This window comes from Notechis scutatus, chromosome 2 (genome assembly GCF_049901735.1).
Source record: "Notechis scutatus isolate UNSWTSFEM ecotype Mainland chromosome 2, rNotScu1.2, whole genome shotgun sequence".
NCBI lineage: Eukaryota > Metazoa > Chordata > Lepidosauria > Squamata > Elapidae > Notechis > Notechis scutatus.
The window spans coordinates 25,353,211-25,461,903 of record NC_142010.1 but is presented as its reverse complement, the minus strand read 5'-3'; the positions used below and the strand labels follow the sequence as shown (position 1 = coordinate 25,461,903).

General features: G+C 42.7%; 4 protein-coding genes, 1 long non-coding RNA gene and 4 other non-coding genes across 11 annotated transcripts; 7 read left to right on the top strand and 2 right to left on the bottom strand.

Annotated features, from left to right (window-relative positions):
* Positions 1–1,122: 1,122 nt before the first annotated feature.
* LOC148131936 (uncharacterized) lies at positions 1,123–2,519 on the top strand. Its single transcript, XR_015747206.1, has 3 exons — positions 1,123–1,262; positions 1,724–1,913; positions 2,383–2,519. It is a non-coding gene; the product is annotated as an uncharacterized LOC148131936 (long non-coding RNA).
* A 14,834-nt stretch (positions 2,520–17,353) lies between these two features.
* Positions 17,354–28,683, top strand: LOC113424990 (E3 ubiquitin-protein ligase TRIM15-like). Of its 2 annotated transcripts, none has more exons than XM_087953748.1 (7): positions 17,354–18,483; positions 21,202–21,297; positions 21,803–22,033; positions 23,920–23,942; positions 24,635–24,750; positions 26,177–26,233; positions 27,220–28,683. In XM_087953748.1, exons 1-7 carry the CDS (start codon positions 17,560–17,562, stop codon positions 27,801–27,803), a joined length of 2,031 nt encoding a protein of 676 aa, XP_087809874.1. In that variant the 5' UTR covers positions 17,354–17,559; the 3' UTR covers positions 27,804–28,683. The 2 variants fall into 2 exon arrangements, with proteins under 2 accessions (XP_087809874.1, XP_026542740.2); XM_026686955.2 differs by having other exon boundaries at positions 21,184–21,297.
* Positions 28,684–33,645: 4,962 nt separating this feature from the next.
* On the top strand, positions 33,646–51,568 carry TRIM7 (tripartite motif containing 7). Of its 2 annotated transcripts, none has more exons than XM_026686958.2 (7): positions 33,646–34,361; positions 40,248–40,343; positions 41,434–41,664; positions 44,258–44,280; positions 45,652–45,767; positions 48,198–48,233; positions 49,341–51,568. In XM_026686958.2, the coding sequence occupies exons 1-7, from the start codon at positions 33,819–33,821 to the stop codon at positions 49,853–49,855; spliced, it is 1,560 nt and encodes a 519-aa protein (XP_026542743.1). In that variant the 5' UTR covers positions 33,646–33,818; the 3' UTR covers positions 49,856–51,568. The 2 variants fall into 2 exon arrangements, with proteins under 2 accessions (XP_026542743.1, XP_026542744.1); XM_026686959.2 differs by having other exon boundaries at positions 33,661–34,361; positions 48,198–48,224.
* A 1,739-nt stretch (positions 51,569–53,307) lies between these two features.
* TRNAT-UGU (transfer RNA threonine (anticodon UGU)) lies at positions 53,308–53,380 on the top strand. The gene has a single exon. It is a non-coding gene; the product is annotated as a tRNA-Thr (tRNA).
* A 545-nt stretch (positions 53,381–53,925) lies between these two features.
* Positions 53,926–53,997, top strand: TRNAP-UGG (transfer RNA proline (anticodon UGG)). The gene has a single exon. It is a non-coding gene; the product is annotated as a tRNA-Pro (tRNA).
* Positions 53,998–54,519: 522 nt separating this feature from the next.
* TRNAV-AAC (transfer RNA valine (anticodon AAC)) lies at positions 54,520–54,592 on the top strand. Its single transcript has one exon. It is a non-coding gene; the product is annotated as a tRNA-Val (tRNA).
* Positions 54,593–55,019: 427 nt separating this feature from the next.
* Positions 55,020–55,101, bottom strand: TRNAL-AAG (transfer RNA leucine (anticodon AAG)). Its single transcript has one exon. It is a non-coding gene; the product is annotated as a tRNA-Leu (tRNA).
* A 15,814-nt stretch (positions 55,102–70,915) lies between these two features.
* LOC113431331 (L-amino-acid oxidase) lies at positions 70,916–86,432 on the top strand. The gene is made up of 7 exons (XM_087954160.1): positions 70,916–70,931; positions 73,428–73,642; positions 74,858–74,964; positions 77,952–78,147; positions 79,961–80,014; positions 83,785–83,918; positions 85,650–86,432. Exons 1-7 carry the CDS (start codon positions 70,916–70,918, stop codon positions 86,404–86,406), a joined length of 1,479 nt encoding a protein of 492 aa, XP_087810286.1. The 3' UTR covers positions 86,407–86,432.
* A 3,310-nt stretch (positions 86,433–89,742) lies between these two features.
* Positions 89,743–90,743, bottom strand: LOC113424984 (olfactory receptor 2V1-like). The gene has a single exon (XM_026686945.2). It carries the CDS (start codon positions 90,741–90,743, stop codon positions 89,805–89,807), a length of 939 nt encoding a protein of 312 aa, XP_026542730.2. The 3' UTR covers positions 89,743–89,804.
* Positions 90,744–108,693: the final 17,950 nt, after the last annotated feature.

Below are 108,693 nucleotides of genomic sequence, written 5' to 3'. Positions count from 1 at the left end.
TGGAATTCTGCAGAGGGGTATTACTTGCTCCACCTGCCTGAGCCGTTTTCCATTGAATGCGGGCGTAATTTCTGCCAGTCGGGCGTCATCCAGTGCTGGGGGCCGCTCGGAAGCAGAGAACAACCTCCTGGCCCCAGTGCCGCCGATGGTCTCGCTGAGCGACGTCGTGGAAGTGACCAAAAGGCTCCGGCTGGAGGCCGCCGCCTCGCTGGCTGGCCAGAGGTTTTGCAAGGAACGCCAGGAGCCGCTGAAACTCTTCTGCAAGGAGGACGAGATGGCCCATCTGCCTCAACTGCAGGGAATCGTGGGTGACGGTGCTTCCATTTTACGTGCCAGGAAGAAAATGGTGACAATAGTTGGGGGCGCTTAGAACTCCAGGACAGTAATTGGGTCTCCCAGGCGTAGTTTTGCGTCCAGTTGCGGAGGCTTCCCTGGTGGTCGGAGCGGAGAATGGCTGCTTCCTGATGAGCCTTTGCAACTTCGGAGAAGTGGAATTATTATTTGGGAAAGGACTCTTCTGTACCCGCTTTCTATTAAGCAATTCAGGCTAAGTTTCTGGGTATCGGAGGGTTTTGAGTGGATAACATTACTGAAACTGGGTATGCGGCCTTGCAGCGTGTCCATCCAAGGTGCTTTGGCAAAATTCTTCATTAATGCCAATTGAAGTGGATATTAGCTGTATTAGTGAAAACTATATTTTTTTTACAGCTTCCCTTTTAAAATCTACTTATATAATAGTGACAGTAATCTGTACAGTAATAGATAAAGAGTATGGGTAGTGTCAGAAGAATAATTTGGGGTTCCAACTCGAGCCAAGGCTGCACAAGAATAAATAAAAATGAGATCCAGACAGCTGTGAAGAAAGAAGAAATATATATTCCTAAAAGCAAGATAGTTTGCATTTAGGGGCGGACTGCCGAGAAATGAGGTACAGCAGCAGATTTTTATAGGGGAAGTTTCTCCAGGGTGTCACTGCTGATTTTAGAGTGGTACTTAAGGTGTGTATAAGTATGTTTATTCTTGTGAACATGCAGTTAATTCTGTTTATGTTTGCAGACCTTCGATATTTATTTTATTTTATTTGGTTTGTCAATTGCTTACAATTGTCGTTTCTCACCTCATCTTCGGTGGTTTCCTCTTTTTCCTGGATAAGGAATCCTGACCCCAATACTTCTGCCTTGAAATGCTGTTTCTCACATGACTTCATGAAGCTGAATGCAGTTCGATCAGAAATATAAAAACTGGCCTTGTCCAGTTTTTTGGTACTGTAATCTACTTCATCCAATACAGGAAACTTTGGGTCCAATATTTGGAACAAATCTTGATGTTTGAAAAGTAAAATAAATAAACACACATTGCTTTATTTAGTGATTTCCTGCCAGAAGCAATAAATGTGAAATAGGTGGGTCAAATGTGTGATAGATTTATCAAATTAGTGGAAAATGGCACAAATAGATTTGTGAACTTTTTGCTGAATAAATGGATTTGCATCTGGTATCTTTGATCCAAATCCAGCATGCAAATCCCTGCTCAGGTCCATAGTCTCTATTAATCTGAGGATTGCAGGATGGAGATCATTACAACTGCTAGAATATGGGGCTTCTCATCTCGATTGGGTTTTATCAGAACTCACTAACAGGTTCTGATTCAGCAGGAGGATCCCATCTTACCCATAAGAACAGGATAAATTAGTGTCTATTCTTTCCATCTTTCTCTGTTCTAGGAAACATTAGTGCCATTAAAAAACCCCAAAGGATACAATAAAATGTATACCTGTTACATATCCACCTGATTGGACTGAACATCAGGGACACTGAAATAAACTTTCAAGAGAAGAAAAGAACTGGAAGGAGAGTCAGAACTTCTGTATGTCGCATAATGCTTCCCTGGCCAAAATTACGAAGGAGGAAATGGTGAGTAATGTAACTGGCCACCATAGAAGTATTGTTGCTTCATTGATGGTGCATGCTCTTCTACAACATGAAAAAGTTAAAGGATTTTCTCCTAATATTACTAAAAAAAACCCTCCTTAGATGCCTTAATGAATAAAAGCTTTAAAATCCTTTTAATTTTCCCCAGGTTCAAAAAACTGCCAGTTTTAGAAAGCAGAAAATTAAAAATCCAAGAATCTTATTGAAATAAACATTGCTGTTGTGGCGTTTGGAAAAGACTGAGCTGAAGTCTTCACTCCGGTCCGTGTTTCCAGCGGGAACACGGACCGTTCCTATTAGCTGATGCCGTTTGACAGCCGGCTATAAAAGGGAGCTGTCAAACAGCATCAGCTGTTGTCCGCCAGCTGGCTGCCTTGTTAGCATGGCAGCCGCGGCAACCCTTTATTGTTACAATAAAGTAAAGCTGAAGTTCTCTCCGTGTTCACCTCAGGTTATTCCGCCGCTCTACAACACTGGCAATGAAGGAGGGATACATATAAGAGGCAACCGGGCAAAGAATCGCTAAGCGAAGTCACTACAAAAAAGAGCCGAAGTCACTACTGAGCTGAATGTCACTTTAAGAGCTTACTGTCACTATTCGCGAGCACAAATTTCAACTTTCCTCGGAAGATCTGGCACCGCTGAGTTGAGATGACTTTGAACCCTGCATTCCCGCCTTTCAGACCGACAGCAGAAACATGGGAATCCTACAGAAACCGATTTGACTGTTTCCTAGATGCCATAGACCTCGCTGACATTTCCGACCATAGGAAAAAGTCCTACTTTTTAAGTTTTTGTGGAGCCACAGTGTTTGACACTGCTACGGCATTATTGGCTCCTCGTTCAATTAAGACTGTTCCATGGGAAGAATTGCAGGAAATTCTTTCCAACCACTATTCCCCTAAGCCATCCCGAATTGCCAGGCGTCATGCTTTTAGGAGATGGATTCAGGCTGAGGGACAGACTATTAGTGGGTACATGGCTGCCCTACGAACAGCTGCCCTGCATTGTGGGTTTAGAGACTATCTGGAAGACATGTTATTAGACCAACTAGTTTGTGGAGTCAGGGATTTAAGGCTACAAAGGCGTCTATTGGCTAAAGAGGATTTAACCCTTAAATTAGCAATTGAAGAGTCTCAAGCTGCTGAACTATCAGCACTTTCAGCAGCAGAAATTCAGGGAAATCCAATTAGCCAGAGCAGCTCAGCCATCCATTATGATGAAGCCTCCACAGAAGAAGGCTATGAAGAGGCTAATGATGTAAATCACCTCAGACAGCAAAAAACCAGTCAAAGGGAGAACAGGCCAAACCCCAATCTACCTCCAAGGCCTCAGCCCATTTGTCTAAGCTGTGGGGGAAACCACCTCAGGGCATCCTGCAAGTTCAGGAATGCCATTTGTCTAAAATGCCAGAGGAAGGGTCATTTAGCCAGGATCTGTCAAACAGGAAAGACTTTTGCCCAAAAGCCTCAGACAACCCAACATTTCCAAAAACAAGTTGAAGACTGTTTTACCTGCTATCAAGCCAAGCTGACTAACAAAGGCTCTAACAAAATTAGTGTTTTTGTTTCTATAGAAGGGAAACCTTGCAGGATGGAGGTTGACACAGGCTCAGCACTGTCCATCATCTCATGGAGCACATTGAAACAACTACTTCCCAGAATGGCTAAGTAGAAGCTTCACGGCTGCCAGTTAACCCTACGTGACTACCAAGGCAGAACCATCCCAGTCATCGGAAAAGGCAAGTTTTTTGTTCAATTTCAAAATTTTAAAGGTCACTTGCCTTTAGTGGTAGTGGATGGTGCCCTCCCTAGCCTGTTGGGGTTAGACTGGTTCCCTGCCCTTGGCCTCCATATAAGCGGAATCCACTCTATTACAAATGCTGAAGTGGACACCTTGTTTAATGACTATGCTGATGTGTTCAGCGAGGGGCTGGGCTGTTATTCAGGAACCCCAATATCTTTCAACTTGGACCCTCAGGCAGTACCAATCCGTTTAAAGCCTCGAAGGTACTGTTCTGTACAAGTCAATTTACATACTCGTAGCCCGGCGTCGCGATTGGTTAAGGCGCGCGGCGACGGATTGGTCGAGCGAGCCGCACTGATTGGTCCGCTGCGAATCCCCGCGATTGGTGGAAACTAATCGCGGGAGATTCAAGCGGTGTCATTGGTCGGACCGCGCGGCTCGAGAATAAAAGCCGCAGTTTTTCCCTTCAAGCTCAAGCTGTATCATGAGCCAATAAAGAGCTGAAACCAAGTCACTGACTCCGAGCTTCCTTTCTCGACGGACACGACACTGGCGACGAGGATGGGATCCAGAGAATAACCACCGAGCACGTGTCCCGAGGAAGACAAAGGACCGACGAGATGGCCAGCATGACCCCACCAGCACCCTTCAACCCCGCTACCGAGGACTGGGAATCGTACACGGATAGATTCCTGATGTTCCTCGAAAGTAGCAATTTGAAGGATGCGAACGGGCAGAAGAAAAGGGCGTCTTTCCTCACACACTGCGGGCCCGCAGTGTTTAAGATGGCCAAAGCCCTCGGAAGCCAGAGGACGTGAAGGCGATGGACTGGGCCGACCTCGAGCCACTCCTTCGGAACCACTACGCCCCCGCTGTGCCCATCCTCATCCGGCGGGATGAGTTCTATCGGCGAAACCAGCGGCAGGACAGAGCATTAGCGACTTTATAGCCGCCTTGCGAGACCTAGGGGGATGTGCGAGTTCAGGGACCTGGACGATGTCCTCCGAGACCGCGTGGTCCTAGGCCTCAGGGATCAGGCACTAAAAAGTCGACTGATGGCGAAAGGCAACATCGACCTCGGGACGCCCTGGCCGAAGCTTCCGCAGCCGAAGCCACCCGGAAGTCAGCAGCCAGACTTCGGAGGGCAGACAACGGGACCACACTGAAACCCCGAGACAAGCCGACGAGAAACCACCACACACCACGGGACCTGGACTCCGCCTCCGATACCACGGACGAGGAGGAAGACGCCCACCGACTACAAACAGGACGGACCGGCGAGATCAACGGGGTCGTAAGTCGGGAACCAGTGCGCGGTGCGGGGAAACCACTTTCGATCCGAGTGCCGCTTTTATCGACGCGATCTGCCGGCAGTGCAACAAGAAGGGCCACATCGCCCGAGTCTGCCGACTCAAAAGACACACAGCCCCGCCGGCGAGAACCAAGCAACCGGGGACGACACCCCCGAGAACCAGAGATCGCCAAGCCGACTATCGCTGGAGCCGAGACAACCGAGGACGACGGAGCGGGAAGGCCGACAGAGAGAAGAAACCCACCAGACGGTCACCATCGGCCATGCCGAAACCACGGATGCCCGGAAGGTCTACGTGGAGGTGAGCATCGAGGGCGAACCATGCCGGATGGAGGTAGACTCGGATCCTACCTCTCCATGGTCGCCTGGAAAGAACTCAAGCGCCTGGTGCCAAACATCCAGAAAAGAGGACTGGAGAACCAGAAACTGATCATCAAGGACTATCAGGGGAACCGCATCCCGTCATTGGGACCGGACAGTTCGTGGTGACTTTCAAAAACCGCACCGCGAAACTTCCCCTGACTATCGTGGACCGGAACCGACCCAGCCTTTTAGGACTCCAATGGTTCGCGCCACTGGGATCGAGGTCACGGGAGTAAACCACACCACAGAGGCCGACTGGGAGCAGCAGCTGGCGAGGGACTTCCAAGAAGTATTCGACGGCACCTAGGCAAGTACAAAGGGGCCCCCTATCTCTTTTAGCCTAGACCCAAATGTCGCCCCCATACGCCTAAAACCCAGACGGGTGCCTTTTGCACTGGAAGAAAATAGACGAGCAGATTGACAAACTCGTCAAACAGGGGGTTTTGCAGCCAATCGACCACGCCCGGTGGGAGACCCCTATAGTCACCCCAGTCAAACCAGATGGGTCAGTAAGGATCTGCGGGACTATAAGGCCACCCTCAATTGCGCCCTGCAACAAAGCGCCTACCCCGTCCCAGTAGTGCAACACCTATTGCACTCGCTGGGGGGCAAGGTCTTCGAAGCTCGACCTGGCGCAAGCCTATCAGCAACTGCCGGTCGATGAAGAAACCGCCGAGGCGCAAACAATAGTCACCCACCGGGAGCGTTGCTGCAACCGACTCCAGTTTGGAGTCAGCGTAGCCCCAGGAATTTTCCAGAGCCTCATGGAGAGACTGCTGCGAGGAATCAAGGGGTGGTTCCCTATTTTGACGATGTATTGGTGTCAGCAGCCAACCAGGAGGAACTAGAGGGTCGCCTAAGGGAGGTACTAGAAAATTCAAAGGGGCCGGACTAAAGGTGAAGAAAGAGAAATGCCAGCTATACACAGAGCAAGTCGAGTTTCTGGGGTACCTCCTAGACCGACATGGCATCCACCCAACCGGAAGCAAGGTCAAAGCCATAAAGGAAGCCCCACACCCAAGAACAAAACAGAGCTGCAGGCATTTCTGGGACTGCTAAATTTTTACAATGTGTTCTTGCCCCAAAAGGCGACAGCGGCGGAGCCTTTGCATAGGCTCCTGGACAGGACGGCCAAATGGACCTGGGGGAAACGGGAGGACACCGCATTCAAGAATACCAAAGAGACCTGCTCACCTCGGATGCCGTTCTCATTCAGTATAATGAGACCCTACCATCGCCGTCACATGCGATGCTCACCATTTGGCGCCGGCGCTGTCCTCAGCCATACACTCCCAGACGGAAAAGAAGCACCCATCGCTTTTTTTCAAGAACACTCAGCAAACCCGAAAGAAACTACAGCCAATTAGATAAGGAGGCACTGGCCATCGTCGCAGCAGTAAAGAAGTTCCACGAGTACCTCTACGGCCGCCGATTCACCCTCATCACGGACCACAAGCCGCTGCTAGGCATCCTGGCGGGGAACAAGGCCACCCCGAACATCCTATCCCCAGGATGACAAGGTGGTCTGAGTTCCTCGCCGCCTACGACTCACCGGCTCACACACAGACCGGGTAAGACGATCTCCCATGCAGACGCGTTGAGCCGCCGCCGCTTCCCGACCTAGACGACGATCCAGCTCCCACGACGACCACCCTCAGCATAGAGACATTGCCGGACCTACCCATAACCGCGCCAGACATTGCCCGAGAGACTAATAAAGACAAGCGTCTGGCGCGGGTATTACATTGGGTAGCAAGGGGATGGCCAGAGAAAGACAGCGATGATGCATTCAGGACATTCCGAAACCGGCAAACAGAACTGTCACTACAGAAAGGTTGTTTGTTATGGGGGACAGGGTGGTCATACCGGAAAAACTGCAAGGGAAGGTATTACAATTATTACACGAAGGGCACCCGGGATTGTGAGGACTAAAGCTTTAGCCAGAAGCTATGCTTGGTGGCCAGGTATGGACAAGGAGATCGAGGCCTGGGTAGCCAAGTGCTCGCGCTGCCAAGAAACCAGACCAAATCCCCGCAGCACCAATTTTAGAATGGGAAACGCCCAGGGACCATGGTCGAGACTCCATATAGACTTTGCCGGGCCCACAAAGGAAACACATTCCTCATCACGGTGGATGCTTACTCCAACTGGCTGGAGGTAAGCAACATGAAGACCACCACAACAGACGCAGTAACCAAGGTCTTAAACAAACTCTTCGCAACCCACGGTCTCCCGGATGTCATCGTGTCAGACAACGGACCCCAGTTCACCTCACTGGAATTCGAAGATTCCTAGCGGAACGAGGCATACGACACGCACTGACAGCGACGGCGCATCCGGCGGCCAATGGTAGGGCAGAACGGATGGTTCAATTTACAAAAAGAACCCTCCAAAAGATCGAACACGGGACATACAAGAAAAAAATAAATAAAATGCTCCTAATACAACATATCACCCCTAACACAACGACTAACAAAAGCCCGGCAGAATTACTAATGGGGAGAAAACTAAGGTCACCACTCGACAGACTACACCCCACATACAACCCGGAAAAACCCCGGACTCATCTAGCAAGCACCGGGTTTTTGCACCAGGCGACGCAGTCTATGCAAAAACCTTACCGGAGACCCACTATGGGTACCGCAACTATAACCCAACTGACAGGACCCCACTCCTACCGCTACGGACAACCGACGGACAAACATGGAAACGCCACATCGATCAAATAAGATCAAGAACAAAAACACAACCGACACGCAACCAAACACAGACGACACCGATAACACAAACCAAGAGGGGAGGGAAGACACAGAGGATCAAATAGGAAATAACCAGCAATACTCACCAGTCAACAGCCAGCCCAAGTATCACCAGGAAGGAACAGCCAGGCCAGCTCAACCAGCCCGGAAAGACCAGGCAGGAGCGGCGAAAGTCGCAGCTCGACCAACCCGGTAGACCGGGAGGGAGCTGCAACAAGAGGCCCAGCGACACCTTCCAGGAGGTTCCATCGACAGGGCCAAGAGAAACAGAAGTCCCGACCGAACCGGCCGGGAACCAAACAACAACTAAGCTGCGCAAGTCAAGTAGACAAGCACGAAGCCCGCCTACCTACGGGACTACGTTACGTAGGACCGAACCAAGAGGGGAGGGGTGTTCTGTACAAGTCAATTTACATACTCGTAGCCCCGCGTCGCGATTGGTTAAGGCGCGCGACCGGATTGGTCGAAGCGAGCCAAGCACTGATTGGTCCACTGGAATCCCCGCGATTGGTGGAAACTAATCGCGGGAGATTCAAGCGGTGTCATTGGCTCGACCGCCGCGGCTGCTCGAGAATAAAAAGCCGCAGTTTTTCCCTTCAAGCTCAAGCTGTATCATGAGCCAATAAAGAGCTGAAACCAAGTCACTGACTCCGAGCTTCCTTTCTCGACGGACACGACAGGTACCTTTTGCAATCCGCCCCAAATTAGACATGGAGCTTGACAAATTAATTAAACAAGTTGTATTAGAGCCTGTGGACTTCGCAAAATGGGAAACCCCAATAGTGGCACCCCTGAAGAAAGATGGTAGCGTAAGAATTTGCGCAGATTACAAGACGTCATTGAATAAATATTTACAAATCAGCGCTTATCCAGTCCCTGTTATCCAGCACCTACTACATTCTTTTGAGCCAGGAACCATTTTAGCGAAATTAGACATGTCACAGGCCTATCAACAGTTCCCTATTGATGACATAGCCGCTGAACTACAAACTATTGTAACGCACAGGGGCGCTTTTAAATGTAGGCGCCTCCAATTTGGCGTAAGTGTGGCCCCAGGGATTTTCCAATCTTTAATGGAAAGACTTCTTCAAGGATTACCAGGTGTAATTCCGTATTTTGACGACATTTTAATATCTGCCCCTGACAAGTCTCAATTACTGCAAAGAGTCAGAGGAGTCCTCGATCATTTCAGGAAGCATGGTCTTAAGCTAAAAAAAGAGAAGTGCACTATTGCCACACCACAGGTAGAATTTTTGGGATACAGAATTGACGCCTCTGGTATTCACTCAATCGAATCCAAAGTAAGGGCCATTCACGAGGCACCCACACCAACTAACAAAATTGAGCTCCAGGCCTTTTTAGGACTTCTGAACTTTTACACTTCATTTTTGCCACATAAAGCTTCTGTTGCAGAGCCTCTGCACAGACTCTTGGATAAGCAATCCCCCTGGCACTGGGGACCTAAGGAAGCCCATGCTTTCCGTGCAGTCAAATAATTGCTCACATCCGATGCTGTTCTGATCCAATTTAATGAGCATTTACCTTTAGTTTTAGTAGCAGACGCTTCTCCTGTTTTAAGTCATAGACTACCTAATGGTTCTGAGGCACCCATTGCCTTTTTCTCCAGAACTTTTTCCCCAGCTGAGTGCAACTACAGCCAAATTGACAAGGAGGCTTTGGCTGCAGTTGCTTCTGTCAAAAAATTCCATGAGTTTCTTTATGGACACTATTTTGAGTTGGTTACGGATCACAAGCCTCTGTTAGGCCTTCTGTCAGGTGATAGACAAACTCCTCAGATTTTGTCTCCAAGGATGACCAGGTGGACTTTATTTCTGGCTGCCTATTCCTGTACACTGGTTCATCGAGCTGGCAAGAATCTCTGCCACGCTGATGCTCTTAGTCGCTGCCCCCCTGCCTGTTCCTGTGGAGGATCCTGCACCAACTAATGCTGTGTTCCTGATCAACGATCTCAAACTTCCCATCACCGCCCTTGATATTGCTGCCCACTCTGCCAGGGGCAAGGTAATCGCCTAAGTCCTTGACTGGGTGGGAAGGGGTGGCCTGCAATTCCTTATGCCCCCGAATTCGTGCCTTTCAAAACTTGCCAGCAAGAACTGTCTTCTTTGCAAGGCTGTTTACTTTGGGGAACTAGGGTAGTTATCCCTTCCAAGTTGCAAGCCTCAGTTTTAAAGGTCCTGCATGAAGGGCATCTCGGCATTGTCAGAATGAAAGCCCTAGCTCGCAGTTATGTATGGTGGCCAGGCATGGATGTTCAGATTACAAGTTGGGTGAATGCTTGTCAGCCATGCCAAGTTACCAGACCTGCTCCACTCACATCCACTACAGGCAGGTGGGAAGATTCTGGGACCCCTTGGTCCCGGGTGCATATTGATCTGGCTGGCCCCTTTCACGGGTGTACATTCCTGGTGATGGTTGATTCTTTTTCTAAATGGGTAGAGCTGACATTGATGACCACCACAACTTCAGAAGCTGTCACTAAGGCTCTATCAAGGATATTCGCTACCCATGGCCTCCCTGACACTATCGTGTCTGATAATGGCCCCCAGTTTACTTCCTGTGAGTTTGAGGTCTTCCTAGCTAACCTGGGAATCAGGCACGCACTTACAGCTCCTTTTCATCCTGCCAGTAATGGCCTGGCTGAAAGGGCAGTCAGATCTGCTAAGGAGGTCCTGGAAAGGCTTGGGCCCATAGATTGGCACTCTAGGCTTGCTAAATATCTTCTAAACCAGCACACGACTCCCTGTGCCACCACTAATAGGTCCCCGGCTGAACTTCTCATGGGTAGACGTCTGAGGACTACTTTAGACAGACTCCATCCATATTATGTCCCAGTCACGCCCCTAGGATCAAATAGCCAGGCAAGGGAGTTTGCTGTAAATGACCAGGTCTATGCCCGGAATTATGCGGGACACCCTTTGTGGATGCCTGGGCAGATTGTGGCAGTAACCAGTCCTAAGTCTTACAGGGTCCAACTGCAAGACGGGCGCATCTGGCGCCGCCATATCGATCAACTGAGAAGGCGTTGGAGTTCGTCTGCAGATGGCCCTCAAGACGTTCCTGCAACAGAAACCGCCGGCGCCCGAAGAAACTTCCCGCGAATCTGACAGGAACGCAAGCCTACCTGAGCAGCCATCTGTCCCTCACCCAGAGACGCCTGAAGCTGAGACGCCAGTTTCATCAGCACCAGAAGTTGCCCAACAAGCAGAAAAGTTCCTTCCAGCAGCAGCTTCGTCAGAACCTAGAAGATCTGGCCGCCTGTGCAAGCGCCCCAGTTATTTGAAGGACTACGCATGTTCCGTTCTGGAGGAAAGGAGTGAGCTGAAGTCTTCACTCCGGTCCGTGTTTCCAGCGGGAACACGGACCGTTCCTATTGGCTGATGCCGTTTGACAGCTGGCTATAAAAGGGAGCTGTCAAACAGCATCAGCTGCTGTCCGCCAGCTGGCTGCCTTGTTAGCGCGGCAGCCGCGGTGACCCTTTATCGTTACAATAAAGTAAAGCTGAAGTTCGCTCTGTGTTCGCCTCAGGTTATTCCGCCGCTCTATAACAGCTGTCATCTGCTTCTTTCATTTTTTCCTGCTTAGAAACTTGGAAACATCTGATAACTATCCCCAAATCAGAAAGCCAGTAGTAAAACTGTAGACATTGCCAAGATCCATTCTAGGAAAATCAGAGTTTTCCCTTCTGAAAAAGGTTTAAATTTTATTTTTAAAAAGTTAACTAGTGCCTACCATTTTGCTGCTCACCAAAGAACTACTAGGTATGTTTTATTAGGGTTAATTACTGCTCAAAAGATAACCTTAGTTTCTTTAGCCTATGTGTAAGTTCAGCTGGGGGTCTAGCAGTGCAAATTTCCAGCGTGTACAATTTTGTTTTGTTTTTTAAAGGCTTTTATGAAGATGTTCACAAGAGACAATGTCTTTTGGCTTGGCCTCAAGAAAAAATCAAATCAATCTTGAAGTGGCTAGATGGAGAAAATTCAATGTGAGTCTTCCTCTTTCCCTTTCAGTTGGCAAGAGCCAAAAGTTAATTGCCTTCACTGAGGCTCCATGCAGCTCAGGACTGATCCTAGAAAGAACCTGCTGGCTGCCAGTATTCAGGAGTTGCCCTCTAAAAAGATTTGGCCCTACTAATGAAACTTGAAATGCATTATGGGTAGTCCTCGATTTACAGCCATTCATTTAGCAAACATTTAAAGTTACAACAGCACTGGAAAAAAAGACTTGTGATTGATCCACACAATTACAATCATCATTAGTATCCCCATGATCACATGATCAAAATTTGGTCAAGTAGCTCATATTTATTTGTTAGCAAAATTTATATGGCCACCCAATTCACTCATAGTGACTTTGGGTAGCTTATAGAAATAAAAGAACAATACTAAACCCAATAACACCCCCCCTCCCAATTGATAACAATCAAATAAAGCAATTGATGGGCTCCATGTCACCCTGGGGTGCCTAGTTTGCTAGCAAAACAGTTAGAATGATTGCAGCATACTGGGGTCGAGTTTGCCACTTGTGACCTTCCCAAGAAGCAATTTCAGGGAAAGCTGAATCCACTTAAAATCATTTGATTCACTCAACAACTGCAGTGACTCGCTTAACTATAGCAAAGCAAAAAAAAAAAGTTATAAAATTGGGCACAACTCAGTTAACTGCTTTGCTTAAGCAATGGAAATTCCAGTCCTAATTGTGGACTGCCTGTACAAATAGCGTGCTCAGAATTAGTCCAGAATGTAGAGCTCCTGGGACACAGCAGTACTGTACAGTCAACACTACCCCATAGGTGAATTGGGGAACAATCTGCAGAATCACCTTTGAGAAGGCAAGGCTCCGCTAGATGAACTGTAAACTCTGGACCTCTTTGGTACTGCAGTGGGGGATATTTCCAAGGGCCTAATTTCTGCTTCTATTGCAGGTTGGAAGTCGTGGGAAATGGAGGAGACTGCGTTTTTGGATGATGATGCCGAAGCCAGCTCAGGGAGATGCAGTACTAAACACCGCTACATTTGCAACAACCACAAAAAAAATACCCTAAGAGACCCTGAAAAATCTTTAATGACCAGTCAAAACAAAGACATAGTCATCGTTTTTTTTTACAGTCATGTAAAAAGGAAAATGCACCCTCTGAAATAGAAATCTACAGGACACACACATACCCCATATACACATACACAGACCAATACCTGCTGTTTGACTCCCACCACCCACTTCAATACAAACTAGGAGTCATAAGGACACTGCATTACAGGGCAGAAACATCCCTGCTGTCAAGGATGCCCAAAAGAAAGAAAATAGGCACCTGATGACACTGTGGGTATCCAAATTAAACCTTTATGAAATCAGCATCTTCAGTGGAAGAATCCGGTTATTCCTTACATGGTGGATAGCTAAAATGGATATTTGAAAAACACCATATACCGTATTTGCCGGGCGTATAAGACGACTGGGCGTATAAGGCGACCCCCAACATTTCCACTCAAAATATAGAGTTTGTTATATACTGCCGTATAAGACTACCCCCTCTTCCACACACCTTCCACTTTTGCACTTTTTTTTTTTTTTTGGCGCACTTTTCTGCTTTGGACAATTTTGAAATGAGCTAATCCAATTTTGAACCAAGAATATGCAAATAGCTATGGAGTTTAGAAATGAGTTTTAAAAATATTTTCATTGCTTACCATTAAGCGTAAAATATGTTGTAAATAAAATGAGAACACAGGAAACATTCTCTTCTCAATACAGCTGATCTCTCTCTCTCTCTCTCTCTCTCTCTCACACACACACACACAAAACCCGGACACTGAAAAGGCTGCCAAGGAACAGTATATTCAATGCCTTCTCTTTAATCAAGAAACAAGGAATTCCTTAGAATCTTTTTTTTCCCCAAGTGGCCCTCTTTAAAAAAAAAATGGAGGTAACACTTTCATTCAAAAAGTCTTCCAGTATCTGGAGTCGCTCAGACATATTGAAGTGAGGCAGGAGAGTAAGTGAAATTTGAAATGATCCAGCTACCGTTTTCTTCCCTCCTCCGCCCGAAGGCCATTATCTCCACGTCAAAACGAACGAGGGGAGGCAAAGAAGCCAAACACGCTAAAAGGATCTCTTTATTTTCCTACACAAGGTCACACCTACTTTTCCGCATTCAAAGGACAACCTCTCCTCACCACCACCACACACACACACACACCCCAATACCCGCAAACAATGTTCTGGGCATTAATCACCATTGCTACATTAACCTGGTAAATTTATACCCTGCCTCCCCAGTGTTGCTTTGACGGCAGGGATTTCACACAGCGGGGCGCTCGCTAGCTCTCTTCTCCGCTCTCCCACCGTTCGCACATGTTGGAAGCACCGTAAAACCTGATAACCCACCCGGGGCTCCCCATCCTTAACCTACAGACGCCCGCATGCAAAACCTGCGTGCAAAAAGAAAAAAAGAAAAAAAGAAAAGAAAAGTACGCCGCACGTGAGGATCTTCGAATCCTCTCCTCCCCACACCGCTAAGGAAGGAAGAGGGGGAAGGTTGCGCAGCGCGTGGCGCAGTGACACCCGCCACACACACACACACACACACACACACACACACACACACCGCTCCCCCCAGCCTCCCTCCCGGCTGCAACTCAAGCTCGAAGTGGGAGTCGGAGTCCTCCCGGCGTATAAGACGACCCCCCACTTGGAGGCATGTTTTTCAGGGCAAAAAAGTCGTCTTATACGCCGGCAAATACGGTACTTGTATTCTTCAAACCCACCAACACACTGAGACAGAGGTTTGCCCATCCTAAAGATTGGGCACCAAAACATAAGAGTAATTTATTGCATGCCGTCCAGGGCAGCGAAGGATGTTCAGTGCTCTAGAAACAAGCAGCTTTTTCAAGAAGAAGCAACACCACAGGACCAGAATCAACAGTATACCTTCATCGGAAAGGGAAAAAAAGACACTCTTTTGAGGACAATAATGTTGACATTTTAGACAAGGAAAATGAGAGGAGTGAAGGAATCCATTTATGAAAAAGTGAAAAACGCTTTTCTCAGCAGAGGTATGACATAACCTTTCCCCATATTTTATGCTGCTCTTTCATTAGTCCCCAAGAAAATTAAAACCAGTACACAGGTTCATTAGGGAGGCACATTTAATGACTCATCTGAGGTAAAGGATTTAGGAATATTTAGATCCCAATGACTCTCTTGTCTATCCAGATTAGGCGAGGAATGAAACCTCTCGGATGACATATATGGGATCCCCATAACCAATTTGCTCAGATTGAATGAGTTACTTGGATAAGCAGGGAAACATTTTGAATCAGCAAGGTAAAATCCAGTTGTCATAACTCAACTTTCAAACAACTTTACCTGGATGACTGAGAATCTTCATCAACCTATTCAAGTAGCTCTCACCTCAATAATTTGATATAATTTTATGACTAGCTATGAGAAAGGCATTGCAGTTTATATCCGTTGACTAGAAGTGGACAAAACATAAGGTATAGTTTGCAGTTGTAACATCAAAATTTGCTATATTGGCAAATACATGGGAATGACTTTTAACAAATATTTTTGGACTGATGGATAAAAATTATATTTGGCAGTATTGTAAATAATTTCTAGATTGCATCTATATTGACTAATCTTGCATTTTGTAACTTGTCGTTCCTTTATTAAGGATTTTGTACATTCAATTCAGAAAAAGTTGTGTCTTTGCATTAAAATCTATTTAAATGAACATTCTTGTACATCTATGGATTAATAATATTAAGGATGCCTTAACTGGTTTGGAACTAAGATTAGAATTCAGCAGGGCAAGGATCAAAGATAGGTGTTCTTAAATAGGATTCCACAGATGTCTTTGTAGTCTATGGATAGATTTCAGGTCCATGAAATTTGCTGATCCCTGTATTAAACATTTTAACATTCCATTATAGTATGGTTGCATAAGGAGGGTTTTAAGTCACAATTGACTTGCTGGGTTCACATATATCTCTGGACCCAAACCAGAAATTACAGTATGTCAGAATGTGGGAACCATACCAGTCACTTCCTTTGAATTGATAAATCTCAAAGTAAATTCATAAGTGCCACCCAGCTTTCTACTGCAGGATTTTGCCCTGAAAAGAACATCCAAAACATCTGTAATATTTATGTTCTTTTTGTTGGCTCTGTAGGCAGAAAAGTCATCAAGGAAGCAGGATCATTCTTTTATGAATAAAAGTTGAGCTAAGTTCAGTACTATATATCTGGCTTAATTACATTTATATTCCACCACAGTAATGCCGTTCTTCCATTTGCTTCATGATTTATTTTTAAAAAAGTGAATTGTGTTTGAATTTTAAGCTAACGTTTTCAAAATATTTGTACTCTTAATGCACTAAACTATGACAGTGCAAGCCACTGGATTACAAACTTAAGAGTAAAACCTTATTACCTAAGTTTGGATAATGAAATGTTTTCAAGAAAACAAGCTGAGAGAATACCAGGGATCGCTCATTTCAATCCTGAGCTCCAAATATTCCCTTATCGAAACTCTAGTTCGTTTGTGATTCAAATAAGTGAACAATCACCTCATTAGTGTTAGTTTGGGGAACACAATTTCCGGTGGGCCGCACTACAATTCCTTTCACCAGAGCCAGTGTGACTTGAAGTAACAGGAAATGAGTTCCAACAAGAGGGGACCTAAAAGTGCTTTTTCAGGAGGCAATTGGACTGTTGTTTTTTCTTTGAAGACATTTTGCTTCTCATCCAAGAAGATTCTTCAGCTCCGACTGGATAGTGGGGAGTGGAAGGATTTATATTCCTTGCAGACAGCTGGTCATTTGTCTCCTTTTAGAGAGTCGTGAGGTACTTGGAGGTTTATCTGTGTCCTCAGGGTCACCTGAGTGGTGCTCCTGGTTCCTGAAGTCTGCATTTTTTTTCCTCTGGGAATCCGTTCATACTTGCACACCATTCGAAGGGACACAGAAATAAACCTCTAAGTGCTTCAATGACCCTTTAAATGCAAATAACCAGCTGTCTGCAAGGAATATAAATATTTCCATTTCCCCACCATCCAGTCCGAGCTGAAGAAGGTTCTTGGATGAGAGGCGAAACGTCTACAAAGAAAAAACAACAACAAAGTCCACTTGCCTCCTGGAAAAAAAAAAAAAACCACCTTTGTGACAACCATGACTTGGATGACTGAGAATCTCCATAGAGAACAAGAAGGGACTTCCTGTTCTTTCGGCTGTCCCTTCCGGCGCGCGAAGCGTTACCGCGCCAACGTCTCCCGTTGCCGGCTCACTACCTCGACGTCGCCTCGGCCGCGCCCCTTCCGCGAGGCAGCTCGGCCAATCGGAGCTCCCGCCGGAAGGGCCTCGCGCCGTCTTGGCGAAAAGAGAGCGCATCGTGCGCGGTCGGTGGGCGGGCGGGCAGGCAGGCAGCCACCATGAGCGGAGGCCTGGGAGGAATGACGGCGGAGCAGCTCTTGCAGCAGAGGCTTCTCCGGAGCCGCCTGCGAGGCGCGCAGCACCCGGGCCTGGGCATCGGAGGCCCGATCCCGCCGTCGCTGCTGCAGCCCGGCCCGCCATGCCTGCTCTCTCCTCCGGAGCCACCCGACTCTCCGCCGCCCGGCACGACGCCCGCCGAGATCCCCGCCGGCCCGCGTTACCCGAGCGAGACCTGGTGCTCCTTGTGCCGCGTCTACTGCCCGGATCCGGTGTGCCTTCCCTGCGGGCACAACTTCTGCACCGCCTGCATCGGGCAGCGCCTGGGCGAGCCCAAGATCAACATCTCCTGCCTGGAGTGCGGCGCCAGCGCCCGCAAGAGGAACCTCCGGCCCATCAAGCCGCCGTCGCTGCTGGCCAACCTGGTGCTGGAGAGGCCCAAGCGGCAGAGGCTCGATTCCTTCACCGGACCGGCGGCGGCAGCGGCGGCGGCGGCGGCGGCAACAGCCACACTAGTCCCCCCGGCGAGCGCAGCAGTAACACCAGTGGCGCCGCCGGCGCCGGTGGTGACTACCCCGACAATCGTCCCTCCGGCGCCCGTCGTCTCAACGCCCGCCACCCCGCCGCCTCCGTCCCCAACGCCGCCGCCGGCCACCCCTCCGCTGCTTCTCGCGCCGTCCCCGGCCGCCCCCTCCACGCCGCCCCCGGCCCCCTTGCCCGTCGCCTCCCCGACCGGGAGAAGGGCGCCCGTGGCTCTCGGAGGGGCTGGAGACGGGAACGGGGAGAGGCTGTGCGAGATCCACCAGGACGTGCTGCAGTTCTTCTGCGAGGAGGACCAGACGCCCATCTGCGCACACTGCGACCGATCCCAGGAGCACCGCGCTCACACCATCTTCCATGTCGAGAGGGCGGCCCGGGATTACAGGGTAAGGAGGAGCCAGGGGGCCCTCTTGTCTAAACGCCCCCCCTCTTCCTTCTATTTTCTTAAAAAAAAAAAAAATTCGTTACGTTTTTGCTGTGGAAAATTAGATGTAGGAAATGCCAGACGGAAATAGCATCTATTAAAAGTGTGCTTTCCAGTTGAGGATATACGTTTTCCCCAAAATCATTTAATAGAGCCAGAGCCTTCGTTAAGAGTGGGCAAGGCAGCTTACGAGAACATAATGCTAAATTAAAACAGTTAAAGACAAAATAAAAACAGACAACCTGGACTAAAAATCAATTATGAAAATACTACCACAGCCCCCTTTCCCTATGGTATATATTACATACATACATACTTTTTATTATTATTTATATAAGTAATAACCCAGACCTAGTACCAAAGCTAGGTTTTAAGGGCCTTTTTTTAGAGCACCAGGCTGTGCCATTTGTATCTTTGGGGAGCAGTAAGATAGGTATGGGCCATGACAGGGAATGCACACTTTGTAGGTGCTGTAATATGACAATATTTAATAGAAGGTATCAGGTAATACTCAACCCAAAGGTACCAGCTAGCTAACAATGGAAGAAGAATGGTCCCTCAGGGAACCAGGTTCTATGCCACAAAGGCTTTTAAAAGTGGGAACTAGCACCTTGAATTATGTTCAAAAGCCAACTGGCAGGCAAGGCAGCTCACTAGCAGTATTGTTTTGTACAATTCAATTGCCCATCAAGCTACCAATATTTCTTTAGCGCCCCCTTTTTATAGCACCTAAAGTGCGCTCCCTCCCTCCCCCTCCATATATATATATATATATGTATATATATATATTGTTTTCTGAGGTTTTCGCGGGTATTTGTATGTGGATCTTTGGTTATTCGGGTTTTCTCCCGCGTAAAATTGGAAGTATCTAGGCAAGTATCGAATAACCAAAGATCCATATATGTGAATATGAAAAATACATAAGGCCCCTTTACTGTGTTTTGAACCAGCTATACTTTCTGGATGGAAGCACATTGTACTAGTCCAAATACGAAGTGACCAGGGCTTTAATGAATTGTAAATTGATAATATGGACATTTAAATGTTAATTTGACTGAGCAATCTGTTTTATTGACAGCAGGGTTATGAATATGGGTATCCAGCAATCTCAGAAGTGCTAAACATATCTTTGTGCAATGATCTGGAAGGCAAGACACTTAAGTAGTTTTCAATTTATAACCGCAATTGAAGCAAGGTTTCCGTTGCTAAACAAGACAGTGGCTATGTGACTTTTGTCCCATTTTTTGACCTTTCTTGGCACAGTTAAGTGAATTAGTGTTAATCTGGCTTCCCCTTTGACTTTGCTTGTCAAATGGTTCCAAAAGGTGATCACATGATTGGGACACTGCAACCGTAGTGAGCTTGTTGCCAAGCAACCAAATGTTGATCACATGACCACAGGTTGTTTGTGCTGCAACAGTCTGAAAAATAGTAATGAGTCACTTTTTTCAGTGCCACTGTAACTTTGAACAGTCACTAAATGAATATTTGTAAGTTGAGGACTACTTGTGTTGCGTTTACTATATGGAATGCACAACATATTAAATAATCATACTTCTGTTTGTAGCTTAATTTCATGTATTTATTGATAAAGCTTGAATATTTATTATATTTTCCTGTTTCTTTAACAAGACCGGGTTCAGAAGAGAAATTTTTGATTTATTTATGCTTGCTACACTATGTTCTTACAAGTTAGCAGCATCTGATTGACTATCTGATCATGAAAAGGCCAAATAGCCATTAGAGCCTAGTATTTAGTTAAAAGGCTGTTGGAGGATCCCAGAACTGCATACTAGGTTTTGAAGGGTTGTTTTTTTTTAATTACTTTTGATTCACAAATCCATGCAAGTATTTGAAAATTCAACTGTCACCAACATTTGCACAAGGGCCTTCTCTAGTTTTAGCTCTAATGAAATAAAATATGCAGCTAAATGGAGCATTGTAATCTCTGGTGTCCAATATCAAGGTTTTGTGTATTGTATTACTTTGGTGATCTATGGGACTATGGGGTTGGTACAGATAGAATCAGTGCCCAAGACTCTTGAATGTTGTTTTAAGAAGCAAGAGTTAGCTTTATGGCTGTCACCCGTTATGAAGCCTAAAGAAACAAGAACGTTCATACTAGTGGGAATGAGATGACGTCAGTATTCTGCTTTGTATACCTATTCCTTTTGGATAGGCATTATGGCAGTGTAGTGGATAAGAAATATTGGCCCAACAACATTCTAACCTATGTTGCAATTATCCACTATAGTATTTCTCAAACTTTTTGTTCTGGAGGACCCTTGAGGTCTCTGAGTTTCCCTGCATACAAATTAATATATATACCTCCCAGAGTCACTCTGGGAAGGGAGATGACAGTTTCTAAATTTGACATATAAATAAAATAAATATCTACAGCTAGCATTATGTGGCATGCAAAGTCAATCACAACCTCTTGCTGAACCCCTAGAAACTTCTCAGGGACCCCAGTTGAGAAAGGCTAATCTAGTTTGTGTGCAGTCCCATCCAGTTTGGTTTATTTACGGGTTAGTATGTTGTGTGAAGTAGCCAATTGAGGTAAAATAGTTAACCAAAGATTAGCATATTATGTGAACGCAGGCTGCCTGTGCTGTAATTTCCAAGGTCTTACTGCCTCTAATCTTCTCCCCCCTATCTCAAGCCGTTTTTATTTATTCAGGCGCGAGTTAAGGCACAATTAGAAACTCTGAAGCAGGAAAAAAATAATCTGTGGAGCCAGAAGTTGTCAGGCGAAAAGAAAATCCAAGAATACACGGTAGGTACTATTACATATCATGAGCAGAGAAGTAGGGCTTGAATTTCTGAATTCCTCACACACACACTCTTCTCAAAAATTCTCCTTATTGTGTTTTGATTCTCCGTTTCTTCAAAGTGTTCTATGGCCATTTCTTCTGTGTCTGCACTGTCTCTTATGCAACATCTACAAGAAGTCCTCAATTGGGACCCAAATTTCCTTACAAAGCAAGCAGTTGTTAAGTGAGTTGTGCCTGATTTTATGTCCTAGTTTGCCACAGTTCTTGAGCGAATCACCGCAGTTGTTAAGTGGAACACATGATCATTAAGCAAATCCCTCTTTTCCTATTAACCTTGCTTGTTGGAAGCTGGCTAGGAAAGTTGCAAATGGTGATCCCATGACTCCAGGATGCCATATAATACAATCAGTTTTGCACTGTGTCTCCTTCAACCCCATAATGATCTTCTGGTTATATTCCTCATTGGGATGGTTCACTCCTTTCTCACCCCGCCTCTGGTCCTTATAGGAAAAGGTTGAGACTGAAAGGAAGGACATCGTCACTGAATTTGAACAGCTGCATCAGTTCCTGAAAGAACAGGAGGAACGCCTGCTGACCCAGCTGGAAGAGCTAGATAAAGACCTAGAGAAGCAGAAAGACGACATGATGACCAAAATCTCAGAAGAACTTACCCGTCTTGGTGATGTCATCACTGAGATGGAGATGAAAAGCAAGCAACCGGCGAGTGAATTTTTGCAGGTGAGACTTTGCGATCACAAAGGTCTCTCTTTCTGGCTTGGAGGTGACCTTACCAATGAGTCAGAGGCCCTGGCACTGGGCTCCCAAGGTTTTGGATGTGAGGTTTGTGAATTCCTGGCCCTTAGATATAGTTGGTCAGACATGAACTTGGATGTGATCCCTACTGGAACCCAGAACAAGGATTCAACTATTTATTCTTAGGGGGGGGGGGGGAAATCTACATATTGGCCACAGTGGGGTACAGGCCATAGACAGGTAATGGGGGCTTCCCTGAAAAGTGTTCCCCCTTCCCTTTCTACTCTGCACATGTGTTGGCATTGGCCTTTCTGGTTGGTGCGGCTGTTTGTGATGAAGCCAGATTAATTCCATGCTATGGGTGGGAGTATTTTCCACCCTTGCAGAGTGTTGACCTTTCATGGGAAGATGAAGGGGGACCTTACTAGTTTGGTCTGTGCTCTCATGGAACGGTGCCCTTCGACTTCTACAAGGGAGAGCTGGAGCTCTGGAGCTCCTCCCATTGCAGGATGCTATGACATCGTAGCATTCTGCTGTTGGCAGATGTACTTCCAGGTCCCTCAGCCTGACCTGAAGGCTGTTGAGAAGCTGGCCTGGATGATCCCATTCCTTCAGGTTCATGTCGGGACCCATCGGGTATGGCTGCCATGCAGACCTCTAGTACGTACTGTCCTGTTAATATGGGTTCTCTCAAGGGCGATTGGGTTCTCGGGCTGCAGCCGCTGCAGTGACGGGATGGGATTCGATGTTGCTCCTAACATTTGGTCCATGGATGAGTTGCATGCCTCCAAAGAGACACGGGTTGGTGCGGGGAGCGGGGGAGGAAAGTAAACTTGGGCACATAGTGAACAAGTGGGGTTTCTCTTGTGGAGAAGAACAAGAGGGTGTTGTGCCGTATGTGTGCCTGCAAAAAAGCCTGCGTTTTCTGGGATCTCCTTAGGGTCTTCCTGTGGTCCACTCCGTGGCGAACATCATATGTAGCTATTCCAAGGATGTGAGGCTGGTTTATTTTAAAAATCGAGCAGCACCTCCTGCGCACTTGATCTCTTGGCACAGAATCCTTTTGTTTTGTTTTGTTTTGTTTTTTAATTATTTTGCAACCAGCTTTCTGATCACAAGCAACAAGGACAAGATTTTTAGGTAACCTGTGACGTGCAGAGAATCTCTCTGAGGCACAACGGGTGATGGTGAAGAGTCACCGTGACCCTGGGACGGGGCATTGCGGGGGTGGGGGGGGGGAGGCCTTTGGGGGTCCTTCCTTCTGAGCCTGGGCTTGTCAAAGCACAAGGCGCAGTTGCCTCGGTTGGGCCGAAGTATAAGCCATGCCCTCCTCTGCATTAGGTGTGCCTACCAGACAGCCCACTTAGAGGTCCTGTGGGTGGTGAAGCAAGGTGTAGCTGGTGGGCAGGCCTTGGAGGGGGCCACAAAGCCAGCCTGCTCACTGGCAGAAAGGGTGGGCGGACAGTTCGGGGAGGAGAAGGCTGCTGAAAGAATTAGGGCAGCCCTTCTCCTCAGAGAACCAGTTACAGCACCAGGGAGAGCAACGTGGCCTGAAGGCTCCCGTGTGTAACCGGAGCATCCCCCACCTCTTGTCTTGAAGCAAACATCCGATGTTCCACCTCAGGGATCACAGGTAAGAGCCTGAGGGTGACTGGGGGGGCAGGCTACTTCCCCCTGCCTTGTAAGCACCAGAGGCTAGAACAAAGCTCCCACCTGTCATGCCTTGGACAGCGCTCACAGAGTCCTCCTCTGCAGCCCGAGACAAGGGTGCTGAGGCATGCTCCCCATTAGCCAGTGATAGACTGCAGGGGTAGGGCACTGTGAGGCTCAATGTCTTCTTCTTTTTTTCTTTCTTTCTTTTTCTCTTCTAGGACATTAAAACAAACATGGACAGGTACGTACAATTCTCCTCCTTCCCCTTCTCCGCAGGGTCTTCCATTCTAAAGCACCGTCCTTGGGTTTTGTAGGCGGAGGTCATGGAACGCTCTCATATTTTCTGCTAAAATCAGGGCAATCGAGGGGCTTTCGGAGGGAGGTCACATCGGTGGGACTAGCTCTAATCTTAATACATACAAGTGCTCAGCTGCCATAAAAGAAACATGGCAACTGTGACGAAGCAAGAAGAATTATTATTTTTAGAATAGTGGAGCTACCAGACTGTATGCTCATTAACAGAGAGCATAATGTATTATTAATTCTCTAGGGTACATATTGTCAAAATAGATGTTGGAGTTTTGCATAAAAAAAAGCCCGGTAGTTTCTATTACTGGTTTCATTTGCCAGCACTCAAAAGAGTTTCTATTACTGGTTTCATTTGCCAGCACTCAAAAATCTGCCACCTGAAGCAATTACACCACCTTGCGCGTTTGAAGTAGGAGTTAGCATTTCTGGAGCAAGAAAGGCAAATATATAAAAAAGTGAGGTGCTAGAATTTGTTATGTATTAGTGCTGCTTTCCTTGGATTAGGATACTAGGCTAGTATGTTGTTCTCATTGTAGTCCTTAAGAAATACATAAGAAAAATACAGAACATGCCAAAAATTGAACTTTTTCATAAGTGGTGTAAATGTGCTCTTTAAAAATTCAGATGCACCGTAGAACAGTTCCCGTCAGCTGAAGAAGCGACATCCGAGCTGGGAGAGCGACTGGAGTTGCTGTCACGGAAAGGGGTGGTTCTGAAGGAAACTATGAATAGATTTCAAGGTATGCAAAAGGGATTAAATAATCAGTAGCCTCTAATTGCTAACCCAGGATACTGCGGGCCTTTTTAAAGGCTATGCTCATTCTAAGACATTTTGTATGCTCTTTTATTTATCAACGGGCTAGTCTTTAAATCTTGACATAATGCGTTAAGTGCCAGCTTAGATAGGAGGAGCCCCTGTTTTACATCTAAAAATCTCTGATAAGCAGTGAGGGCAAGGGAAGGTAGGATATACACAGACACACAATATATTTCAATGAGATGGCCAATGGAAGCGTTGAATTGAAAGTCAGAATATGATGCAGGCAGAAGCTGCTGTAGGAAAAGAATAAAATGAAAATGGCTCCCTAAGCTGAATGTGCTGAAAAAATAAATATGGAGGGAAAATAGAATTCAGCTATTAGAAGCCATTCAATGGACAGCTGGAGTGAGGGAATCAATATCTACTTGGCTAAAAGCAAGTTGTGCCAAGTATGGAAGATAAAATAATGCCTCACTAACGGATTGGCCATACATTGATCAAGCAATTATTATTTATTTAGCGTGTGGCATACAGTGTCGGGGAAATCCACACATGTTAGGTACACAGTGCAGTCCTGACAGGCTAGATTTCTAGTTCATTCTGTTTGACTCTTGCACATCTATTCTTGGTGCATTATGGTGAGGTGAGAGAGAGGGAAACTAGCTTGGTGCTAATTAACTAGCAGTACTCAGGTTACTGGCTCTTATGGGCTGCCATCACACTGCTTCAGCCTTGCTTCCCTGTGATGGCATCCTGCCATAAAAAGGAGGGAGGGGGAATATAGGGAAGGGGGATGACAGAAACCAGAAGTGCCAACCAGAGACAACAGGTAAAAGATTCGAGGACCCAGGCATGAGAACATAATGCAAAGGCCCATCAAAAAGGTGCCAAACTTTAGACCTGTTACTGAAATACGTAGTTTGAGTAACATTGGACATTACCAGGATGACCGGGGGCTGGGAGAAGGGAAAATCACTGGGTTTATGCAGGAATGTTCAGATCTGGCTTTGCTTACGCTGTAACCACTTGGATTTAGTAAAAACATACCTTTCGCTATGAATGGAATTGGGGGTCTTTCTTTCCTAAATGCCCAAGATGGGACAGGGCTGCCAGCTGGTTTCCGCTCTCAGCATACACGAACACAGCTAGGTTTTTTTCATTGAAGTCCTGTTAGTCATAATATTGCATGCTTTCCAATTGCTGGGGAGGCAGGAGCGAGGGATTGATTGAGGGGAGCTCATTCCGTCTCATGGAGCCGGGCTTGAACCGCCGGAATGGAGACCATTTCTTGTCTGGCAGTTCCAGCATCATTAAGCCACGTCCCTCTGGTTTCACTGGTTAATCAGTAAAGTTAGTTTTCCCTACATTGGAGGAGCTACATTTTGACAAATCCCTGTTTTCTCTAGATAATGTGACATATGCCATCGAGAGAACAGACACTGTGAAATCACTGAATGATAAAAGTGAGTTTTTGGGAAACATCTGTTGAATTTGTACCTGTTTCTGTGTTTTACTTGATTTCCAATGAAAACTGCTTCAGCTACTGAGGATATATTGCTAATGCAGAGTGGGGACATGGATTGCTTTTATTCCAGCACTGAGTATAATCTAGTGCGAATTCTTAGCCAGTTATTCATTTCGCGTTCACAATTCTTTTGTAGAGTGTTTTACCAAAAGACTAATGATTGCAAGTTTATTAAAGAAAGAAAATCAAAACTGTAAATCCAAGGATTAGAAACAGCCTGAAGTAGGAGATTATAAAAACTCTGAATTCTTTTAAAGTATTGTGTGGAACTTCCTTTTATTTTTAGTCATCCGCAGAGTGGCACTTTGTTTTTTTCCCCTCCCTCTTTCTCTTAACTGGGTGAATGAGTCAATTTTTAAAAAAGCATATCTGAGATATATGGCAGGTATGTGAATGAAAAGTACTCTTTGGGGTGCGAGGTTTTATTTCCCTAATCTGTGAGGCAGTTGTTTTTTAATTTTAATATTCGGAGTCTTGATTGTATGGCTCTTGGGTGTAACAAGTCCTTTGATTTGGACTTGAAAGTCCTTGTCCTTTGCTTTAATCTATTAATCTAGCGAATTCCATCTGTTGGCTCTGTTTAAGATCTTAGCAGAGAACTCTCAACAGTCCTGAAACCACCTTAACTGGGGATGCAAGGATTCTATGGCTCAGTAGATAATAGTTTTATTTGTTTTTATTTATTTTTCACATTTTTTTTTGAACCACCCGTGGGATTTATGCAGGTGGCCTGCTGATTCCACACTGTTGTGATTTCTGGGAATCTCAGTCCAAGGTAGAGTTGCAGTGTACCTGAATTTTGGGGAAGTTGCCAGGAATAGCTAACGATACAGAGAGATGTAGTGATACAGAGCTGAGCAAACAAGAGCCAGAAGTGGAAGGAAAATCAAGGTGCTGACAAACGTTGCTTCTTTCTGCTCACAGGAATGTCAGCTCTGGATCTGGATTTCTCAAGTGCTCTTCTGCCCCTGGACCAAAGAAATGCCGGAGATGGAGAATCTCGGCACAGGCTGCCTGCCTTACATTACGTTCCTGACACTCCCCAGAGAATGGATTCCAGGGCTCTGGTTCTGGGCTGTGATGGGTTCACCTCTGGGAGATACTTTTGGGAATTGGAAGTGGGCGATGGGGAATTCTGGGCAGTGGGGGTCACCCGAGATCCTTCCAAGAAGAAGGGGATGATGGACTTCAGCCCAGAGGAGGGGATCTGGGCTGTGGGGCTGTGGAAGGGCCAACACTGGGCCCTCACTTCCCCTGTTACGGCCTTGTCCCTGAGCCAACACCCCAAAAGAATCCGAGTGTCCTTGGACTACGTGGGGGAATGTGTGACCTTTACTGATGCAGACACTGAGGACCCCATCTTCACATTCCCACCAGCTTCTTTTAATGGGGCACGTACCCATCCTTTGCTGTGGGTAGTAGGCTTCCCAGCCCAGTCTGTGTTCCTGAGGCGTATGGGTGTAAAATACCCAGTTGGGGTACATGAAATGGATATAATGAGTCCATAATTTTAAAGTATCCACGTACCCAGAGGAAAAAAAAAATTACGGATCTCTTAAACCTGCCAGATCAGAGCAGGGTATTGAGCCATTTTGATTTAAAGAGATTGGAAAGATTGGCTGTTTTATCTCCGCTTTGTGTACTGTAGAATGTGACATGGAAGCAGAACAACTCTCCTTGCACACCAAGGCCTTAAGAATGTTGCCCTGGGAAACAAAGGAAGAATTGAAAAGGGTAGGTAGGCTGGCTTGGCCTTCCTGACATAATATCCCTTTTAGGACATCCTCTTTCACCAAGGGATCAAGATGACCCCTTTCTAACGTTAGGCTTGACCTTTTTAATTTTGAAAAGAAAAAAAAAAAGAAAGAAAATTAGCTATTAAATTTTTGCATTTTTAGTTCCTCTTCAATCAGTTCATATTTTGCATTTTAAAGATTTTACTTTAAAAATGACTGCATGTGTTTCAGCTGCAATACCTAGCAGTATGTTTTCCTTTGAAATGAAAGGCTTTAACTCTGTCCTTCGTGCTGAAAAAAAACAAAACTTTTTTTTGAGTACCATATACCTAAATTTGGCCATCCCTGGGTCAGAGATCCTAAACGGAAGCACCGAGTCTTGGCATCTGTGGCAGCTTTGACTGGACCGTCCTTCCTCTACACCTGTAGGTTCTTCTCTTTTGCTGCCGTTCTCTGAAACTTGATTACAACCTTCCCTGTCTTCAGTCTGATCCTGGAGATGAAATGGACAGATGTTTGTGCCATAATAATAAACTGGATGCTCTGATTTTAACGATGAAATGCAATGTCTTAAAGATATGTAAAAGGAACTCTGGGGTTATGGTTGATGCCTATAGAATATACAAATCATAATAAAGACTGTTAGTATGTTCTTTAGTGTATTTCATATTCTGTTTGTATAGCATCTCTTTTCTGTATACATATTTTTTTTGTAAAATTTTTGCCATGTCTGCTCGTTGAGCACAGCATGTTTCTGTAAGAAGGAGCAAGTACCCAAAATAAAGCTCGGAGTTTTTTTTAAATCATAATTTTGGGGGAAAACCCAAGGCCCAATTTTAATAACGTTATCTTTTAATCGTGTGCTTAGCTTAGTTCTGACCAACACCCGACGAGTAACTATCCAATGATTTTGGTTGAACACAATGGCTTCTGCTTCAGTAAAATGGAACTTTAAAAGTTACCCTGCTGTATATCAAATTATATTTTCCCACTTTGAAAGTGGATTTCAACTCCCAGCTGACCTAGTTGATCTCAGAAAAAGCCAAGCATGATTTGTATGGAAGATCACCAGGAGGTCCCTGGCTAAACTGGGAAGTGAAAAGAAAATTGAAACGGGCAATGGCAAACTGTCTTGATGTGTTTGCAGAGGAAATTAGACTATATACGGTAGATAAAAAGCTGAATTGAATTTGACATGGGAGTCCCTTTTTTAATTGTGAAGAAAATAATAGGGGAATCTAAACAAGGTATGAAACTTGGCTGTAGTCCTGTCCATTGAAGCAGCCTTCCCCAGCCTTGTATATCTGGATGTGTTAGAATAGACTCCATTCTTCCATGGCAGAGGAGGATGGGAATTGGAGTCCAGGTTATCTGTAAAGTATTAGTTGGCAAACAACATTAAACTGTGGGCCTTTTGGCTGGCACTTAAGAGATCTGGCTTTTCTGACTTCAGGCATGCAAGTCATTTAAAAGTCTAGAGATTCTCAGTCATCCAGGTCATGGTTGTCCCAAAGGTGCTTTTTCAGGAGGCAACCACCTTTTTCTTTTTCTTTTTCTTTGAAACAACCCTCTAAAAGGATGCAAATGACCAGCTGTCTGCAAGGAATACAAACCTTTCCATTCCACGCTATCCTGTCACCCAAAGAAGCTTCTTGGATGAGAAGTGAAATGTCTTCAAAACAAGAAAGTCCAGTTGCCTTCTGAAAAAACACCTTTGGGACAATCATGACCTGGATGACTGAAAATCTCTACAGACCTTTAGCCATACAATTTGGGATGAACACCCTTTGAATGGTGTGTGAGTAGGAGTGGATTTTCAGAGGAAAAAATGGCAGACTACAGGAACCAGGAGCACCACTCAGGTGACCCTGAGGACACAGATAAACCTCCAAGTACCTCACGACTCTCTAAAACAGGGGTGTCCAACCTTGGCAACTTTAAGACTTGTGGACTTCAAGTCCCAGAATTCCTCAGCTAGCATGGCTGGAGGAGGAATTCTGGGAGTTGAAGTCCACAAGTCTTAAAGTTGCCAAGGTTGGACACCCCTGCTCTAAAAGGAGGCAAATGACTAACTGCAAGGAATATAAACCCTTCCATGCCCCACTATCTTGTCAGAGCTTAAGAAGCTTCTTGGATGAGAAGCAAAACATCTTCAAAGAAAAAAAAAACAGTCCAGTTGCCTCCTGAAAAAGCACCTTTGGGAGGATGAAGTCATTTGTTTTACTTCTTTTTCATGCAACCATGGAACTGAAATACACTGATGTCATCTCAGATACATATGGGATGGACCAGGAGTCATTTTTTGTTTGGTAGTACGTAGAAGCAAAATGTCAAGAAATTATTCATCTTCTGGTTGCTGAGAGCAGTCTGGCTAGTGCTGGTATTATTTCTACCACAGGAGCCAGAGTACAAAATACTGGTGGCAATATTAACAACAGATTCTTGGTGGGATTGTCTCAGAGATACTGCTATTTAACTAGTTATCATCAAGTCCCTTTCCACTCTCTTTTTTCGTTAGCTATATCAAGATAAAAGTCCCTCTCTTTTGGAGAAGATTTTAATAGTCTAAACATATTCCATTAGGGAGGAACAAAAATTTATTCTACCACTAAACCAACACAAATCCAACCCTGCTGAGGGTCATGAAAACATTTTGAATATGAGGTTAGAGTCATGATTACTGGAATCTTTGAGTTTGTGATTAAATTAATTTAATTCATTTACTATCGGATGCACTACTGAATTTCCCATTTCCACAAATACTTCTCTTGGTTATATGCCATCAAATTGTTTTTGATTCCTAACTTAGATAGACTTTCTCTGTGGATTTTAGTTACAGAGACTTTTTCTCTCTCACTAAGATAGAAAAGTAGATAAATATATATCAGATGGAGATAATTATTTTTTGTTTGCAGGGTGAACTCACATACAGGTGAAACTCACATACAGTATAGGACTGTAAATCCAAGATCCTAGAGTTCCGGTGCCCCCTGCTGGCTGTATTGGGAATACCCTATTCCGTAGATTCATAAAAAAATAAACAAGTTAATTACCAAATGCACTCTGCAAATAAAGAATTAGCTTAAAGATAAGGGAAATGTGCATAAGATATAGAAACAAAATGTCACAAAATAACACTTAAAAACAAATTACATAAAAAAAGATTGAGATAGTAGTGTGCAGAGAAGCGTCAAAGATAATTAAGGGGGAATAGAGGCTAAAATATGAAGAAGGGTTGCAAGAATTAGGTATGTTTAGTCTAATGAAAAGAAGGACTGGGGTGACATGATAGCAGTGTTCCAATATTTCAGGGGTTGCCACAAAGAAGAGGGAGTCAAGCTATTCTCCAAAGGACCTGAAGGTAGGACAAGAAGAAATGTATGGAAACTTATCAAGAAAAGATCCAATCTAGAACATTGGAGAAATTCCCTGTCAGAACAATTAATCAGTAGAATTGCTGGTCTCCAGAAGTTGTGGGTGGTCCAACACTGGAGGTTTTCAGGAAGAGATTGGGCAGCCATTTGTCTGAAATGGTAAAGGGCTTCCTGCTTGAACAGGGGTTAGACTAGAACAGGGGTCGCCAACCTTTTGGACCTCAGGGACCACCAAACTTATAATTTTAAATCCCGGGGATCACTAATATGAATTTTGACTGACGGTGGCTTGCTGACATTGGTGGGAGAGAGAGAGAGAGAAAGAGATCTGATCTAACCTCTCTCTCTCTCTTTCTCTCTCTCTCTCTCTTTCTCACACACACACACACACAGAGGCAGGGGTGGGATTCAAATTTCTTAACCGGTTCTGTGAGTATGGCCTAATTTGTGGGTGTGGCTTGGTGGTCATGTGACTGGCTGGGCATGGCTTGTATATAAATATTATAAATATTTCTGTAAATATTGAATTTTTTTATAAAAAAAGAGCAACTTTTACTCAAAATCAGGCAAAGCAGGCAGGCAGATTGAGTTGCGCACAAAATCACAGATTCACTCAGAGATCTATCTTTCTGCCATCAGCTACCTGAGTCTGCACTGAATAATAGAAGCTTCAGTCCTAAGGAAGGTTAGGCTCTGCTTAAAAGCAGAGGCAAAGATCTAAAGATTAGCTAGAAAGCAAGAAATCCAACCATTTCCTGCTTTCTAGCTAATCTAAATCTCCCAGCACGGCCGAACAGCTGATGGTTGGGGGAAAAAAAAAGGAAAAATAGCAATTTAGCAGACAAGTTTGCCAGGTAAGGAGTGAGTAGGCAGGGAGGGTTCCTGCGGGCCATGTTAGCGGCACAGCCTTGTGTTCCTACACAGCCTGGATTAATTGCTTGGGGGGGTGTTCTAGGGGTGACATTTCTCTGCGGCCCACCAAAATTTTCTCGCGGACCACCAGTGGGCCATGGCCCACCAGTTGGCGACCACTGGACTAGAAGACCTCCAAGATCCCTTCCAACTCTTTTATTCTGTATTCTAAACTATCAATAATGAACAGTAACATATTTTGTGCCTTTGAGGTAGCCTTGGCTCCTGGCGACTGCCTGAGTAAGTCCCTGCAATTTTCTTGGCAAGATTTTAGAAGTGGTTTGCCCTTGCCTTCTTTCTAGGGCTGAGGGAAGGTGACTGGCCCAAGGCTATGCAGCTGGCTGTGTGCCTACATCTCCCAGTTTCTCCCTGGTGCCTTAACCACTACATCAAACTATTTCCCCTGTCGTTCCATGTAATTGGGGTGAAATGGCAGGAGGGAAAGGGCACCACTCGGCAAGAGAAGAAAAAAAGTACTTGTAGGTTCAAAAAAAATGTTGTCCCAGGAGGCAGTGTTTTCATTTATGCCTGACATGTAAAACCAATCAGGCACATAAACTGGAAAATCTCTTTAATTGCTTTATAACAAAGGGTACTTGGTTCTAAAGTTTTCACAGGAAGCACAAGGATTTGGTCACAGTAAGTTTTAAATGTTTACAATTAGAAAAATTGTGATATCATTCATGAACGCAATTTCATTGGCAAACACAGTTAAAACACATGCAAAAGATGAACACGAAGCGTGAGCACTGTTGTTACGAAGGAAATCTGAGCCTGTGCTGCCTGGGGAATTCTGGGAATTGAAATCCCCATATTTTAAAACAGCTGAGGTTGAGAAACACTGGATTAAGCGGTTGAGTCAATGTGTCAGAATTTAACTAATTTTCTACTAATTGTCATACTTCCAGATTACACAATTGTTAAATCCAGTTCTTGAATTTAAAGAATTAGAAACCGGTGCATCTGAGGATGTGCAGAATGTTTTCCAGAATGTTTTGGAACATTATCGTAGCAATGAATTAATAGGGGACAATGAACATTGTTGCATGAATGAGAACATCTATGTTCAGAATGTTTCCGTCTGCTTTGCTCATACTTGTATTGCAATTATCTTAAAACGTCATTTAAAATCAGCGCAAAAATCAGATTAAGTTTGATGGATATCGTGAATTTTCTGGAGTTCCCTACTTGCTGGTTATTTAAAACAAAGTTTATTCAAGTGGATTAGCAGGGTCAATTTCCAGGTCAGAGGGATTGGCTTTGCTGTGGTGAGCTGAAACTTCTCAGCACTGTTAAAAATTAACCTCTGCTCTCATCCTAGACAGGACTGAAAAACAATATGAGTCACGAGGAGCCTGGAAACGTGCCTTCTGTCTCTCCAAATCTAATGAAACCTCCTGCTCTAGTTTTCCTTCTCTTCCAAACGTTGAAGATCTCTTAGCATTTCCCAACTTGTCCAGGAGCTGACTCATAGCCAAGTAAGAAACCAGAAGCTTCAGGGATGACCTTGCAACATCAGCTGGCTTCTGGCACAGAAAACCCTGCCCTGGGTTTTGTGTCCAGCATTCGTGCTCTATATGCTGCAGTGAAAGCAGGAAGAGAAGAAGAAAAAGAAGAAGGTGGAGCCATGGCTGCTGTCCTTCTCCCAGGAAACCTGCAAGATGAAGCCACTTGCTCAGTTTGTCTGGAATATTTCAAGGACCCCGTGTCCATCCAATGTGGGCACAATTTCTGCCGGGCTTGTATCACCAAGAGCTGGAAGAGCCTGGAGGTGGACTTCCCTTGCCCTCAGTGCAGGGAAGTGTTCAAGGAGAAAAGCTTCAGGCCCAACCGACAGCTGGCCAACATGTCTGAGATCATCAGCCAGTTCATCCTGCATGGTGGGAGAGGCCTTGAGGACGACAGGATCTGCGAGAAGCACAAGGAGGCCCTGAAGCTTTACTGCAAAGACGACCAGAAGACCATTTGTGTGGTGTGTGACCGGTCCCGGGACCACCGACCTCATGCGGTGGTGCCTGTAGAAGAGGCAGCCCAGGAATACAAGGTATGCACCTACCTGTCTGTTGCACAAATATTCTTCTCAGGTTTACAAACGTCTCGGGTCTACCTGTCTCGAAAGCCTTTCCACATTGTACCTGTTCTTTGCTGAAATCTACCAAGGGGCTAAGCTAGGCATAAGCTTTCATCGAGAAGGTCCTCGTTCAGTTTCGGGGATCTCCACCTCTATACCTTGAGGAGCTGTTGAATGCCTGAGATAGTATTCTGAAAGCTGACTCAGCAGCTAGGTTCAGACGACATGCTAAATAAACCTCAAGCTTGCTATATTCCCAGTACATGCTCTGGTTTAATGGGGTGGATGGCCTGTTTCATCCAACATGCAGCCAAGCCAATAGCTAGTTTCTGGCATCTGCTGAACCAGAAAGTCCTATTTTAGTCTATGTTGTGCAAACTCACCTGTCTTTCTATGTTCCTTAACTTTTCCAGAAAAAAAAAAATCCAGTAGAAGGGAAGCAATTTTGAGAAAAAATAATAATAATGGTATGCACAAAACTTCCAAATGTTACCTATAAAAAAAATCATTGCTAACCTTTCTGTGATTCTTTTAATTTCTTCCATTAATATCCCCCCTTGCCCCTAAAAGCTTAAGGAAGGATACATGGGGATTTCATCCAAAAGCAGCAATCCAGAATGGTGACCTGAAATACAATAATGGCTGGAAAAGTCACTGTGGTTGCAGTTGGGATTTAAATCATTGCAGTTGGGATTTAGATCATCGTCTTGGGGTTTCCTTTCCAAAAGTCCAACCACTGTACTCCCGTGATGAGAAAACGGAAGAAGATTTCAAAAGAAAGAGGTTCACTTGGATCCCGTGTAAAAATCTATACATGAGACCTCGGTGGGTGGGTGGGAGTTATACAATACAGTTCCCACCTGGAATTAAATTCCATAGTTGCCCCCATGTTTCGTTCCAAATTAAGCCAGGCTCAATCATATCTATTGAAAAATAATGAAATTGTTTTAGTTTTCAGCATTGGGCAAAACAGTAGCCTTTGGACCATTCACTTCCAACAACTGAACCTCACAAGATGCAGGCCTGTGGCTGGTTCCCACTCGTATATTTCCCTTTATAGGGTTAAAAGTTGCAAGGGGATGGAGGGAAGAGGTCAGCAAAACCCACCAAAACCCCTGAGGGATTAGAAGAGCTGAGCTGCTAGTCAGCCAGCTGGGTCAAGCAGAATTTCTGCAGGCTGGTGTGGACAGGGGCACTTCCTAGACACCATGTCCTGGATTTTGTGATTTTCAGGGGGAGCAGCAGATTTGGGTTCTTGGGTATCCCCCATACCAAATGGACAGGGCTTTTCCTCAATCCTTTTTAGATAGGGAACAAAGAGAGGAGCTGATTGCACCTTAAAGCAGTGATCCCCAACCTTTCTTATGCCGCGGCCCGGTACCGGCATTAGCTGGGCGCCGCCATCTTTTTTTGATGAAAAAGTGCTTCCGGTGAGGTCACCGGAAGCACTTTTCATCAAAAAGATGGCGGCGCTAGGCCTGGTGAGCTTTTTCAGGTAGAAATGGCTTTCTACCGGAAAAGCTCACCAGAAAGCGCTAGCGCCGCCATCTTTTTGATGAAAAAGTGCTTCCGGTGAGCTTTCTACCCGGAAAAGCTCACCGGAAGCACTTTTCATCAAAAAAAGATGGCGGCGCCCAGCAAACCAGCAGCCTGGTAGGACTTGTTCCACGGACCGGTACCGGTCCGTGGACCGGTGGTTGGGGACCCCTGCCTTAAAGCACAAAGATTAGATAAGTTTTCCATTCAAAATTAAATTACGATCCAAGACCAAACCCAGTTTTCCATTTTTTATTTTCCACAGTTTTCCATTTCCACCTTTTGTGTTCTCCAATGGTAAACAAAATAATAACAAAAACAACATTTTGTAAACGTTTTCCCTCAGAGAGATAACCCTTTTATTCCCTTGCGTTAAAACCAGGATAGACTCTTGTACAGTCCTAAAATTTCACACATATATTATTCCATGTGGACTGTGGTCCATGAAATCTTGCACAGTAGTACATTTGTTTATCATGAACATACCACAAAGTTCCTCATTAGAGTAGCAATGATTACCTTTTATAGTCTCCCAATATACTCCTTCCTCACTGCATTTAGTAGGATTACTAAAATCATCTCAAAACACTGAAATTAGCTTGCAAGAGTTCAAGTCAGGAAAAAAAATCCTGTTTTGATCCAATGGCTATAATCACAATTTAGCAGGAAGGCTTAGGAAGGAAGGCGAAGACTTTATGTCACCAAGATAAATTAAGCTGTGCCATGGTTCTGCCTCCCCCATTCCCCCAATTCTTTAATAATTATTGAAAGCAATACATTTTAAGTAGGATAGAGAAAGTAAGTTAGTAACAAAAGATGAACCCTGCAATTTTAATATATAAACTTCTAAAGCTGCCTACTGATGAATCCTAAATTCCCTTTGGAGTAAATGACTTTGGATTAACAAAATAGGGCTGATTGCAAACCTGAGATAATCCATGCCAGGCAAGGAATGGTTAAGCCAAGACCTGAATTCCTGTTCTATTTCTGGAAGGAAACCTTCCCAAAGTGGACACAAGATCTCAGACTGACACTGATTCTCTGGAGAGCAAGAGCCAAGCTTGATCTTTGTGGCCCTAGTGCAAATTTCCAGACAAAAATAGAAACTGCAGCTGATGAGGCGACAAAAGCAGGTGAGCTGAGGCACTCTGGGAAGATTTGAGAAGCTAATTTCCTATGTAAGCTTGAGGACCTCCCTATTACCTTCTGCAATCTTTCTTTTTCTTACAAATGAAGAAATGTACAGATAGTCCTGGACTTAGGACCACAACTGAGCCCAAAATTTCTTTTGCTAAACAAGACAGCAGTTAAAGTGAGTTTTTGCCCCATTTTATGACCTTTCTTGCCACAGTTGTTAAGTGAATGACTGCAGTTGTTAAGTTAGTAACACAGTTGTTAAATGAATCTGGCTTCCCCATTGACTTGGCTTGTCAGAAAGTCACAAAAGGGGATCATTTGACCCTGGGACACCGCAACTGTCATAAGTACATGCCAGTTGCCAAGCGTCTTAATTTTTTTATATATATTATTTTTTATTATACATTTTCCTTTATTATATATCACATTTCCATTTCTGCAACGACAGTGTACTGTCTATATCAAGTCTCTTTTGAATAATATATACACCTTGCTTATAACCATTGTTCTCATAATTATACAATATAATCTCTATTGAATACAGATAATATTGTATACCATAATTATAACTATTATTCTCATAGTTATTGCCAAGTGTCTTAATTTTGATCACATGATCATGAGGATGCTGCCATGGTTGTAAATGTGAAAAACAGTCATGTCACTTTTTTTTCAGTGCTGTTGGAACTTTGAACGGTCATTAAATGAACTGTTGTAAGTCGAGGACTACCTGTAGTTTGTAGAGAGTCTCTTTAGCAAGATTTATTGAGAAGAGAAATGTACAGTAAAGATAAGATATATTTAATTATCCATGTAGTAATCGCAGCTAGAATTGTATTTACACAAAATTGGAAAAATGAAAAGATTCCGACAGAAGAGAATGTAATAAGGAAAATACTAGAATGGGCAGAAATTAACAGATTAATACTTGCAATTAAAGAGAAGGAACAAACTGAATATGATCAGATATGGGAATTATTTTATCAATGGCTAGAGAAAAAATATGAAAGCTAGAAATAATTATTAGACCCTTGAAATACAGAAAATACGTTAATGGAATTGAATCCATAAAGAAGAGAAGTGTTATAGTGATAGAAATAATTTATATACTCATATGATAAGAATGTGACAAGAATAGAGAATATTAAAATAATGAATATGGTTGTAAAATGTAATTGTTACAGCACAAGACATTTGTAACTAGACGACATACCGTTAAATGAAAGATGAAATGAATGTATGTATTTTAAATAAAAAAAAAAAAGATTTTTTTAAAAAAAGAGAAGAAAGAGATGGTTTCCATAATTTGGGCAGCTCAACTGTTTCTCACTTAAAGCCTGTCTATCCCTATGTGTGTGTGGAGTCCTTGGTTTGTTTCTAAGAGCCTTCGTGGGATCTGCCAAGTGGGAGGATCTTTTCACTCATAATAGAGACTCTTGCAGCTGGTTATTTACATCAACTTTTCAGGAATAGTTAGTCCTCTGGGAGTGAATTTATCTACCTGCTCTCTTCTTCCATTTCAATGCACAGAGAATCCCCACTCCTCCCCCTAGGGAGAAAGCACAGAGTTGAATCAGAAAAGTAAGTGATCTCCTCCTGTTTTTATTTTTACTTTAAGGCAGCCATCTTAGAAGGCGAGGTTCAAATGTCTACATTTGTCTCCATGTACAGATATCCAACCTTGGTCTCTATAGCATGGAGAAGATTAGTGATTTAAGGCAGGATTACACTTTAAATCAGCCTTCCCCACTTCAGTGCCTTCCAGATCACCAATCTATAAAAAACTTACTTTCCGTTGAGTGGGGCTTGGTATGATGGGGGTTGTGATGTAACAGACTAGATTTTGAAGTTTGTGTGATCCAGAAATTTCACGAGGAATTTATTTAAGCACACACAACCTACATTATTTTTGATGTCTGGATCCAATCCCAGTTCAACTCTTTCTCATGGCAAAGAGTCCAATAGCAAATCAACTCTACCGATGTTTGTGTGCAACTGCCTTATGCCAAGTCAGACTACAGGCCCGTCTTGGACAAACCTGTTTGTTACACTGTTGATGTGGCTCTTGCGAGTTCCCTGCACACATATTTTCTTTGGAAATGACAAAGATTGCACCTGAGCCCTTCTGTAGGGAAAATAGTAGCTCTATCTATATATTACAACAGTGGTCCCCAAATTTTATGACTTGATGGTCTGGCAGGGGGAGGGGAGAGGGGAAGTGACTCATGCAAATGGTGGGCTGGCAAGCATGTGCGCCCGCCGGCCGATTGCTTGCAGACGTTGAGCTGCATGCGCGCATACATGCACGCCAATCTGCCATTTGCACAAGTTAAGCTGCACAGATGCCCCGTATGCCATCCAGCCACTCGTGTGGCCCAGTTCCAAATGGGCCATGGCCCGGAAGTGGGCCGTGGCCCAGGGGTTGGGCTGGTGAGCACATGCGCCTACCAGCCCACCGCTTGTGCAAGTTGAGCTGCACGCGCACATACATGCATGCTGGCCTGCCACTTGTGCAAGTCAAGCTACATGTGGCCCTGTGCGCCAGCCACACTCATGTGGCCCAGTTCCGAAATGGCCATGTCCCGGAAGAGGCCCGTGGCCCAGGGGTGGGAACCCCTCAGTAGTGGGATTCAAAAAAAATTCCTACCGGTTCTGTGGGCATGGTTTGGTGGGTGTGGCAGGGGAAGGATACTATAAAATCTCCAGTCAGAGGTGGTATTTGCCGGTTCTCCGAACTACTCAAACTTTCCGCTACCGGTTCTCCAGAACTGGACAGAACCTGCTGAATACCATCTCTGGAACCCCTGTATTAAAATCTCCAAGAAGTTTTGACTTCATAGCCCTGTGAACTGTTTCACTACAAGTTATTTAGAATATATTTCTATAAAAATTATAATTATATTTCAATACAGCAAAGACTCTGGCAATGTCTTCCTTCCTTCCTCTCATAGCGGCTTATCACAATACACTGAAATAGTAGTAAAGTGTTACACAATAATAAGTGTTTGCCAGAATATGCCATTTAATAGTTGGTGTAAGGGCATAAATCATTATAGCTAGGGGCTTCATAACATTCTTTGCAGACTCATAATTTTTCCTGTGAATGCGTGGAATCTTCTCAAATCTTGATTGCCTCAAAATTGTGAAAGCATTCTTTAAAAAATAACTGTATACTTTGGACCTTAGGAACAAATACAGACTCGCTTGGATTTCTTGAAGAAAGAGAGACAGGAACTCCTGGAATTCAAAACTCAGGATGACAAGAAGAGCCAAGAATTGCTGGTAGGTACTTATTGTTACTCAGAAATTGGCAAGCTTGTTCAGCATTGTTCAGTCAGATGCAGAATGCAGATATGTGACTCAATAAGATTTTTGAAGAAAATCTTAGTAAAGGATTTTGTTTGTTAATGTCTATGGACATTCTCAGTCATCTTTGGCTTTTTAAAAAGAAAACCATAGAAACTGAAAGACAAAAGGTCCTCTCTGAATTTGAATTCTACCTTCTAGAATTTGAATAAACTCTTTTTAGTTTATTAATATCACAACCACAAACCAGGAGTGAGACTTCCGTGTTCAGAAGCACTGTGTCCCTATTTCCATATACTGAGGTGGAATAATAAAACATGTCACTTTATCTTCTCCTAGTAGTTCTTCGAAAAGCAGGATAGAAGTAGAATAATATATCAACATCCTGTAGGAGAGGTTCCTCTCAGGCCCACACTGGAGATTTCTTTGAGAAACATTTATAGAATTCAATATATATCTTGCTTTTCTATCTATAGGGCATTCATATACTGTACTGTAGATAGTCTTCCAAATGATGACTATCTAGCATCAGTGGGAAAATACAGGTAGTCCTTGACTTACAACAGTTCATTTAGAGACTGTTTGAAGTTACAACAGCACTGAAAGAGGGGTTTATAACTGTTTTTCACACTTATAACCATTGCAGCTTCCCATGGTCATGTGATCAAAATTAAGACATTGGGTAACTGACTCTTATTTACGACGCTTGCAATGTCCCAGTGTCATATGATCAACTTATGCGAACTTCTGACCCGTAAAGTCAATGGGAAAGCCAGATTTGCTTATCAACTATGTTACGAACTTAACAACTGCAGGGATTCACAACTGTGGAAAAAAATGAGGCAAAACTCACTTAACAACAGAAATTTTGGGCTCAATTGTGGTTGTAAGTTGAGGATTACCTTCTAGTTTTAGGTCAGTCTCCCTGAAACTGGTGCTCTTCAGCTGTATTGGGAGTTAGCAAAGCATGGTGGATGATTAAACTGGTGAAGTCTATTCCAGTGATAATTCTTCTAGGATAATTGTCTTCTGCTCCCTTGTCTTTTTTCTTTCACTTTTTAAAAAGAAAACCATAGAAACCGAGAGACAGAAAGTTCTCTCTGAATTTGAAGGGCTACGCCAGTTTCTCCATGATCAAGAACAGGTTCTCCTTGGACAGCTGGACAAGATGGAGAAGGGCATTGTGAAAAGACAGAATGAAAACATCACAGAGCTGTCCAAGGAAATTTCCCTCCTCAACAAATTCATTGCTGATCTGGAGGACAAAAACCAAGAACCATTGCTTGATTTCCTGAAGGTAAGACTTAACAACAGACAAATATAGGCTCAACAGCAGTAACTGTGAGAGGGATCTTGGAGTCTTAGTGGACAACCAGCTAAATATGAGCCAGCAGTGTGCAGCAGCCAAAAAAGCTAATGCAATCCTAAGTTGCATTAACAGAGGGATACAATCAAGATCAAGTGAGGTACTAATACCACTCTATAAAGCCTTAGTAAGACCAGACCTAGAGTACTGCATCCAGTTTTGTTCACCACATTATAAAAAAGATGTTGAGACTCTAGAAAAAGTACAGAGAAGAGCAACCAGGATGATTAGGGGACTGGAGGCTAAAACATACAATGAACGGTTGCAGGAACTGGGCTTGGCTAGTTTAGTAAAGAGAAGGACCAGGGGCGACATGATAGCGGTCTTCCAATATTTGAGGGGCTGCCACAGGGACGAAGGAGTCAAGCTATTTTCTAACGCGCCTGTAGGCTAAACAAGGAATAATGGATAGAAACTGAACAAGGAGAGATTCAACCTGGAAATAAGGAGAAACTTTCTGACAGTGAGAACAATTAACCAACGGAACAGCTTGCCCTCGGAAGTTTTGGGAGCACCATCACTTGAGACTTTCAAGAAGAGATTGGACTGCCATTTGCCAGAAATGGTGTAGGGTCTCCCGCTTGGGTGGGGGGTTGGACTAGATGACCTACAAGGTCCCTTCCAACTGATACAGATTATCTGTTATCTGTAAATATAGAAATGTTGTGTAGCATCAGGTCTTTCTGCATTAGCGCACATCACTGGGTGTTGAGAAAACTTAGCTATGGCTTACTCAATACACCAGAAGACAATGCAGCAATTTAGTGACTGGGTAGATATACTGTGGCTAAACCTGGTAGGGCTTAGTTTCACTAACTTATAGCTTTCAAACGCTCATGTCAGAGAGAAGGAGATTACTAGTTGGATTTATTATTATGTTACCTGAAATCTTTTCAACTGGACAGGTTTGGGGCATATTGCTTTCTACCTGAATTGTTTAAATATTACAAAAATTATAACAGCAGTGTAGTACAGCTGAACAGGCTAAAGATTACATAATTTTAGGAGTGTATCATAGGATTCTACTGATCAAGGAAATGGCATTTATGTGCTTCCATGCCTCAATAAACAGGGATCAAATGTTATATAAAAGAGAAACTGTCTGGAATTATTGCTTACTTGTGTAATGTTTTAGGGAGAGACAAACCTGCTTGTGTTTCCTAATTCATTTAAATAAGTGTTTTTCAACCTTGGCGACTTTAAGATAAGTGGACTTCAACACCCAGAATCCCCCAGCCAGTGTTTCCACCCATCTGAAAAATTGCCAAGTTTGAAAAACACCGATTTAAATAAACGGAGGTTTTTATTTATTCATGAACTAGGGCCAAATGTTGTAATATTTCTTAGAATTGATAGAAAAAAATGTTTGGAGGTTAGAGGCTTTAATTCAACAAACTTTTCAAATGTAGGCCAGCGGCTGTTTGTATTTATACTGGATAAACCCTTCTATCTTTGCCACTTGAAAGTTCTCCCTGGCCTTAGGTTTTGGCCATGAGCATTACTCTCATGTTACACCTGATGTTTCCATACTATAGAGTTTCGTATGACTATTTAAAGATTGCCACATTCTTTTCTGAAGACCATAGCACTTGAGAAATTAAGGTTAAGGTCCCCTTAAGTGTGAATGGTATCTATTAATAGTCTACTGTACTTAAGCATGGTGCTGGAAAGTGCAGTGGGAAGTATGTTGAGTATTCTGCAGCTTTTTCCTTGATGATTCAAGGTCCATCTGATTTCATGACAACTCAGAAAGCTGAATTGGAAGCTTTTCATGATCAGATGACTAAGCCCCTTGTCTTTCTTAAAGCAAATCCTGTAGTTCCTGAGATGTAAACAAACTGAGAAGCAACAAGATATGTAGAAGGCTAGGGAGAAATAAGGCAAATTTATCATTTATTTATTTTTCAAATTGCCTGCAGCGGTTTACAGTACTAAGTAAAACCAAACTTTTAGTGAAAATGAATTAGGCCTAGAAGTAAATAATAATAAAGGCAAGCTATCAGAATATTAAAAACAGTTGTTGCTACATTACGTTAAAAGAACTTCAAGAAGAAAAATGCCAGCTTGTAAAAATATAATTTATATAATGGTTTTCAGACTACATTTAAAAGTAATGACTGCCAAGGTCATACTGGTAGTCCTCTTTTAGCAACTCTTCACACTTAAGATTGATGAAAAGGTATATGACTTTCACAGATGTGCAAAGCAAAGGAAAACTGAAGTAGGATCATAAGCACAGTTGTCATTTCACTTGGTGCCTGCATTGCTTAACGACTGACTTGGGAGTCCCAATTGTAGTCACTAAACGAGGACTATCTACATTGCAATGAAGATGGAATTCACAGTTGTGGGGCCAATACAAAGAAGGATGATATTCAAGTTAATTGCAGCCAGGTCACCTTTCTTGGTGGCTCCATCAAAAGTCTCTTAGTTGATGAGTGAAGCCCCAGTTAGTAGTACGATAGACTAGGACATCTCTTTCCCTAATCATCTGTTCTTTTTTTCCTCTCTCTCTCTCTTGTAGGATGTGACAGCTATTATTGCCAGGTATGAAGCTGCATTTCCACCCTCTCTTTCCCTTTGGGTATGAACAAATCAAAAAGTCAGTGACAGCTGTTTGGAGAAATATGGTCTCAAAGACATGCTGTGGCCCAGCCTCCTTGGATCAGGGTTAACAATCCTAGGCTGTTGATGTCTTATTTGTAGGGAAATAAGATACTCTTTGGCTCTGAAAGTCTTAAGTTTCGTTCATCTATATATGCGGTACAGCTAGTAGGAGCTAGATTGAAAGAGTAGTTTCTATGTGTTCAGAGAGCTTGAGTTTGCTCAAGCTTGGGCTTAAAACTTTTGCTTTGCCTAAGGTTGCCCAACTTGCCTTATCTCCATAAATAGCAATGGCCTCTAGACTTGTATACTGCTTCACAGTGCTTTACAACCCACTCTAATCAGTGTACAGATTCACTAACAATGTAGGTCCTCATTTTATTGACTTCAGAAGGATGGAAGGCTGAGTCAACCTTGAGTCGGTCAGGATCAAACTTTTAGCAATGGGCAGAATTAGCCTGCAATATTGCATTCTAACCACTGCACCACCATGGCTAATATAAAAATAAAAACCCCAATGAAAGTTGTCATCAAACTGTAATTTGGTGAAATTATTTAAATATGTGGGTGTACATATTCGCATAAAGTTAAGTTCTACACAGTTGTGCCTTGACCCCGTCCACTTTTTGGAATATGCCTGTCAATGTGTATGTCAAATGAATCTATGAACATAAAAAAGGATTTGCACTGTCGTCTTATGCGAGCCTTCCCGAACAAGTGTCATCTGGATGTGTTTTGGAACTTCCAAAAGTGCCGTTGGAAGAAATTCTGGAAATTGTCTTAGTGTATCTGGAGGCTTCCAGGTTAGGTCATCCTGGAGAAAATCTGTCCATGTAATTCCTAGGAATCTACTCTCAAGTTGGTGCTACTTAATCAAACAAATACCAAGCTGAGGGAAGGATAGCTTAAAGATTCAGATGATTTCAACCTTTCCTTCTCAGAAGTGTGAAACAGACTAATAATTTGTCCTTGAAGAATCTATCTAGAAGCTCTACTTCAGAGGCCTCCAAACTTGGCAACTTTAAGACTTGTGGACTTCAACTCCCAGAATTCTCCAGCATAGCTGGCTGGAGAATTCTGGGAGTTGAAATCCACAAGTCTCAAAGTGGCCAAGATTGGGGATCCCAGCTCTACTTTATAATGCAAAATCTGAAATTTACTAAATATTTCCTCTATTTTTTGCCATTAAATTTCCACTCGGATCAAAGCACAGGTGAGAAATAACTTTTGAAGCCTCAAACTTGCCAATTGTTTTGAACTATAATGGAAAGTTTACCTCCCAGTCCTGATATCTTTCTTTTTCTTATTTGTTAGAAGTGACAAAGTTAAATGTCAGAAGCCTGTTCCAGTTTCCTCTGACATGAAGGGCCATGTCTCCAACTTCACTTTGAAGACAGTGTCGCTCAAGGAAGTACTTAAGAAGTTCAAAGGTAGAGAAAATGAACACTTGCCATGAAAATCTGATTATTTTAGCATCTAAAGAAACTTGGGGCATGGAAGCTCTGATGCTGGCAATGATTAATAACAATACTTGATTGTTCATATATAGCTGTCCTTGGAAAAAAGGAAATCAACAACTAGTTAGAATAGAATAGAATAGAATAGAATAGAATAGAATAGAATAGAATAACAGAGATGGAAGGGATCTTGGAGGTCTACTAATCCAACCCACTGCTTAGGCAGGAAACCCTACATCACTTCAGATAAATGGTTATCCAATCTCTTCTTAAAAACTCCCACTGTTGGGGTATTTAGAACTTCTGGAGGAAGTTTGTAGAAAGTTTGTATGACTTCGATTAAAATTAAGAAGCAAGAGTGAAAATTGCACGAGTAAGATAAAATCATGCTATATTTATGTTACATTGTCTGATATAAAAGATTGATATAAAAGTGAATAAGGCTATCCTTTTATAAATCTTAGCAGTAAAGTAATTTTAAATCAATCATATTAGTAAAGTAATTAGTATTAATATTCTACACTTCTAACTTGACACCCAATCGTCTGCCTTTACTAATAAGTTTTACAACACTTATCTATTTTTACCACACACCATTCTCCTCAAGCATGTAGAGTGTGTTTTTGAGAATGATATTCAAGAAGAAGCTTTTGTAGTTAAATGGTCCTGAAATGGGCCAGAGATCTTTATTCCTAATATTATGGTGGCCAACCTAAAAGTGATGTTCTGTTGGTTAGATTGTTGGGAGATCTCATCAGTCTATGGAATTTATTCCCACAAGACATGGTGATGGCTATTTTTAGAATAGAGTTGGCTAATTTATAGAGGACAGGTCTATCAAGGCTTTTAGTCTTGAAAACTCAACTTTGAGTTGATTCTGATTCTGAAATACCAAGGAAGTATGGGTATCCTTGCTTACAACCTTTTATTCAGTGACTATTCGATGTTACAATGGCACTGAAAAAATGACCTGTGGCCATTTTTCACACGACCACTGTGACATCCCCATGGTCACGTGATCAAAATTCAAACTCTTGGTAACTGGCATGTACTTATGATGGTTGTATTGTCCCGGGGGTCATGTGATCACCTTTTGCGACCTTCTGACAAGCAAAGTCAACAGGAAAGCCAGATTTATTTAACAACTGTGTTACTAACTTAATACCTGCAGTGATTTAGTTAACAACCTTGCCCAGAATGGTTGTAAAATGGGGCAAAATTAATTTAACAACTGTCTTGTTCAACAATAGAAATTTTGGGCTCAATTGTGGTCACAAACTGAGGGCTACCTATATTACAGAGAAAGGGTCAGATCTCTGCCTTGGTTAGCCATTGTGAGAAACCAAATGCTATAACAGAGTGGTCCTTGGTCTGAATCAGCAGAGCTGTTCCTATGTTGTTATGACACGGGTGGGCTTCAAAAATTTTAGCAAAGTGTTCTCTGTCCTGTTGCTGGGTGGGTGTGGCCATGGTGGGCGTGGCCTAGTCAGCCTCCTGCACCTGGAGCCTCCAGGAAGGCGAAAATGGCCTCCCAGGTTCCAGAGGCTCTCTGGAAGCCGGAAACGGGTCCATTTCTGGCCTTCCCGAACTTCTGGGAGGCCCGTTTTTCACCCTCCTGAGCCTCCGTACACGCTCTGCACTTACCTGCATCCAAAACAGGCCACGTGGGGACTCCTGTAAGGGGTGGGGCCAGCCAGGAGTGGGATTTGGGGTTTCTCCAAACTGCACAGAATCTTAGCTAGGGGCTCTCCTGAACCAGAGGTGGTATTCAGCAGGTTCTGACCAGTTCTGGAGAACCGGTAGCGGAAATTTTGAGTAGTTCAGAGAACCGGCAAATATGCCTATGACTGGCCCCACCGCCATCTATGCTCTGCCTCCCGAGTCCCAGCTGATTGGCTGGTCTTCTTTTGTTGTCCTGCACAGGAGAATGGAGCTGGAAAGCAGGTTAGTGGGGTGGGGAGGGAATGGGGATTTTGCAGTGTATCCTTCCCCTGCCACGCCCACCAAGCCACGCCCACAGAACTGGTAGTAAAAAACTTTGAATTCCTCCACTGTCCCAAACCCCTCTGAACCCCCAGCAGCCCACGCTTGTCTTATGAGTAATATATACAGAGCAGTGGTGGGATTCAAATTTTTTTACTACCGGTTCTGTGGGCCTGGCTTGGTGGGCGTGGCAGGGGAAGGATACTGTAAAATCTCCAGTCAGAGGTGGTATTTGCCAGTTCTCCGAACTACTCAAAACTTCCACTACCGGTTCTCCAGAACTGGTCAGAACCTGGTGAATACCATCTCTGATATAGAGCGTATGAGATTGAGGAACACTGAGTTCAAGGTATTTGGATAAAACTGCTTTCTGTTGCCTTTTAGATCTGACTCCTTGACAAATGTGTTCTCTTCTTTCAGATCATCTCCGGGATGAACTGGGGAAAGGTGAGAAAGGTAAATGTTATAAGCCAAGCAAAATTGTCAAAGCCAAAATCATGCATGCAGTGCATAGATGTAGACTTCCTGTTTATGCTTTCTGTTACCATGACAGGGCACTTTTTCAATGTTTAAATGTTACCCTTCTCTCCCACATGTTATTTTTCCATTAATTTAACAAAACATAGTCATAATAATTCATGGTTGCTCTTCTGTAAAGGTAAATAAGATAGACTTAAAAAGTGCTGTTTCAATAATGATTACTTGCTACAAGTAGTCCTTGACTTATAACTGATTACGCAGTCACTGAAGTTATGACAGAACTCCCCAGGGGTATTTTCACCTCTGATCTAAAGTTCCAACAGCTGCCTTCCATCCCCACCGCCCTGCATTCACATAACCACATGTTATGCATGGTTGCATTTGCAGCCATTTCAAAAGTCCAGTGGTCATACAACTGTGTTTTGTGACGATTTTGCAGAAAACCAGCATTTACCTCCAGTTTTCAGGAAAACTGGCCCAAAGCAAACAAAGGTTCACTTTACAACTGTGGTGTTTGCTTAATGACCACCACAAAAAAGGTTGTAAAATTGAGTCGGTCATGTGGATGATTACTTTATGACCCTTACATCTTACAACCGTAATTGACGGGCTCCTTTATGGGCATAAGGTGAGGACTATCTGTAAAAGGATTCAATGTTTGGCGCTGGTATAATAAGCAAGACAAGTCGTATCCAATTAATAGATGGGAATATTCAGGTAGGTTCAGATGGAAATCTTCAGGGTTTCCCAGTAAGCAAAGATATTTCAGTGAAAAAATAAACATGTTGCTCAGTGCTGTTACTATGGCCTGCCTTGATCTAAACAGGGGTGTGGCATTATGGCCCTTTTATGATCTGTGAACTTCAACTCCCAGAATTTCCGAGCCATGCTCATGTTCACAGGCATAGTTTTTGGTTTTTTTAAAAAAGAAAATGAAAACAAAGCAAAATACTCAACAAAAGAGAAAGAGGAACCCTCTAATTTTCACACACAGACCTTTGCACCCTCTCTTTGCTGCTGCTGCTTTTCCTTGCTATTACTGTGGTTATGATAGTTGACATGGCGCTATGTGCTTCAACTTAGAGGACTTGCTTCTGGATCTGGAGACCGCCAACCACCTCCTCCTCATCTCGCCGGATCTCAAGACGGTGCGGATGGGTTGCCGCAAGCAAGACCTCTCTGACAGCCCCAAACGCTTTGACACCAACTCTCGAGTCCTGGCAAAGGAAGGGTTCAAGTCTGGGCGGCATTACTGGGAGGTGGAGGTGGGATCCGCCGACGGCTGGGCCTTTGGAGTGGCCAAGGAATCGGTGCGAAGGAAAGGGCTGACTCAATTTTGCCCCGAAGAGGGCATTTGGGCCCTACAGCAAAATGGAGGGCAATATTGGGCAGTCACCACTCCTCAACGCACCCCGCTTTTTCTGAACGAGAAGCTGATTAAAATTAGAGTCTACTTAGACTACGAAGGAGAGGAAGTGTCCTTCTACAATGCTGACACCATGCAACACATCTTTACCTTTAACATCGCCTTCACAGAGAAGATGTTTCCGCTCTTCTCAGTGTGCTCCACTATAACCTATATTAAACTTTGCTCCTGAGACGAAAAGGATGCCTCGATAGAAACAGGAAGAAGCCCTGGTGATGCAAGTGCTACTTGTTTTGATATGGGGCTGACCTCCAAGAGAGACACAAGGGTTGTGGGGAAAACACGTGAGAAGCCTGGCCACCTTCAGATGGCAGTGGGGTTGAAAAATAAATCTTGGACAAAGTTGCAGAAGATGCCACCAATTTATCTACGCCATGCAGGAGTCCTGCTAATAGCCTTGGTGTTTGAGGTTCTGTTTCTAACCCAATCCTATCACACAGTTAGGTAGGATTGCATCTCACCTGCCTTGAATGTTGAGAAGAAGTGTAATGGTTCCCCTTCCTTTGGAATAGCTGTAGGGAATATGACAAAGAGACGGTAAATTGTGTCAAAATTGCATACAGGACTGTCCCCACCCTCTAGCTGCTATGTCTTTCCTCCAAAAGAGTTACAAAGGTGATGTTTCACAACAGGGAAGTGATGGATGGAAGGCTTTCCCTTGTCCGGTTCTTTCTCTCCAGCAGGGTCTCTGATTTGATGTTAATACAAACACCAATACTAACAGAATATTTGTAGCTCCAGGTTGAACCGTGGTGCCCTTAGTGCTCTCTGAATGGGGATGTTTTCTTGCAGACATTTCATTGTCCAACTAGGTAACATCATCAGTGCTAGAAGGGGAGTGGGCTTTACTCTCTGTTTTATATACAAGGATTGGTGGGAATGTTCTTGGTAGTTCCTTGATTAGGCTATTCTTTACCGCTCGATTGTTTGTCTCATTTGGTAATGCCTCGATTGGGGTATTGTTTACTGCTTGTAAATTGCTTGTAAACAATCAAGGGTAGAGAAGCGTCTGCAAGAAAACGACCAAGCTCAGAGAGCATCAAAACCCCCACATAAACATGGTTCTTGAACCTTGGTATAGGAAAGGCAACTGGTCAAGAGTTGCAGGAAAGGGTAAAATAATCTGTGTCCTCTCTTTCTCCCTCCCTCCCTCTTTCTTTGGCTTCTTCTCAAGGTATCTTAGTGGAGGAAAGAGAATGCTTGGGGCATCAAAATATAAGATGCCCACATACTGTGCAGTTCCCAGGGGCAGTTGAAGAAAGATTTCATCCTACAGAATCACACACAATTAGAGCTAATGTTTCTATTTACTATTAAAAAAATAATTACTTTTCTTAAGTTTATTTTTTTCAGCTTTAGTTCTTGGACTGTGGGATTTCTCAATGCAAATGATGTGTGGCTGGCTCTTGAATGCAGGGGAGATTCTCTTTGATGTGGCCTTGCGGGCTTTTTGCACTTACTGTACCTTGCAGTACAGAATTGATTGCTCGTGTGAAGAGGCTTTTGCAAATAAATCCTGAAGATGTGGATGGATGCCTGAAGACACCTGCCCTTGGGCCTTGTATATGTGCACCCAGAGAACAGCAAGCCATTCTCTTTGTCTAGCTAGACCCATAGTGGATAGTGGGGATTCAGTGGGCTTTGCTTGCCCGTCCCAAATAGCTTGGAATGTACCATCTGTCGGATGGGATGCTGTGGAGTTGCTTTACAAGAATCTATCCTGAAATGGGACCTGGGATTGACTAAGCTTTGGTGTGGCTCAGAAGAAGCACATTTGGGAAATACAACATTGATAATCTAGGTGTGGATTTAACATGCTCTCCTGGTAAACTCCTGCAACCCTGAAATCAACCTGTCCACATGTAAATAAACGGGTTCTTATCAAGATGCTTGGACAGTACTGTGTTCTTTTTGTTTGTTTTTTCCCCTTGGAGTAAGATGGCCTTAGGAAACCTATCTTGATGTGGTGGGAGGAGAGGGAATTGAGGAAAGAGTGTTATTTTAAACAATCACCACACAGGTTGGGCATAAAGTCAATTCTGTATCATTTCCAAATTTTTACCTTTGCCATCATGGGCGATGATGAAAAGCTCCTATTTTTCCTCCTCTTGCATCAGGCCTGGCATTAGTCAGAGGAGGCCTCGGCCTCAGGTATCAGACACAGTCGTAGGGATGAAAGCAGCAATGGGGTGTGCTTGGGACAGTAGAACAGTATTTGTACCTCAGGACCTGCTCCACACACCACATTAGGAGTATGGCAGGAATGTATGTTCAGGAGTAAGATTTAATTGTGGGGCTCTTCAGCTTCTGGATAAGGAAAAGATGAGCAGGTATCTAGGTTCTCAGCTAGGAAGGAAGGAAGGAAGGTTATTGGTTATTGGTTGTGCATATATTCTATCTTTAACATATGATTCTATATGACATCAATACTACCATCATCCACATACAATTTGAACTTATATTCCTGGCTACAAATTTTGTGATTTATTAACCTTGGCTTTTTTCTGCCAGTATTTCTAATAGCGAGAGTGGCCACCCTGGTCTTATTCCATTACTGATTTGAAAATCTGCAGAGCGCTCCATTAGCCATAACTGTTGCTTTTTGCCATTGATATATACTTTAAACTCAAGCTTGCATATTGTATTATAAAGCCCTCATAGCTCATTCTCTTATTTGACTTTTCTATCAGTGAGGCTCCTCTCCATTTGGAAATTCAGAGTAAGTTTCTGCATTTAAATGAACCCCACTTTTCCTTCAGAGGCTTATTGGGGAGGGGTATAGCATTCTCTCTTCTGGGGTCTCCCCAGAGCTAAGATGCTCAGTGGTATTAGGAGGGGAATATTTGCTCTTTCTTAGGAAAACATGGGTCTTTTTAAAAATCAAATGAGTCCTGTTTTATTATTTAATTGCAGCTATGGTGGGTCTACAGCCTTCTCAGAGTTCGGACGTTTTACTTTTTGGGACAGTCACCATATTTTCTTGGGAAAAAACAAAGAACAAACCTGAAAAAAGGGGCAAATCTGAAAGAGCTCCACAAAGATGAAAAAACCGCATTGTTTATGTCTTTGCTTTACAAAAAAACGCATCTTCTAATTAGCAATATCTAAAATCAAGCAGTATATCGTGTACATTTATTAAGAGGACAATTTCATGTCCTTATTTTTTTCCACATGACTTTGGAAGTGATACCGTACATTCCTACGATAAAGGACCACAAGAAAGCTCAAAAATGAGTTTTCGAATACTACAATGTACTCTAAACGTGTCAAATATATGCATTAAACCCATAGGATCTCTCTCTCTCTCTCTTTTTTTTTTTTGCTGGAGAGCTGTGCGCTGTCAAGACTCATTCTAGACAGCAGGAGGCACTGTTTCCACGCAGTGTCTTTTCCCCTCCAAAATACGTTAGCGCGGCAAGGAGTGCTTCTGGATTACTTCGTGTGGAGCTGCTGCCTTTGCAGATGTGGAGGGACAAAATGTAGGGCTATTCGACAGGGATCCCTGGCTAAGCTCTGAAGATGGTTCCCCATTTAGGGAGGAGCCAATCAGCATGCCGCCATAAGGCTTCAGCCAAGCGGAGCGGTAGCCTTATCCACAGGAAAGAGGAGAGCCTGTATCATGTGGGCTCCATAGCTCAGGGGTTAGAGCACTGGTCTTGTAAACCAGGGGTCGCGAGTTCAAATCTCGCTGGGGCCTTTCTTTTTCTTTCTCTCTCTTCCCCGTTTGCTTTTTCTGCCTTGGAGAGGAATTCCTTTTTTTGTTTGTTTGTAATCTTGCAGTCAAGTCCTTGCTTGAAACAACAGCAGCATTTCAAAGCTTGTACAAGATCCCAATTCTGCATAATAAACGTATCACCTAGATAAATGGGCACCCCAGAATCTTTGTTTTTTTGAGGGGGGGGGTAAGCCCTGAAAAATAGAATCATTTAAATCCTGCTGTTAAATGCTAGAACAATTCAGGTGGGGGGAGATCGGTGGTGAAGTACCTAGATTTCCTTTCTAGAAAAAAACTGGATTAATAGATTCTGCAGCTTCTTCAGTTTTAAATTATGTCAGTCACGGCGTGGTTTAAACCAGACGAGTTAAAACAAAAGCGAGGATTAAGAGTCGGGAAATTACGGTTCAGTAGCGAAAGTAAATTTCAAAGCAAACAAAGTAAGCAAAAAACAAAACTATACACACAAAAATTGCTTCCGTACAGCGAGGAATAAGTAAGCTATTGGAAAAGTTTTATTTATCGGTGGCTCGTTGGTCTAGGGGTATGATTCTCGCTTTGGGTGCGAGAGGTCCCGGGTTCAAATCCCGGACGAGCCCTTTTTTGTTTGTTTGTTTGGGGTGTTGTGTCTCAAGAGAGAAATTCCTCCAAATTTCCAAAACAGGACTTTTCGGCCTGGGTGACCCATACAGTTTCTCCTTTTTACGTATCGCCAAAAGACATTAAAGTGAAGACCCGGAAAGTCTAAACTTTGAGCCGCTCCTGGCTCCGAACAGGAAAAGTTTGCAACAAAGGAAACCGATGTGGCGATGTACTCTTTCCACAAAATCCAGTTAATTTTAGCACCTTCTTCCTGCTTGCACGCATGAGGAAGGCTCAGGGGGAAAAAAAACTTGCACGCATGAGGAAGGCTCAGGGAAAAAAAAAACTTGGGTTTGAAAAACACGCGTCTCACATCCAGAATGCAATCTTGGGTTTCAAACGAAGCCAGTCAAAATCTTCGCTTGCTGAGGATAATTAAAGATTTCCCGGTTAATTACTCTTAACGTAAACAAAAAAAAATGTTCATCCACCAAAACAAATAAAATAAGGATCGTTCAGGAAAACAAATGGCGAAGGGAGTTTCTGTAGTGTAGTGGTTATCACGTTCGCCTAACACGCGAAAGGTCCCCGGTTCGAAACCGGGCAGAAACAATTTTTGGATTGTTATTCTTTTCAATGGAAAATAAACGATTAATTGGCCTACACTGCTTGCCTTGCAAATGCTTAGCTTGTCTGAGGACAATGGGATTTCCCACCCAAAATTCATGTCTGGTGTTCTGCAGAGTGGCAGCCTCAACCAACTTTGAATTCCGACAACTCCCACAAGTGTGTCATTTGTGCATTTTGTCAAGGTGTGTCGTTTGTGAATTTTAAACAATCCGCCTAATAAGCTTTGCTTTGGTTTTACATTCGACGCGTCAGATCTCCCAAAAGGAGGGCGCGTTGAAAGGTGGAAGCTACGATCCGCCTGTCTCGGATCCAGAAGCCGTATAGGCACAGCAATAAAATGCACTCATTATGCCGCAAACCGGATGTTACCATGAATGGCGAAAGTGAAAGTGTGTGGTATAAAATTGAATGGCAGCGGTGGGATTCGAACCCACGCCTCCGAAGAGACTGGAGCCTTAATCCAGCGCCTTAGACCGCTCGGCCACGCTACCAGACGTTGGTAGCTTTGCTCTTATTTTTCAATTTCCATTTGTTTTGATACTGAAATTGATGTGTTTCTAAGGACAGTCAGCCGACAAGTCCAGTTCAAAAACGGTGATAAAAAGGCCTGTATATTTTCTCAAAGAGGCAGTTCATGTAAATCAAACTTCAGGGCCGGTTTCATCTAAACAGCAGGTATATTCCCAAGAGCAGAAATCAGGAAGACAAGCCTGTAGAGATTCACTTTCACTATTGACCTCGCCCCATTCCTAAGAGGCCTGTAAGGGGCGTACACAATCATGCCTACCGTCCCTGTCCTATTGTCCCCATTTATTCATACCTATTTCCTGTATTCTTACTCATGTTTATACATATACCTATTACCTTGTAAGTGATTGACAAGTCAAATCAATAAAAATAAAATGAAAATAGATTCTCAGTCATCCAGGTCATGGTTGTCGCAAAGGTACTTTTTTCTGGAGGCAACTGGACTGACTTTCTTGCTTTTGCTTTGGAAGGCATTTCTCTTCTCATCCAAGAAGCTTCTTCAGCTCTGAGAGGACCCACTATCAGAGCTGAAGAAGCTTCTTGAATGAGAAGCGAAACGTCTTCCAAAGCAAAAGCAAGAAAGTCAGTCCAGCTGCCTCCGTAAAAAGCACCTTTGGGTCAGGAAGAGAAGACAAGCAACTACCAGGTCAATCCAAACAAAAGATTTGCACAGAAGGAACTACTTTAGTCACTACAATTTATTCCCAATCCCGGGGTGGAAAAATGATAGTGTAACCTCTAGATGGGTTGGATCACAATTCTCATGTTGACTTGAAAACTATTGGATGCCCAACGACAGGACCATTGTGCCCACTGAAATGGTCAAAGATCCAAAAGCTATTTCACGTATTTTATGAAACAAGAAGTGCTCAAGTATTATGGAAATATATTGTTTGTGTTCTGTATTCTGGAGCTGTAATTCTCAACGTATTTTGTCATTAAAACACAGCAACCAATGGATTGACGACCCGTAATTTCTGCTGTTGTCAGGACTGCTATTCTCTTCTTCGTGCATTTGCTCTCTGATGCCTAATCTCCATTTAACTTGCGAGAAATCAAGAAGTCGGAGCCTTTGAGAGCATCTTGATTATTTGCTGAAGGTTGAACACACTGTCAAACATCCGCTAAGGCAAGACAAGAGTGGCATCAGGTTCTGGAGAAGACCTGCCAGACCTTAATGTGCCGATGGCCAAGAACAACACTTACTATTTTTCCCAGTTAAAGTACTTAAACTCCATTTGGTTTCTCTCTGATTCACCATTGTCATTATCAAAGAATTTGAACCTAAGAGGTGTGCTTGTAAATGATAGCAGCTTTCTTAACAACTCTTCTGGGATACACTTTACCTTTACCTTAAAGAATGAAAGGTCAGATCTGGAGGCACCAGTTTTGTTTTTAAAGCTTCAGGGTGCTATTTTTTTTTAAAGCTCTGGAGCAGAGATCAAAAATAGCCCTTCTCAGTAGCTACTGAAGAACAACAGGAGTTGCCTATGTGTTTAAGGTCAGTGTGTGTGTGCGTCCTTATACAGGTCATTCTCGACTTAGAACCATTCTTTTAGTGACAGTTCAAAGTTACAACATTGTAAGTTCAAAGTTACAATTCAAAAATACACAAAAAAGTGACCTAGGACCGTTTTTCACACTTTCAATATCCCTGTGATCACGTGATAGTAATCATCGCCATTTATACAAAATTCCCAGCCAGCTTCTGACAAGCCAAGTCAATGGGGGAAGCGAGATTCACTTAACAGCCACATGATTCACTTAACAACTGCAGTGATTCACATAACAAGTGTGGCAAAAAGCTGGCAAAATGGGGCACCATTCACTTAACAACTGTCTTGCTTTGCAATGGAGATTTTGAGCTCCATTCATTCATAAGTCAAGGAATACCTCTATTCCAGCACGGATTACACCACTGTGCACATAGACTTCAGGCTACATCAAAAACCATGTTATTCTCGCTGAAGAGTTTCAGTGAGCTAAAGCTCGCCAAAACTTTTCTCCTGGGTTCAATTTTCATTTACCTGGACTAATCTTTCTACTAGCAGTTTGATAACCGTTCTTCTCTCCTTTATCTTCTTTTTTCCCTTGATGACAGAGATGCAACTTGGTATGAGCCAGTTGTGATTTAAGTTGAGAGGCTGAGATTTCTGGAAATCTTGGGTCTCTACTTCAGCTGCAGTGCCACTGGTGTCACCACTGCCAACAGAGTAGTGCCACTGTGCAATGTGGCCAAATGGGGAAGAGATAGGTAGGTAGGGGAGATCAAGGGCTGGAAGGGACCAAGCCAGGAAGGGCTTGGATTGGGATGGGTCCTCACTTAGTGACTGGTGGGATTTGCTCAATGGCAACAGGGATTGCCAGGATTTCCATCATTAAGTGATGTGGTCATGTGACATCGTGCTTTACAACCACATCACTTAGCGATTGAAATTCCAGTCACAATTGTTGTAACCTGAGGACTATATGTAGGAAAATATTTGTAATTATGTAAGCAGCAGGCCTCCTTTTTCTGCAACCGAGTGGCTAAATGTTTGGGATGCTCAATGCTTTGAACATTATCTTCCATTATTTGGAAGAAGTACTTCGATCAGGCCTATTTCTATATCAAATGCTATTGGGTCTACATCTGAGTTTGTGCATTGATGAGTAAACTCTTCCCATTTTTTTATTTGAACTTTGTACCCCTTCCTTGTTCTGACTTTTCTTGACACTGGAATGTGAAACTGAACTTTGCTTCTGTAGTTTTTATGGGAATCTACGTAAGAACTATGTGCAATGCCTACTGCAACATCTCTTAAGAAGGAAGTCTATTACCTTACCTTACCTTATCTTATCTAATCTTCTTCCTTATGTTATAGCAAGGGAAGCCCTGTAATGATATAAATTCCCTAAGTAAAATTATTTTTGGAGAGCTAGCATGTTAATCCTGTGCTGTAAAAGCAACAAAAAAATCTTGCGACTTTTAAAAAACTAATAACAGTTACCGGATCAATTTGTGGGCCACAGTTTACTTTTTCAGATGTGCAAATACAAGATTTGGTCACCAATCAACCAGGATGATTAGGGGACTGGAGACTAAAACATATGAAGAACGGTTACAGGACCTGGGCTTGGCTAGTCTAGTAAAGAGAAGGACCAGGGGAGACATGATAGCGGTCTTCCAATATTTGAGGGGCTGCCACAGGGAGGAAGGGGTCCAGCTATATTCTAAAGTGCCTGTAGGCCAGACAAGGAACAATGGATGGAAACTGAACAAGGAGCAATTCAACCTGGAAATAAGGAGAAACTTTCTGACAGTGAGAACAACCAACCAATGGAACAGCTTGCCCTCGGAAGTTGTGAGAGTGCCATCACTTGAGACTTTCAAGAAGAAATTGGACTGCCATTTGTCAGAAATGGTGTAGGGTCTCCCGCTTGGGCGGAGGGTTGGACTAGATCACCTACAAGGTCCCTTCCAACTCTGATTATCTGCTATCTGTTAAGATCCTGAGAGAGGAATATTGCAAATACACACAGCTCTGATGTTGCTTCAGTAGGATACTATTCTGTCCTTTGGATAAAGTAATCTTTAGAGGTAATGTTTTAATAAAAAGATGTTTATCAATTTGAGGTGATGTCTGTGCTTTATGGTCACTTGTTCAAATAAAGTACAGGTAGTCCTCGACCTGCAACAGTGCATTTAGTGACCGTTCAAAGTTACAACTGCATTTAGAAAAGTGACTTATGACAGTTTTTCACACTTGCAACCATGGCAGCATCCCCCATGGCCACGTGATCAAAATTCAGATGCTTGGCAAGTGGTTCATACGTATTTATGATGGTTGCAGTGTCCTGGGGCCAAGTGATCAGCTTTTGTGACCTTCTGGCAAGCAAAATCAATGGGGAATCCAGATTCACTTACAGGAACAACCACCTTATTAACTTAAATGCAATGATTCACTTAATAACTATGGCAAGGAAAGTCGTAAAATGGGGCAAAACTCACTTAACATATGTTTCACTTAGGAACATAAATTTGGGGCTCTATTATAGTCATAATTTGAAGACTACCTGAAGTTGTATAGTGTATATTTAAACAATGAAACGGGAACACAAAATACACCTGCAAATAGTTCCTTGACTTATAATCACAACTGAGCCACAATTTTTATTGCTAAGCAAGTCAATAGTGTTAAGAGTTTTACCCCATTTTACAACCTTTTTGGCACAATGGTTAAGCGACTCACTGCAGCTGTTAAGTGAACCATGCAGTCATTAAAATGAATCTGGCTTTCCCCTATTGATTTTGATTGTTGGAAGCTGACTGGGGATGGTACCTATGGTGATCACATGGCCCCAGGACAGTGCAACTGTCACATGTACATGCCAGTTGCCAAGTATCCAACTTTTGATCACACGATCATGAGCATGCTGTAACAATCATGAAAAACGGTCCTAAGTCACTTTTTTTCAGTGTTGTTGTAACTTTGAACCAGTGGTGGGATTCAAATTTGTTTACTACCGGTGTCAGTTTTGGAAACCATATTCCATGCTGCCACATAGCCTGAGAAGTTGGGAGGGGGGTGATTTCAATTGAGTAGCTCTAAGTAGACAAAATAAAAATTCTTTTCTCAGTTCAAGGTTATTAAGTGTGGTGCAGCAGAGGAAAAGGATCTTACACTGAGACAGATCGTGATTGGTCCATGTGATGTGATGATGGGAAAAAGTGGGATGGATTGTAGTTTGGGACATTGTGGGAAGTCCGGGAAACTTTTAGTTTCGAGATTCCACAGATGTGCCAGGTGCTATTCTAATAAAGGTACTTTTGATATTATGCTTGTCTCGGAGTTACTGATTGGAATGGAGGTTCCCTGGAACACTGACAGCCGGTTCTGTGGGTGTGGCTTCGTGGTTGTGGCAGGGGAAGAATACTGTAAAATCTCCAGCCAGAGGTGGTAGTTGCTGGTTCTCTGAACTACTCAAAATTTCCGCTACCGGTTCACCAGAACTGGTCAGAACCTGCTGAATGCCACCTCTGCTTTGAACTGTCACTATATGAATGATTATAAGTTGAAGACGACCTGTATACAAGAATTTCCTTCCCCCAAGGTGTTGTTAGAAAGGCAGGGCTAATTCTAACATTCTGGTAAAATGTATTGTATTAGAAATGTAATGTAAGATAATATAGCACATGTTACACATGCCATATAACAATAAGGTGTTCTAAATGAATGAATAATGTCAGTTATTAATATATTTAAATTCATTAAATTAATTTATTAAAATATTTCCTCACCTTTCTAGAACCTAGTCTAATCTAATCTACACTAATCAATCAACAAATAGCACAGCAATGTGCCCAGACGACCATGGTTACGCAGTAACTTCCATGCTTCTTCCTGAAAAGATTTATCTTCACTCTTATCCTCATTCTTTATTAGGCTCTTAAAATAGGTCTCAGAAAGGGCAATGAGCGCAAGAGGAGACGTTTTTCATCATTTAGATTTTATTTATTTATTTATTTGATTTGCCAATTGTTTACAAGATAATAAGTATAAGTGTATACATAGTTGTGAATACATGAGATGGGTACATATAAGAAAAATAAAAGAATAGAGAAACAATAGGACAGGGACGGTAGGCACGTTGGTGCGCTTATGCACGCCCCTACAGACCTCTTAGGAAAGGGGTGAGGTCAATGGTAGACAGTCTAAGGTTAAAGTTTTTGGGGTTTGGGGAAGAGACTACAGAGTCGGGTAGAGTATTCCAGACATTGACCACTCTATTGCTGAAGTCGTATTTCCTGCAATCAAGTTTGGTGCGGTTTACTTTGAGTTTGTATCTATTGTGTGCTCTTGTGTTGTTATGGTTGAAGCTGAAGTATTCATTGACAAGTAGGACATTGCAATGTATGATTTTATATACCATGCTTAAGTCAGACCGAAGACGGCGTAATTCAAGGTTTTCTAGTTCTAGAATTTCAAGTCTGGTGGCATAAGGTATTCTACAACGAGTAGAGGAGTGGAGAACTCTTCTTGTGAAATATTTCTGGACTTTCTCAATTGTGCTAATATCAGATACGTAATGAGGGTTCCAGACTGATGAACTGTATTCGAGTATTGGTCTAGCAAATGTTTTGTATGCTCTGGTTAGTAGTGTGATATTGCCAGAGAAAAAGCTACGTAGGATTAGGTTAACAACTCTTAATGCCTTTTTGGCTATATAGTTACAATGGGCTCTAGCACTCAGATCATTAGAGGTGAGTATTCCAAGGTCCTTTACAGAGCTTGGGTCATCAACAAGGTCTTGACTATTCAGCTTGTATTTTATTTTCTGATTTGTTTTGCCAATATGTAAGACATATTTGTTGGTAAAACTTTGCATATTTTTGTTTCCCTTAGCATTTAAAGAATTTTTTTATTTTATTTTGCAGTACATGAGACCTGAATGATTAATCGGTAGGTTGTGTGTGACTGTGGCATGGAATTCTCCATAGTACTTGTTCAAGTAGGTGTGCAACTAAGGATCCTATCGTAGGAATGTTTAGTCACTGAAAAAGTTTCAGTTGAGAAAGTCAGTTTTCTGAATCGCAATTGGCTCAGAGGTCACCACATCCTGGCTATACAGGTTGTCTTTGACCTCCAAAGCAATAGCTGGATTTAAGATTAATAAAGAAAACAAAAAAAAAAAACAACAAAAAGCATGGCACAAAATGACCAATTAGAATTAACAAATGAAACAGGCTTTAAGGTTGAGAAATAGGTAAAATATTTAGGGGTTACCCTCATGGATAAAACAGTGAGAAATCACGATATGTTTTATTGCTATGGTAATAAACTTTTATATGTTCAGGGTTGGAAAGATCCTGTGATATCCATATTAGACAAATAGTTAATAAAGATGACAGAACTGGCAACAATGGCCAAGTTAACAGCCCTCATGAGAGAAAAAAATGATGAAAAAATTCATCTATAATTGGAAGCTCTTTCTGGACTTTTTGCAGGTGATAGAGAAAAATCAAATTTTGACATATGAATTTAATGATTGTCAATATTTACAAAAGGGAAAATATTTTTTTTTTATTTTCCCTTTTCTTTTGGGAGGAAAATGTACATTTTATTTTAGTCTTAAACTAAAAATTGAATGTCAGCATTCTTTATATTCTTGAAAGAAGTCAGAAGTTATTTCTGTATATTTATGTTTACCACTCTTTTCCTTTCTTTTTTTACACTTCTATTCATATTCTTTTTTTTTTTGCTCTTTATTGTTTCTCTGGATTGTTAGTTTATTCTGTTCTTTATGTGTGTGTTTGAAAAATGTAACAACATTATTATGAAATGAAAAGATAGCCACAATCTATCTTCAAGAGTTCAATTGAAATATATTCCCCCAATAAATTTACCATCATTCAACAGATCAATTTAGAAATTCCAGAAAGGCGCATAGAGACCAATCAAGTAAACATTCTGCAGTTTAAGCTTAAGGAGAATTAGATGCTTACAATATTGCTAAGATATTTATTGTATGCTACCCAGATTTGCTTCTTGTCAGATGGGTGGCCATATAAATGTGATAGATGAGTGGATGGGAGGAAGGAAGGAAGGAAGGAAGGAAGGAAGGAAGGAAGGAAGGAAGGAAGGAAGGAAGGAAGGAAGGGACAACATTCTAAGACAAAATAATAGTTTTGAAAGTCACTGATATAACCCATTGGTTTTAAAGCACTTTAATGACATCTATGCTCCCTATCTTCCCCTAACATACACTTTTACTTTATTTTACCTCTTCATTTGCCAGGATATCAGTCATATAAAAAACATTTGAATCATGCTTCAGGCCCATTAAAAGTTGCCTCATGCGTGATGTTGCTCCATCCATCCAGTACCTCAGGCACATATATTTTTCTTAATCTTATTTGAAGAAAATAGTGGTTGAATTGGAAATCTTTTTTATAGAGAATGATGTGTCATTAAGATCCAAAGGAATGTGAGCTTAGAATCCACACTGGTGAGGTTTCTTAGCCCACCCAATGAACCATTCCATATTGGGTATCTCGCATTTGAACAGCCAGAAATTTCTGGGGATCCAGTACTTATTCAAAATTTAGAAAGAAGGCAATCACAAAATATTGATTATTAGAACAAATCTCTGAGTTCTAATGGCATGCAGCTGAAAGATATTAAAGAAAACTCTAATGGGGGTATTATTGACCTCTGAGAAAATATAAATTGTCACTCAGAAACGGCTCAGTGCTAAAAGCCTGGACATTAGTCCTTTGTGAAGGAAAACCAGCATAAATTCCACAAAGGTGTCTCACCAGTCTTTTAGAGTTTTTTTTTTCAGAATGTCAGATTGCAAATAAAGATGCCAACGTTGTAATGTTCTTATATACAAAGCAATGGTATGTCCACATTTTTAGGTATTGCCTAATATTCAGATAGATCTTTATAGAGCAATTCTTTGGTGCCATGCTGCAAGGCATACATGCTTCTCTACATTATCTGTCATTCCTGTCTTAAAATGAAATATGCAATTTTGATATTGATAGACGGGAGTCATTAAACCTTACACTTTGGGGAAAGGTGAACACTTTCAAAATGAATATTATTCCCAGATTAATTTTTATTCTGAGAGGAATCCCGGTTCATATACCTAGAAAATATCCCATATACTACAGGATTCTTTGATTCCAAGAATATAGCAGAAAATGCAACTACCAATTAATGCAGAAGAATGTGGTTTTCTGAATCTGGAGCTATATAATCATACTTATCTATTATCAAATATTAAATATTGGAAATTAAGAATTGGTGTTAATTTTCCAATTTGGATAACTTTGGAGTTTAAATATATATTGCTTTTGATTGGATGGACAGTATGAGAATCAAAATACACTAGAACTCTAGTATGTCTGGAAACAATTATGTCAGTTAGAAGTTATGAAATGTAATGTCTATTAAAAGAAGATTTGACCCCTTTTTTCATGCTAGATTGACTTTATGGGAAAACTGAATTTTAAAAATTGGTAAATTTTGATGGAAGCGGGCATGTTAGTAGAATAATAGAATAACTTTATTGTCACTTTGAATGTACACTAATTAGCATACATTAAAATGAAATTTTGTTGCATACAGCTCTCAAAAGGTCACCACCTCCAATAAACACTACATAAACATGACTAAATAAATAAATACAAAATTATGCATATACCCACATATATTATATGATACAGAGAAACAACACAGTCTAATCTGGATGTATACATGTACATGGAGAGAAAAACGAAACTTGCGAGTTTACCAGACAGATGGCATAGGGCAGTGATCCCCAACCTTTTTGACGCCGCGGCCCGGTACCGGCATCAACTGGGCGCCGCCATCTTTTTTTGACGAAAAAGTGCTTCCGGTGACCTCACCGGAAGCACTTTTTCATCAAAAAGATGGCGGCGCCAGCGCTCCGGTGAGCTTTCTTGGGTAGAAATGGCTTTCTACCGGAAAAGCTCACCGAAGCGCTGGCGCCGTCATCTTTTTGATGAAAAAGTGCTTCCGGTGAGCTTTCTACCCGGCAAAGCTCACCGGAAGCACTTTTTACCAAAAAGATGGCGGCGCCCAGCAACCAGCGGCCCGGTAAGACTTGTTCCGCAGACCAGTACCGGTCCGTGGACCGGCAGTTGGGGACCCCTGGCATAGGGAATAAAGCTGTTACAGAATTTGGAAGTCCTGCTAGAAATACTTTGAAAACTCCTCCCAGAGGGGAGCAACAGAAACCGACTGTAAAGTGGGTGTGTGGGGTCTCTAACGATGCTTCGAGTTCTAAGCACATAGCGCTTATAAGCAGTATTCTGAATAACAGGAAGTGAACTTCCCTATACTCTTCTTGGCTGTCCTTACCACTCTCTGTATGGACTTTCTATCTGAGGCACTGCTGCCACCAAACCAAACAGTGATGCAATTTGTTAAAACGCTCTCAGTTGTGCCTCTGTAAAAAGTGGCTAGGACAGAAGGAGAAAGATATGCTCTCTTCATCCGATGCAGGAAATGCTGTTGTTGGTTTGCAGGGTTCACAATGAATGACATGTGGAGAGACCAGTTCAGATTCTTAGTTATTTGCACCCTCAGATACTTAATACTGTTGACCACCTCTACAGCTGCATCCTTGATACTGAGTGGAGTATGACCATACCAGCTCTTTCTAAAATTTATGATTATCACTTTTGTTTTACTAACATTTAGAACCTGATTACTTTTATTGCACCAGTCCACCAGAGACTTCACCTCTTCCCTATAAGCATCTTTATGATCATCCCGGATATGTCCCACCACTGCCGTGTCATCTGCATACTTCACAATAAGATTCATAGCAGATTTGGTTCATGGGTCATCAAGGTGAACAGTAGCAACTATTACAGCTACTACCTCAACTACAATCACAACTACAACCAAAAATAACTACCAAACCACAGCCACAAATAATCACTATCCCATCAAATAATATTAATAATGCTATATTGTTTTTTTCTGTTGTATTTTTTTGTTTTTCTTTCACTTTTTTAAAAAAGCACTTTTTATGCATTGTTTCTTTTTTTGAGAATGTATGTATCTACACTACAATTATTCTTCTGTTCTATTAATTTTCTTTTTCTATTATTACTTTAAAAGCAATAAAAATAAATTATTCATTTCCTATGCAATATTCTAGGAATTCGAGACATGGCATTTTTGCTATAGAATGTGTACACTCCTAAATTTGCTTAGGCATATCAGATGACATGAACCATCATTTGCTGGAATAGCCCTGGGGTAGTGATTGTGTTCTGTACAAGTCAATTTACATACTCGTAGCCCCGCGTCGCGATTGGTTAAGGCGCGGCGGCGACGGATTGGTCGAGCGAGCCGCACTGATTGGTCCGCTGCGAATCCCCGCGATTGGTGGAAACTAATCGCGGGAGATTCAGCGGTGTCATTGGCGCGACCGCCGCGGCTCGAGAATAAAAAGCCGCAGTTTTTTCCCCTCAAGCTTAAGCTGTATCAGGAGCCAATAAAGAGCTGAAACCAAGTCACTGACTCCGAGCTTCCTTTCTCGACGGACACGACACTGGCGGCGAAGGTGGGATTCAGAGAATAACCACCGAGCACGTGTCCCGAGGAAGACAAAGGACCGACAAGATGGCCAGCATGACCCCACCAGCACCCTTCAACCCCGCTACCGAGGACTGGGAATCGTACACGGATAGATTCCTGATGTTCCTCGAAAGTAGCAATTTGAAGGATGCGAACGGGCAGAAGAAAAGGGCCGTCTTCCTCACACACTGCGGGCCCGCAGTGTTTAAGATGGCCAAAGCCCTCGCGAAGCCAGAGGACGTGAAGGCGATGGACTGGGCCGATCTCGAGCCACTCCTTCGAACCACTACGCCCCGCTGTGCCCATCCTCATCCGGCGGGATGAGTTCTATCGGCGAAACCAGCGGCAGGACGAGAGCATTAGCGACTTTATAGCCGCCTTGCGAGACCTAGGGGGGATGTGCGAGTTCAGGGACCTGGACGATGTCCTCCGAGACCGCGTGGTCCTAGGCCTCAGGGATCAGGCACTAAAAAGTCGACTGATGGCGAAAGGCAACATCGACCTCGGGACGCCCTGGCGAAGCTTCCGCCAGCCGAAGCCACCCGGAAGTCAGCAGCCAGACTTCGGAGGGCAGACAACGGGACCACACTGAAACCCCGAGACAAGCCGACGAGAAACCACCACACACCACGGGACCTGGACTCCGCCTCCGATACTACGGACGAGGAGGAAGACGTCCACCGACTACAAACAGGACGGGACCGGCGAGATCAACGGGTCGTAAGTCGGGGAACCAGTGCGCCGGTGCGGGGAAACCACTTTCGATCCGAGTGCCGTTTATCGACGCGATCTGCCGGCAGTGCAACAAGAAGGCCACATCGCCCGAGTCTGCCGACTCAAAAGACACACAGCCCCGCCGGCGAGAACCAAGCAACCGGGACGAGACGACACCCCCGAGAACCAGAGATCGCCAAGCCGACTATCGCTGGAACCGAGACAACCGAGGACGACGGAGCGGGGAAGGCCGACAGAGAGAAGAAACCCACCAGACGGTCACCATCGGCCATGCCGAAACCACGGATGCCCGGAAGGTCTACGTGGAGGTGAGCATCGAGGCGAACCATGCCGGATGGAGGTAGACTCCGGATCCTACCTCTCCATGGTCGCCTGGAAAGAACTCAAGCGCCTGGTGCCAAACATCCAGAAAAGAGGACTGGAGAACCAGAAACTGATCATCAAGGACTATCAGGGGAACCGCATCCCCGTCATTGGGACCGGACAGTTCGTGGTGACCTTCAAAAACCGCACCGCGAAACTTCCCCTGACTATCGTGGACCGGAACCGACCCAGCCTTTTAGGACTCCAATGGTTCGCGCCACTGGGATCGAGGTCACGGGAGTAAACCACACCACAGAGGCCGACTGGGAGCAGCAGCTGGCGAGGACTTCCAAGAAGTATTCGACGGCACCTAGGCAAGTACAAAGGGCCCCCTATCTCTTTTAGCCTAGACCCAAATGTCGCCCCCATACGCCTAAAACCCAGACGGGTGCCTTTTGCACTCCGGAAGAAAATAGACGAGCAGATTGACAAACTCGTCAAACAGGGGGTTTTGCAGCCAATCGACCACGCCCGGTGGGAGACCCTATAGTCACCCCAGTCAAACCAGATGGGTCAGTAAGGATCTGCGGGGACTATAAGGCCACCTCAATTGCGCCCTGCAACAAAGCGCCTACCCCGTCCCAGTAGTGCAACACCTATTACACTCGCTGGGGGGCAAGGTCTTGCGAGCTCGACCTGGCGCAAGCCTATCAGCAACTGCCGGTCGATGAAGAAACCGCCGAGGCGCAAACAATAGTCACCCACCGGGAGCGTTTCGTTGTAACCGACTCCAGTTTGGAGTCAGCGTAGCCCCAGGAATTTTCCAGAGCCTCATGGAGAGACTGCTGCGAGAATCAAGGGGTGGTCCCCTATTTTGACGATGTATTGGTGTCAGCAGCCAACCAGAAGGAACTAGAGGGTCGCCTAAGGGAGGTACTAGAAAATTCAAAGGGGCCGGGCTAAAGGTGAAGAAAGAGAAATGCCAGCTATACACAGAGCAAGTCGAGTTTCTGGGGTACCTCCTAGACCGACATGGCATCCACCCAACCGGAAGCAAGGTCAAAGCCATAAAGGAAGCCCCCACACCCAAGAACAAAACAGAGCTGCAGGCATTTCTGGGACTGCTAAATTTTTACAATGTGTTCTTGCCCCAAAAGGCGACGCATGGCGGAGCCTTTGCATAGGCTCCTGGACAGGACGGCCAAATGGACCTGGGGAAACGGGAGAACACCGCATTCAAGAATACCAAAGACCTGCTCACCTCGGATGCCGTTCTCATTCAGTATAATGAGACCCTACCCATCGCCGTCACATGCGACGCCTCACCATTTGGCGTCGGCGCTGTCCTCAGCCATACACTCCCAGACGGAAAAGAAGCACCCATCGCTTTCTTTTCAAGAACACTCAGCAAACCCGAAAGAAACTACAGCCAATTAGATAAGGAGGCACTGGCCATCGTCGCAGCAGTAAAAAAGTTCCACGAGTACCTCTACGGCCGCCGATTCACCCTCATCACGGACCACAAGCCGCTGCTAGGCATCCTGGCGGGAACAAGGCCACCCGAACATCCTATCCCCCAGGATGACAAGGTGGTCTGAGTTCCTCGCCGCCTACGACTACCGGCTCACACACAGACCGGGTAAGACGATCTCCCATGCAGGCGCGTTGAGCCGCTCGCCGCTTCCCGACCTAGACGACGATCCAGCTCCCACGACGACCACCCTCAGCATAGAGACATTGCCGGACCTACCCATAACCGCGTCAGACATTGCCCGAGAGACTAATAAAGACAAGCGTCTGGCGCGGGTATTACATTGGGTAGCAAAGGGATGGCCAGAGAAAGACAGCGATGATGCATTCAGGACATTCCGAAACCGGCAAACAGAACTGTCACTACAGAAAGGTTGTTTGTTATGGGGGACAGGGTGGTCATACCGGAAAAACTGCAAGGGAAGGTATTACAATTATTACACGAAGGGCACCCGGGATTGTGAGGACTAAAGCTTTAGCCAGAAGCTATGCTTGGTGGCCAGGTATGGACAAGGAGATCGAGGCCTGGGTAGCCAAGTGCTCGCGCTGCCAAGAAACCAGACCAAATCCCCGCAGCACCAATTTTAGAATGGGAAACGCCCAGGGGACCATGGTCGAGACTCCATATAGACTTTGCCGGGCCCACAAAAGGGAACACATTCCTCATCACGGTGGATGCTTACTCCAACTGGCTGGAGGTAAGCAACATGAAGACCACCACAACAGATGCGGTAACCAAGGTCTTAAACAAACTCTTCGCAACCCACGGTCTCCCGGATGTCATCGTGTCAGACAACGGACCCCAGTTCACCTCGCTGGAATTCGAAAGATTCCTAGTGGAACGAGGCATACGACACGCACTGACAGCGACGGCGCATCCGGGCCAATGGTAGGGCAGAACGGATGGTTCAATTTACAAAAAGAACCCTCCAAAAGATCGAACACGGGACATACAAGAAAAAATAAATAAAATGCTCCTAATACAACATATCACCCCTAACACAACGACTAACAAAAGCCCGGCAGAATTACTAATGGGGAGAAAACTAAGGTCACCACTCGACAGACTACACCCCACATACAACCCGGAAAAACCCCGGACTCATCTAGCAAGCACCGGGTTTTTGCACCAGGCGACGCAGTCTATGCAAAAACCTTACCGGAGACCCACTATGGGTACCGCAACTATAACCCAACTGACAGGACCCCACTCCTACCGCCTACAGACAACCGACGGACAAACATGGAAACGCCACATCGATCAAATAAGATCAAGAACAAAAACACAACCGACACGCAACCAAACACAGACGACCCCGATAACACAAACCAAGAGGGAGGGAAGACACAGAGGATCAAATAGGAAATAACCAGCAATACTCACCAGTCAACAGCCAGCCCGAAGTCTCACCAGGAAGGAACAGCCAGGCCAGCTCAACCAGCCCGGAAAGACCAGGCAGGAGCGGCGAAAGTCGCAGCTCGACCAACCCGGGTAGACCGGGAGGGAGCTGCAACAAGAGGCCCAGCGACACCTTCCAGGGGTTCCATCGACAGGGCCAAGAGAAACAGAAGTCCCGACCGAACCGGCCGGGAACCAAACAACAACTAAGCTGCGCAAGTCAAGTAGACAAGTACGAAGCCCCGCCTACCTACGGGACTACGTTACGTGAGGACCGAACCAAGAGGGGGGGTGTTCTGTACAAGTCAATTTACATACTCGTAGCCCGCGTCGCGATTGGTTAAGGCGCGCGGCGACCGGATTGGTCGAGCGAGCCGCACTGATTGGTCCGCTGCGAATCCCCGCGATTGGTGGAAACTAATCGCGGAGATTCGCGGTGTCATTGGCGACCGCCGCGGCTCGAGAATAAAAAGCCGCAGTTTTTTCCCCTCAAGCTTAAGCTGTATCAGGAGCCAATAAAGAGCTGAAACCAAGTCACTGACTCCGAGCTTCCTTTCTCGACGGACACGACAGATTGCATTATAAAGCAAGAGAAAGATTTTATGTCAGACAGCCAGTTTTCTTGGATTCTCAACAACATTATTACTACGCCTTTCAGCACTATTTGCTCTCCATAAAATACAGTCAGTGCTATCAACTGATGGAAAGATGATGGAGTCCTTCTGTAAGTGAATTATTTTGTTGAGATTCCAGAGCAGGTTAAAATGCATTAACTATTTCTAACTCAGTATTATAATAAGCCTATGAAGCCAGAGATTTAGTCTCTGATCTTTCTATTGAAAAGGATCTTTGGAGAACAGGAGTTGTGTTTCGCTGCAGTAGAGTAAGCTAAACTTATTTTTATTATTGTGTTTGATACACTGTGCCATGCTGAGTGATGATAGTAGAAGTCAATGTATGGAACACACTATATTAGGAAGTGTTAGGATCAGGCAGACCAACAATATGATTCTGTATAAATGAATGAATCAACCAACCAACCAACCTTTTATTAAGCTGGTAGATTAACTGTAAATGCAGTAGGATGAATTCTCAGAGTTTAAAAAATTTAGATAGAATGTTTGGATCCCATTGCCAGAAGTATTTGACTTGGAATGGCCACTTCTAAAGTGGCATCAGCTGGAATTTGTGTGTATCTCAGTATAGTGGAGTAAATGAAAGATTGTTGATTTAAGATATTTTGCCACATACTTAATCGAAAAAACTTAGCATATTAGTACTTGCATTCCTCCATTTATTTTATCTTCTGCTGTAGTATTGTTATAAAGCAAATTTTCTAGTGGAAATTCATGGCACAGATCTTCTTTGATTACTCATTTTTAGATCTTTTGTGGGGTTTTGCAGATCTCATAAATGCAAGTGAGATAGTACCTATGAAATGACAGAATAAAGGATGCAGAATTATTATAAGTACATCATTCAAGTAGAAAGCTTTTGTTTGCCCCTCAATTAATTTCAAAAATAAGTTTATTAGATCATGAATTATATATTGCCCAGTTAACCTTTGAAACATTTGACCCGTAAATGAGTTGGCAATTAGTATTTATGATCCAAAGGCATAAAGGAGGAAATCTTAGAACAGCATGGGAGTTGAAGAACAGGGAAAAGAGACATATTAGGGCTGCCACATTTTTGTTTATTCTTGTTGGGTTCCATTACTTTTTATTTTTTATTTTGTATTATTATATTATTGGTGTCAACTTGCATGGAACCCTGACAAGTGGCTTTAACTATATATACTATTCAGTGCTGCTTACATAAGATGAGCAGTCATATAAATTAAATGTTACAGAAACATAATTAATTGAATTTAGATTATTCTGAACATTGTGCACATTATTCAAAACAATTTGGAATTCCTCAGGATAATTACAATGTTATAAATTCAACTACATAAAATATATTTAAAAAATCCCGTGTTACAGTATATTGCAAAACACATGGAATATATTTTACAATGACTATGATAATGATCTATCACTATTATTGTATGTACACTGAGAACTTATGCACTGGAGACAAATTCCTTGTGTGTCTAATCATACTTGGCTGATAAAGAATTCTAATTCTAATATAAGGCTGTGATTCCACATCCAGCTGGCTTGCCTTTATATTGAATTTTATTGGGAAATCCATCATCAGCAATATTTTAACCCATCATTAACATTACTTTCCATTTCCAATCATAGCCAAGACTTTTCACAAAAATCATACTGGATTATTAATAGCAGTAGCTAGTTTTTCTTGATGTGGCTGGTGGTAATGCTTTTTACATCAGTATTAACCCCAGTCCTTGTCAGAACGTAGACACGCTCATGCAGCATTCCGTTTCCTATAGCTGAGGGAGAGTGACTAGCTCAAAGTTCCCCAGTTGGCTTTGTGCCTAGAGCAGGACTGGAGCTCACCACCTCCTAGTTGTCTGCTTCAATGTCCTACCTGTCAATGACTTCTTCAGCTTCAACCACAATAACACACGAGCAAACAAAAGATACAAACTCAAAATAAACCGCTCCAAATTCAATTGCAGAAAATACAACTTCAGCAACAGAATGGTCAATGGCTGGAACTCACTACCTGGACTCTATTGTTACATCCTCAAACCCCCAAAACTTTAACCTTAAACTGTCTACTGTGGACCTCACTCCATTCCTAAGAGGTCTGTAAGGGGGTGTGCATAAGCGCACCAGCGTGCCTACTGTCCCTGTCCTACTGTTCCCATTTATTCATACTCATTTATTATGTATATACTTATAGCAGTTTATAGTTATATGTTTATACTGTATGTTATGTTCATACTTATACTTGTTTTCTCATACATGCTTGACAAACTAAACTAAATAAATAAATAAAATAGTTTGTAGTCCTGTGCCTTAACCACTACACCAAAAAATAACTGTTCCCCTCCTCCCCCAAAGAGAATGCCCAGTAGACACACCTATTAGCTGCTGGGGATGAGAACAGAACATTTGGGGGAGGAGTCAAAGCTATTGAAATGTCCCAAACCATGACAAGATGCACTCCATGTTGCAATGTTTTTCAATCTAGTATCCATACTCCAAAATATTCAAAAGCTGTTAGATGCAAGTGAAGTAGATATCAGTAGAGAATAAGAAGAGGTTAGGACAAAAATAAAGTCTTCTCTGTTTTTGCTTATTTCTAGTTCTACTTCTTTTAGTACTATTCCTGGGTGTGCCCAGATCAGAAAATCATCTTACCAATCTGGAAGAGTGTTTCCAAGAGCCTGAATATGAAAACTGGCTGGCTATTGCCAGACATGGTCTAAGAAGGACCTTGAAACCTAAGACAATTGTGATTGTCGGAGCAGGAATTAGTGGACTGACTGCCGCCAAATTACTCAGAGAAGCTGGACATCAGGTAATTACCCAACTGCCTTTTTACTCAGCTGATGAAAAGACAAATTAGATGTGTTTGGGAGGGTTTTGGAACTGAAGCACTCATTGGGATGGGCAAGTAGAGATAGTCCTTGACTTTCAACTGTCTGTTTAATGACCTTTTGAAGTCACAACGGTACTGAAAGAAGTGAGGTCTGACCAGTTCTCATAGTTACAAATGTCACAGCATCCTCATGGTCACCTGATCAAAATTTGGGTGTGTGGCAACTGGCATGTATTTATAATGGTCATGTGATCACCATTTGCAACCTTCCCAGCTGGCTTTTGATAAACAAAGTCAATGGGAAAATCTGGGTTTGCCATGTGATTTGCTTAACAATCATGGCAAAAAATGGTAAAATTTGGCACACCTCACTTAACAGCTGCCTTGCTCAGCAATGGAAATTCTGGTCCCAATTGTGGTTGTAAGTTGAGGACTACTTCTATAATATTTGATGAATAACACTTAGCTATAGCACTTATAGACCACTTCACAGTGCTTTACAGCCCTCAATAAGCAATTAACAGAGTCAACATATTGGCCCCAACAATCTGGGTCCTCATTTTACCAACCTCGGAAGGATGGGTGAGTCAACCTCAATGGTGAGACCCAAATTGCCAAACTGCTGGCAGCCAGTGATCAGCAGAAGTCACCTGAAGCCTGAATAATATAAAGACGAAAAATTAATTAATTATTATTTGTGAATATTTACTTCAATTATTTGAATTTTTTATTTAATTGATGGTCTCCTAGAAGAGCCAGTGTCATGTAGACATTAAGACAACAGGCTAGAAACCGGGAGGCTGTGAGTTCTAGTTCTGTCTTAGGTTCAAAACCAATTGATGACCCTGGGCCAGTCAGACCCTGAAAGGAGGCAATGGCAAATAACTTCTGAAAATAATTTGCCAATAAAACTGTAGGGACTTGTCCAAATAGGCTTTGAGAGAGGGAGGAGGAGGAGGAATTATTTAAGGACCAGACTTTATAATAATTGTTGCAATATATTAATAGCCAACCGAGAATATACCTCCAGCCAGTAAGGGTGCTGGTTGCAGGGTTTGCAAAGGTAAATCAAAGTTCACGTGAAATCAAAGGGAGATTTGCAAGGCGAGGCACACAGAGGTACAGATCACCAAACACTTAATGAGAAGAGAGAGAAATTAGAATCCATTCCTCATCAGTACTCTTTTCTCCTAGGTTGTGATTTTGGAAGCCAGTAACCGTGTGGGAGGACGCATAAGGACTCACCGAGAAGAAGACTGGTATGTGGATTTGGGCCCGATGCGATTGCCCAAAACCCACAGGTAAGGTTGATTGAAAGGTATTTCTCCATTCATCATCTGATATGAGAGGCAAATTTAGTCACATTTAATAAATTGTTGCCGTCCTGAAATGCTAGGTATATTGTTAGAAAAAATGAGAACTGTTAAATTGCTTACTAGAACAGGACAACGGTTGTGTTGATAAGGACTTGACTCTGAAAACTATTCAGAAAGCTTGCATCTTGCAATATCATTTCTGGGCGGCCCATATAAAAGTAAAATTCATTTAAAGACACATAATAACAATAGCCATGATGAATCTCTATAGAGTGGTAGCAGTAGCCAATTTCATGGGCCTCATCAATGTCCTAAACCTGGAGAAATGGCCACATTTTTAAAGTTTTCAGAAATGCCAGCTGTGTCAAGGCCAACTAGATTTGGATGGTGGTGGAGAGTTCCAGAGAGTAGAACTAGAATTGTGGAATTTTGGAAACTGTACTATTACTTCAAATGGTGATCAATGTATTAAATTAAGGATAGATACCGTATATACTCGAGTATAAGCCGAGTTTTTCAGCACATTTTTTGTGCTGAAAAAAACCCCCTCGGCTTATACTCGAGTCAGATTCCCCTCTGAAAAAAAAATGGTGTGGAGCTCCGGAGCCGGGCAGCCGCTTCCCTGCTTCCGTGTTTCCTTTGCAACTTTTAAGCATGGGGGTAATCGGAAGCAGAAAAGTTCTTGCATGAGGATATATTGTTTTTTCTTTTTTTAACTGTTTTTAGGGGGGGGAAGACCCACCGCCATGTGAGAATGCTCAGACACGAAATCTATCCGCCCGAAAATAAGTGTGTGTGTGTGTGTGTGGGATTTTTAACAGAGGGAAGATGTAGGGAGAAGGCAAAAGCGACGGAAGATCCTTCAGGGGAAACTGAGGGGGAGACTCACCCTTGGTTCAGATGAGCCCCCTTCCCCGCCCCTAAGGAAGCAGAGGCAGCCAGCAAGGGCAGGCAAGCCCCACTTCACGGACTCCGTCTGTCCTCGCTCCCACCCACCCACCCACCCAAAGCCATGAAGTCCCCCAATCACGCAGCCCAGAATCGCCTTCCCCTCAGGGGGCAGCAAGGACGCCCGGTGTTTCCCGAGACAAGAAGCTCCGCCGTGCAATGAAAGCGCCCTGGCTCTAGGCTCGCGGGCTCAGAAAACAACGCTGAGCCGAGGTCGCCGGCTTCGCTCAGCTTCATTTCCTCAGCTCCAGCTGCTTTCAGTCCGCTCGGGAGGAGGGGGAAGAGGTGGTGGCGGCGGCTTGCGTTGTTTTCTGAGCTCTAGGCTCTAGGCTCTAGGGCTCAGAAAACAACGCGAGCCGAGGTCGCTTCGGCTCCGCTCAGCTTCGTTTCCTCCTCCTCCTCCCGAGCGGACTGAAAGCAGCTGGGGCTGAGGAAACGAAGCTGAGCGGAGCCAAAGTGACCTCGGCTCGCGTTGTTTTCTGAGCCCGCGAGCCTAGAGCCAGGCCGCTTTCATTGCACGGCGGAGTTTCTTGTCTCGGGAAACACCGGGCATCGTTGCTGCCCCCTGAGGGGAGGGCGATTCTGGGCTGTGCAATTGGGGGACTTCGAGGCTTTGGGTGGGTGGGTGGGTGGGAGCCAGGACGTTGACTTTAAGCGCTGCCAACCAAGTGTTTCACAAATACCAGTGGGACCTCCGTCCACCACCACCCCTCCCTCTTTTGCCTCCTTCCTTCTGATCAATCAGGTTTTCCCAGTATTTGCTCACAGCTGTGTGCTAGGCGTTGAACGCGGGGATTTCTGATTCCCCTTACACGCATGTGGATATGCCGCGGGGCATTTTCTTCCAAACGCCCCATGGGCAGAGAACACTGACTTTCATGATAGTGAGATCATTTCCCAAATTAATTGATTCACTAACCCAAAAGAAGAAGATGTTGATGACAGTGGGAGGCAGGGTCACTCTCCTTGCACGAAAAGCAAGAGCCGTTCTTATGATCTCTCTCTCCCGTAAAGTCAAGCCCTTTCCAGCATGCGCGATCCGCCCCGCCGCTTTGCACCTTGCAAATGCAAAAACCCTGAGATTTTGCATTTGCAAGGTACAAAGCTGCGGCGGCAGATCGCCAGCTGGAAAGGGCTTGACTGTATTACGGGAGAGAGAGAGAGAGATCATAAGAACGGCTCTTGCTTTTTTCTTGCAAGGGAGAGAGTGACTCCTGCCTCCCACTGTCATCATCATCTTCTTTGGGTTAGTGGGTCAATTAAACCTTTCATGATAGTGATATCGTTTCCCAAATTTCCCTTAAATCAGGGAAGAAATCACAAAAAAACCTTTGGACTAAGAATAAGCCTGTTCCTACGATGCCATTTTTGTTCACTGCGGTGTGAAAAGTGTGAAAAAACACACTTCTTTTTCTTCATCTTCTTGTTCCCTATTTACTGGTCTCTTTCAAAGAGGAAATTGTGAACATCAAACTTATTCTCAACTGTCCTAGTGAAAGTTTTTATTGGTATCTATTTTTATTTTTGAAATTTACCAGTAGCTGCTGCATTTCCCACCCTAGGCTTATACTCGAGTCAATAAGTTTTCCCAGTTTTTTGTGGTAAAATTAGGTGCCTCGGCTTATATTCAGGTCGACTTATACTCGAATATATACAGTACTTCCTTGAAACTGTTGATTCTCCTAAAAAGACGCCGTTTCTGTCACGGAAAGCTGAGGTGTGAAACTTTTTTAAAAAATATAATTTTACAGTGGGGTTATATATCAATTAATGGAGGATCTTGCTTTGCTATCAAAGCAAGTAGTCATTAGGATTACAAGCTATTACTTGGATAATGGTCAGTCTCTTTCTAAGGTGCAATTCCAGGAGAACAATGGTAGGGACAGACATTTGTCTTTGGTGGTCATTGAGAACCAGGTAAGGCTAGAACTGAACAATCCTTAATCTGACAAATTTGTGTTGTTCTCTTCCTGTGATAAAGAAATAAGTTCTCAAATAAATTTGGGTTTCTTTTCCCTTCACAGAATTGTACGTGAATACATTAAAAAGTTCAAACTTCGTCTAAACCCATTCAATCAGACTGATGAGAATGGCTGGTATTTAATTCAAAATGTCAGACAAAAAATGAAACCCAACAATCCTGGAAACTTTGGATACCAACTTAACCCCAATGAGAAGGGAAAGTCTGCAAACCAGCTGTTTGAGGAGACGCTGAACAAGGTACTTTTAAGGAGTAGACGGGATGTACAAGCAGACAAATCTAATGCACTTGTTTAGTTATGGTTGGTATTATGAGAATGGAAGAATAATATCAGGGATGAGAAAGGTTGGGGAAGGCTATTATAATACTTATTGAAATAATGTGCATAAAGCACTTTATATCACATACAAAATATATTAAATGACATGAAATATGAAAAAAGTGCACATTAAATAACAGAGTAATACAATTCAGTCTAGTTTCTAATAATTTTAATAGTCTTAAGGATTTTTAAATAGTTTTAATAGTTTTAGAGCCATGGTGGTGGTGCAGTGGTTAGAATGCAATACTGCAGGCTACTTCTGCTGCCTGCCGGCTGCCTGCAATTTGGCAGTTCAAATCTCACCAGGCTGAAGGTTAACTCAGCCTTCCATCCTTCCAAGGTGGGTAAAATGAGGAGCCAGAATGTTTGGGGGGCAAAATGCTGACTCTATAAACCGCTTAGAGAGGGCTGTAAAGTACTGTAAAGCGGTATATAAGTCTAAGTGCTATTGCTTTTTATATTATGGTTTAAGCCACCTAGAATCACTTTGCATATTAAATAAATAATTAAAGGGATACATAGATATAATTTTATCAAAGGGTGCTTATAAAAAACTATATCTATATTACATGTAATGCATAAAATTAAAAATACCATATATTCAGGTGCTTTGTTATACATGCCAAGAAAGTTTTTGATAGGTTCCAATGGTCCTTCTTTTTTTCATAAATTGAATATATATATATATATATATATATATATATATATATATATATATATATATATATATATATATATATATATATATATAATACACATACATACAATGAGTTAGAACACATATCCAAAGTATACAACTAAAATCCTCCAGCTAAGTTTGATTTACAAAAGACTTTGAACGTGATGTATGGAATCCTTATCCATATTTCATGTTAAATGTATACCATGCCTCTAACTGAAGAACTAAATGGATTAGTTGATCATCATGTTATGTAGTAAAATGAGTAAAATTCACATGCATAGGGATTTATAAGGCAAATACAAATACAAATAATTTTGTTTTATGTATATGTATAATGTATATAATATAAAGCTTTAGACTTTTTATATTATAGGTAACTGAAGATATCAAAGCAGTTGCAGAAACATATAGTGAATAATATTTTCACATAATGAGGGTCTATCTATCATCTATCTATCTATCTATCTATCTATCTATCTATCTATCTATCTATCTATCTATCTTCTATCTATCCATCTTCTCTCTCTCTCTCCCCATCATCCATCCATTCATCTATCCATCCATCCATCTCTATCTCTCTATCTTCTACCTATCATCTATCTATCTATCTATCTATCTATCTATCTATCTATCTATCTATCTATCTATCTATCTATCTATCTATCTATCTATCTATCTATCTATCTATCTATCTATCTATCTATCTATCTATCTGTCATCCATCTATCATGTCAATCTATCTGGCAAATGTTCTAGAGTTGGTATTAGATACAGGATATTATTTTCCTGTTTCAAAGGAATCAGGTGAAAACAGAAGCTGCATTAATGTGAAGGTGCTCATTCCTTCTCAGATGTGTTTTCCCAAAAGAGTCTTCTTAATGAGCAAAGGAGAATATTCAGGTAATGTTACAAATTACACAAAGCAAAACAAAAGAGGGTGGGATTTTGGTGTCATTTATAAGAGGAGACCAATTTAGGACAAGGCAAATGCAAAGACTGTTGCAACTGTAAGGAAGTTGCAACTAACTGTATGTATTCTCCTGCTCAGGTCACAGACAACTGTACCCTTCTGAAGGAAAAATATGATTCATTTTCCACAAAGGTAAAACTGATGTTCTTATTAATTCTTTTCACAAAATGAAAACCCTCACTATTTTCTCCAGATGAATATGTTGTTTCCAATAATATTTTCCCCAAAAATATTTTTTATTTTATTTTACAACAAATCCATCTTTCAGTTATACAGTCTGTCGACTGGGTACATATATCTTGTGCAGATATTTATATTTTGTATACATTTCTTACCAGGGTTACATTCATATTAAAAACAACTCAACTTTATATATCTTATCATTATAACAATGTTCATTTAACTTCTTACTTTATTTTCCAACCATTTATAAAATAAATCCCATATCATATACTGTAACATTCCATTCCTTTTTGTTCTTTAATTGCCAATGTTAATCTATTCATTTCTGCACATTCCAATATTTTCAAAATCATATCTTCCTCTATCAGAATCTTTTCATTTTTCCAATTTTGAGCAAATACAATTCTAGCTGCTGTATATATACATACATACATACATACATACATACATACATACATACATACATACATGTATATGTGTGTTTTCTGAGGTTTTCGTGGGTATTTGTATGTGGATCTTTGGTTATTCGGGTTTTCTCCCATGTAAAATTGGAAGTATCTAGGTGAAGTTTCGATGAAGTCTCATTCATCATCTTCAGGCTTGTGTCTTCGGCTTTGTGCTTCTCGGAGTAATGTGAGCTTGCAGCTGCTTCTTTCTTTTAACTGCTAGTGGGGATGTGACTTGATTGGGTGGGGGCTTGGCTGTGTTCTGATTGGCTGGGGGTGTGTTCTCATTGGTTGGGGGGTTGGCTGTGTTCTGATTGGCTGGGGGTGTGTTCTGTTCAGGTGGGGGCTTGGTTGTGCTCAGGTTAGTCTTAGTTGTCGGGGGATTTGAGCTGGTGAGCTGTGATCCTGTTGTTTGGCTTCACGTTTGTGGTCTTGCCACATCTTCATGGTGGGCGTCAGTTCGCTTCATGTATGGGTCGGAGGGGTTTGGAGCAGGTAGTGATGCAGCTGCGGTATGGCTTCTGGTCCATGGTCAGAATCACCAATCAGAACACAGCCAAACCCCCTACCAATGAGAACACCCCCCCACCCAATCAGAACACAGCCAAGCCCCCACCCAATCAAGTCACACCCCCCACTAGCAGTTAAAAGGAAGAAGCAGCTGCAAGCTCACATTACTCCGAGAAGCACAAAGCCGAAGACACAAGCCTGAAGATGATGAATGAGACTTCATCGAAACGTCACCTAGATACTTCCAATTTTACGTGGGAGAAAACCCGAATAACCAAAGATAGATAGATAGATAGATAGATAGATAGATAGATAGATAGATAGATAGATAGATATATTTTCTTAAGTTTTCGCGGGTACTTACATGTATGGTATTCAGCTTTGTTCGGGTATTTTCCGACGTCATTATAGTTGTGCTTTTAAAGTTGTAGCAATGTTTCGGCAGAATCTCATCTGCCATCTGCCAGAAGCCTGATGATGGCAGATGAGATTTGCCGAAACGTTGCTACAGCTTTAAAAGCACAACTACAATGACGTATGAAAATACCCGAACAAAGCTGAATACCATACATGTAAGTACCCGCGAAAACTTAAGAAAACATACATACATACATACATACATACATACATACATACATACATACATACAAATATTTTTTTCTTTACTATAGTTTTTGGGTAAAATCCTCAATAAAAATATCTGAGGTTTTAAGTGTATGTTTTGTTTTATTATCTTTTCAAACCATGTGTGTATTTTTGTCCAATATCTTTTAGCTTCTGTACATGCCCACCACTTTCTAGGGGTATGGGGGAATTAAAGAAGAGTGATGAATAGCTTACTATTGCTTTTCAACAGGAATTATAAGGAAAAAGGCCACATTCAATTGACAATGCAGTTTTGAATCAATCTAATGAATGAACTACAACTTGGCTAATGTCCATGCTTTTCAAGTTTGCAATGTAGTTGACCAATTAAAAAAATCTGTCAGAGAAAACTTTATTAAGAAGCAATGTACAAAATAAATTGAAGAAAATTAATTGCCAAGCCTAGCCATGTTTATCAAAATTCTAAAGAAAAGAAAAATATGTTTGGAGAAATGTATATCAAATGGATATACATTTTATTATGAACATGGTTAAAACTGCTCAAAATGGTAGGGAACTGCCTGGTTGAATTTACCAGTGGGGGAGGAGGAAACCTCAAAGCACTGGTGGGATTCAAAATTTTTTACTACCAGTTCTGTGGGTGTGGCTTGGTGGGCGTGGCAGGGGAAGGATATTATAAAATCCTCATTCCCTCCCCACTCCTGAGGGAAGGTTACTGCAAAATCCCCATTCCCTCCCCAACCCACTAACCTGCTTTCCAGCTCCGTTCTCCTGTGCAGGGCAACAAAAGGAGACCCAGCCGATCAGTTGGGGCTCGGGAGGCAGAGAATAGATGGGGGTGGGGCCAGTCAGAGGTGGGATTTGCCGGTTCTTCAAACTACTCAAAATTTCCACTACCGGTTCTCCAGAACTGGTCAGAACCCGCTGAATACCACCTGTGCCTCAAAGGAAATGAAAACACCTGCAGCTGACAGAATTGTACAATGAGATTACTAAAAAATAAAAACTGACACTTGCATTTATCCTTTATTCACTGTGCACCATCCTATATTAATGTCAATGACAAAGGATCAGGACAATCCATTAAACTACAACAAAGAAGATTTATTCAAGCTTATACCCAAGAATCCAGCTAAGGTTCAGCATTATAATGGAGCAGAGCTGGTATTCAGCTGGTTCTGACCAGTTCTGGAGAATCGGTAGCGGAAATTTTGAGTAGTTTGGAGAACTGGCAAATACCACTTCTGACTGGAGATTTTACAGTATCCTTCCCCTGCCACGCCCACCAAGCCACGCCCACAGAACCGGTAGTAAAAAAAATTGAATCCCACCACTGTATTGGAGCTAGATAAGGGTCAATCAGATTCAGAAGGGGAGGGACTTGGACCATCTGTGGGAACCTAATGACTCTAAGCTGATGATGCACATAACTCCACCTACTCACCCCACCCCATTCTGCCTGTTCTTCTCCTACAATTAACTGCATAACTGGTTTTGTAGAAAGAGAATTGAATTCCTTTCCCCCTGCTGTTGTTGGGTTGTGTGTATGTGTGGGAATTGACAATACAGCTTTTTATTGTTTTGAGGCAGAAAGGGGCACAAGCCTTGGGGATTGTCCTTGTGATCTGCACTTTTCGGGATCTGCCACATGCCACTTACCTTCAGGTGGGGTTTCTGTTGGCATACCCCGCCGTAAGCCAACCTAAAGCTTCTCTAAAGTGGATTCAAAGAATGCTCTTCCGCAGCCTGTGCAGCCTACAAAATCCAATCTGTCCCATTCGCACATGAGTTTCAGAGGTTCCAAATGGCATACAAGAGCATAGACCTCTTGCATGACCTCCAAGGTCCCCCCCAAAAATCACATAGAATGGGGCATGCTTTTGAGAATAATTGTTGTCGGATGTGGGTGAGCATTAGCATGTCACTGAAAACATCATGGTGTGTCACCTTTGCTATCACTGTGGTAGCCTATGGATGTATTGCCATACTGTTTCTCTCATTCACCTACCTACTGCACTTTTCCAGAAATTTCTTTTCGTGACCTCCTAAGTTTGTCTGCCTTTGCATTAGATCCATGCAATCAAGGAAGAATTCTACTGTATATTCATGAGTGACAAAATTCAGAATTTCCTCGATCAAATATTTTTTGTATATTAGGAATATCTCATCAAAGAAGGAAATTTGAGCACGGGAGCTGTTGAGATGATTGGTGATTTCTTGAATGAAGAAGCTGGATTTCATAACTCATTCCTTATTTCTGTTATGGATCATTTCCTCTTTTTGAATAACAGGTAAACGAGATGGTGGGGGGAAACTAAAGGCTATTTTTTAAAAAATAAATTATATTTGCTATCTTCTTGGCAATTATGACAGTTGAAATAATCCTGAACTGAAACAGAAACTAATCTCTGATCTCAAGTAGATGGGCTAAAATAACTAGTATTGGACTGCATTAACTATCAAGATTGATGAACCCAAGCAAATCAGTACTCCGATACACCATCTTCTTCAAAGCACTAATATATTGAGTACATCAATTAGGCCAGGGATGGGATTCAAATTTCTTAACAACTGGTTCTGTGAGTGTGTCCTAATTTGTGGGTGTGGCTTGGTGGTCATGTGACTGGCTGGGCATGGCTTCTATGTAAATATTATAAATATTTATGTAAATATTGATTTTTTAATTAAAAAAGAGCAACTTTTACCCAAAATCAGGCAAAGCAGGCAGGCAGATTGAGTTGCTCACAGAATCACAGATTCATTCAGAGATCTATCTTTCTGCCATCGGCTACCTGAGTATGTCACATAAAATTTGTTTGCAAGCAAACTCATAAAATTTGCTAGCAAGCAAACTCACAAAATTAACTCACAACACACTATATGTAAATATTGAATTTTTTATAAAAAAAGAGAGCAACTTTTACCCAAAATCAGGCAAAGCAGGCAAGCAGATTGAGTTGCTCACAGAATCACAATTCACTTAGAGATCTATCTATCTGCAGTCGGCTACCGGAGTCTGCACTGAATAATAGAAGCTTCAGTCCTAAGGAAGGCTCTGCTCTGCTTAAAAGCAGAGCCGAGGATCTAAAGATTAGCTAGAAAGCAAGTAATCTAACAATTTCCTGCATTCTAGCTAATCTAAATCTCCCGGCACAGCAGAACAGCTGATGGTTGGGGGGAAAAATGAAAAAACGCAATTTAGCAGGCAAGTTTGATGGCGCACATCCCAGGTAAGGAGTGAGTGGGCGGTGTGGGGTGGGGCCCACCAGTGGCGCAATTTGCCGGTTCTCTGGCAGGTAGAATCCCACCCCTGGTGAGAATGCATTTTGTGCGCATGTATAGACCATTTCCAAAAAATCTCAGCTGTGCCGCCCAAACAGCTGACAAGTGCTGCGTGCGGGTGAGCAGCATTTCAAACTCCTCTTCTTTTCTGCTTTTTCAACCTCCTCTGTGCCGCGCAAAGCAGCTGAGGTTGAAAAAGCAGGAAATAAAGGACAGCCAAGAGCCCGGATGGGCGGCTGGGCCAAACAGAGCAGCAGACATCGAAGTGGTTCAGTGTCTGCTACTCTTCAGAGCTACTGGTTCTATAGAACCGGGCTGAACCAGTAGCATCCCACCCCTGAATTGGGCACAGATGAGGTTAAAAACAGCTCTGGCTATTTCCTGTTCCTTTGCACAGTTAAAAGTTAAGCATTCCCCCTCCCCCCAGGACACAGGTCATGTTGTCAAATTGGGTGCAATAGGGTTCGGTCTCTAGTCAGTGGTAGTTGGGATGACCTTGGTTCCCAGGAGATAGTAAGTTGTTTTGGCAGGTATGCATTCTGAGCCTCTTTCCCCCACCCCACCCACCCACCTTGAGCTGGGTGGCAACTTCAGAACCGGAAAGATGTATGCGACAGGCGTAATCTGTTCCAACTTGACATTAATTGCATTGTCTTCAGAAAATGAACATTTTTTGAGATAACTTAGAAATAACTGATAAACTGTACTTGCATTTGTTTCTTTCCTTCTCTCAAATTTAGTTTTGATGAAATTACTGGTGGATTTGATCAACTTCCTCAAAGGTTCTTTAAGGAAATGGTTAGAATTGTCCATTTCAATTGCACGGTGGAGAAGATACTTCGCATCAACAACAAAGTGAGAGTCTTCTACAACTGGTTGTCCAGGCCTACATCTCTGGTTGCTGACTATGTCCTCATCACAGCTACAGCAAGAGCCACACGACTCATCAAGTTTGTGCCACGTCTTTCCATTCCCAAGACTCGGGCACTGCGGTCTTTGACTTATGCAAGTTCTACTAAAATTGCTTTGATTTGCACTGAGAAGTTTTGGGAGAACGAGGGGATCCACGGAGGGAGATCGATCACAGATCTCCCATCACGAATAATTTACTATCCAAATCATGACTTGCCCCATGGAATAGGAGTCCTTCTGGCATCCTATACTCGGTATTCTGATTCTGAGTTTTATACGGCACTCAGTGATGAAAAGTGTGTTGATGTGGTGATGGATGACCTTGTAGAAATCCATCAAGTATCTAAAAATTATCTCAAATTGGTCTGTGGCAAATCTGTGGTGCAAAAATGGACCCTTGACCAATACTCTATGGGAGCATTCAGCACATACACCCCATACCAGATTACCCATTATTCTCAGATACTGGCCCAAAATGAAGGGAGGATCTACTTTGCTGGTGAATACACAGCTCATCCACATGGTTGGATTGAAACTTCAATGAAATCTGCCATAAGGGAAGCAATTAATATCCACAATGCATAAAAGGAGTAGTTTAATGCGGAAGCATTTACTGGTTTATCGAAGAATAATTTTCTTACAGAACAATCATTTGGCTGTGACTCCACATAAGAGTTTGGGAGCAACTTGTCTTGTTGTTTCTAACCGATAATGCTTTCTAATTTCTAAATGAAATATTTTAAATCTCAATGGTATTGTTTATACTCTTTCTTTATTTTTCTATTTATGGTCTTGCTATATAAAGACAGATCTAATGCCTCAGCAGACGAGTTAAAGAAAGTGATCTGAACATAAGAGCCAATGCTATCTGGCATCTATAATTACATAATATTCTATAATTTATACAAACTATTTCAACATACTTCTATTCATTCTAATATTATGGACCATAACTACAAATTAGGGGATGAAACGTTGTCTGAAGATACTTTCTGTGGTCATGAGGCCAGCATGACTATACTCCAAGGTGCATGGAAAGCTGTTACATTCCCACCAAAGTGGTACCTATTTATCTACTCACATTTTCATACTTTCAAACTTCTTTCAAATTGCCAGGTGGGTAGGAGCTGCGGCAAAGAACGGGAACTCACCCCATTGTGCAGCACTCGGTTCTGGAACCCAGGCTATGAGCTTTCCAGCTGACAAGCTCAGTGTCTTTTACCACTGAGCCATAGTGCCCCCTTTATGGGAAGGGATAGACTGCCCCAAAACATTACTTTAACATGCTAACATCTTGGTGGAGCATTTGTGGAGGCCACAGCATTGCTGCAAAAACTACAGTGCTACCAGCTGTTTGCTCTGTAGCATTTTAGACATTTGTTTATTTTTTTTCAACACAATCTAAAAGTGAAGTAGGACAAGGAGGCTGCTAGGCTGTATTTGGGAATAGACTGGTATTCCCTAGTATCACACAATCCTTCCCAAGGTTGAAGATGTATTAATGTTACTAAGAGAAGACCATGTGCCCCTCAATAACTCAATCATATCTCCTCTGTCAACTTGGTTGTTGCACTGGTTGACTTTGATAAAGTTTATGGGGTCATCTTTGGAGACCAGAGCTATGACAGTATCCTTACACACGCACATTAGAAAACAAACTTAAGGTTTTCGGTTTGTCGGCTTCGCGAGCGGTAGGGATTGCGCGATCCTCTTGCGCGGTCCGCCAGCTAGCCGTTTTGAGGCTCCGACCCGGGCGGTGCGAACGAGGCTGCCCTGCAGGGTAGCCGAAGGTAAGGGGATCGGAGGAAGGGTTTGGGGTGTTGCAGACCCCCTCCTGGCCGGCAGAACCCCCTGTTACCAGGGCGCGTGCAGCGGCGGTCCGTAATGGCCGCCACAAAGGAAGTTGACAGCCGAACTGAAAAGTATCTTGCGCAGGAGGAAGAAGAGAAAGTTATTGAAAGTAAAGTTCTTCTTGGTCGACCCAGGGCTTTGAGATCTATCTAATTTAATTCCTGGAAAAGATGGTTTCTGATGATTTCTTCCACAAGAGAAAAAAAGCGGCTATTTTGAGGTGCTGAAGGGAAAGTTTACTCTCCCTCCCGACGGAATTAAGCCGGAAGGGAGAGGATAAAGAAAATATATTAATTTGGATCTTGTTGGAGGAGATGCCTTGAAGACTTGAGGACAGAAATACAATCTTAATAAGGCTTTAAAATATAGACTTGGATTTTTTTTTTATTTGTTTGATACCACCCTGGAAGAGGAAGGGGGAATTTTGGCTTGCTTGGATTTATTGAGGATTGTGGATTTTGGGATTGTTTTGCTTTTCTCTCGAATATTTGGTTGGTGTAAGAAGAAAGAGGAATAAAGAAAAGAAAAGATTTATTTATAATGGCTTTCCTTTTTGAAGACCTGAGGGATGAATATGAGCAAACAAAAGCAGCCTGCAAAGATGGCATGGAAAAAGCTTTTCTATTTCTAGAAATGGCGCTGGTCAATTATCAACAGACAATGGAACAGATGGAAACGGAAGAAGAACAACAAGGAAGAGATGAAGACGCCATCTTCATTGAATCCCAAAACTTATCTAAGGAAGAAGGAAGGAAGAGAGCAAGGAAAATGAAGGACTTAAGATCTAAAAAAACATTTGAGAAAGAGAAAATATGATGCAAAGTAAATATAATGATAGCAAACAAGAGAAAAAGGGAACACAACAGAGAAGGGATCCCAGCAAGGCAGAGGTTAGAAGAAGAAGGGGGTAGGAAGATTTGGTGGGGAAGAAAGAAAGGGAAAGGCGGAGAAAAGCCTCAAAGCTTTAAAATTGGATGGGAGAAGAGGATTTTTTTAGAGACAAAGGATGAAATGTAATTTTCTGTAAGAAAGATTCTGCTAAGGTACAGAAGATGGTATTGTAACATTTATATTTGAAATAGTAAATTAGAATGGTTTAAGATTTAATAAGAAATTAAAATGTTGAAGTTTTTAATAATGATTGATTTTTAAAATGTAATAAAATATCGAAGGAAAAGAGGATACAATGTATTTAAACATTTTTGGTGGATAGAATGTACCAAGCAGAACCAAATTGGGTATTTGTTATGCTGAATGTTAATTTTACTAACTTAGGGGAGGATAGAAAGGCATCATACTCTGATTAGTGATTTCAGGAGAAATTTTTTTATTATAAGAAGAGATAGAGGGATAATTGAATGGGCAAAAGATACAAATTTAATGATTTAATTAAGATGGATTAAATAAGATAGAAATGTGAAGAGTGATATGTGCTATTATTTTAGCCCATGCAAAGAGAGGTAACTGGGGCCAAGGTACTTTACTAAAAGAATTTTTTTATGTTTGTTTGTGTTTGTTTGTGTTTTATGAGAATATTGGGGAAATTATTGTAGAAAGACAGGGAAAGATTCAATATGTAATGATTTGTTTGTTGTTGAAACTTTTAATAAAACTTGTTTTTAAAAAAAAAAAAAAAAAAGAAAACAAACTTAAGCAACATATAGGGATTTTAAAATATCAAGCAGTTTTTACAGCTTGCATATTTTTAATTTTAGGAAACCACACACTCTCATATTTTCCAGAAAGCAGGATAGGAACATTCTTGCTTTATAAGAACTTAAAATTCTATGGACTTTGGGCTCAGATAGAACCATCTAATGATCTCCCTGACTCAGAGTGTTGGTGAAATGTAAAATTATGTATTGTATGGAGACATTTTTCTCCCATTTTTTAATACAAACGGAATAATATAAGACAAACAAAAGGAGCCCCAGCCTCACATAGTTTAGCATATACTGTAATTTCAGTATGAACTCCTCTATTACAAGATGCAACAGCCACTAAGCTGAATAGCTTTGATGATTTCATAGAGGATTAGACTGTTAGTAATTGCTACTCCTGACTGTTACATAATATTTTCTCTTTTTATTCTCTTCCAAATAACCACATTGATGTGGCCCTTGTTAGGTGGTTTAGATAGACAACCTACATTTCTGAATGTGCTTTTTCAGTTCTACTAGCATATCACGGTTCCTCAAACTGTATATCAAGGGATTCAGCATGGGAGTCACAATGTCACAGAACAAAGAGGCCACCTTATCCTGTTCTGGTGTTCTGTAAGATCTGGGTCTCATATATTTAAAACTTGCTGCCCCATAGAAGAGCCCCACCACACAGAGGTGGGAGACACATGTGCCAAATGCTTTATGCCTTCCCTCCACTGATTGCATTCCCAGGACCGTCAAAAGGATAGAGATGTAGGAAGCCAGGACAATGGAGAAGGGACCCAAGAGTAGTACACTGCCAGTTAGGAAAAACAAATTTTCATAGGTGGATGTTTCAGAACAAGATAATTTCAGCAGAGCTTGAATTGTGCAAAAGAACTGATTCACTCTATTAGACTTACAGAAAGGTAGCTGGAGCACATAAAAAGTGTGCATGATTGAATGAAGAATTGCCCCAAGCCAGACTCCGCCCGACATGGTCACACATACCCTTCTGCTCATGAGAACTGGATAGTGCAAAGGTTTGCAAATGGCCACGTACCGGTCATAAGACATGACGGTCAGTAGGAGGCACTCGGCTCCTCCCATCATAAAAGTGGAAAAAATCTGAATCCCACATCCAGGCAATGAAATTGTATTATCTTTTTTCCAAAAATCCATGGACATTTTGGGGACAATGCTAGAAACCTGGCAGGTGTCTATAAAGGAGAGCTGGCTGAGGAAAAAGTACATAGGGACTCTGGAATATGAACCTGTGACAATTACAAAAAAGAAAAGACAGTTTCCCAGTAAGGCAACAAAAAAAGTCAGTAGGATCGCCCCAAAGAAAACTGTATGCATCACCGTGTGATTCAGAAGTCCAAGAAGAATGAATTCGGTCCACAAAGTTCTATTCATTATTTCCATTGCGACTTCTCCTGAAAACATAACAGAAAATATTGGAATTAAAGCTAGAAAATCATGGGAGGTTGAGATGAAAACTAAATCAAAGCTGGTAATAGTTGGATAAGAATCACATATTCAGATGTCTGTAGAGATTCTTAGTCATCCAGGTCATGACTGAGAATCTCTACAGACTTTTTAGCTATTCAATTTGGGATGAACACCCTTTGAATGGTGCGGGAGTAGGAATGGATTTCCAGAGGAAAAATTTCAGACTACAGGAACCAGGAGCACCACTCAGGTGATCCTGAGGACACAGATAAACTTCCAAGTGCTTCAAGGACCCTCTAAAAGGATGCAAATGACCAGCTGTCTGCAAGGAATATAAATCCTTCCATTCCCCACTGTCCTGTAAGAGCTGAAGAAGCTTCTTGGATGAGAAGAGAAATGTCTTCAAAAGCAAAAACAAGAAACTCCAGTGCCTCCTGAAAAAAGCACCTTTGGGACACATATACAGATACACACACAAAGTTCACACACCTGCAGTCAGAACATCTTTGACTCCTTTGCTGAGCTATTTTCCACTATCAAACGGATTTTTTTTAAAAACAACAGTTATTCAGCATTAGAAAAAACATCCTGGCTGTAAATTCTATCCATTTCTTTAGAGAAAATTGCGGATCTGAACAGATGTCCTTTCATTATTACATCTGCAGTTTCAGTTTCTGGGTGAAAATATGTAGGTCTGTCTTCTGGAAATGCATTTGATTCCCCCCACCCCCAGGACTCATTATTATTATTCTAAGCATCAAGATTGTGTCTTACGTCCATATTTGCTTTCTTACCGATGCATTTAATCATCCACCTTTGTATTACGATCTTTTCCCTGATGATTTTTAGAAATTCAAATATTCTTCACAACAATCCAATGTCAATCCCAAAGCCATTATTACCTGCTAGGTAGTATATATTACTTTCACACATGATTTTTAGGCTTTCTCCTGGTGCTTCACTTTTAGCTGCATTCCTACAATAAAATACTTTCCACTGCCCATTAACTTCTGCTATGTTGAACAAGCTATGGTAAGTAATTGCTTTGTTTTGAAAGAATGGCTGATTAATTATTGCATCAGTCAGGCAACTGAAAATCTCACACCTCCAGGGTGAAAAAAAAATCTCCTAAGGTATGAGACTTTAAGAACTTCACTCACTATTCCCAAGGCTTTAATTTGGGACTGACTAATGTGAGTAATTGCCTTTGAGATGTTGAGAAGCAGAGTGACAATGAAATACAGGTAGTCCTTGACGTATGAGCACAATTTTTCTGCCTTCTGCACAGAGGTGGATTTATAAACTGTACAGATGCAGATAGATAACTCAACAAGACGTCCATAACAAATTACATTTATTGGTTCATCAGGTATCCTCATTACTCACGTTTGTGATGAAGTTCTTCTTTAATGACCAATCCTTTGTATATCTGTCTTGTAGTAAAAGATGGTTATCTCCTAACCCATCTTGTAGCGATAGAAAGAAGCTGCCATGAGTTCGTGAGTTCAGGCAAGAGTGAGGAAAACTTCCCCCAACCCCTTGAGGGTCAATTTAGTGACCAATCACCTTTTGGTCACCTTTTGGTCACCTTTTAGGGTGTGGTCACATGATATGTATTACATTTCCCAGGATACCTTTAACTACATTTACCATGATGCCTTCCCTTAAGGGGACAGCTCATAATTCCTAAGTAACTATCCAATTCCCATAGACTGTTTGGGACAGCACACTCCCCGCCTGGAATTGTAAATTCCACTATTAAAGAGGAGAAAAAAAATTAACTATAAACTAAGAAAATCAGTAAACAGTAATACTATGAATAGCAGATAACTATATAACTAAGAAAAACAGTAAACATTAATAAAGCATCAAACAAAGCAAAGCATGCAAAGCTTGAGGTTCAATCTTCAAGTTCGGCCTCTTGGTGCAAGTCTGCTGGTCATCCCTGGTGGCCTTTTAGGGTGTACAGGTACTCTTTATGGCAAAGGTGAAAGTCTGGTGGTCGCTTCTGGCGGCCTTTTAGGATTGGAATGGTACTCTTGCTTCCACGGTGTCAAAGGGTGTCGGGAAGCTGTTGGAAAGGGTGTTGTGGAGGCATATGCCCATGTAGAGCATCTTAGTGGACGTCTGGTGGTTGTTGGCGGCTGTTTAGGGTGTCTTAGTGAAAGTGTACTGATCGCCGGCAGCCTTTTGGGCTGGAACGTCATTCTTGTTTTCAATGGTGCTAAAGGGCGTTGGAAGGCGGTTGGAATGGATGGTGCTAAGGCATTTGCCTGGGTTGGAGCCTGCATCTGAGCGACACTGACAATTCCTACGATCCCCCATCCTAGTGGAGATTTGACGGCCATTGGGCTGTCTACAGGGCCACCGACTGACTCGGAGAAGAGAAAGGAGCGTGGGGTATTATTTCCCAGCAAGAGTAGGATCTCAGCCTTCTGATCTAGAGCAGGAAAGTGATGAGCCAGGTGCTGTAGGTGAGGCATGCTACTTATGACCTCAGGTGTTGCGGTCTGACTGTGGTCGTTATGTATTCATTTTTGTTTGTTTGTCAAACATGTACAAGATAACACGTATAGGTATGAACATAAACAGGAAGTAAATACAGATAAACAGGGACAGTAAGACAGGGACGGTAGTCACGCCGGTGTGCTTAAGGGCCTCTTGGGAATAGGGTGAGGTCTATGGTAGACAGTTTGAGATTGAAGCTGTGAGGGTTTCAGGCGATAACAATGGAGTCAGGGAGAACATTCCAGGCGTTGACCACTCTGTTGCTGAAGTCATATTTTCTGCAATCTTTTTGATTTAAAAGAGGTTGATTGATTAATTTATTGATTTGGATGAAAGGAACATAAACAATAATCAGCAAACTAACTCAGACATCATAGAGCTGTAGATGGGACTGCATTTGGTTTATCATTCCCATGATTTATATATTAATTAAAATTATATGCCACCCATCTCTCAGTTGGAAGTGACTGAATGGCTTACAATATAATGAAACACAGAGATATAAAGACAATTATAAGTATAAAAACACATTAAAGCACTTTCTCTGTCACTGCACCAACCCACATCCAGCCTCGAGTTTCTCCATCAGGGCCTCATACCAACTGACAGAGCCAGAGTTTAAGGCTGTTCTTGAAGTCCAGAATGGTGAGGGCAGATCGCACTCTGGTTGTAAGATGTTCCAAAGGATGGGAGCCATGGCAGAAAAGCGCTTCTCATGGACTGAAATTCTTTGGCTGATGGAATTTGCAGTAGGCCCCTTCTGCCAGAATGAGTGGGTGGGCCAATCCCATTGGAATGAGACTGTTCTTCAGGTAACCTGGACCAGAGATGGTGTTCAGCAGGTTCTGACCAGTTCCGAAGAACCGGTAGCAGAAGTTTGGAGTAGTTTGGAGAACTGGCAAATCCCACCTCTGACTGGCCCCACCCCCATCTATTCTCTGCCTCCCGAGTCCCAGCTGATTGGCTGGGTCTTCTTTTGTTGCCCTGCACAGGAGAACAGAGCTGGAAAGCAGGTTAGTGGGATGGGGAGGGAATGGGATTTTGCAGTAGCCTTCCTCCAGAAGTGGGGAGGGAATGGAGATTTTACAGTATCCTTCCCCTGCCACACCCACCAAGCCACGCCCACCAAGCCACGCCCACAGAACTGGAAATAATTTTTTTTGAATCCCACCACTGATCTGGACCCATATGCCATGATTCATTCTAACAAAACTATTTTGACCCAGTAATTATAATTTTGGGATGTATCATTTAAAAAAAAAAAAAAAATCAAACACAGCTCCTAGCTTCTATTTTATTCATTTTCTTTCTTAACTTTCTAGCCTAGCCTTTTTAAAGAAATCAGCCGATCCAACTATCTTCTTAAGAACAAATCGATATGCTCTATAGCCATTGTAAGGCTACAATATTTACTTTCACATGATGCAACATTTTACTTTTAAAATTTTGGGGTGCCTTTAAGTCAGTACTGATTCTTGGTGCCTGCCTGGAAAAGTCACAGAAGTTTCCTTAGCAATATCATCAGCCTCAACGGTTTGTCCTTGACTCCTTCTCCCTAGGGCTCAGTGAGAAGGACTGACTCAATGTCACCCAGGGGGCTTCATGCTCGAAAGGGAGCGAGAACTCACGGCCTTCCATTGAACACGAGCATACAAGTGAATATTATAGAGATATGCTAGAATGGAAAATTATTTTCTTATATGTAGCCCAATATATAGACAGACAAAAGCAGTGTCCTTGCGAGTTGAGGGCTCATTTGTGTATCCTGCATAACTTATAGCATGGTTATAAAATAGTCCTCTTGTTTACCTTGAGCGTGGTGAGATTCGATCTGCCAAACTGCAGACAGCCGGCAGTCAGCAGAAGTAGCCTGCAGTACTGCATTCTAACCACTGCACCAGCGTGGCTCTTCAAAGGGCACTTCAAGAGGCACTTTCACATCATGCTCTTTTTTTTTTTTTGAAAACAATTTTATTAGTTTTTAAAAACAAACAAAACAAACAAAACATAAAAACATCCAGCTTTCTTTCATAAATATACAAACAGTGTGTCGGTTGGTTTACCAGTTTTTGTGCATTGTTTTTGTTTACCAGTTTACCATTGTTTACCAGTTTTTGTGCATGCACATCATGCTCTTAAAACAGAAATAATTTGATTCATGAATGCCTTCACTTGTGTTGATCTTGAAATCAGAGAATACACAAGGAACATTGCTTCCTCTCATCTTATCAATACTACACTGCAAAGGACATCCATTAACCAATGTCCCAGTCCCTGAACCATCAACAACTATGAAGTAACAGAAGGCCTTTCACCCCCACTCCATGCATCACTGAAATAATACAGTATAAATTGCTAATTCTTCCACCTGCAACTTTTCTTACACGCATAGTGCTGTACACCTCAGTCATATCCTTCTCATTTGCCTCCTTTATAGATTAAAAAGCTCAAATGCCACAACTTTTCTTCAGAGGGAAGCTGTCCAGCTCCTTCATCAACCTAGTTGTCCCCCTCTGAACCATCTCTAGCACTTTTTGAAATGTGGCAATCACACAACCGCACAAAATATCCCGATGAACATGATTACATTTATTTTGCTATTTGGACAGTATCTGTGATTTAAACTGTGGCTTTGTCTCCATTTTAATACTTGTTTGTCAGCTAGTGTCCTTGTAGCCATGAGATGGACAGCTATAGAAATAGTTCAAATAAAGAAGAAAACAAATCGGATTTTGTAAGATGAAGTCTACTGGCATGGGCAGCTGTAACAAACTTAAATAACAACCATAAAACATTCCTCCCCCTTAACTGCCTTCCTGAGTGGAATCCTACATAGAAAAAGGAAAAGGAGAGAGAAATCTTGAGTGAAAGGTGCATTATTCAGCTCCCTTCATGATTACAGTGGTTTTTTTTTTTAAAGAAAAATCTATTCCGTTCAGGTTACCATGCAACAGAATGGGATATGGAACAAGAGCACAAGAAAAAAGTTTAAAGATGTTGGATAAAGTCACAGAGCCAGGTATATCCATTCCCTGCTGCAGCCACAGCAGTTATTTTCCACCTTCTGATGCTAGGCAAAAGTCTTAACCCATCATTTTTCTGATCACTGTTGCATGTATATAATCAAGATAATACCACATGACACTGAGTTAGAAAAGAGGTTTTCCGAACTAAGCAAGCTCGTTGGCTTGCAATTCTAATAGTTTTCTTTCCACGACAGGTTTGTAAACCTGCACTTCTGATTGGCCCGCTGATACCGGATCGTGATTGGTCGTTTTTGGCTGATCTGATTGGCTGACAGCGGGTCACCGCTGATTGGACACTCCCAGCGCGGCAAACTCAAACCATTGGGTGTTGTGACAGCAGCCAACTCTATAAAAGGAGCTGCTGCTGCCCAAGTCTTTGCGCTCTGTTCTGAAGTCACTAATAAAGAGTTGGAGTCACTATTTCGATGCCTCGTCTCCGTTCTTGCGCCCACATTCCCAGACATAACACTGGCGACGAGGAAGGGATGCGGAGACGATAGACCTGACTGATCACCGAACGCTAAGAGAGCACGTGGCTGAGAGCGCACCAATAAGCGGCAGAATGACTAGCAGTGCTATACCACCCGCTCCATTTGATCTGGCTAACGAAGACTGGGACTCGTATATGGATAGGTTCCAGATGTTCCTGGAGACCAACAATCTAAAGGATGCTACGCCTGGCAAGAAACGAGCTGTATTCCTGACCCATTGCGGTCCCGCCGTTTTTAAGATGGCAAAGGCACTTGCAAAACCAGCGGAAGTCAAGACAATGGACTGGGACACCCTCGCCCCAATCCTCCGGGCCCATTATGCCCCAGCGGTGCCAACACTCATCAGGAGACATGAGTTTTACCAGAGGGACCAACAGGAAAGCGAAAGTGTTGGAGACTTCATCGCGGACCTCAGAAACCTGGGAAGACTCTGTGGCTTCGCAAATCTTGAAGAAGCCATGAGAGATCGAATTGTCCTGGGTCTAAAAGACCCCAAGACCCAGAGCAAGATTATGGCGAAGGGGGACATCGGCCTCGCAGATGTCATCGCCGATGCTACTGCAGCAGAAGCAACCAGGAAATCAGCAGCTCGAATGCACCGAGCGAACGCACCGCACCGCCAACTCACCAGTGACACTACGCCCCTTTCCGAGAGGCACACAACGACCACCCATCATGAAGACCTCGAATCCTCATCAGAAAGTGAGGAAGAGGAGGTCAACAGACTCAGGTCAGAACGCGATCAGCGAGACCAGTGGAATTGTAAGCCCTCGTATCAATGTGCCGGATGCGGGGGAAATCACCCGCGATCAGACTGCAAATTCCTAGACGCCCTCTGCCGTTCCTGTGGAAAGAGGGGCCACATTGCAAAGACCTGCAGAAGCAAGCGAGGGTCCAGCCCAAACCGAAGAGAAAATAATTTCCGGCAGACATCAGGCACCCCACCAGTGAATCGGGACCGCCCAAGCAACCCATGGCACCACTACTACAGAAACCGAACACCAGCCACTTCTACTAGACGAGAAGAGGCGCACCAAACCATCACCATCGGCCACGCTTCATCCCTTGATGCAAGGAAAATCCGAGTGAAGGTCATCATAGAGAATCGACCATGCGTTATGGAAGTCGACTCCGTGTCGTCCCTATCAATGGTCTCCTGGAAAACCCTCAGACAGCTGATCCCTGACATCCGTCGCCAGGACCTCAGCACTCAGAAAGTTATATTAAAAGACTACCAAGGAAACAGAATTCCAGTTGCCGGTTCCAGCCACGTCCAAGTCTCTTTCAAAGACCACACCGCAACCCTACCACTCACCGTTGTCAATAGAGATCGGCCCAGCTTGTTAGGCTTGCAGTGGTTCGCGCCGCTAGGAATTGAACTAGCTGGCATCAATCAGACCAAAAGCGATGACTGGGAAGCTGCCCTCGTCCAGGAATTCCAGGACATTTTTACCGAGAAGCTAGGCAAGTACAAGGGGTCCCCCATATCGTTTAATCTCAGCCCCGATATTGCGCCCATTCGCCTTAAGCCTCGTCGAGTGCCCTTTGCACTTAAACCAAAGATTGATGAACAATTGGACAAATTAATAGCCCAGGGCGTGTTGGAACCAATTGACCACGCCCGATGGGAGACCCCAATTGTAACCCCCATAAAGCCTGACGGATCTTTGAGAATTTGTGGGGATTACAAGGCCACCCTAAATCACGCGCTTCAGCAGAGCGCTTACCCCGTGCCCGTGGTCCAACATCTTCTTCACTCCCTTGGGGGCGGAAAAATATTCGCAAAATTGGACTTAGCCCAGGCGTACAAGCAGTTGCCCGTAGATGCAGAGACTGCAGAAGCCCAAACTATAGTCATGCACAGAGGTGCATTCAAGTGTAATAGACTCCAATTCGGAGTGAGTGTAGCACCGGGCATCTTCCAAAGTCTGATGGAAAGATTTCTACAAGGCATAAAAGGGGTCGTACCATACTTCGATGGTGTCTTAATAGCCGCCCCCACTAGAAGCCTACTAGAAAAATGACTATGATTGGTCCTCCAAAAATTCAAAGACGCTGGCCTGAAGGTCAAGAAGGACAAGTGTCAACTGTGTACTGAGAGGGTTGAATTCCTTGGGTACCTTCTTGACAAACAGGGAATTCACCCTACTGAAAAAAAATTGGCTGCAATAAAAAAGGCCCCAAGACCTAAAAACAAAACAGATCTCCAAGCCTTCCTGGGACTCATCAACTTTTATAACATCTTTCTACCCCAGAAGGTGACTATTGCTGAACCCCTGCATAGACTCCTTGACAAGAAGGCTTCCTGGGTCTGGGGACATCGAGAAGAGCGAGACTTTCAGCAAGTAAAAGACCTTTTAACATCAGATGCTGTATTGATACAATATAATGAGACTTTACCCTTAACTGTAACCTGTGACGCCTCACCGTTTGGAGTAGGAGCCATCCTGAGCCACATCCTGCCAAACGGTACTGAGGCACCTATTGCATTTTTTTCAAGAACTTTATCTAAAACTGAGAGAAACTATAGCCAACTTGATAAAGAGGCTCTCGCTATTGTGTCTGCGATCAAACGATTCCATGAGTATGTATATGGCAGATCCTTTTCTATAATCACCGACCACAAACCATTACTTGGCATTTTGGCGGGAAATAAACCGACTCCCCACATCTTATCGCCAAGAATGACACGCTGGTCAGAGTTTCTAGCCGCATACGATTACCAACTGCTACACCGACCAGGAAAAGCCATTCCCCACGCAGACGCTTTGAGCTGCTCTCCATTACCAGAAGTCCTAGATGACCCAGCTCCAACCTTATCTACACTACAAATCGAGACACTTCCTTCACCATCGCTGACTGCACAAGACATCACCTCGGAAACAAGGAAGGACCCTCAGGAAGAGTCCTCAGCTGGGTGGAAAGAGGTTGGCCTGACAACCAACCCAACGACACCTTTAAGCCTTTCAAACACAGGCAGACAGAACTGTTCTCCCAAAAAGGATGTGTCCTATGGGGAGACAGAGTCATCATCCCAGAGAGACTACAACATAAGGTCCTAAAACTATTGCATGATGGACATCTGGGCATCGTGCGAATGAAGGCACTGGCACGGAGCTACGCTTGGTGGCCAGATATAGATAAACAAATAGAAACCTGGGTGGCAACCTGTAACAAGTGCCAGGAAACTCGCCCCGCTCCACCAAAAGCACCACCGACAAAATGGGAAGCACCCCGGGGTCCCTGGTCACGTATCCACATCGATTTTGCGGGACCCACCAAGGGGCATACATTTCTCATAACTGTGGATGCCTATTCTAACTGGCTTGAGGTCCACAAAATGAAGAGCACCAACACAGAGGCAGTCATTAAAAAGCTAAACAGACTATTTGCTACACACGGCTTGCCAGATGTCTTGGTCTCAGACAATGGCCCCCAATTCACTGCCTTGGCATTTGAACAGTACCTAGCAGACCGGGGGATACGCCACGCTTTAACATCACCAGCTCACCCTGCGGCCAACGGCAGGGCTGAACGAATGGTCCAATTCACAAAGAAAACCTTACACAAGATGGAGCAAGGGAACATCCACGACAAGGTGACCAGGATGCTTCTCCTCCAACATATTACTCCAAACAGCACCATGAACAAAACCCCAGCTGAACTCCTGATGGGCAGGAAACTTCAATCACACCTTGACCGCCTACACCCTGCCTATACGCCAGAAAAGCCCCTGGGTTCCAGCAGCAAGTATCGCACGTTCAAGGTAGGCGACCCAGTTTTTGCAAAAAACTTTTCCGGTGACCCATTGTGGGTCCCCGCTACCATAACTCAACTTACGGGGCCCCATTCCTACCGTTTACAAACTGCTGATGGGAAACTGTGGAAGCGCCATATCGACCAACTACGCTCCAGACTGGCACCTACCCCCGTCACAAGCCCTGAACTTCAAACCTGGGGGGGAAGGGAAATCGAGGGGGCCGGAAAAGAACTAGTATCCGACCCAGTACTCGAAACCCAGCAATCAGCGCAACCAAACCTAGGATATTCACCTTCCGAAGATGAGCCGGGGCAGATGGTCATCTCTCCACGAAGCAGCACTGTGGCGTCGGCAAACCCAGAGAATCCGGATGACAGCCTTGACGGGAGTAGAGATGACAACCCCGAGTCACCCAGCGGAGAAGTCAGATCCTCATTGCCACCGAGTTCAACGAACAGCCCACCGGAACCAGAGTCCGGGCAAAGACTGGTAGAGCAACGCAGATCAGGTAGACAGGTGAGACGACCTGCCTACCTGTGAGAATACATCACCCCACCCTTGAGACGGAACCTAGGGGGGAGGGGTGTTCCGAACTAAGTAAGCTCGTTGGCTTGCAATTCTAATAGTTTTCTTTCCACGACAGGTTTGTAAACCTGCACTTCTGATTGGCCCGCTGATACTGGATCGTGATTGGTCGTTTTTGGCTGATCTGATTGGCTGACAGCGGGTCGCCGCTGATTGGACGCTCCCAGCGCGGCAAACTCAAACCATTGGATGTTGTGACAGCAGCCAGCTCTATAAAAGGAGCTGCTGCTGCCCAAGTCTTTGCGCTCTGTTCTGAAGTCACTAATAAAGAGTTGGAGTCACTATTTCGATGCCTCGTCTCCGTTCTTGCGCCCACATTCCCAGACATAACAAGAGGCAATGGAGACAGAAAATGAAAATGAAAATGAAAAGGTTGAAGTTGAAACACAAAATAACGAGGCTAAGCAGACCTGGAATGTGATACTATATATGTATTAAAATGAATGTATTGGTCAAGAATAACTCTACAAAACTAGCAATGTATAAATAGTATATACACTATTTGTTCTTTATTTTAATGTGTATGGTGAAAGAAATGCCAGGATGGTCACAGTGTGTTCGATATTTTTATATGTAAACAATAAAAATATATATAGAAAAAGAAAAAAAGAAAATGAAAATAGCAGTTCAGTGTTTAGCTGACAGCAAATCAGCTGTCAGGAGAAGACAGAGAAGTAATTTTATTTTACAGACCTGATTGATATACATAAAGAGAGAGATGAAAGCAAGGAAGAGCCATCTCCATTGTCATATGCAGTATAAAATGCAAGCAGCTTTGACTTGTGTAAGACAGTTGACTTCTTCAATTACACAACCCGAGAGCTGCAGAATAGAATTCAAGATTTCTGAACCCAGGACTTGATCTCAGTATAAAATCTGAATGGGGCGCCCAGTCTTTCCTTGCTACAACTCTCCTAACTATGCCACATTTCCCTTGCTTCAACAACATAGTTTAAGGGAAGTCATTCTATTGTTATTGTTACACAATTCGGAGCCTTCTACTAAACTATTGGACACTTGGAGATCTATCAGTAGGTGCCAATGTAACTTCTGGGCAACCTATACGAATTTATGTAACCATTACACTGACAGGACAGAAGATAATAGCAAATTAACAAATTAAATTTAGGTTAAGCTATATAAGATGTTTGTTTATATAGATTCAGTCCTAACAATCTGGATTGTTTGTCATATAATATCTTGTCTTCATTCATCTCTGTTCTTTTTAATCTGTCTCTCACAATGCTTTTTTTCCATTTCTTTATTAGTCATTTGAGCAGAATATTGCCTCGTTTATATTAATGTGATATCTCACCTAGCTGCTTTCTTCCTTTCAGCTATCATTTCTTAGAGTTGACATATCTGTTGACTACATTTGCAATGATAAACTTATAATTCAAAAAAAGAAACGGCTATTTTTTTGTGTTAATGAGCAAAGTTGGTTTCTTTCTTTCCAATAATATCCTAAGACTGTTGATGCAATATTGAAGAACTTAGAAGGAAAAATCAGCATTAATTTATATCCGTCTCATTTTTTTTTTATCAATCCCGGAAGATTGCAATTTTTTTCAAGTAATTAACTTGACTGCTTGTTACTTCAAGATGATTAAAGTAGAGTACAGAAGATAGGAAATGAAAATATGAATTTGGACAATGAAAAAAACAATGTAACCCATTGATTTATTGATTTGGCAGAGTCATGAAAGTTGTAGAAAAAAATATTAAAATATTAATATACTATGCAATCACTACTAAAATGAACATATGAATGTTCACCTCCACCTCTATTACCTTTAGCTTAAAAAAGGATATTATAATTGTGGGAAGTGTATTCATTTTATGACTCAAAGCTCATGATGAAAAAGGGATGTTTCCTTTGAAGTGAGAAAAGGCAGTATCAAGCACTGATTAGAACTGATCTTGGAATGTTTTTGAAGTGCTGGGAACTATCACACATTTTGGAATGCCTTTGAAATGCTAGATACCAGATAAAGAAGTGTCTGTTACGAGCTAGGCACCATGAAAGATAATAAAATGTAACTTGTATCCTGAAAGATAGATTGTAAATCAAGCCATTTGTATACTGGGGGGGGGGGAGTAGTAGGGGGTAGTTTTGGGTATAAGAGTAGAGCCTTTAAGCTTTGCCTTTTGTTCCTCCCACCTGCCAGGGCAGGAACCCGTTTCTGCAGAAATGTTACAATAAAACCTTTTTCCTTGGATCAACTTTGAATCCTGGTGGTTTTTCTTAGCCACAATCTCACATAATAAATGAAACAGGAAAATAATCCGTAAAATGCGCTCCTTTGTTTCATGTATTTACTTCTCCACATAATCCCTGCTGTTCATTACATATCTCTGCCCATAATGGACAAGCTTTATACAGCTGTGAAGTAGGAACTCCACATTCTGTCTCTTCAACCAGGTTCTGAAAGCTCTTTCCCTCTGTTCCATTTCAATCAGACAGATGTCCACAAAGGTGCACCTTCGATTTCGGGAAAAGGTAAAAGTTGCATGGCATGGCTTTGTCTTTAATATTAATAAAATTTGTTTAAAAAAAAAAAAGTTGCATGGCATGGCACCAAGTCCGGATTATATGGTGTGCTGGGCAAGATGGTGAGATTCATTCTTTCTTTCTTTCTTTCTTTCTTTCTTTCTTTCTTTCTTTCTTTCTTTCTTTCTTTCTTTCTTTCTTTCTTTCTTTCTTTCTTTCTTTCTTTCTTTCTTCTTCCTTTTCCATGCCTCTTTCTTTCTTTCTTTCTTTCTTCTTTCTTTCTTTCTTTCTTCTTCTTCTTTCTTTCTTCTTTCCTTCCATGCCTCCTACACCCCATTTTGGCTCCCAGGAGGCTCCAGGAGGCTTGCTAGGCCCAAAATGGGGTATACCCCCCTGCATCCTCCCTGCACCTTATTTTGGGCCTAGCAAACCGCCCTGCACTTACCTGGGAACCAGAATCAGGTGCATGGGGACTCCTGGGAGGGGCGGGGTGGGGCCAGCTGGTCTTCGGAACTACCAGTTCAGCGAACTGGCTGAATCCCACCCCTGCTCTAAACTCATGGATTAACATGGAGCTATTATCAATCTATGGGTTCCTCCGTCAAAATCTTTTTGTTGTGGATTATATGAGTTGGTTGTACATCATCAGAGCACATTAAAAGTGATTGTCCATGTTATTCAGCCATTTTCCAAGACTTCTTTTTCATTTTTAGCCGTTTTTTCCTAATTTTCTGGTTAGGATATGTATGTTCATTGGGAAAGTTGGGGAAAGAAAGTGGAGACTCAAAACTTATATTGATAATTGGTAATTGAAAAAAAGTATGGATAATGTATATAATAAGGTGATACTAAACAACCAATTAGATTTTGTTTTGAGGAATGTTTCTTATTAGCTGAAAAGTAATAGCATGGATAATTATCCTATAGATTATTCTTAATATTTTCTAGCAATGCAGCCCAATCAAACATATATATTTAAATCTTTTAGGAGTCTGCACCTGAGACTTCAAAATATCTCAAGAGCTTTTTAGACTTTCTTCAGTAACCATTTCCCAAAAGCAAATAATCTCATTATCTGAAACCTTTTCTTCTGAGATTACATTTTTTAAAATAGTTGTTAAACAACAACTATGTATTGAAGCCTGTTAATAAGTTCCGGTGGGTCTAGCTGAAGTTGATTATTTTAACTCTTATCATTAAAGAGCTTTTAATGAGAAAAAGTTTTGGAAGTCAACTTTTCAAAACAAAAAATGCAAACATTGTAAACAGAGAATTTGATTGCTTCATTAAGATGGAAGCTATTCATTAATTTTTTAAATGAAATTGAAAGAATGGTACTATTAGTTATTCTTTTTATAATTCAATATTTTCCATTAAATCAATTTGGTGTAGAGATGGTATCTGTACTTCCATGTTTTCCATTTCAAAAATGGATTAACTGTGAATGGATTTTATATCTATATCAGAAACAGTAAGGAAAAGTAATATTTAAGTGCAATTTTTCAAAAGACACATAAACACAAATTGTCAATGTATTTCTTTATGCCTGGATTTTTGTGCGCATAATTGCTGGAAGAATATATGTTTATGTCTGATGTCAAATGCAATGAAAGTGAAAATAATTGCTTTAGAGGTAAGCAGATAGGGGTGTTGGGTCATAGGCCCAAATTTGCAATATGGCAAGCAAATGTCATAGTCAAAGTCTCACCCCTCACTATAAGGCAATGAACCCCAGTGGAACCAAGGAAGTGGATTTTGGATTATGATGTTGTACCTGATATATTGCAAATGTTGCTCTCTTCCCCAATAGAAACCACATTTAAGTTAACCCTCCTTTGTCTTAGGATACATTAATTATTTTATCAGTGCCAAGGTTTGCACTCCTTTGCACCTTCATTGCAAGCAATGTTGGTCATTAGTGAATTGAATATAGTGCAATTGAACCTGGAAAAGTGAAAAAAAAATCTTAAGCAACATCCAACTTGTGTACCCATATCTGGAGAAAGCGGAGGTTTTTAATATAATTTTATATGCTTTTTTGTTTTAATGTCTTTCTGATTTATTTTTGTACTGGTTTTAATTGTTTTAAGACATCCAGAGTCATGTATTTGTGATGTGTGCTATATAATCCAAACAAACAAACAGACAGGAAGTGACATCGTGGTGATACCAGTCGCAAGGGAACAGAGCTCTCTGTCCCTGCACTGGGTTCTGTTTGTGGGCTCCAAAAGAAGCCAAAGCCACCTTGGAGGGGTGGTGAAGCAATAGAGGGGCATCCTGTGAGGTTCCAGGGGAGAATGCTACTCCCTCCTTTCTAAGCCCTCTGTGCCATGGCAAGAAGAAGAGGCAGCCAAGATGGCTGCCACACAGCTGGAGACAGCTTCACAACTAAGAAGAGTGCTGGAGCGGAGCCAGTGAACAGTGTCTGGAACTAGGTGAGAAAAATTCTTTACATTTAAAGTGTAACTAGACATACCCAGTTCCTGCAACCACTCTTCATATGTTTTAGTCTCCAGGCCTTTAATCATCCTAGTTGCTCTTCTCTATATCTTTCCCAAAGTTTCAACATCTTTTTTTGTAATGTGGTGACCAAAACTGGATGCTCAAATGCTTCTAATTCGAAATTTCCTTTTAAAGATAAAACAACATTAGTTTTTATTCAATAACAGTTCAGTCTATGAATCTATGCCTCCAAATTTCAAACATTTCTCTTGGAATGTTTTTGTAGGTGGAATAGACAAAAACATGATTTCTTTTCTTTTGCTTTCCAGTCATATTGCAGTCCCATGACCTCCTGAACTAGCAAAGAAGGGTTGGCTTTGTAACCCACTGGATACCCAGAGTCACAGAACCAGTTGTGGGTGTTGTATGGGTGCGAAAGGAAGGAGCAGGACCTGGGATTTCCAGAGAAACTTTTTATTCAAGCACGGTCAAAAAGCAGCAAGCTTCAGCCACCGCTGGCTTTTTATAGCCAGCGCTGTCCAACATTCCAGGCCCTGATGGATCTTCATTCTTCCCTCCAGTGGCTGGACCAATGAGTTGAGTCTGACATCAGACTCCACTTAACATACAGTTCACATGAATATTTAACAGTGGGATTCATTTTTTTTTACTACCGGTTCTGTGGGCGTGGCTTGGTGGGTGTGGCAGGGGAAGGATACTGTAAAATCTCCAGTCAGAGGTGGTATTTGCCGGTTCTCCTAACTACTCAAAATTTCCGCTACCGATTCTCCAGAACTGGTCAGAACCTGCTGAACACCACCTCTGCAAAGAACTCAGTGCAGACCTTATTGATCTGGGCATTAACCAATCCAGTGTGGAATTCCAATTTTGTTTTCACTGTTGTGAATGATGGCTTCTCTGTTGAGGCTTGTCCGGCTTGCTTGGAACTTTTGGTTGGCAACACATTGTCATTAACACCTATATTAAAAAGATTTAGGTGTCATCAGTATAAAATTCATAATGAAAGCCTTGATAATGTACCAGGAAGTCAAAGGAAAAGATATGAAGGACAAACAAAATAAGATATAGGATTGGTCCCTAACATTACAATCCCTGAAATTTCTAGAAATGTAATTCCCATGGAGATCTCTTTCCATATTTTTGTTGTCTGAGCCGACAAAAAAAAAAAAAAGATTTACAAAATTCAATTTGTATTGTTATTGTTAACTGCTTCGTTCTTCAGGGATTCTTTCCAAACAGTAACATTTAATGAGTCAATTCTCCAAAGGATGCAGCCCTTCAGCAGCTTCTTCATACATGTGCAATGCCTTAGTAGGCTACATGATGCAAACACCATCCTGTGTTCAGACCAGAAAAATAAGAAACAGTATTATTTCGGGAGTTCCCCATAGAGGCAACTAAGCTTAGAAACTATATGTATTATGTAGCCATTTCCTCTTCCCTATGGACAGTGGACTCAAATTAGAACTCATGGAACTGAGTTCAAATGAAATACTGAGAGCTTATTGTTTCTAAGAGTTGGATCGTTTTTATAAACCAGAATGACTTATGGCAGATACTTTTGTTAATCTGATACCAGTCTTTTTCTACAAATCAACATACTCCAGGATGGGAAAGTTATGAGTGACAACATTGTTTTATTAGCATAAAACTTAAAATAACTAAGATCTTAACTCTCTTTAAGAGCCAAACAATTCTCTTCCTCTTAATGCATGGACGTATGAAGGTATAAGTTGTGTGTATATGTGTGTTTTGTTTTTTAAGTCAAGCATTTTGTTTTTATGGTAGATGTAAAAGTGGAGTGGGCAATATAGTTCTGCCTGTATTTCCCATTAAGAAGCTTTCTAACTTTCCTATAATAAGTCAGTTCGTTTTTAAAAATCAGTGTTTATAAAAAAAAGGAATCATATTCTAGTTAAGCCACTGAAAATTATTTTGCTAGCAGAAGTCACAATCTAGCCAACTGTTGGCAGTTATAATGGTTTCAATTAGACAGCATTTAGCAATACTTTATTTACTGAAAATAACTACACAGGATATAGATTTAAATTTGGCTTTATTGTAATGGTTTTTAGTTCTGCCTCTAAATGAACAAAACAAACCTTGATCCAGACATCTTTCATAGGCAAATTTCATTGGTTGTATTTCTATTGATGATTTCATGTATACGCTGCCTTTCCATTAAGATATTATGTATTATGCTTTGAAGAAATATCCTGCTTGATAGTTGGGACTGAAAGATTGAGTCTGGCCTAATATTACTCAGTGAGTTCAAAGCTGAAAAGGGGATTGAACAGAGCACTTCTAAACAAGGATCCTTGGTGCTTTCTGAGCCTGGTTGTTTTCTTGCAGACGTTTCATTATCCAAACTAGTAATATCATCAGTGTAAGTAAAGGGTCCCTCATTTCGACCCTGGGTTACAAATATTCTCCTTTATTGGTACTTCTAAAACCCATTCAAATATTCTAGCCACATAACGTATCAGCTCTTTGTTTAAAATGTTTTATTGTGAGCACAGTTGTCAAGCTAGGCAAGTGTGGTAGAAAGTAGATCATCTTAGATGTTTCAAAACCATCCAATTCAAATATTTTTGCAATG

Bases quoted from the DNA above. Each gene is read 5' to 3' on its own strand.
- LOC113424990 (XM_026686955.2), top strand. From the start codon at position 17,560: ATGAGCGGAGGCCTGGGAGGAATGACGGCGGAGCAGCTCTTGCAGCAG. The intron at 22,034-23,919 runs GTGAGACTTTGC...TTTCTCTTCTAG, and splicing joins CGGCGAGTGAATTTTTGCAG to GACATTAAAACAAACATGGA. The intron at 23,943-24,634 runs GTACGTACAATT...TTAAAAATTCAG, and splicing joins ATTAAAACAAACATGGACAG to ATGCACCGTAGAACAGTTCC.
- TRIM7 (XM_026686958.2), top strand. From the start codon at position 33,819: ATGACCTTGCAACATCAGCTGGCTTCTGGCACAGAAAACCCTGCCCTG. The intron at 40,344-41,433 runs GTAGGTACTTAT...CTTTTTAAAAAG, and splicing joins AGAAGAGCCAAGAATTGCTG to AAAACCATAGAAACCGAGAG. The intron at 41,665-44,257 runs GTAAGACTTAAC...TCTCTCTTGTAG, and splicing joins CATTGCTTGATTTCCTGAAG to GATGTGACAGCTATTATTGC.
- LOC113431331 (XM_087954160.1), top strand. The intron at 80,015-83,784 runs GTAAAACTGATG...TTTGTATATTAG, and splicing joins ATGATTCATTTTCCACAAAG to GAATATCTCATCAAAGAAGG. The intron at 83,919-85,649 runs GTAAACGAGATG...TCTCAAATTTAG, and splicing joins TTCCTCTTTTTGAATAACAG to TTTTGATGAAATTACTGGTG.
- LOC113424984 (XM_026686945.2), bottom strand. From the start codon at position 90,743: ATGGAAATAATGAATAGAACTTTGTGGACCGAATTCATTCTTCTTGGA.